At 44.5% G+C, this 117,537-nt stretch overlaps 6 protein-coding genes and 2 non-coding genes across 12 annotated transcripts; 4 read left to right on the top strand and 4 right to left on the bottom strand.

The window, feature by feature from the left end:
• Window positions 1-9,601: 9,601 nt before the first annotated feature.
• LOC149339410 (kinesin-like protein KIF23) lies at window positions 9,602-58,336 on the bottom strand. The gene is made up of 24 exons (XM_089548191.1): window positions 58,155-58,336; window positions 57,540-57,735; window positions 52,960-53,065; window positions 49,843-49,979; window positions 47,032-47,144; window positions 46,074-46,238; window positions 43,647-43,881; window positions 42,671-42,773; window positions 42,319-42,398; window positions 41,698-41,817; window positions 40,158-40,290; window positions 38,910-38,992; window positions 36,804-36,906; window positions 36,637-36,695; window positions 34,888-35,037; window positions 33,154-33,264; window positions 30,567-30,759; window positions 24,514-24,575; window positions 22,670-22,763; window positions 19,106-19,248; window positions 17,902-17,996; window positions 16,532-16,589; window positions 16,383-16,426; window positions 9,602-9,840 (listed from the first exon to the last, which is right to left on the bottom strand). Exons 1-24 carry the CDS (start codon window positions 58,163-58,165, stop codon window positions 9,825-9,827), a joined length of 2,610 nt encoding a protein of 869 aa, XP_089404317.1. The 5' UTR covers window positions 58,166-58,336; the 3' UTR covers window positions 9,602-9,824.
• Window positions 58,337-58,572: 236 nt separating this feature from the next.
• LOC149339407 (serine/threonine-protein kinase 11-interacting protein-like) lies at window positions 58,573-89,859 on the top strand. 3 transcript variants are annotated; one of them, XM_089548189.1, is made up of 24 exons: window positions 58,573-58,989; window positions 59,071-59,270; window positions 59,953-60,120; window positions 61,326-61,424; window positions 61,554-61,622; window positions 61,717-61,846; window positions 62,997-63,100; window positions 63,654-63,785; window positions 65,944-66,226; window positions 68,825-69,319; window positions 71,188-71,345; window positions 72,298-72,390; window positions 72,508-72,579; window positions 73,685-73,769; window positions 74,175-74,292; window positions 75,288-75,346; window positions 79,146-79,344; window positions 79,492-79,556; window positions 81,389-81,672; window positions 84,215-84,315; window positions 84,384-84,571; window positions 85,245-85,415; window positions 87,072-87,238; window positions 89,218-89,859. In XM_089548189.1, exons 1-24 carry the CDS (start codon window positions 58,926-58,928, stop codon window positions 89,398-89,400), a joined length of 3,687 nt encoding a protein of 1,228 aa, XP_089404315.1. In that variant the 5' UTR covers window positions 58,573-58,925; the 3' UTR covers window positions 89,401-89,859. The 3 variants fall into 3 exon arrangements, with proteins under 3 accessions (XP_089404315.1, XP_089404316.1, XP_089404314.1); XM_089548188.1 differs by having other exon boundaries at window positions 58,574-58,989; window positions 65,863-66,226; XM_089548190.1 differs by lacking the exon at window positions 59,953-60,120 and having other exon boundaries at window positions 65,863-66,226.
• TRNAA-UGC (transfer RNA alanine (anticodon UGC)) lies at window positions 78,480-78,551 on the bottom strand. Its single transcript has one exon. It is a non-coding gene; the product is annotated as a tRNA-Ala (tRNA).
• Window positions 78,713-78,784, top strand: TRNAA-CGC (transfer RNA alanine (anticodon CGC)). Its single transcript has one exon. It is a non-coding gene; the product is annotated as a tRNA-Ala (tRNA).
• LOC149339406 (uncharacterized) lies at window positions 89,797-93,586 on the bottom strand. 3 transcript variants are annotated; one of them, XR_016283516.1, is made up of 2 exons: window positions 92,688-93,237; window positions 89,797-90,309 (listed from the first exon to the last, which is right to left on the bottom strand). XR_016283516.1 is itself a non-coding variant. In XM_089548197.1 (2 exons), the coding sequence occupies exons 1-2, from the start codon at window positions 93,346-93,348 to the stop codon at window positions 90,215-90,217; spliced, it is 195 nt and encodes a 64-aa protein (XP_089404323.1). In that variant the 5' UTR covers window positions 93,349-93,586; the 3' UTR covers window positions 89,797-90,214. The 3 variants fall into 3 exon arrangements, 2 of the variants coding, with proteins under 2 accessions (XP_089404323.1, XP_089404322.1); XM_089548197.1 differs by lacking the exon at window positions 92,688-93,237 and adding an exon at window positions 93,249-93,586; XM_089548196.1 differs by lacking the exon at window positions 92,688-93,237 and adding an exon at window positions 92,530-92,638.
• A 219-nt stretch (window positions 93,587-93,805) lies between these two features.
• On the top strand, window positions 93,806-106,249 carry LOC149339405 (FAST kinase domain-containing protein 3, mitochondrial-like). Its single transcript, XM_089548194.1, has 6 exons — window positions 93,806-95,196; window positions 97,869-98,103; window positions 100,061-100,195; window positions 100,650-100,775; window positions 101,003-101,072; window positions 105,980-106,249. The coding sequence occupies exons 1-6, from the start codon at window positions 93,898-93,900 to the stop codon at window positions 106,176-106,178; spliced, it is 2,064 nt and encodes a 687-aa protein (XP_089404320.1). The 5' UTR covers window positions 93,806-93,897; the 3' UTR covers window positions 106,179-106,249.
• A 13-nt stretch (window positions 106,250-106,262) lies between these two features.
• On the bottom strand, window positions 106,263-107,662 carry LOC149339404 (fas apoptotic inhibitory molecule 1). Its single transcript, XM_089548195.1, has 4 exons — window positions 107,302-107,662; window positions 107,015-107,237; window positions 106,847-106,896; window positions 106,263-106,767 (listed from the first exon to the last, which is right to left on the bottom strand). Exons 1-4 carry the CDS (start codon window positions 107,410-107,412, stop codon window positions 106,618-106,620), a joined length of 534 nt encoding a protein of 177 aa, XP_089404321.1. The 5' UTR covers window positions 107,413-107,662; the 3' UTR covers window positions 106,263-106,617.
• Window positions 107,663-107,853: 191 nt separating this feature from the next.
• LOC149339403 (zinc finger protein 862-like) lies at window positions 107,854-110,694 on the top strand. Its single transcript, XM_089548193.1, has 2 exons — window positions 107,854-108,107; window positions 108,352-110,694. The coding sequence occupies exons 1-2, from the start codon at window positions 108,091-108,093 to the stop codon at window positions 110,522-110,524; spliced, it is 2,190 nt and encodes a 729-aa protein (XP_089404319.1). The 5' UTR covers window positions 107,854-108,090; the 3' UTR covers window positions 110,525-110,694.
• The last annotated feature ends 6,843 nt before the right edge of the window (window positions 110,695-117,537 follow it).

Genomic DNA, 117,537 nt, shown 5'->3' with positions numbered 1-117,537 from the left:
CTAGGCCAGCGGCCATTAAATAATCTCTTTTCCATAGTTCATCACGCATCATTCTTGGGCTGGCCGCCACGTTACATTTGGTGTGAGGTGCTGGGGTCCCTTCATCGCCATCCTGGTCCCGGAGCTTCGGTGTCCTGCGCCTGCCGTGGACGTCGGCCATGAGTACCTGGTCCGCGCCGCCCGGCCGTGCCCCAGCCCGCCCGACCTGAACCGACCTCGCCGCTCACCCCAGCCCCGTCCCCCGCCCGGACCACAGGACACGATGCACTGACTACAGCGACCTTAAAGACCCGACCGCCCCAAGACCGACCCAAGACCCACACGTGAAGACACCGCCCCCCTGCCCCTGCCGTCCGGTGCGTCCAAGGACCTCGGCCGTCAGCTCCTGGCACCCTCCGGCCCAATGCTTCGTAGACCGGGACTCATCCTTCGATCATCTCATCCACTGTGGCGGCCAGCACTTCACCACATTGCCACTTTTCTCTAACCTGGACCTGGAAGCCCATCACCGTTTCGCCCATCTCTTCATCGACGTCTTTTATTTACGATCGGGACGATCGCTCGGTGGCCCCGGGTAAATGTTACGAAGACGATGAAGCTGGTAGTGGCGCGGAACGGAGCGCTCGCGCTAGGCCAGCGGCCATAAAATCATCTCTTTTTCATGGTTCATCACGCATCATTCTTCGGCTGGCCGCCACGTTACATCATATCTCAAAGCATATTCACCTTCCACTGCTCAGAATGCATGGAAGAACATGCACTCGCATCATGCTTTACACTTTGACGAAGTGCGTGCACACGTCTGCATGAGCGCGTACTAAAAAAAAAACGAAACAGACAATTTCAAAATGTCCGCAGCCTGCGCAGAGTAGGTGATTCCACGGCTGAAGTGAAATCGAAACAGCTTCACAGGCCTCCTAGCAAGCACGGCAGGGCGTGAATGCCGTTGAGTGTTTGCGGTTCTCAACTCGCCGCGTAGAACGGCCACATGCATCCTGAGTGTACAAGGTGCACCAAAAGTAGAGTTGGCAGTGGCTTAGCTCAGCTATGCCAGGTTATACGTAGCGAGAGGTACGGTATTGCTGGTTACGTCTAGTTGTTTTGCTTATTGTCATGGCTAGTCGGCTCTCCTCGGTCGGAGGCGAGCGACGTAGATCTGCTCCGCGGTCGGCGCGCGGCGTAGCAGCTGCGCGGCTCTGACGTCACTCGGCTACTAGCGCATGCGCAGAACTGACGACCGACAACCACAGCGAAACGGCGAGACTGCCAGTAACGTAGCTCTCGCTACAAAACGGAGCACGCGAACGGTGGCCAAACTTGCCAAAACTGCATGCCAGCGCGCTCTATCAGCAGATGCCCACCAAAGAGGGAGGTTGCGTGTGCGTGAGATATCCGGCTCCCCCATCTCGATGATCTGATGCTCGCCTTGTCGTCGGGTCGAGGGAAGCCGCGCCGCTACCATCACTACTCGCCACGGGCGCTTTCAGTGCTTCGTCAGGAATGGCACCATTTTCAATCAGCGTGACCACCGTGGTTCGCGCTTCACTTAGCGGCGTGTTAGTTGCGCTATGGAGTATAAACGCTTCTGTATCGGTTTCACGAGTGCGGTCAAAACTTTGCTCGCCTAAAGGGAACGCATGAAAAAAAGAATTGCATGCATATATTGGCTCCATTGTCTTTATGATACAAATAGATGATCAAGGGCATAGAAAACGAGGTCACTGAAGATCACTTGCTTCCACACAAATTAGCTTTCTTACAGTGGAGAAAACAAAGTTAAACAAATTTTCATAGAAAATGATGTTGTCCCTGCTTGGATGATCCTCGATCGGTTATATTTTGAGCATCTATTTATTTCATAAAGACAATACAGCAAATGCACGTATATACTATTCTTTTTTTCATTTGTTCCCTTGTGCCGAGCAAATTTTTGGCCGCACTTGCAAAAACCGATGCACTAGCTTTTACACTCCATAGCTCAACAAACTCGCCACAAGTGAGGTGAAAACCACGGCGGTCAAGGCTGAAAATGGTGTCATTACTGAAGAAGAAGAAACCGCACGCAGCAGAAGGCCAGCTTTCCTGCACGATGCTGCACGATGCGCTGGCCAATCCCCCGCCGTGGGTATGTGCCATTCATCCTGAGGACATCATCATCCTCATCATTTGCACGATGCGAGCAAACAGTAAACCCTTGCTTGCTTGAAGCTCTGCAAGCGCTTCTGGCGAGCAGTGATGGTAGTAGAGTGGCTTCGATGGTGCCGGCGGTAAGACGAGCAGCAGATATCGAGATGGGTCAGCCGGATGTGCCGACGACCTTTCGCTCTGTGCTGCACATCTGCTAACAGAGCGCGCTGGCATACAGTTTTTCACTGTCTGGCCACCGCTCGCGTGCTCCGTTTTACTCTTGGTGCAACTGCACATAATCTAACGCGAAAGGTTAAGTGCTCTTTTTGCGTCTAGCCTTTTTCTACTTTGTCTGTTTAGCGCTGTTTAAAGTATAAGACTCTTCTTGGCTACGCTCGCCGCGCTGCATTCCTCGTATTTTGACAGTAATTGCTCATTGACGGTGAAATAGCGTTTGCCGAAAGAGCGCGTAAACACGTCACCAGCCACAGTTGCACAAAACCACACTGGGTAGTGCCACGTGTTCTTCGCTTTGCGCAGTTTTCTGGCTTATAAAAGCTTTGTTTACGGTAAAAACGACATATTTGCTATCTTTGTTTACGGTAAAAACGACGTAATTGCTATCAGGTGACGCTAAGCTTTCAGTCTAGCCTGACTTAGTATTCCCCTTTAGCGCCCATCTAAAGAGAGCTTCATCTGCCAATGGCATGCCGGGAAGATGAGATTTCTTCTTTGGCTTGGCTAGTGCTTGACCAAAAGCTTGAATTTTGCCTCTGAATCATGGCTGCGCCGCGATGAAGCCACCACATCAGTGATGCTTTCCAGCCTGTGTAAAATAAATTACGGTAATTTGTAATAGGGGGTTCTTTTGTGAGAGGTGGCTTCGGCTGAGTTGGCTTTGCAGGATTCGCGACGTCCAACAACGGTCCAAGCCAAGAGTTCGGTCTGCTAGCGAGCCTCGCGCTTCGGTGGCGTTGTCTTTCACAACATTGTCCGAACGTGGCAGTCACGCTTGAGCAGACCCAACTAGGCCAAAACCCCTTCTTACATTTGATGGAGGCTACTGCACCTTCGTACCTCTTACCCTGGAGCTCCGTAACCGCACCTTAGCTCTGACGTCCGCTATGCCCGAGGCCACCACCCAGACTGCCCCCCTCCCTCCCTCTCTTCGCCTACGATCCTCTTTTCCGGCGGGCCCCGGCATCGCGCGTCAGCGCCCAAAAATGGGACGATGCCATCAAGCTTGGTAACGTACTATTCTAGCTCACCGAGCGCGGCTCCTACGCTACAATTTTAAAAATTTAGTGTGAATATTCAGTACCAAGGTATTGTGGGAATTATCAAAGCATTCCTGTGAGGTTTCCCTGGGTAAAAGTTGCACTGTTGCGAGTGAATCCACGCTTCAGGCCCAACACTATAGCCAAGCCAAATACGAAAGCTTATCCTCCCGTCATATGCCCTTCGTATATGAAGTATAGAGCATTCAATTTTTCCTATAGTTTATTGGTTCATTTGGATTTAATGTTCCAAAGCAACTCAGACTATGAGGGACGCCGTAGTGAAGGGCTCCGGAAATTTCGACCACCTGGAGTTCTGACAGGCACGTATGAGAAACTCTATGAGCAGTAATGGTAGTCATTTCGCTTTTACATTAGTCGCTCTCCCACTGCGTCTTTAAATTTTATTTCGCCGTCGCTTTTTCGCTCCGCTGATGCTTTGGCTTGTGGTGGGTGGACACCTTCTAGAGGGTAGACGTGGCCGGATGGTGGCGCTTCTGGAGAATAGGCGGGCAGTTTCCTAGCTAGAGGGTTGTGGTGGGCGCGTCTTGAGGATGGAGTCATCATTCGCCGAGGCTTCACACGCGGTGGTGGGGATGGAGGGGTTGGAGGCTTCACACGCGGACGTTTTGGGGGAACGTCGCTCATACTACTAACTCAGTAAAACATCCAATAAACTCAGATAGGCTTAGAAAGCGAAACTAAAATTATTCATGAGCAAAACACTGCAGAATGGCGGTGCGAGAGAGAGCGGCCATATCGCGCACAGAGGCCATACACCAGGAATTAAGCACGTCACCGGACTGTCGACCTATAAAAATTTTCAGGGCTCTATAAATAGAGCATAGATAGGCCTCTTTCTTCACCGAAAAGAGGTTGGCTATATGTATCGTGGCAGTGAGAGGAGTGGCGCTCTTTGTTTTCAATTTCCGTTGTCATTCTCGGAACTCATAGTTGTAATGTTAAGCAAAGGTGATCGCGACCGCCCAGTCTACGCGCTAAACTTCGTCGAATGTTCTTTGAACGTAGCTTGTGAGACCATCCCGTGTCTTCGCCGCATATAGTTTTACCGGTTGAAAGCGGGTTTCCGACCTCGGCTTCCGTTTAAGAAGCGAGGAGGCCAGGAAACGCAGTTTCCGCCGGTTAAGGCTTGGCGTTGAATATACGACGTGCTATACCTCTACAATATTTAGGAATAAAAACATCCATAACTGTTCCCTGCCCTATAAGGTCAGATGCCAGCTTCCACGTGTTTAGCGTGTTCTTCAGTACAAGGATGAGAGAAGAGCGCTTCACCCCTCTAGGAAAGGGTTCAGACTCCGTGTTGTTAAATTGTTCATGGTCGACGCATATGTAGGAAAAGCGGTTCTCCAATTTTTACGGAACATAGCACTAGAATAGGATGCCCATCTTAAAATAATATATGAAGGCATTCAAGATGCATAAAAGCGTGTGTGAAGGGTGCTTGAATTTGTACGTTCGGCCTTGAATATCACATGTTCAGCCCGTTGTATTACACCCCCACCGCCTCTCATATTAACTTCCTCCTTATTTCGAGCAGTTCCTTTATTCGAACCTACTAGCACGTAATATCAGTACATATAAATAATGGCTCCGCGAACATCTTCACCCTTACTGCGCTCTCTAGAAGCTTGCAGGCAAAGCAACCTTACCAGTGCGCCTATCTCGTCGAAATAGACAGTGTTGGACTACAGCGCCGAGGGTAACCGCGTTTTTGAAATTCTAAAAACTGATATGGATATTACTTACGGTGGGCTACACGCCTCTCAATAATTAAGAAGCCTAAAAGTAATAGTTAAAAAGTCAACTATTCAATATTAGTTAAAAAGCTTGTTAGTACGTCTTAGCTGTGTTCTGCCGGAGTACACCACTAACAAATCTATGCCGAAAGAAGCACTCTTCGAACTCAAAAGCCTATTTTAAAAATTTGTGTAATAGGTGAGGCACCCTGTATGTTAAGAACGTGCAACACGTCATCGCGTCCTGTCATCACCAACTTCCCCTCGACACTTTCCAGAACTGAACTGAAGTTGTGGTTACTTTTTTTTTTCTAGCATTCCAGGTCTGGCGCTTTACCGTCGCGAATTTGTTGGAAAAAATCGTGCTTCTTCGGTGCACGCAGAATAACGCTTTGCCAAAATAAATCTGGCAGAACGTCGTCATCGTTGCATATCTAAAGGTGATTCCTTTAGTTAATAAATAATCACATATGAGTCTAAGGAGCTAGTAAACATATTTTCAAATCTTTAAAGCAGCGCAAGAGGTCAGGAAAATAATGGCATTTTAAAAATTCCTGAAGGAGCAACAATTTGATGGTGCTAGAATGAATATTAAACAGAGACAAAAAAAGAGAAAAAATCACTCCGCGTCTTATTGCCCATTATATCCGAGCTTGTGTACGTACAGAGGAAAAAAAAATCCAACCGAAATGGTACACCGAAAGTGTTTCTAACGCAGCAACGTTAGGCTCCCGTTCTACAGAAAATCTGGCTTCGTCTTCGGCGGCGTTGTGAAGGAAATATTCCGAAGAAGCAATCTAAGTGGGCCACCTATAGGTCACGCGACGTTGTGGCGTATTCGCAACCTACCCACCATGGTAGGTTGTCCCCTCCAAATTTTCCAGACTTCCCAATGTCTTGCTTAGTGCCCATGCAGCTGCAAAGGTTTAAAAAAGATAAAAACACTCTAGCGACCAAACAAAAAAATGTTTTTCCTGAAATTGTTCGGTAAAGTATGTTTCCCCTGAGACAGAAGAGACTGAAATTTTTCAGACAAATGCGAAATGTTCGAGCGCAACATATGAAACGTTTTATGTGGAACGATTCGGCGGTACGTCATTTCTCCTCCTTGCATGATGGCGGCTGACGACTACACTTTTCAGGCGCTGCTTCCACTCTAGAAGTACTTTACATTCTTCTGCCATTGACCCAGCGGGTGCCTTTGACTCATGGAGGAAGGAAAATCGAGCCTTCAGCGTGGCACCCCTTGAGCTCCATGGCGGCGCATCGACGAAACCGAGCTGCAACAGCTGTGCGCATGCGCCGTGTCGAGTGGTGGGGGGGGGGGGGGGGAGTGGAGAGGTGTCGCAGCTGTATAAGTAGGCGACTCGGCGGAACTCTCGCGTCACTCCAGGTTTAACCAGAGCTAAACCGCAGCCAATTTTTTTCCTTCCTACATGCTTTGACTTATCGCCCAGGTTAGTTCTTCAGGGCGGGAAATATGGGAGAGGGTGCGAGTTAAATTAAATTAAATTGGTTTTTCGAGGAAAGGAAATGGCGCAGTATCTGTCTCACACGGACACCTGAACCGCGCCGTAAGGGAAGGTAGGAGTGAAAGAAGAGAGGTGCCGTATATAGTGGAGGTCTCCGGAATAATTTAGACCACCTGGGGATCTTTAACGTGCACTGACATCGCACAGCACACGGGCGCCTCTTTCGTTTCGCCGCCGCGGTCGGGAATTCGAACCCGGGTACTCCGCCGGCTCGGTAGACGGGAGCCTTACCACTGAGCCACCGCGGCGGGTAGGGTGCGAGTCCCATCCAATAATTTCGGTTACTTTCAAATATATCTAAACACAGCTGAAACCAAAAAAAAAGCTTTTCAGAAAACATAGCCGCGGAAAGAAACAGATGCACTGCATACATTTTTATCTTACTGATCGACGTTACAATTTGTGCCCGTAAAGCCGAATGCACTGAACAAAGCAAGCAGGCAGGGAAATTACAGAGCAGTCCCAAAGACAACTTTATTTTCAGAAACAGGAAAAGAAATTTTTCTTCCCGTATGTAGAGCATACACTATTTATACACTATTACCACATACATAAGGTAGGCATTTCTGCATGCAAAACTAAAACATTCTCGGATTCTTTTATTCCTCACAAGTCATATGACTGGAACCACCTTCCTTCTTCAGTCGCCACAATTCCCGACCCTGTATTGTTTCGGACTGCTGTTACCGCTTCTGTTGAATGATATATTGTGTTTATCACTTATTCTAACTTCTCTGTTTTGACAATTTATTGTTCTCTGCTGTTGTTTGTATTTTTTGCAGTGTTATGTATTACCCACTCCCCTCTGTAATGCTTTGCCCTGAGGGTAAAATAAATAAATAAATAAATAAATGCTGCATGCTCTGCTCTCACAAAATTCGGCGCATATCTAAAAACCGGCGTCGCGCGGAAGCAATCTCGCCAGTGCGGGCCGTTAAAACGGGAGAAAGAACCCCTGGAGAGCGCCTAACCTTGTGTGTGTTGCTGCCCTCTCCACATCGTTCGCCGGCACGGCGCCAAGAGAATTACGTCAGTGCGCGTCGTCGACTGTTCCAGAATGTTTGAATGGGTTCTGCTCATTGCTGATGTTGAAAGCGTAGCCTTGAGCATGCTAAGAAATGCCCTCTCTCCTTCACTCGTGGTGGTGAAAATGTTTATTGCCAATGATGTAAATAGTGGGGTCGAAGCCCCCCACATGACACTTGGATGCCCCCTCATTGTGAGGAGGCACCCTTACAATGTGAAGGATAGCCGCTGGAGTGCAATCCTTCTCCGAGCACTGGCGATGATCTGGCACTGGTCTTGAGAGGACGAAGTGGTCAGAAGACTCCCAGTAAGACTCCACCGCGGGTGATGATGGGGTATGAGGGAAGGTGGGGCATGTGAGGAGGGTGTGTAAGAAGTTTCCTGGTTTGCCGCAAAGTTTGCATGATGACGGGAATTGGGCATGCAGCAGTATTGGGTATGGAGCAGTCCGGGCTTGCAGTTGTCGCCAATGAGCAGCCTGTGCTATGGTGAGGGATGGGGCTGGGGGTGAGTATTCCCTTTGTTTGTCTCGCTCGGTAGTATGAGAGAATATCACGGAAGATGAGCAGGCGCACCGAGGCCTGTAGAAGGGGCCCGACTCCTCCTGCACGGAATGCGAGACCTTGGGCTAGGGAATGAGCCTTCTCATTGTAAGGGAGCCCAGCATGTGCTGGCATCCAGATGAGTTATGGGGCGCCAGGGTTGCTAGAAGCATAGTAAACGCACAGCGGTGCTGGATATGTAGCCCTTGGTATAATTTAAAATGGCAGATTTGGAATCGGAGATAATTTTTGTGGCAGATGTAGGAATGAGTGCACCGGCAGTGGTGCAACGCAAGAAGGATCTGGAAGCTTCTCGAAGCCAGTCTCCGAGCCTGACCAATGGAGACGCGCACGTGGCAAGGAGGAGGAGGAAATTGCACAGCTGATACTGCTTGTATGTACACGCCTGCCTTGGGACGAAGAACACACCTATAAATGAAAGGCATTGACCGCTGCCTGTCAGCTCGAGCCGCCGTTTAAGCTACAGAGAAGCGTGCCTGCTCGAATCCCGGGACAGCACCCCTCACCCAGCCATGCACCAGCAAGGCAGCGTGCTTCAACCTGCAGGACGGCTCCATCATGAACCTCTGGTTGTCGGACTGTTGCAGCAATGCCCAGTGAACAAAATGTGTTTTGTTTGTTCGCCTCTCTCTTGTGTTTTAGTGAACTTTAGTGTGCAATGATTCTTTTGTATTGTAATCTCTCTCAAGTGTTACTTTGCACGAATTGCATTGTATTGTAAATCACTTTGTATGCGCTCATACGAGTGATAGTGAAATCCTCTATTTGCTGTATAAACCTTGTTTTTGAACCTTTGGCTCCGACCCATTCTTTGGCTTGCGACCGTTGAAAGCTTGGCACCAAACGACCACCCGCCTCGTCACTTGGTAGCTGGTTTCTGGCCGAGCTTGCCACGCTGAGTCGACGACATCTCCTTTGAGACCAAGATAGCTACCGCCACACGCTCTAAGGGTGTCTAGGAACGCACGCTACTAGTGCGTGAAGTAGTGACATCTGCGTACTTGGTTCTAATGAAAATACAGGTGTGAGCAAATTTATCTAGAGTGCCCAAGGAGTGCTCTGTGAAGCAAACGAAGTGAAAATTTAGTACAGGTACTGGGTTTCACTGACAATGCTTGTAGACGAACACGGCCATGTAAACAACAAGCGGCACTAGTGCAAGTACCACGACCCTAAAAAGCACTTGCATTAAAATTTTGCTTTTTTTGTCATTATTGCTAGCCCCATACTGCCCAGCACTCTTCGTAAGCTATATCATGACAGTACAAAGTGGCACTGTTACAACCTGTCTATTGCTCTCATGAATCAACACAGAGTAAGGCTGCACAGGCATTTTTTAATCTTGATAGTAAACACTCATAGGCTCTATACAGCAATCTGATAACAGAAACATAATTTTTCTAAAAGCAGATTTATTACATCACATTCTGCAAAGCAGATTCTAGTCCATTGTCAAGTAAGCATCGCACTTATATACAGCAGTGTGGTTGGCACAAATACACACAGAATAGCAGTTTCTTTGTTGCAGGTTCAACAAGATCACACCCTTGAACGTCTGTAAAAGAAGAATAAATAAGTATAAATGCAAAGTAATGGAAGTCGTAGCAGAACATGAGATCACTGAGCTGTGTGGATACTGCAACACCAGGAGATAACAACGTCCATTTTTTGATTCATTGCTTCAGATGCTTCAGACTGATTCAAATGTTTTTCATTACCAAAACCCTTTGTTGTAATGTCACTGATAAAAAGACCATAACAGTATTTGTTTGGAAAATGCCCATGCAGTAAATATGAAGGTTTTGTTAAAGAAGAGTTGAAGCATGTTAATTTACATGGTTGTCTGTGCAAGTTATCCTTTGTTCTACTTTTCAGAGATAAGTTGAGGATACCGTTCTACAAGTGAAAACATGTTAACTGTTATGCTTCAGGAAATATATTGATGTGCTTGAAGTGGAAATCGAACAGTAGCAAATTTTAGATCTAAGGTTCTTACATATCCCTGAAATAATACAAAATAATAACAAAAACAAGAAAAATACACACAGCAAAGTGCAGTGAACACAACTGACAGCTGAGGTAGATGAGTCATTTAACACAAGGAAACTGGGCCTAACCAGTTATATGGGTATTAGATTTCCTTTGGAGCTGTATGGCTGCGCTTAGGTTGTTAGTGGTAATTATTCCGTTAATTGGAGGAAACAGATGCACCAAGGGACATCACTTTTGTGAAGCACGAACCATGTCAGCAGTCCAAGCTTTTTGCTTTTCAGCTGTTGTGATAGCACATTACTGCAGGAACAGGCCTCCAAAAAATATAGAATTTGAGCAGCTTTCAAATTTATTTGCTGCTGCCTGTCAGTAGTACCTTAATCATTTGACAAGGGAACAAATTTCTGTGCAACTGATAAACCAGATGTTGAAAAACCTTCAATAAGAGTGATGTAGGTACTATCGCGCTCAATATGAGTTGCAACGCGTGGTCATCGACCGGGGCTCGTTCCGTGGTGTGCCTCCTCCAAACAGTCGCTCGGAATTCTGGGAGAAACTGCTGTTCCAGGAAACAACAGCACCCCCGCTCAGGAAAAAGTTTCTCCCAGAATTCCGAGCGACTGTTTGAAAGAGGCACACCACGGAACGAACCCCGGTCGATGACCGCGTGTTGCAACTTATATTGACTCAAAAGAAAACATTCGACAGAAGTCTGTCTGGTTGGGAAATTTAATGTTAGGAGAAGGTAAGTGACGCCAACCAAGTAAAATACAGGAAAAACACGACGTTTCGGGACCGGCTCGGCCCCTTCTTCACGGTGTGACTACGGGCGAGCGCAGCTTGGCTTTTTAAGCCCCTGTGTGGAGGACCTGCGGGTCAATGGCCGCAGCCCATGGACGTAGGATGAGGGGAGAGTCCCCAGGGAACGATTAACATTCTCTCGTGTTTGCTGTATGTGCCACGACTCGAGTAGAAGCCTCCTGCGTGGGTTAGCTTCCGTTTCCAATACAATGGTGCTGTCGAAGTCAATTGGGTGGTCACACCCTTCACAGTGTTCGGCCACGGCGCTGCGTTGACGATTCATGTGACGGACGTCCGCTTTGTGTTGGTTCATCCTTTCCGCGAAGTTCTTCGTTTCCCCTATGTACGACGCCGGGCAGACGGAACACGGAATTTTGTACACGACGCCCTGGGCCTTTTCTCTGGGCTGCCGGTTTTTTGGGCGGGGGAGAAGGCGACCGATAGTGCTGGTCGGTTTGTGCGTTGTCAGCACCCCTTCTTTTCCGAGAATGCGACCGAGCGTCTCGCTCACGCCTCTCACGTAGGGGATGCAAACACGTTTCCGCTTCTGGCATGCGTCTGAGGAAATAATAGACCGGATTTTGTTTTGCCTTTCTTGCTTCCTGATAATGCGCCGGATGAATGAGCTTGGGTAGCCGTTCTTTTGGAGGTCAGAAATGACTCGGTTCTTCTCCTTCCTTTTATCTTCACTTGAGGAACATATGGAGTCGGCTCTCTTCAGTAATGACGTCACGACAGATGCTTTGTGCGGGATGGGATGGTTCGAATCGAAATGTAGGTACCGTCCTGTGTGGGTTGGCTTCCTGTGCACCGAGGACTGCAGGCCTTTGTCGTGCCTTGTAAGTAGGACATCCAGAAAAGGCAGGCTGCCCTGCTGTTCATGTTCAACAGTAAATTGTATGGCCGGTTCAACTGAATTTAGATGACTCTGGAGGTTTTCTATCTCTGAGGTTTTCACCACACAAAAGCAGTCGTCTACATAACGGAGGAATAACTTTGGCTTGGGATTAAAGGAGGAGAGGGCCCGGCTTTCGACGTCTTCCATGGTTAGGTTAGCCACTGTGACTGAAATTGATGCCCCCATAGCAGTTCCGGTTGTTTGCTTGAAAAATTCTCCGTTGTAGGTGAAAAAGGTACTGCGCAGACAGAGGTCGAGAAGGCGACATACCTCATCGACGTTGAGTGGAGTTCTCTCGTGCAGCGTTTGGTCGTTTTCGAGTGCGCGGCGAGCAACGGACACAGCAAGGGGAACCGGTACGCAGGTAAATAGCGACACCACGTCAAACGAGACTAGGCTTTCGTCTTCCTCCACGGTAAGGTTCGAGACAAGTTGGACGAAATGCCGCGAATTCTGTACATGCGTGGGTGTTCTGCCGGCGAGCGGCGCCAGTACCTTGTGCAGGTAGTCAGAGAGACGTCGCAGAGGAGACAGGGTGAAGTCTACAATTGGCCGAAGGGGGACGCCAGGTTTGTGAATTTTAGGTAGCCCGTAAAAACCTGGAGCTGAGCCGTTTCTGGAGATGAGGCGGAGGTAAAGCCATTTGAAATCAGGATGCCGCTTGAACATCTCTGCCAGGGTTTTGTTGAGTGTTGCCTGAGTGTTTGAAGTCGGATCCTTGCGAACCTTCTCATACGCCCCACTGCTCAAAAGGGCTGACGCCTTCTCCTCGTAGTCGCGTCGGTCCATCACCACTGTAGAGTTGCCCTTGTCTGCCGAGAGTATGACGATGTCGGTGTCGTCCCTGAGACCGCGTAGGGCTTTTCGTTCCAGTTGAGACAGATTGCTCGGAAATTTGGGGGGTACCTTGGCGATGACACCAATCGCTTTCAGGCGGACCTCTTCCCTGACGTGCGGCTCCAGGTGCTGGATCGCATCTTCAACAGCCGCGACTAGTTTTGGGAGGGCGGGACCAGATGATATGTTGAATCCATGTCCTTTTGCGAGAACAGAGGATTCGGGCGGTGTTAAGCGACGGGAGGAGAGGTTCTTTACAAAGCCAGAGTTATGGGGGTCAGGCTGTTTCTTCTGCCGCTGCTGTAGGGCAAACAACTTCTTGTTTTGACACTCACGATGTTTGTTGGCTGCAGTGGAGGCCGCTTCCGTGGCAAAGGCGTCCACCCGCGGGAAGAGCTCAGGCATCCTGTGTTCTAGTTGGCGGCGCGCGAAGAACCGGTCCAGCTCCTTTTTGCGGAGAACGGAATGGCACTCGTGTATCCGCGCACTTAATAACTGTTGCTCCGTTTTGGACACCAGCCGTAGGCCTTCTGCGGTGGTTACAGGGCGCTTTAGGCGAAGGCTCACGGGTATCACATCCTTTTCCTTGCAGGTCTTGTTGAAGTTTAGATGTGTCCGGAAGACAGCAATACTCTTGGTGATGTTGACGTATCGCTTCACTAGCTGCATGGTCTCGATGCCGAAGTCTTGGCGTATAGACTCAAAAGAAAAGAAAACATTCGACAGAAGTCTGTCTGGTTGGGAAATTTAATGTTAGGAGAAGGTAAGTGACGCCAACCAAGTAAAATACAGGAAAAACACGACGTTTCGGGACCGGCTCGGCCCCTTCTTCACGGTGTGACTACGGGCGAGCGCAGCTTGGCTTTTTAAGCCCCTGTGTGGAGGACCTGCGGGTCAATGGCCGCAGCCCATGGACGTAGGATGAGGGGAGAGTCCCCAGGGAACGATTAACATTCTCTCGTGTTTGCTGTATGTGCCACGACTCGAGTAGAAGCCTCCTGCGTGGGTTAGCTTCCGTTTCCAATACAATGGTGCTGTCGAAGTCAATTGGGTGGTCACACCCTTCACAGTGTTCGGCCACGGCGCTGCGTTGACGATTCATGTGACGGACGTCCGCTTTGTGTTGGTTCATCCTTTCCGCGAAGTTCTTCGTTTCCCCTATGTACGACGCCGGGCAGACGGAACACGGAATTTTGTACACGACGCCCTGGGCCTTTTCTCTGGGCTGCCGGTTTTTTGGGCGGGGGAGAAGGCGACCGATAGTGCTGGTCGGTTTGTGCGTTGTCAGCACCCCTTCTTTTCCGAGAATGCGACCGAGCGTCTCGCTCACGCCTCTCACGTAGGGGATGCAAACACGTTTCCGCTTCTGGCATGCGTCTGAGGAAATAATAGACCGGATTTTGTTTTGCCTTTCTTGCTTCCTGATAATGCGCCGGATGAATGAGCTTGGGTAGCCGTTCTTTTGGAGGTCAGAAATGACTCGGTTCTTCTCCTTCCTTTTATCTTCACTTGAGGAACATATGGAGTCGGCTCTCTTCAGTAATGACGTCACGACAGATGCTTTGTGCGGGATGGGATGGTTCGAATCGAAATGTAGGTACCGTCCTGTGTGGGTTGGCTTCCTGTGCACCGAGGACTGCAGGCCTTTGTCGTGCCTTGTAAGTAGGACATCCAGAAAAGGCAGGCTGCCCTGCTGTTCATGTTCAACAGTAAATTGTATGGCCGGTTCAACTGAATTTAGATGACTCTGGAGGTTTTCTATCTCTGAGGTTTTCACCACACAAAAGCAGTCGTCTACATAACGGAGGAATAACTTTGGCTTGGGATTAAAGGAGGAGAGGGCCCGGCTTTCGACGTCTTCCACGGTTAGGTTAGCCACTGTGACTGAAATTGATGCCCCCATAGCAGTTCCGGTTGTTTGCTTGAAAAATTCTCCGTTGTAGGTGAAAAAGGTACTGCGCAGACAGAGGTCGAGAAGGCGACATACCTCATCGACGTTGAGTGGAGTTCTCTCGTGCAGCGTTTGGTCGTTTTCGAGTGCGCGGCGAGCAACGGACACAGCAAGGGGAACCGGTACGCAGGTAAATAGCGACACCACGTCAAACGAGACTAGGCTTTCGTCTTCCTCCACGGTAAGGTTCGAGACAAGTTGGACGAAATGCCGCGAATTCTGTACATGCGTGGGTGTTCTGCCGGCGAGCGGCGCCAGTACCTTGTGCAGGTAGTCAGAGAGACGTCGCAGAGGAGACAGGGTGAAGTCTACAATTGGCCGAAGGGGGACGCCAGGTTTGTGAATTTTAGGTAGCCCGTAAAAACCTGGAGCTGAGCCGTTTCTGGAGATGAGGCGGAGGTAAAGCCATTTGAAATCAGGATGCCGCTTGAACATCTCTGCCAGGGTTTTGTTGAGTGTTGCCTGAGTGTTTGAAGTCGGATCCTTGCGAACCTTCTCATACGCCCCACTGCTCAAAAGGGCTGACGCCTTCTCCTCGTAGTCGCGTCGGTCCATCACCACTGTAGAGTTGCCCTTGTCTGCCGGGAGTATGACGATGTCGGTGTCGTCCCTGAGACCGCGTAGGGCTTTTCGTTCCAGTTGAGACAGATTGCTCGGAAATTTGGGGGGTACCTTGGCGATGACACCAATCGCTTTCAGGCGGACCTCTTCCCTGACGTGCGGCTCCAGGTGCTGGATCGCATCTTCAACAGCCGCGACTAGTTTTGGGAGGGCGGGACCAGATGATATGTTGAATCCATGTCCTTTTGCGAGAACAGAGGATTCGGGCGGTGTTAAGCGACGGGAGGAGAGGTTCTTTACAAAGCCAGAGTTATGGGGGTCAGGCTGTTTCTTCTGCCGCTGCTGTAGGGCAAACAACTTCTTGTTTTGACACTCACGATGTTTGTTGGCTGCAGTGGAGGCCGCTTCCGTGGCAAAGGCGTCCACCCGCGGGAAGAGCTCAGGCATCCTGTGTTCTAGTTGGCGGCGCGCGAAGAACCGGTCCAGCTCCTTTTTGCGGAGAACGGAATGGCACTCGTGTATCCGCGCACTTAATAACTGTTGCTCCGTTTTGGACACCAGCCGTAGGCCTTCTGCGGTGGTTACAGGGCGCTTTAGGCGAAGGCTCACGGGTATCACATCCTTTTCCTTGCAGGTCTTGTTGAAGTTTAGACGTGTCCGGAAGACAGCAATACTCTTGGTGATGTTGACGTATCGCTTCACTAGCTGCATGGTCTCGATGCCGAAGTCTTGGCGTATAGACTCAAAAGAAAACATTCGACAGAAGTCTGTCTGGTTGGGAAATTTAATGTTAGGACTTACCTTCTCCTAACAACTTATATTGAGCGCGATAGTACATAGCCACACCTGGAAGCCTGAATTCAACTGACAGAATGGTCAACAACGCTAAGTACATTCCTTTACATAATTAGGTACTATAAGCGACTAATACACATCTGCAGCAGAAGAAATGCAGTCCCATTGGTTTCTGACTACGGCAGTCATTTTCCAGCTTATGTGAACTCCCATTCAATATTCTTCACATAGCACGGAAATAGCATCTGCAAATGATACCTACTTTATCACAGGAGGCTGGTAGTGACCTTCAACTGAGACAGAGCACTGAAATGAAAATAGAGGAACACAAAAGCAAAGGCTTAATTAGACAACTGAAAGAACGAAATAAAACACTAACCTCAATGATCAAGAACGGCAAGTACTACTTACTCGAGCAGAGACATAGTCATCTCCGTCATCAGGCATTGCACGTCCACTGCTCCGCTTCCTAGAATACGAGGAAAAGATACAGTAAAACCCCATTTTTACGAACCTGCTTACCAATAAAACGTATTTGTGATAATTCCCTGACTTAGCCACCATTAAAAACCCATGTATTGGCTGACCACTTAAGTAGTGGTTCATGCAATGCCTACCGGTTAAAACGTAGTTTCCGTCACAGGTTGGCTGATGCCGTGCTGTGACAAAACATTTTCCACCTTTCTAAAGACCATTATCAACGTGCGGACCGCCGGCAATAAAGCATTATAGCCATTCCAGCCATGTTCCAATGAGTATGGAGATGTCCACATCAACAGGGAGCCCTGGAAGCGTCGCCCACTTCTGTTTTTGGCGCAAACGCACTGCTGAGTAATATTGTTGCCAGCACTGTCACAGCAACCATCACCAGCTGCCATGCTTGGTGCGTTACGAGCAGATAGGGGAGCAAGCTTGGAAAGGCATCAGTGGAACTTGGTTTGTTACCAGATTCTAGCTTCAGAAAATTCGGCCAGTTCAATTAATCAAATTCCCATAGTTCTATCATTCCTACTGACACCCACAACAACATAAAGATAAGGGAGAAGGTGGCTGTTAAAACATAGTTCCCTGAAGAGAGCTAATATCTGCAATTTTCGCAGCATCACGGAAAACTAGGACTCTCAGTTATGTACAACAAGGGAATGTTCAAGAATACTGAACGTCTCATTCCCAAATTGAATAACAGGTAATACAGAATAGAAGTTTGAAATCTTGATTTTCCAATGCCCAGTTTAGAGAAAAATGACAAATTTGTTTGCCATGTTAATGGCACAGTCAGCAGCAAAGTAACACTACACCTGAATGCGAAGGAAAGAGGTAAACAGGGACTGCAAACATACTGCCACACCTCGCCATTACCAAGGGCAAGCACCTTTTCAAAGGAAAGCAGAAAGAAAGTGCCAACCACACTGCACCCGAAGAAAAAATTGTACTAGTGACTAAAATACTTATCAAGCTTACAGGATACTGCAGGCGTCATCAGCTTCAAAACGTATCAATTGGTAGCGAGCTGCCCCAGAGTCATCACTTTTCTCTGGAACCATGAGGCTGCTTTCTCCGCATGTACACCCAGGGGTTTCATTCTGGGTCAGGCTGTGCGGCTTGTTATGCCCCTTCACCATTACGAAGTCTCTTGAAGGTGAGAGGAGCTCTCTACCTCACCCCTCAGAAGCTGAAGAGCCCCACTACATGGCTTGGAGGTAAAGCCCCTTGGGCTCCAATCTTTTGACAAAGGCTGTACATCCATAGATGCATGCAGATGTACAGGCTATTTAACAAACCTCAGGCGACTTGAAGTTGGGGATAAATGCTTCACTGCTTCCACATCGTTGAAGACCACGTGAGCCCCACCAGTCGCAGATGGAATCACGTCTCCCTAACAGATTAAAAAAAAAAAAAAAGACGGCATAAATGCTCTTCATTCTAGCGACTTGACAAGTGGCACACATGCTAGTTTAATGCTCATAACAGCCAGTTACACTGTAGCTGGCTTAGAATAATTAATGAATGAGCATTTTACCTTACCACTACACTTGTGACTTGTACAGAATAGCAGGCAAGCAGCCAAACACCAACACTGCTGCCACACGGGTACTTTCATTCTGACCAACATGGTCATGATCGACCTTAATGCAGGTCCAGTTTTACTACACGATCTATTTAACTGTGATTGAGTCCAATCCTGATCAATCCCCGGCCAATTCCTAAAGCACAATCTAGATTTACAATCCCAGTGGAAGGCTGCTGCCCTCACGCTCAGGAAACATTCAAATGCCAACTAAAAAACAAAGCATACAGACAGATGTTCCATAAAAGTAATAAATTTTGAAATAAATCTTATCAAAGTAGTTCAATTAAAGCTTGTGTTCACACTCCCAACACCACGCACCTGCCCTGACAGTAGTGAACATGTGTACAAGTGCAAAACAGAGACTGATGGTATGATTTTTTTATACGTGTTTGAGACACAACATGCTGTAGCTGTTCCATAGCCAGAATTTATTATCAGGAGTGTTTTCGTCCACTTTTACTTCATTCCAAACTCATTTGTTTGCAACCACTTGTGCGCATGCAGCGCGACTTGGAACATACGAGGCTAATTCATTTAGCATAAGGATCGAGTGGAGACGTATAGCAGCATTTTACGTCGAGCACACCTCAATATTCAGTTGTTATTGGAAAAGCCTGTATATATAACACAGTGATACTATAAAAGCGGAGACAGTCACCAGAAACACAGCAACAGCTTTGAACTATAATACAGCTTTAAAATTGTTTCAAAAAAGAGGATTTAGTTTCCGCCCCTGAATTTTTTTCATGCAGACATCACTTTACTAATAAGTGAACTAGTCAACAAACTTCTTAACCGTTGCAATCAAACTGTTCAATTGTGTTGGAAGCTCTTTTTGTGGGTTTGACAGTGAAACACATTTTCAGAGCGCATGCAACGTAGTGTGATGCTTGCACTGCACCATTTCGACTCACCTTGAAGAGTTGCTCCTCCACATCGCCCTCAGCGTCCAGCTCCTGGTGCAACAGAGCATACTTGGAGGCTCCCTTGGTGACATCCTTCACATCCAGCTTGCCCACTGACCTCCTCTTCTTCATCACTGGCTGCATCACAGCACCTGCAGCACATCACTCACTGAACTCACCATAGTGCATCACTCCGAGAAAGACGAGAGGAAGCACAGTCGCTGAGCTTCAAAAGCAGTTCTTTTCCAAGGCAGCTTTCAATGTTTTCTTTTCTTAAAAAAAAAACTTGAGGGGACACTTAAGCTCTGCCTTAAAGGGGCACCGCGATGATTTCCTCGGTACCAGTTAATATCATTAAATAGATTCGCCATGCTTTCCAGAGACCAGAGCAAAAAGAATTATTGAAATCGGAGCACGCAAGCGAAAGTTATTCCACTCTGAAAATTCAAAATGAAAAGCTCAGGCGAAAACGCATTTCACTCGCCCATTTCACTCACCCAGTACTGAGATTGGGCGCTACCAATCAGAACCCCGCCTAGCGCACACACAGCGGAAGCGTGCATGCAGTTGTTGCTTTGTCGGGGCTGTAGACAGCCGCGCATTTTGGCGGCGTCTTCCCCGTGTACGCGGCGCAGTAGTCAGGGCAGGGGTGACTAATAACAAAGGAAGCTCCCCGAAGTTTCTTTTTTAGTCGGACTGGAAGGCTGTCGGCAGTAGCCCCCCTCCTCCCCAAACTCGACTCCCTCCTGTCCGGCCTTTCTCTTCACAATTTTGGGCAAGGTGTGTCGAGTGGCTTTTTTTTCGCTGCCGTCCTGGTATGGTCACGGCCGGTCTCGACGCGCGCGCTTTCTGGTTTGAGCCAACGTTTTTTGAACAGCGCTGGCCGCCACGAAGGTTTGAAGCGGAATGGAAAGTGTCGCCCCTAGCTGTATTCTTGTTAGTTTTCGTTCGCTTTTCCTGCTTTTTTTTCAGTTTTTGTGGTATTCGAAAAGCTTTCAGTACTCAGAGACATAATATTTTGGATCCATTTCGCAAGTATAATGGAACAATATGCAAACTGGACGCCCAACCAATGAGAAAGGCAGCGCCCTATCTAGATGCCACCTGATTTCCGCTGCCGCAAATGGCCGCCGCGTTGCGACACCATCGGCTCGAAACAAGCATTTCTAGCGAAGATTAAAATATCAAATATTATGATTTCGGTGATCTCATTGCGCGTTGAAGACTGACAATGTCCCCTACTCTGCATACAAAGAGTAAATACCCCATGCTTTATCTACGTCGCAGGGCACCTTTAAGTGTATACTAACACGACAGCATTAATGGGTTAACTTCCAAATATGCGGAATTGGTCATTCTCGACATTAAATTCAAAGATCCTCGGAAGTCTTCATACAACTCCTGGTGCAGTGGTGCAACAGTTAAGCAATGCACCACTGCCCTGCGATGGCAGGTGTTGCCACCCATGGGTGTTATTCTTTCCGAGCAACATCTCATGACTAACCGTTAATTTAACTGCCACGTGCCACGGTGGTCAGTTTACTCATAATCCGGTGGGCAGGCTGTGATGACGGCATGAGGTGACATGACCTAGGTTGCCGGAGCGGTAATTTGCTTTGGCCGAGAGGCTTCTAACTGCTGCCGCCGCTAAACAGGTTTTCCTGCATCGGGCTACTAACATCAGCCTTACACAATTGCTTAATGTCTAGTGTGGATGCAGCAATTAAAACTAATTTCATTATTTATATACGACATGTAACCAAACTTTGCACAGATGTGCAAACTTGTTATCCTGATTTTAGAATTGCATTTAGTTTTAAGTCAGCTGTTATAGTTGCCGAGTAGTTAGAATTAACACTCTCGTAAAGCCATCCTCAGGGCACTGAATAATTAAGAGAAAGTACACACTTTTTTTTTATGTCAGCATGTTCACAAAGCCCCGTTCTATGCAATAAAGCTACTAGTTCATTTTTCAAGTGCCCACATTTCATGGAAATAAAGGTTAGTCTCCAGTATGCATACAACATTTCTTACAACAATACAGTTAAAAAACTATTTCATGTGTGCATCGAAATACCGAGACCTTTATTACACTCCTAAATCTCTCGGAATCCACGAGCAACAACCAAAACAGTTGTACTGTGATTCGTTACAAAGTGTCGAAGAGATGAGTGATAGCAGTCGCACAAAAAGTAAAAGCTGAGAGAATCAACCCTAAAGTTTATTCCTGGGTTTGCCGCATTTATTGCTTCCTACACTCCTGCTTTTGATTAGAAAATTTCAGTGTTGTAACCAGCTGAAGCTCTGACTTCTCCTCTTCATAATGATACTAAGATGGTGGTGCTCAGTCGTGGGAAACCTGCAGAATCTACGAGCTTGCATATGCTCCCCACAATCCGAAAAGCAGGTATATTTTGACTAGTATCGTGAAAAACTCAACACAAAGAGCCCAAAAACCAGCATTTTGAGTCTGCTTTCAGTGAGATGGAGCATATGCAGACAGACAAATTTGGTACGAAGTTCATGCCGTCTTATAGCACCTGCATTGTACAAGCCTTAATGAGCCGTGCGTCAAATGCTACACAGCAGCGATTTGCAAGACATTAAAGGCTGAGTTGCATGTACGCGAAAACTCACGCGAACGCGACGACGACATGCATTGCGCGAAGACTTCGCGCGAACAGAAATGTATGCGTCGCTTGGCTCGTCGCTCGGATCTGCTGAAATAGAAAATTTCGCTCGTTCGCCCGGAAGTGCATGCGCGATCAGCCAACAGCATGAACGCTCAGTGTACGTCACTGCCGGTCATTTCGCGTGCTTCTTTTTGTTTGTTTTGAAGCGTTGCATTGCGATTATAGTGAACTAGAATAATTGCAATCGCCGCGTATTCGTGCTTCCTACAAAACGATGGCCAACCAAAACTTCAATGAGCGCCTTATTGACGCCGTCGAATGCGAGCAGGTCCTTTGGGACCTGCAGCACAGGTACTATAAACATCGCGGCCATTCTAATGCGGCTTGGCGCCGAGTTGCAGAAGCCGTCGGTGCACATGAGTAGTTTTGTAAACAATTTCATTGAGTTGGTTTCATTGACTGCTAATTGTTTCCGTACGCAGACTGGATATTTACGGAGTGAAAGCGCTCATTTATGTTTCATGCATGTGGGCTTAGCTGTCGTCGAGCGATCGTTATTGTTCGCTAGAAAATGCGCGCTGCCGCGTAGCAGATTTGCCTGACAAGGAAAGCATGCATGCAGAACTAAAATTATACTATTTCACAGAAATACGGTACAGGCTTTTATCTTGTGGCGCGTTTAACGGCGGTCGGTTTAAATTCTTGCAATTTTTTTACTGCTGTTGCATTTGCTGCGAATGCCTATGTGGTGTGCTATGCCAGCAACACTGAGCGCTGTCGCCGTTTCGCGTTGCCGTCGGTTTCGCGCTGTCACGTGCATGCGTCTTCCCCAGTACGCGACAGAGCGAACCATGATCGCTTTCGTCGCACCGCCTCTTCGCGTCGCTCTCTTTTTCGCTTACATGCGACTCTCGCTTAAAGCACAGCACAAATGGCTCACCAGTGTCGACAGTGTCAGCTGGCTTGTGCTCCACCCACAGATCAGGACCAGATGACCTGGACCGTCGGTGACGCATCACAGGGAGTATATTGGCCTGGACACACACGTTAGTGCATAAGCATTCTGACAAAATCCCGGAAAAGACAAGTATGAAGCATACATGCATACTGCAGAGCTTGTTATGATGCAAACAGTCCACAGCAGATTGCATCATATGCGTGGCATCTCGGGTTTTATAGAATGAGCAACATGCTCCCCTGCGCATGTGCTTTTGAGCACATCATCACAAGCAGCTTTACAAATTGTTGCATTGATTGTGGCAGATGAATGAATTGTATAAAGTGGCCCTACAATTAAAGGCCCTTACCAATAGCAACCATCAAAGATCACGGCCAACTGTCCCCAAATGATTCCCGGCGCACAAAAAACAGACGTAGACTGACAGAAAACACACCACAAAGCGGCGTACATCCACTAGTTTATTTCCATGCAATACACCTACATTTATACAATAGAGTGCATAAGTACGCACATGAAAAATCCCACAAACGTACAGGCAATACATCGGGCTCCTCCTTGATAGTGGCGATGAACAACGTGTTAAACAAAGCAACTTCATAAATTAAAAACATTAATGAACACCGAACTAGTAAACATATGAATGGACAGTCATGGAACAACTGTTACTGCGTCACCATGCCCAAGAAATTGCGCTCCTTGTCACTTAACACTACTGAAGGCGTGCTGAGGCAATTTCCTTTAAGCTTTGCGCTTTCCCCAGCCTCAACAATTTCCCTCGCGGTCTTTCTGGCACATCTGCGCAGAACTGTGGCCTGCTAAAAGGAAGGCCCTTGTTCCTTGCACTGTTGGCAGTTACAACAACGTATGCCTAGGCGTCGAGAGGCAACCGTGACGTTGCAGTTGTGCTTTTTGAGCCTTTCACTGAAACAACTGCCAGTCTGACCACCATAGGCTCGTCCACAGGGCAATGGAATTGAGTACACTATGTTTTCTGTGCATGCAACAAACCATTGCTGACACGCTTGACGTGTTCGAGAGCAAACTCCCAGCAGTGCAGCTGTTAAGGTGCTTGCCCGTCGTGCTAAAAAGCAACGCTCGGCGGCAAAGACACAACTACGATTAACTAACACGTACCACAGATACCTGCACCTTGGCAGCCACAAAAAAAACTGGAGCTGGTGATCGATGCTCATGCCAATATGAATAGCGAAAGCTCGCGGCAGAGGAAAAAGATGATGATAATGATCTTGGCCTCGGGCGCCCTCCTTGGGCGGCACCTAGAAGCTCCTGTGCATGTGTGTGGCCTCCGCGATCAAGCGCCCGTTGCGCGCAGTCGGAGCCGATCGTGGAGGCCACGGCCCGTGCATTTCGAAGGCTATTCCCGCATGGGTCGTGGTAAGTTTCGGTGCGGCCCTTACACGGATCTTTTTTTTATATTTACTTCGAGAAAACAGGGTGCGGCCCGTACACGGGGCGTTTGTTCAATTTTGCCAATCGAAAAATTTCCGGAAATTTTACCCGGCATAATAGGAGCACCCCGAACTTTGAGCCGGATTTTCTGGAAAAAAAGTGCGTCTATTATGCGAGTAAATACAGTATAATGAATTTCACACTGCCAACACACTTTGCAAATTCTCCAGGCTTGGGATAAGAGACCTAAGTGCACCATTTTGATATACTCGTGTAGCCTGAGAACCACTCAAGAACTGTAGACTGAGAACCACTCAAGAACAAGGAAAGCCTTCCCCCTAAATGCATGTCTGTTGCATTTATGAGCGAAATTTTAAAAAACACAAACACTTTAAAAAGATGCTGTGCATTACCTTGGCTGTGCTGCATAATCTGGAGTCTGAGGATGGTGAAGACATGTGTGCCTTTGACGACCCTGCAAAAAGAAAGAAAACAAACACACGTTGCAGCTGAGGGGAACTGCCCTTAATCACATGATGCTTAAAGGGTTGTATTCGTGAACTATGTGGCCTTTTTGGAAAGCTGTATGCCAAGGTACAACATCTTGAAACTTGGGAAAAACCCACCTAGGCGCAAATAATTTCACAAGGACACAAAAAGAGACTAGGAGACAACGGACAGGCGCCTAGGTGAGTTTTTCCCAAGTTTCAAGATGCAAAACCAACTAGCCCGTCAACATGCCTTACCAAGGTACAACAGCACAGACGGTTTGAATGGTATACTGCAGGTACTTAAGCACGTCTTTAGTAAGTGTTATATTTGCACTTAACTTCTCGAGCATCCCATGTTTAAGTTTTGCGTGAGAAAAAAAGTAGCAGATTTCTTTGCGCTGCAGGGCTTTCAGTATAGTTTTTTCTTCGTTCTAAAAACTGATAGATGACATCATCTCCACACCTATGAGGTTGCCATTGGCCCCAGCAATCAGACTGTGCTAATTCAAATTTAATTAGAAAATTTAGTTAATTCATGAGCTGATTAGCAAAATTTTTGAAATTGCTGATGTGTGCCGCAGCTGAAAGTTTACCTCTGAAAAGATTTCCTTGCAGTCATGACCACCCTATTTTGAAGTATTTTCTAGTATACACTAAAACATCTTGTTAGCGAACCTCCCGATGCGCGGCGAACGCGGACAGCGGAAAAAACGCAGTTGTCCGACAACCCTGGTCGACGGAGCGACCAGCAACCCTGGGGAGGAAGATGAAGAAGGAGACGCAAGATGATGATTACATCATTGCAACTGGTCGCTTACCCTGTTAACTCCATATAAAATTCCACCGCATGTCCAAAAGCGTATTTTATTTTATTCCTGCTATGTCTAATTTGTTTATTTATTGAAAAATTTTAAAAATTCATATATATATTTTCTCATTTCAATCATTCTTCTATTCTACTTAGCTCCCCCCCCCCCCCCGCGCAATACCTCCTTGACGTTCGCCACCATACCTTGGCCAATCCCCCCGCGTGGGTATGTGCCAGTTTCATGTGGAGAAGAAGAAGAAGATGGACGCTGGACCGTACGCACGTAATCACTCTTAGCTCAGCCTTGTTACTAAATAGTTGTCCGTAAAGGTAAAAAGGCATCCTGCCATTAATTTGCGCCCCAACGCGAGAAAAAGCCTGTAATCCAGTACAAAAATTTATTTTGGATCATATATAAACTGCTGTGTGGTGAGAGATCAACCCAAGAAACTATAATTTCAAAATAAAGGAGCAGGAGTAAAAAGGGAATCAGTAGAAGTTTATTGGTTTCGGTTTTATCGAATTTAATATCCCAAAGCAACACGGACTATGAGGGATGCCTACTGGAGGGCTCCAGAAATTTCGACCACCTGGGGTACTTTAACGTGCACTGACATTGTACAGTACATGAGCCTCTAGCATTTCGTCTAGCATCGAAATGTGACCACCACGGCCAGGATCAAATCCGATGAGTGGAAAATGAGGTGGAAGAAGCAAAAGGAAGTGACTGCAGCGTGAAAGTGCCGAGTCTTCGCCCTGTGATGAAAAAAAGCTATCACAGTCACTTCTATGCTCACTGTGAGTAAAAAGGAATGGATTCTTCTCAACTGAGACATCTCACAAATCTTGAACTGAAATAAATTTCATTAAGAGGGGAAGCTGGTCTTAAAAAAATTTATTATTGAAGTCACATGTGTGAAAACAAAGAATATGTATGTTTGTATGCCAATTCCAGTTATGTAATTTATTTTTATCTAAAGTAAATCCTTGTGCACTTATATAATTTGTTATGAGACTTTTTGCTGACAGCTTTCAAGAAATTTGGCTGCAGGGAAACTTGACAGAATGCAAGCCAGTGGCTTCTCAACATCAATCTATGCAATAAGGGCAAAATTACTATCCTGCCCTGCCTACCGTAGAAGTTGTTCTAGGGTTTTGAAGTTGCCACTTTACGAATGGGTAGAAAAACTTGTATGCCTGTTTAAGTGACAACTTCAAATCCCATAATTCAACAGGTTCGATCCCGGCCGCGGCGGTTGAATTTCGATGGAGGAGAAATTCTAGAGGCCTGTGTACTGCGCGATGTCAGTGCACTTTGAAGAACCCCAGGTGGTCGAAATTTCCGGAGCCCTTCACTACGGCGTCCCTCATAGCCTGAGTGGCTTTGGGACGTTAAACCCCAGTAAACCAAACCAATCAACTTCTACGACAGGCAGAACGATAATTCCACCCTTATTGCATAGCTTGATTTCGAGAGAAACCAATGGCATGTAATCTAGCAAGTTCCCTAGCAAGTTTCTTTAAAGCTCTTGGCAAAAAGTTACAGAACATGCTGCATATGTGCACAGGCACCTGCACGTAAAATTAAATGACACATTTGGAATCGGCACACAAAACTACACGTGCCCTGAAGATTTCATAATTATGACTTCATTATTAAAAAATTCTTTAGAAGACCCTCTCCCCCCTTAAAAAGAATGATTTTGAAAAGACAAGGCCAACAACCTGCTGTTAGAATATCTTTTACGACCTAACTTCTTGAAAGTACTTCTGAATATTACTTTTAGCAAACTACTAAACAAAAACTTAGTATATAATTAATTTAAGTAATTTAAGTAAGTGCCTCTTAACAACTGTAGCTTGCTGAATAGTAATGTCAAGACACTAGTGTGACTGCTACGTCCTTCAGCACCTTTGTGCGAGCAAATGTCCTTTGCCTTTGTCTGCAAAGTGCCTTTCTGGTCAAGAATGAACATTCAGAGCAATGAAATTCAAAATGACTTCCAGCATATTTTTAACATTAACCAAAATCTACAGCTTAACAGTAGCAAATACCAAAGCTTTTCAAACACAACCACTGAAATATGAATGACTAACCGATGAAAGTGAAATAACTGAAATATTGACTAGAAATAAATTAACTGCATATCAACAAATGTCACAGGCTTTACAATTTCGTGCTTGTTGTGAACTCTTATCTTCCCCTCTCTGGGCATTACAGAAAAAAACTAAAATGTCAGTTACTTCGAGCAGGATGTCACCAGTCAGGGTCTCCTAATGGCATGATGTGGAGGTAACAAATACACTAGTTCCTGCACTGCCTCTGAAGGCAGCAGACATTGCCAGACAAGAAAGCACTCCTCATTTCTCATTAAAGGGGGGAAGCTAGTCCTAGAAAAAAATGTTTATGAATGAAGTCAGAATTCTGATATCTTCAGCAAACATGTACTTTTGTGTGCCGATCCCAAATAAATCACTTAAAGGTGCAGTGAAGAGGAATCTGAACTTGTCTTTTTGCCGTGGGAACTCAATCTACACGTTCCGAGCTTTCTTGAGAAACTGCGATTTACTGCCCTGTGTGGCCGATTTCCCCGATTAAATCGAATTAAGGTCTGGCTCCCGCCTTTTTTTTAAAATTCTGCCTCGTACGGTGGGCGGAGTCGATTAACGCGTGGAGCGCCTTTCACCCAGTCCCGTGGCGGCTTGCTGCTCTGCCATCGGCGGAGTAATACGTAGTAGTCCATAGTAGCAAATAGTCCGCGCGTATATTTATTTCTTCGGGCTTATTTTGCGGCTATATTATCTGTGAATGAAACTATTTATTCATGGAAACCTAAAAAACAAAATAAAGCGAAAGCAAAGCCTCCACGGGACTGCGTGAAAGGCGCTCCACGCGTTGGTCGACTCCGCCCACCGTACGAGGCAGAATTAAAAAAAAAAAAAGGCGGGAGCCGGACGTTAATTCGTTTTAATTGGGGAAATCGGCCACACAGGGCAATAAGTCACTGTTTCTAAGAATGCTATGAACGTGTGGATCGAGTTCCCGCGGCAAAAAGAAGAGTTCAGATTCCTCTTCACTGCACCTTTAATTTCATATAAAACAACTCCTTGTGTACTCATGTAATATGCAAGTTTTTGGCCAACAGCTTTCAAGAAATTTTGCCACAGGGAACTTACTGAAATGTATGCCATTCGTTTGTCTTGACACCAAGGGACGCAGTAAGGGTAAAATTATCATCCTGCCCATCAGAGAAGTAGAGTTAAGGGGTTCTGAATTTGCCAATTCAGAAATTGGAAGAAAACTGCATTCCTGTTCTTGGAGTGGCAACTTCAAAACCCTGGACCTCAAGTTCTATGATAGGCAGGATAACAATCTTACCCTTACTGCATTCCTTGATGTCAGGACAAACCAATGGCATGCATCTCAGCAAGTTCCCTGCAGCAAACTTTCTTACAATATTTCCGAAATCTTCCATAACATTACATAAGCGAACAAGCAATTAAATGGCATATTTGGAATTGCAGGCAAAAACATCTTCCCAAAATTCATAACTGTGACTGATATAAAATTTTTTTTAAGACCAGCTTCTCCCTTAAAGAACCACAAATCAAGCCCCTGTTTTGGATGCCGACTAAACCTGCTCAAGATTTTGACTGCATAATTAAAATTAAAATTAAAGGCAATTCACTTTTAGAAAATGAAAAGCAAGCTACACTGAAACTTCCCTTTATAATGATACCAATGCAGTTGCATATTTATGCCTAATTTCAGGGGGCTGCATTCAGGGGAATAACAGCTAACTGAAGTTTGTGGCCAGCTAATAAAGCTCGCTCAGTGAGCTGAAGATACACTAACACAGTAACTGTGTCAGGACAGGACAAAAGATGGATATGACAAGCACTTTTCTCGTCTTTTCATTATGCCATCACACCAGCCAGCCGGCACATTACTCACGCATACCACTTCCTTCGTCAGTTACCACTGAGCTTGACACACAAAAATAGGAGACCTGTCAGCTACTACTGCCCGCCTGATACACCAGGTACGGCAGTTTCAAAATGCTAATTACAGTAAGATTAGCAACCGCACAACATCACAAAGCATTTGGCCATATAGAATGGCATGTCACAAAAAGTTTATTTGCCACACGCATGTCCGTCCAAAAATAAAACAGAAGGTCAACCGCTTTAAAAGAAAAATCAAGGGCCAATGAAAATGCAGTCAAACATAATCAGGCCCTCACAAACGCTTCAATGTGTTAAGTTATCACATAACAATGACTAGATGTGGCAACCATCGCCCTTTAAAGCAAGTTGTCCAGCATAAAACTTGTCCAGCATTAAGACACTTGTGCTTGCACCGATGCATAAAACTCATCGCGCAGCCCGTACAAAAGGCACAAAACAATAGATTTAATGAACACTTTGCACATAATGACTTACACGAAATCATGAGAGGAAAAAAGCGTACAGCCATGCACCTCAGAAGCACTCTTTATAAGGCCAGAAAGCATTCTTTCAGAGCATGAACACAATTCCAAACTAAAACAGCTGCACCAGTATGTTATCACTGGCACACAAAACACTGCAAATTCACATGCAGAAATGAACGTTTCCAAGATGCAAATTGCATAAGCAAAGCATGCACGCCTTTTCTCAGGATAGAGCATAAAGATGCATTGTCCGAAGGTACAGAAGCAAATGCACAGCATGCCTGCAATCAGTAAAAGGAGCAGCCATCATGTGAATGCATGTCCATTCACAGAGCAAGTGCAGAACAAAGCAATAAAAGGAAAAAAAAATTCATGAAGAAAAGGTGTGCTTCAGTTCTAAATCGATGCATTTATTCAATGAGACATGCAAAATGATAAAGCCCAGTCACAAACACTGTTCACTGAACTGCAGTGTTATTGTAGCATCTGTCAAAAGGTTGACACTGCGAGCAAATTCTTTCACAGATGCACGTGCTTCAAAGGATGCAAAAGAAAATGTCTCACTTGTTCAGACTACATAAATATGAAAGAGCGTGCAAGAAGCAAGCATCAGCATGCTAAAAGCAGTTGTCCAACAAGCTGCAGGAAGTGAAGCTGAGCATGCCCGGGAAGCTTGAAAGGTGGTCCATCGACGACGGCAAAAGGTTAACGGCGCCCCGGGGCATCCCACTCACTGGCAGCAGAGCGAGTCGTCACACCACCATCACGCGGCGGCGGAGGCGCGGACGGCTCGGGGTGTCCCGCTGATGCCGCTGGCGGCATGTACCAGTCGGCGGAGTTGAGCACCTCTCGAAGAATGCGGAACTTCTCGTCGGTCACGCTCAGCTTGGCCTCCAGTTCGGCCTGCTTGTCAGCAAGCATCTGGTTCTGCAAAGGTGTCGGCCGGGATACAGCCTTCTCACAGAGCGCAACAACAAAGCCATCAAGTAAATGGGCCTCTAAACTCAACAGCGGAGACGTTGCATGTGAAATAACAAACTGGTCTGATCAGCGCCAAAACGATTGATGAACAGCAGCAGTTGCTTGCAGGAAACTACCATCCCACCAGAATAGAATCGCACTCGAAGACCTAAAATCGGTGGAAACTCCACCGCATCATAAGTACAGAACTGCCTGAGTGAGCATTTGTAATGAGCTTAGCTGTTCACCTGCAAGCTTGTTTGGCATCTCGGCTTTTTGAATCAAGGACAATGCACTGGAGTAGACCGTGTGCTTCAACAAGCTCAGTTGTAGGAATGCTCCTCTGTGCAGCAAAGCGAATTTTTTTTTTCTTTCTACCACTGAAAGAACTAACAACACCATCACCAAGGGCTCCAAGAGGCAATAAAATGCACCCTAGGATAGGTTTGGTTTATGGTTTATAAGGTTTAACGTCCCAAAGCGACTCAGGCTGTGAGAGACGGCGTAGTGAAGGGCTCCGGAAATTTCGACCACCTGGGGTTCTTTAACGTGCACTGACATCGCACAGTACACGGGCCTCTAGAATTTCTCCTCCAAAGAAATTCAACCACCGCGGCCGGGATCGAACCCGCGTCTTTTGGGTCAGCAGCCGAGCACCATAACCACTGAGCCACCGCGGCGGCCCACCCTATGATAGGTACTCAAAGAGAGTGCAGTCCCGTGTCCAAGTGCTCTTTCTGTGAGGAAATTTCAATAGAAGGAACAAATTTATATCATGCTCCTCAGCTGAACTCATGATGCCCAGTGGTATGTTCATGGCCTGTAGCTCAAGAAAAAGATTATAAAGGGGAACGCAGGACTTAAGATCGCAATTTTTACTGCTCTAAACAGCATAATGAAATTTGGTGAGTGTACGTATTTCTTCTGTTTCCAAAAATACAATTAGTTTCAGTGTAGCTTGACAAGTTTCCATGTAATAGAAAAATAGCTCAAACCTAATAGGGTAATTTCTTACCGGTTGCTAAGACACTTTCGGAGGCCATTGTAGAAACCCCAAAAAATGGCTAAATGCAGACGTCTGAAGAGAATTTCACAACAGCGAGTAACACCAAGATGTAGGGAAGAGCGCCAACTTTCGAACAAGACCAAGATGGTGATCATCGAGTACACAGTTGCTGGAAGAGGTGGGAGCTGAGTTCTCTCGCATTTAGCTCCGATCTCAACATTTTGGCACTACGGAGGAGTCAGATACGTCGATTTTATAATAATCGGAGGTTAAATGAGACCTTGAATCTTCATCGGTAGCTGCTGTAGAGTATATATGAGTCCAAATATGCAATTTCTGAAAATCGAAATTTTTGAATTTTTTTACCATTTCAAGACCTGAGTCTTCCCTTAAGCTAAGCATGGGCAATTTGGATTGACTTTCAGAAGTTACTGTAAGCAGTTCTCGCACTACGCATGAAATCTGGTTGAAAGTACCGTATTTTCCGGTGTACAAGATGCACCCTTGTATAAGACGCACCCGCCATATATGCAGGCTGTCATTGAAAAAAGTTGGTATATAAGACGCGCCCGTGTATAAGACGCACCCCAATTTAACCGGTTAGGCTAGTGAGAATTAAACACGCTTGCGCGACCATCGCGAAACTCACTGTACGTGTGACAAATTCTTAAGCAACGCTAAGTGATCGAAAATGGTTTAGAAAAAAGAAAAAACGAAAGTGCTCGGCATTGTGTCCATAACAACATTTTATTTCTACTTAAAACCGGCAACGCGGCTGAAACATTCTCTTCGTACTACGTACACGGAGCAAAGTTGCAAAGGGTGGCTAAAAAAGAACACCGGCTTGTCTTGACAATGGCGAGAAGCGCAATTGTCTTCATCTTTTGGCATTTCACATTACTTCTGCTTGGGGCCTCCGAAACGGTTGCGTGTTTGTGATCCCGGAAGTCGTCATCCCAGCTGTTTCATGATAAAGTTCACCTAAGAAAAGCTGCGCACGGTGGGCCCCGTATTGAAGTATTAACCGCGTTATAACCGAGTCATTGGTAGTGATATTTTTTTGATGAAAAAAGCTTGAACATGAACCTGAGTAACTTCTGAACTCGCAAAAAAACGCGAAAAATTAGCGTATAAGACGCACCCTTGTATAGGACGCACCAGCAAGATTTCTGAAAAAAAAGCCGCGTCTTATACACCGGAAAATACGGTAGTCCACATGCATGAAAGTAGTCTCATAAAAAATTCCCCAATTACAAGTGACTGATTAAGCACAACTGCAGTCACTACAAAACAGAAAGGTGAGCTGGTAGGACAAAAGCAACAAAAGAGGAGGGAACAAGAAAGCAAACACCCACCATGGCCCGCTTCATTCTCTCCCGCTCCAGCTGAATCTGCTCCTCCATCCTGTGCTGCATCTGCACCTTTTCCATGGCCTCCTTGTTCAGCAGCACCTGCTTCTCATCAAGCTGCACACAGGCACACATGAAATGTCTGACCTAACCTGTGGCCAAAAACATGTTTAAGCACCGAATACCTTGAAGCAGGTAAGTACTGTCTCCCAGAGAACAAAAACAATGTGAAGGGCCACAGCTAAATTGTTTCATAGGAGATTTTTTTTTGTTTTCAGGAATAAGTTTCTGATCTACAAGCTACTAATGACATTAGTTTGGCACAATATTTTTTAGCAAATTCTAGAAATTTTGAAACTTAAGAAATCCCATTTACTTGCACAGTTTGTTGGTTTGGTTCAGTTTATGGAAGTTTAATGTCCCAAAGCAGCTCAGGCTATGAGGGTCGCCGTAGTGAAGGGATGTGGAAATTTTGACCACCCAGGGTACTTTGACGTGCACTGACATCGCACAGTACACGGGCCTCTAGAATTTCGCCTCCATCGAAATTCGACCGCCGCGGCCGGGATCGAACCCGCGTCTTTCGGGCCAGCAGCCTAGCGCCGTAACCACTGAGCCACCTTGACAGCCCACTTGCACAGTTTGTATTTTGTTAAATTTGCGAGTCACTGTAACTAAATCTGACCCACAGTATACACAATATGCAGGCCACAGGCATTTTATAAATAAGCATGATGCTCAGACAGCCGATAAATATCAGCTCAGCTGAAATTCACACTTCAGCTCACATGCTTCATTGCACATGCTTAAGTTAAGACGCTACTATCAGCAAGATGCAGATGCTATTTGAAAGCAGCAACCCTTTTATACAGCTGAAAAGAAAAAAATTTAGGATGTTCACGTTCGCAACAATTGCTGCTTGATCTGTCTGGACACTCAAACACTCAGATGTAGTTGCAGAACCAATAACGCATGCCTTCTTGTCGAGGTGCAACTGTTCATGGGGTCCCTGCAGCTTGGTGTACCCAGCAGACATCACTTATCACCAGTATGAACAAAGTCATTGCTTCACAGAAGCAATATGAACCACACATTATTCAAAAGAAAGATGAGAGGTGGTACTACAACCTTGCATGTCCTGAGAGCAGCTGCATAGCCTCGAAGCAGCCGTATAGCAAGTCTCTGATACATACCTAAGTCATCCCACTCTTTTCAATTTTCATATATCCCTGCTCTTGCTTGGCCCATTTTAATTAAAGGACTATAGACACCTAATTTTATTACATGTTTTCTTTTGATTTAAAATGATGCGTTAGACATTAGAATACATGGATCACTGCGTGGTATTCACCTATGACTGCTAAATAATTTGTAATCAAATTTCTTCTATCGTGCTGTTTCCATTTCATCAACCGAACGATGGTTGTGACGTGCAGTTGAGCTTTAGGCTCCCTGAGGCACAGCTAAACTGCAATACAAAACGCTGATAAGTAGTTTTAACTCACTACAGCACTGAAACCAGCCAGCTTCAGGATCTAGGACTACAGCAAATGGCATATCAGCAGTTATATTGCCATTTTTTTGTCACTCCCCTGACCTGGATTTCAACTACATGTCACAGCCATAATTCAGATGATGAAACTGACAAAGCGTCAAACGTTAGACCCCATAAAAGCGAATCAAACCAAAGGTCAACTACAGGCGTAAGTACTAAAAAGGACACGACTGCAATGCACTGACCATGTTCTCTACAGTCCTCTTCTGGCGAACCATGCCCTCCAGCTCGAGGGTGAGGGCTTGCACAGACTGCTCGGCATTGGCCAGTTTTTTCTCGAGCAGGATGACTTGCTGCTCCCTGGCCTTCAGGTCCATCCGCATCACCTTGTGCTCCTACAGAAACAGCAAGATAGCCCCATGAGGCAGACCACCACATTAGAGATGCCCTCTGCTTGCTTCCAATTCTTGCTCTTTCACATCCACCTTGACAATGTCATTCTTACCACTGCACGCATGCCCTACCTTGGAATCCACTCTAGCACCCTAAGGGACCATCAGTTATATTCCTTTCACATCAAGACTTGCCCATGTCCATTTTTTCTTGACTTCCACTAAGGACAGGTCAAAGGATACCAGCTCTCATTTGTTCCCTAACATACTCTGCTCGCTTAGTCTTCTAACTTACCCTTTCATGTTCACTGACAGCTTGCTAGGAGCTAAAAGCACAAGTTTTGTGAAGTGCTATGTGCAACACCCGTAAAGAATTTCCAGCCATCACCCATCATGCTACCTCTCCTTGGGGAAAGGCTGGCTGAGGACTGCATTTTAAGTGCAGTAGTGAAAAAAACAATGGCACAAAGGTACGAAAGACAAAGAAAAAAAAGCATAAAGAACTGCAGTTAAACTACTCCCAATGTAGAAACCCAGGTTCAGAACGGAGAAAGTGGATACCCCCTTCTTTACGTGCAATTTTTGTCCATATGTTATATGCGATGCCAACTCTGAGTGCCCGTATCACATATGCAACGCTCAGCTTAAAGAAGCCTGCTTGAATTATCAATTCCTTCTAGTACTTCGAGTATGCCATACTGCGGACACTATTATCAAAGGTCTTAGTACTAGTTTGACAGTGTCACACAATACAAGACCTTAGAAGAAACCACAACGGCGGCCCATTTGCGGAATTTTTACATCAATCACTTCAAAGCATTTCATTTCCAATCAAGACAGTTTGAGTGGCACACAGCTTCCGGGGGAGGGGGGACCAGAATCCCATCATTGTATCAGTTATTTCGCCGATAATTTTATCATTACATAAGGTTTAGTTTTACACAGCAGCAATGGTGGAATTAATAAATCTAAAGAACTCGATCGTTATTAGCAATATACAGTTATATCTAGTATCGTTATAAGTGAATTACACTGTATAGCACAACAATCCCCTTCTAGGTACTCTGCGTTCATGACTGAAAGGGGCATCCAATTTTTTTTCTCTCATTACTTCTACTCTCCTCCCATCTGCAACACAGCAGTGAATGATCCAGTTGGTGCCGTTTGACACAGCTCCATCTTTCCTGCTGGCTGGTCCACAGCACACCTCTCATAAATGCTGCAGTTTGGAATGCCCAACAAAACTAAGAGTGCAGGCCATACAGCTGTGAATAGAAAAAATTAGTAAAACATTTGTGCGCATTCTACACAGCAAAAAAATCACTGCACTGAAGGCAGTCGTTCACAACACGAACTCCAAAACGTGGCAAGTGTCCTCGTGATGCCTGAAGCGAAAGCACAGGCCATGGAACTGCTTCAAATGCTACACAATCACGGCCATAAATTGCGCAGCTGGATAGTTGCAGCATGAAACTTAGCCCTTGTGCCTCAGCTTCACATGACTAAGCCCCAATGAGCCTATAAAAGCAATCATGGGTCCACAATAATCAGCCCAGCGGTTTCAACAGCAGTGCTCGTCACTTCTACGTTTGCTTGTCATACCTCTTTCAAAACGCCATGCTCTGCTTCCATCTGAATGAGCTGCCTCCTAAAGTCATCAACTGAAAAAAGAAAAAAAGCAGGCAAAAGCATGTTGAAAAAAATGGTCAATATAGTATCAGGAAATGAAGTGCCGAAATGAACACTTAAGAAATCAGATGGACAATTACTTAGAGCAGCATTGTTTGCCTTCATTTCTTTCTTGAGCATGATCCTATGGGTAAGCCACTCGTCCATTCGCTGCAGAACTTCACTGTCCGAGGAGTCAGTGAGCTTCAAGGAAACAAAGAAAAAGTAAAAATATTTAATCACTAAACAAACCAATGTTTAAGCAGTGCAATGGTACAGTTGCAAGAAGATTGCATCACAGAAAGCCACCTTCAAGCAAAGTCTGCATGTTGTACATCACATACGCTCGTGCTCAATGATAAGTATGCATGTTAGCTTTTAGCAGAACAGCTCAGCTGATGACGATGTTGAATTTTAATGGCGCAAGAGAATCTGTGGCCAGGTGCGCCATCATATAAGGCATTTTTCATTTATATGAGGTCCCATTTTCTAAGCACTTCACCCCAGATATGGCGAGCATCAGGCCAAGGGAAAGCTTGTACCCACTCCATCACCGGTGGATACTCAGCGGCACTGGGGATTGAATCCCACGCATTTCACATGAGAGGCGAGAACAGCAGAGTTTTAGCAGAACAGAAGGTCAGTTGAGCTACCATGCCATAATGCTATCGTGTATTAGTCTCTCTGGATATTTGTTGGCGTGAAGTTGCAGTGACTGTACTTCGTATCCTCCTTGCAAATATTCCTTCCCAAAATATTCCAAAAACACACGGGTTGCAAAACGTGCAAATATAAAGTTGGTTTGGTTTGGTTTGTGGGGTTTAACGTCCCAAAGCGACTAAGGCTATGAGAGACGCCGTAGTGGAGGGCTCCGGAAATTTCGACCACCTGGGGTTCTTTAACGTGCACTGACATCGCACAGTAGTACACGGGCCTCTAGAATTTCTCCTCCAAAGAAATTCAACCGCCGCGGCCGGGATCGCACCCGAGTCTGTTAAGCAAAGACCATTTCTGAAAGTGATGCATGTACTACAGATGAAGATTAAATTTGCTACAACATTCCTAATGACAATATTTATAGGAGAATTTTGATGCCTGATCACCTGCAGTGCTTTAATGAGCACCAGGATCTAAGTGTAGAGACATTTTTGCATTTTGCTTCCACTGAAATACAGCTGCTACAGATGAGAATCATGCCTATGACCTCGTGCCGAGTAGCAGAACACCAAGGCCACCAAACCACCACGATAGGTGTAGTCGTAGCCTTAATCCATTACAATGCTTGCACCGCAATCAATGGGCTGAAAACAGCAGCAAAAAGAATCTGAAAAAATCACAGGGGCACCTAAGCAATTATGATGCGCAAATGTCAAAGCACTGCTTGTCGCTGAGCGTGTCGCTTAGTTGTTGGGGGATAGGGGGTGGACATTGTTTCGCTGTAGCAGCTTGAAATTTATTGACAGTAAACTGCCACCTCCAGTCGCATTTTGCTGCCTCACCTGATGACGTAGATGCGAGCGATTCAACTATGAAGCTCTACAGCACAACAACCTCATTCTCCTAAAGAAGAAGGCCAATTGATGACTGCGGCAGGGACTTTCCCCTTTGCGCAGTCTCTAGCCGCAAAAGTGACGCATCATATTTCCTAGCGTATCTCGCGGAGGCGGTGTATACATGTAGCACATCACATCAGACAAGACAGTAGCATCTCGTCCAGTGCATTGGGCGGAGGGGGCCAGCTACTCCCATCTTGAGCCTGGTTTGGTTTACGGTTTGGTTTACGGGGTTTAACGTCCCAAAGCGACTAAGGCTATGAGAGACGCCGTAGTGGAGGGCTCCGGAAATTTCGACCACCTGGGGCTCTTTAACGTGCACTGACATCGCACAGTACACGGGCCTCTAGAATTTCTCCTCCAAAGAAATTCAGCCGCCGCGGCCGGGTTCGAACCCGCGTCTTTCGGGTCAGCAGCCGAGCACCATAACCACTGAGCCACCGCGACGGCTCTGAGCCTGGTTTGCCCTGTTATCCGAGTGAAAAGGTAATGTACAGTGATCCCAGCTTTCACAGCTGTCTGGCTATGGCAGAGTTTTCGCACAACGAGTCATGTAATGCTCTCGCATTAAAAGGCATGGGCAGCGGGCTACCGGGAAACGTTCGCACACATGGAGTAAAAAATGGAATAGAAACAGAAAGCAGACAGCCATACCAAATAGTTCTGCAGTACTGGCATGCAGATGGCTTCCCGTGGTGGCTCTGGTGGTGGCATTGTGGAAAGCTCTTTCAAGCTTCCTGCAGGCATGGTAAAACAGAACCTTTGAGTGAAAGAAACCAGCAGTCCAAAAACAAATTTTATGTAAATAAATTATCACAGTACCCCCAAGATTCATGCAAGGATGTCTTCAGAGGAGCAGTGCTTTCACCTCTTCTATTTCTCCAAGGTCAGATATTGCAATTTTGAACTTGTGTTCCGCTATTACAAGTGGAATGTGTGCCTGCTGTTGTGCAGCCTACTATGTTGGAGCCTTAGAGCACGAAGCATTAAAGGTGCACTGAAGAGGAATCTGAACTCGTCTTTTTGCCGCGGGAACTCGATCTACATGTTCCGAGCATATTTAGAAACGTTGACTTATTACCCTGTGTGGCCGATTTACCTAATTAAATTGATTTAATGTCCGGCTCTTGCCTTCATTTTTTGAATTCTCCCCGTACGGTGGGCGGAGTCGACCAACGCGTGGAGTGCCTTTCAGCTAGCTCCGTGGAGGCTTTGCTTCCGATTTATTTTGTTTAAGTTTCTGTGAATAAATAGTTTCATTCGCAGATAATATAGCCGCAAAATAAGCCCGCAGAAATAAAAATAAGCGCGGACTATTTGCTTCTACGGATTACTACGTATTACTCCGCCGATGGCAGAACGGCAAGCCACCTCGGGACTGGGTGAAAGGCACTCCACGCGTTGGTCGACTCCGCCCACCGTACGGGGAGAATTCAAAAAATAAAGGTGGGAGCCGGACATTAATTCAATTTAATTAGGGAAATCGGCCGCACAGGGCAATAAGTCGCGGTTTCCAAAAATGCTCGGAACGTGTAGATTGAGTTCCCGCGGCAAAAAGACGAGTTCAGATTCCTCTTCAGTGCACCTTTAACGCATTCCACCCATAGCTCATTCCATCTTCAACTCCTACCATGAAATTTTGTTGTCAAAAAGTAGGCACGTCAATCTTTTTCAACACAATCTTCTGAAATGCCGGTTGCCGCTTTGTGCCGTTATAGCAGCGTGCTCTGCCCTCAACCTCCGGATACAGGTTGTCACTCAATCCTGTGGTTGATGTTCTTTGGTGGTGCTGGAGTTATTCAATTACAGCCAGATGTAGGCACAAGGAAGAAATGCAACGAGTATTCAAAATAAGTGGAAAAGTGGAGGAACCACCAGTACAAACACAAAATCGACCCTCACCTCCAAACTTTGCCGTGCGCGGCAAAATGAGCCGCCGCCGGCCGGCACGCAGATTGAGGGCTGCAGACGGTGTTGTGGGAGTGGGGCAAGTGACGAGCACCTCCTGGGCCATCTCCGCAAATTTCATCACATGCTGAAAGCAAAGAGGACATCAAATGAGAGCACTGCCCAACTATTCTTTAAAACATATTGCCCCACTGCTGACCCCTGCTGAAGATTCGGCCACCATGTGACCAAACCTTATATAGGGTGTTCCGTATTTATCTGTCTGGGCTGTAAAAAATTTTCCTGGGCAAACTACTGGACTATTTGGGCTCAATCAGAGACCACAAGGTAGATTATAAAGTCTGTTTCTTTATAAGTAATTTAAGACTTGAACTTGCCCGGACTGTCCGCAATCAGCGAATAACTACAGTCTGTGCGCAGAATTTTCGTTGAGGCGAGCAGAGGAGCAAATTTGACTGGGGTATAGTGCTCTAGAAGATCTGAGGTACTGAGAGACCTGCCCCAGCTCCAAGCAGGCATACTGGTTGCCTCGCAGTTCGCCAGATTTGAGAGCACTATAGCCAGGTGGCGCAGCCTCTAAAATCAGCCATTTTGCTCGCCTCGACGAAAATTCTTTGCGTAGACTGCAGTTTTTCACTGATTCCAGTCAGTCCAGGTAAGTCCGAATGTTAAATTATTTATCGGAAAACGCAGACTATCATAAGCTACCCTGTGGTCTGTGCTTGAGACCAAATAAGCCACTAGTTTGTGGAGGATAAATTTTTACAACCCAGACAGATAAATACGGAACACCCTGTATTTTAGCGTGTTGCCGAGAGTATTCTTTGTCTCGAACGAGCACGGCTGTTCACCGATCCTCACCCCACTAAACGGCTGTGCTGTCCTGTTTCTTGCTAAGTTTGTCAGCGACAATATGATACATGCTATTTGAAATCTTTAACGGTTGAAAAGGAACTGCACACTTTCTCTGACACTCATTTGTTCTGGCTACACCTGTTCCTTAGATAGAAAGCTCTAGTCCAGCAGTGAAACAATTTCAGTTGAGCCAGTTTACTCAAGAGCAAGATCCAGCAGTGATGCGAAAGGCCTGTTCTCTAATCGAAAATAAATAGCGTTTAAGAAAGATTGGTATTGAGGAATGTGTCAAACACCAAATATTAGCAGCTGCTTAATGTTAAAGAATGATGACAAAAAAGCACAAGCTCATGAATGAACCCAGTTTGTACTTGCCAAATCATGGAATACCGCTTACAAGTGAGAACAAATGTAAGCACACTCATGAGGGCAGCGTTTATCTATGTAAAATTATATAGCACTATAAGTAAGTTACCCGAAGCTAGTAGCGCACACAGTAATATTCTGTCCTCATATAGTAGTCTACAGAGATATGAATGTAGCAAATATAAACATTTTGAATATTAAAATATGTGCTCAATGCAATACATATTTGACCTGAATTCAACCTAAATACTATTCATCCAATCTAAAATGCAAGCATACCACCAAAATACCGACTGCACTGCTATATACTTACGAATGTTTCATCATAGTCATCTGGCCGTGGGTTTAAACAAACAATCATGCGAACTTTGCCTTCGCCATCAAAAAAGTTCTTGAAAAGATGAGTGATCTTTGTATCTCTGTACGGCACCATCTGAAAAACAACAGGCAAGTTTTAGAGAGGAGGCCCCCCCCGAGACCGTTTGCAGAATGTGAAATGCAGGGCCGCAGTTTTGTTTTTGGGCAGGTAAAAACAAATCAAACAAACAAAAAAAGGCAAGCTTAAAGCTGCTATAAACAGGTTTTTCGCCCTGCTGAACGTACAGTCAGGGACAAAAGTCTCCGGACCACGTGTCCCTCTAACGAAGCCGATAGCTCTGCTATTAGTCGGCGGCTGGAGACCACAGTTGTGGAGGGAAAAGTTAAATTTTTGTTCTTTCATCTGCACAAGTATGGTCTCCAGCTGCTGTTTGATAGTAAAGCTATAAGCTTCGTTTGCGGAACACGTGGTCCGGAGACTTTTGTCCCTGACTGTACAAGAACAGTGAACTAAGTGAAGATCTCTGAGACAAACAGGCAAAGAGAAAAACCTTAATCCTTAAGACCTTCATAATTGCACCAATTTATTTACATAGCACAAAAACTAATACATCACCTTGTTAGACCCAGTTGTCTGGTTCTCTCTCAGTATTTCAATACATGTACGCAAAACCATCAAGGAATTGTTGATGTTCCCTGGGGGGGAAAGAAAAGAAAACAGATCATGCACAAAATCTCACACTGCATCATTTCTAAATGAAAAGATGAGCGTAGCAACATGCTGTAACACAGGCACAAGGAACAGGGTTTGTTGCATGCATGAAATGGTGATCTACCAAGAAATGGTGCTTTTGTGTACACACAGTATTCATGTACACCTCTACGAAACATCTGAGACATCTAGGAGACATCTATGAGACATCTATGAGACATCTATGAAACAAGCTTGCTGTCAAAACAAGTCTCACCAGCTTCCCTGAGCCTGTGGCCAGTGTTGCCAGTCCTGTCTGTGCGTTCACTGCCAGCAAGGTCTACAAGCGAAAGCTGACTAATGACAAGTGCATTCTTTTCCTGAAAATGAAGAGAAAAGCAGTGGTCAAGCACTAACACCCTGAACATAGTCTTGGATTGATTGAAAAGGAAATTAAACATCCCAGCTTATGCACAAAAATGAACGCAGCAGTCTTATCACCAACACTAGCATCTGGCAGCTTTCAACAGTCTGGATGACCTGTCAACAGGTTCATCGGCGATGGAATGAAATTTTAAACTTGCATTTCATCATTTTTCTTGTCCTTGTAGACAATCAAAAACCCTATTCAAAATGGCCTTTTTTCTGTGCAGAAGCCATCGAGTCAGACACACTCAGCTTGCACGGTTAAGAGCATGACTGCATGGGTTAGTGCAAGACCTTCCAGCATTATAAGAGCTACAGTGAGTACTGGGTGGCCTTGCAAACAAGTAACATTTAATTAGCCATATTCTGGTCGTTTGACACGATTTCAGGTTCTTTAGGAGCATGACGTTTGTGAGCAGTTTTCGCCAGGTAGGCAGATGACCCGTGTGAGAGAAATTTTGCGATAAAAGGCTAAAACCCGCAGTAACTGTTTGTCTGAGTGAAAATATTCCAAGTTGTATCTGAAAACAGTTCCTTCAGAATGATTATTAAACGCTTCCTGCTGAACTCATCACTTATGCCATCTCATTTACACTTAACAGGGTTGATGTCCTCTCACACGGTTTGACATGACATCTGTCGTGTTAAGCCCCTTACAAGCTGACGACTTCCAGCATTCAGCTGTGCTTGACTCAAAGAGAGTCTACCACAATTTGTAGGTTTGGAGATTGATTAGGAAAGATTTCAGCGAGTCAGATAGTCTGACCATCAGCAAACAGTGTACATACTCGGATTCAGCATCACAGAACAACAAAACAAAAACGTACCTGTACGACATCTAGTCCATGGGCATCAAGAGGAGCTTGAACCAGCTTAATGTTGAAGACACTGTGGCTCCTGCTTGATTCCGCGTTGAGGGCTGTGTGGGCAATGCGCTTGCGCTTCTGTCCTCGACACCAGGCTTCAAATGCCTCGTCGGCACTCTTCACTTCAATCTCGGTCACCCCAAAGGCATACACACAGCGCTTGGAATCCTCTCGCAGCATCTTAGACTGCAGCTGCCTGTATAGTGGGAGGAAAAGAAAAAGAACCATTGGATGGCTGTCCCATGGCTAGTGCCACATGCACTTACGATGATAGAGCAATGACGGACCAGTTGTGGATGGGTACACTACATAACCTGTTCAGGCCTGTGCGACCATCTGCTAGCATCAAAAAAAAGCACAGCATTTTTCTTTCAGTCCTGTAGCCAAGTTATTCGCTTCAAAGCTAAACATTCAACAGCTTCCTTTGTATAACCATGTAGAACTGTTCAGGTAAGTGAGAAACATTTGTGAACATTGAATGGAAGTCCAAAGTAAGTACATATAAATGCCTGGCAAGTGAACTAAAATGAGTCACCTAGCTGGAAATCTTTCATATGCTTCAATGCATTGGTGTTGAAGGCAAGGCGAACAAGCATCTAACATGGATTGTGCTGTGGTCCTGGTGTCTAAACAACAAAGCTTGCGAGTGGAGCCCTCAGCACTAACAGTGAAACTTCATAAGACAATAAGCATGTAAATTAATGCTTAGGTTGAAAACACTTCATACTGTATTAAACCCAATTAAGACAAAAATTTGTTCCAATTATTCGTGAGGCTGATGCAGCAAGGCCTTGCACTTAAGGCTGGGCCATGTGTTCAAAGCAATCATGTGACTGATTGGTTTGGTTTTTGGGGTTTAACGTCTCGAAGCAACTCAGGCTATGAGAGACACCGTAGTGAAGGGCTCCGGAAATTTCGACCACCTGGGGTTCTTTAACGTGCACTGACATCGCACAGCTCATGAGCCTCTACAATTTCGCCTTCATCGAAATTCGGCCACCGCGGCCGGGATCGGAATGGTTACTGGAGTGTGGCTTCTCAGTGTGCAGCCAGAAGCGAGCTTGTGCGCCTTTCCAGCCAGGATAAGTCTGTAGCATTGCTTGTTAGGATTAACCACTGCATGTGTTCATGCATTTGAACTGCTGAGCATTTGTCTTATTTTGAAATAGAAGAGATAAAACCAATCATCATCAGCCCGACTATGCCCACTGCAGAGCAAAGGCCTCTCCCATGTCTCCAATCAACCCTGTCCTTTGCCAGTTTTCAGTCACTGTATCCCTGCAAACTTCTTAATCTCATTCACCCACCTAACTTTCTGTCGACCCCTCCTACGCTTGCCTTCTCTTGGAATCCACTCCGTTAACCTTAAGGACCAGTAGTTATCTTGCCTTCGCATTACATGCCCTGCCCAAGCCTATTTCTTCCTCTTGATTTTGACTAGGATGTCATTAACCTGCGTTTGTTCCCTCACCCACTCTACATCCCTCAATCAATCAGTTCAAATTAAGATTATAATGTACGTCAATTCTTTAAATCTGGTTTTTGAACTTTTATGCATTTCCAAAAAGGATGACACTGATGCAATCTTTGATTGCAGACAGTAGGGGTATGGGTGACTCAATGTTACTGTAAATGCACACCTCTTGCAATTACAGACTTGTTGCTTACACCCTGAATGCAAGCAACAATTGTGGCACATCTAATATTTGGCTCCTGTCACCACATTTCAACATTATTTGGTTCAAGGTCAATTCAAGGAGACTTCGCAGTAATGTGTGCAGTTTTGGTTCTCAATGTATTGGGCTGAAAAAAGCAAAAGCTGTTGGGGAGCCAGAGTTCTAGCCTAGAATGCGTTGCATCGCGCATATAACAAGCTGGAGATGATTCAATGAAAAATAAGTGCGAAGGAATAAGGGATAGAGATCAAAACAAACATGACAAGCGCTTATGTGGTCAATTGTGACTTAGCACTCTTCCTGTCTACTGTTTCCACTGACTACAGCCACTATGTGCTCTACATGCCTCAACATTAATGACTGACAAAGGATGATCTAACAAAGCTCGATGCTACCATGCCAGGAACTTTTTGTCACTTTACATTGTCTCAGTTTCTGCTGGTACTGATTACATGAAATAGCTAGTAGCATAGATTTTAAATTATCAAGAAGAGGTGTATGCACCTTTAAAACAAAACACAATCAAACAGATTAGCAGTTGGTTTCGACAAATAGTAAGTGCAAAGCAAAATACGGATCAGGTTACACTGGTTGAATGTACTGAACGCGTGTTTGGTGCAATATGCTACAAAGAGATGCAAATAAAGATGCCCAAAGCAAAGGTAATTGAAATTTAAGACAATGACGAACATGGGTAAGGTAAAGCGCTCACTTTGTCTTAGTGTCAATTGGATTGTCATCCAGGAGATCATAGACGTAATTATTGTAGATCTCAATGTATGACACAAATACTGCGTATGCTGTATCAGGGTCGACGTCTTCCACTTTGCCCGTTTCATGAGCACGAGCAGCCCAGTCCACTCCATCGTCATCCCTCCTGAAATTAAAATAACGTCAACATCAGCAAGGTGTAGTTATATGGGGTTTTATGGCGCATAAGCAACTATGGCTATCATGTACCAAACACAAGGTTAGATGATGTTATGTCAAGTGTACAGAGGTTACATTATAATAGATTTAAAACATTGGCTTTCTTTAGAAACTTACAAACAAGTGAAAACTCGACAAGTGTTTGCTCGCCTAAAAGCAATGCGGGATGAAATGAAATGTGTTCATTGTAAAATACCGTAAAAATTATTTTTCTAAGTTCTTCGAGATGCGAACAAGAAATTAAAATGTGATTTACTGTGAGCTCCTCACCACATATTTCACACACAGGTTTGTCTTTTTGTGTTAATAAGAAGTTATGGGTGATGTGTGTGTGACCTATGCGTAAACGACATAAAATTACTTCCAAGGTGTACCATTAAGTGGCACAGTAGCAATCACAAATGTGAATAATGCACATTCCTGTACATTAACAGCTGTGCAGTTGCTTTGTGGACATGCATGCATCTTGAATTCACAACAACCATTTAGGGTCAGAAGAAGCCAGGCTGAAGAAGAGCCTGGAGAGCTTGGCAAGACTAAGGATGGCGGGAAAGAAGACTTCACAGAACAAAGCGTTACGTTAACTTCCCATCAAATGTGTCCTTTATGCATTAGGCCTGGATCACTCTAGCCGCAGCCACAAAGCTGCTTGTAAAAAGCAATTACACCACTTCTTTGCGATCATATGTGCGCCTGACAGCAGTGCGCCCAAAAAATAATGAAACATTTATTGCGCATACCTTCTTATTTTTGGTGCCTTGGGTGTCATAGGCATTATCTCCTGCTGGTATTCGGCCAATGCCTCGGCAACTGTTTGCGTGTCGTAACCATTCAGCTTGTCTGGTTTGAAGACCTGGAAGAGGTGAGCAAAACAAGCAAGGTTGACATATTTAACACAACCTTTTGCAGAAAGAAGCAATTTTAAAGGGACACTGAGGAGAACACTATTAATATTTTTTTTATAGTAAAATCCGATAGTTCGGCATGTCATGGCTTTGTTTCCACTTGGCCGGCAGCAAAAGATGCATTTATTTCTAAGAAATTTGGATTCGAAGTTGAAAAAGTTTTTCCCGCCGCTCTGATTCAAACTTGGGATTCTCCTATGACGACACAGGACTAAGTGACGTGAAACATGACGTGCACATGACGTAACGCAGACTCCGTGATATCTGGCGGCCAGCAGTGCGGCCTAGCAGCAGCCGAGAAGAAAGCTACCGCTGGCCGCACGTTGAAGGCATCTATCGGCTATTGCGGCCGTCGCTACAGTCGCTTCGATTACGTTTGCACTGGCGTTTTGCCAGCGTTACGATGGATCCCGTTCTCGAAGTCATCAACGAAGTTCTCGCAAATAGACGCCTTTAGCATACCGTGTACCTTGTTACCGCTAGCGGAATACCGGGAGCCCGCCTACCGCCGGAAAACAGGCGCTGAATGGTCCCGATGCTTCAGGAGCGCGCGTAGCTGCCGGGCACGTGGCGCCATCTGGCGACGTCAAGGAGATATGCGCATGCATTGGCTGCGCCTCAGGGATTTGTGGCTTCTCGGGTCCTAGAGTTGCTAGAACCATTGGTTCTAGCAACACTGCTTTGTCCTATGACGTCATCACGCTTGTACTTGCGAGTTTGGCCTGTGGCGGCGATACCTGTATTTTGGTTCTCGCTCTTTTCTACGTTGCAAGAGCTTTGTTGTCAGTATGAGTGGCGTTTTTGTAATCAGGAGCTGGTATTCTGTCGATGCAAGTCAACTTCGATTTCTCCTCAGTGTCCCTTTAACAACAGATGAAGCTGCCTGGGTGTCAGCAGAAGTGGCTGTTACAGATGGACGTATCACAATCCCCTATGTCTGTCAGTTAAATTTAATAACATTTAAGATGTATCTGACAAGCACATAGTAAGGCTATCACCCTGGCTCTGCTGCTGGTGTTTAAAAATGTCATTTTATCTTGCCTGCTAGTAGCTATACGACACACACTTGCTGCAGTGAGTAGCAGCTGTATCAACTCCCAGTCTGTACAAAGTGGATCATGAGAAGTTGAAATAAAAATTGTCTATTTTGGTAGGAAAAACAGCGCGGAAAAGGACGCAGGATGAAGAAAAGTACACAACACAGGTGGTTTTCTTTGTCCTGCGTCCTTATTCGCACTGTTTTTTCCCTATAAAATGAATGTCACCCTACTTTCCCAACTTATACTATAGCTAATAAAACTGCCCTAGAGTTCCCCAAATTTTCTAGATGCCCTCAAATATATTTAAAGATTTTTCCAGGCAGCATATTCACTGAACAACAGTGCTATTAAAATGTCACGCATAAAGGAGGCTGACATGATGCATACAAAGCAAGAGTTTTAAACTACTTTTTTCGAGACGAGCTTCTAGTAGAAACCTGTTTCTTACAGCTAGTATTTTGCATGCACAGATGCTAAATCAAGAGGTGTTACAATGCACCAAGGCACCTTTTAGGCATCACCACAAAATGCACCCAGCCGTACACGTTGTCAGTCTGAAAACCACACAAGCTTCATATCTCTTCTTTGCCAGTAACAATTCCTGAATGCATTCAAAAACACTTTCCTACTCTATAAACTTCACATGCACTGAAGGTTACCCAATGTGAAATTACAAGAGAGCTGCCACACCTATCCAATGTCAAATTTAGGCTGTTAAAAAGTCGATCTGCCAATGAACTATTGCCATTATTGGTTCTGCTTCTCCAGCTGCTTAATAGTTGCTATAGACGATAATCACAAACAAAAAAAAAGAAAAAAAGAGAAAAAGTTCTAGAGTACAGCTCATTACCTGGTCTCTGAAAGCCGCAGAATAATGCACTGACTATCAGAAATTGAGTAACCAACCCTCTCACTGTCTGGTTTTTCTGAGAGCGACGCACCCCCAGCGTAGGACCCGCGCACACAGAGGGAGCACTTTCCGTGTCCCGCACAAAGCGAAAGTAACAACTTGTAAAAGAAAGACGAAAGAGAGACAGATGGCAGTTACAGCAGATGGCAGAACCAGCCTCCACCACTTTTCAAAGTTGCACGTATGGAGATACATAGTGCCAAGCAACTAAGCCCCCTTGGAGAGACATGGCCATGGTCACTCCATGCACCTCAACTTAAGAAAACAAGCACGAGAAGAAAGTGCAAGCTTCTAGATGGATGAAATAGATGATGGGAATGCCCGAAGCAGGCCAGATGTACATTCCAGTGCACATTTTCGAAAGCACATAAAAGAGAGTAGAGCCAAAGTTCGAAACATACCGCTATGCAAAATGACACTCAAAGGGCTGACTGCCATGATGTGTCAGCAGTTATACCAACATACTACTGAAAATGAGGTTGCAGATACGATACGTAGCTGTAGTAGTGACGATTTCAAAGGAAGAAATGCAAAAAATTAATCTGCTAAAATTGAAGCAAATAATAAAAGAAAACAACATGGGTGGTAGGAATGAAGCCTGAAGCTTTCCACTATGCCATGATAGCCAACACTGCAGTACATGGTGCAAAAATACATCTTTAAGAACCAAGTAAGCGAACAGCAAAGGAAACTTACGTATTTCCTGGCTTGGTATTCTCCAATCGAGTTGAATACAACATCCAAGCAACGTGGCAGAATGCCTCCATCCTGAGGATTCCCAGTCATTGTATAGGTCTTGCCGGATGATGTGATTCCATAGGTAAATAAAAGCCCTGGAAGAACAAAAGTTCCCAATTAAGAATATAGGTACGCTATCCAATATGATATTCTAGCACAGGAGTACATTGGTACACATTAAACTGCACATTCATTCCTATGTAAATATGCGGCAGGTACATACTCGCACAGTGCATGCTACAGTGGCTTCAATGCTCAGCTGCTGATCCCAAGGTTGCAGGATCGAATCCCAGACACAATGGCCGCATTTCAATGGAGCCGAAATGTAAAAATGCACATACGCTATCATATGTGCATTTTTACATTTCGGCTCCATTGAAATGCGGCCATTGTGTCTAGGACTCGATCGTGCAACCTTGGGATCAGCAGCTGAGTATGCGTATGTGACAGCATTTTAAAGAACCCCAAGCGGTCTCAAATCCAGAGCCCTCCACTTTGGCATCGCTCAGAGCCCACGCGTCGCCTCATGGCCTTAAAGGAGGAGAGCTCTATTAATATTTTTTTTATAGCAAAATCTGATAGTTCGGCATTTCATGGCTTTGTTGCCACTTGGCTGGCAGCGAAAGATGCATTTATTTCCAAGAAATTTGGATTCGAAGTTGAAAAGTTTTTCCCGCCGCTCAGGTTCAAACTTGGGATTCTCTTATGACGACACAGGACTAAGTGACGTGAAACATGACGGGCACATGACGTAACGCAGACTCCGTGATTTCTGGCGGCCAGCAGAGCGGCCTAGCAGCAGCCGAAAAGAAAGCTACCGCCAGCCGCACGTTGAAGGCATCTATCGGCTATTGCGGCCGTCGCTACCGTTGCTTCGTTTACGTTTGCACCGGCGTTTTGCCAGTGTTACGATGGATCCCGTTCACGAAGTCGTCAACGAAGTTCTCGCAAATCGACACCTTTAGCATACCGTGTACCTTGTTACCGTTAGCGAATACAGTGAGCCCGCCTACCGCCGGTGAGCAGGCACTGATTGGTCCCGATGCTGCAGGCGCGCGCGTAGCTGCCGGGTACGTGGCGCCATCTGGCAACGTCAAGGAGATTTGCGCATGCATTGGCTGCACCTCAGTGATTTGTGGCTTCTCGTGTCCCAGTGTTACTAGAAGCATCGGTTCGAGCAACACTGTTTTGTCCTATGACGTCATCACGCTTGTACTTGCGAGTTTGGCCTGTGGCAGCGATACCTGTATTTTGGTTCTTGCTCTTTTCTATGTTACAAGAGCTTTGTTGTCAGTATGAGTGGCGCTTTTGTAATCAGGGGCTGGTATTCTGTCGATACAAGCCAACTTTAATTTCTCCTCAGTGTCCCTTTAACATGCGCTGCCATCGCACAGCACACAGGCATCTTTTGTATTTCATCTCAATTGAAATACGGCCATTGCGGAGCCGCGATCAAATCTGTGACCTCAGCTAAACATCATATATAGCCACTGAACCATCACGGTGGGTCCAAGTGACGCTGGTGCCGAGCCAAATTGTAAAGGCAGCGCACCCATTGCTATATTAACTAGTCAAGAATGTACGACAGGATGCTCTGCCGTTCTCTTTTCCTTGCATGCACATCGCGGACTGATGTGCAATGTGTGCGCGGGGGGTAGAGAACACATGCGCGATTGGTTCATCCCACAGTATGCATGCACTGCACTGTTTGGCAAAACTAGGAGAAACAGTTACTGCTGCACAAATTTCTCTCACAAAGCAGTGAATGATTACAGGTGTAATTTGGTCCTCTATAATTAAACATTCAGTTAATTCAAGCATTTTTCTCCGGTCCCATGAAATACGAATCAACAGGAGTTTTGCTGTATCATTTTCATTGATATTTTGTAATGTAATGTGTGAACACACAAAAGTCTGCAGGCAATTCACAGTCAAGGGGTGGTAAGCAAGTGATATGCTATAGACACCCAGCATGAAATAAAATGCCAAACGCAGTACAGCTTGAGTAGGAGCTAGTTGGTACAACACAGTATAAAATAGGAAGCACTAAAAAGCACTTAAGAGTTTTCCTCCGGTTCTGGTTCTCTGCCTGGTAAACAATGTAGTACTTTTTATTCTCTATACAACACAAATACAGTGGTAGCAGAGTACAGAATGGTGCACCACAGAAGTACTGCCCAAAGGCAGAGCAAACTAAAAAACTCAAGCTGTGAAAACCATTCACACCAAACTGCCAATATTTCCACACTCTTGATACAGAAAGACAAAACTAACAGCAGTTGCATGCTAATGGCGACTTCTACTTTCAGTGCGACAACATTATGGAGCCCTTTCGCCAAAGTCCCAATTATGTGCTGTCTATAGTCACCTCCCTAGCACCTCTAAGACACTCGTGCCACAATGGAAAAGCTCCAAATGACACATCGCGATTTGAACCAAACACTCACTGGTGCGAGGAGAGCACATGATGCTTGCATGCTGTGCCCGAGTTGCTTCTCATGCCATGATACCGTGCATCATAGCTCTCTCATTGCACCACCTGTTCTGTTCCTGCTTCCGAAGCGTTCAGATGTGCCTAATTCCTTCTACTTCATCTGGCAACAGCAATGGCTTGGGCACAAGCGCCAACATGAGATACAAGATCCCTCTACGCTACAACAAACGCTGAAAGGCTAAAACTCAATGCTGTCTCATATTTTGTATGTACGATTGCCTGTCAATATTTTTATGGTTACAATTTATGATTTTTATTAGGGGCAGTATTGAGTGCAAACAAGTCCATTGATGCACACAGAACAAAGGAAAAGCACGATATGCTTTAGACAGTTTAGTAGCTGTAGCAGAAACCCGTCTGTTTCCCTGACATGCAGTTAAGGCGAAACTGTTTTTGCGAAGTTAAACATTGCTAAATAAAGTTCAGGATGGCAGACCTTGATCAAAGATGGGGAGACAATCTCAGGAAATAGAGTAACAAAAGGAATGCTATGCAAGCTTCCCAAACACAACAATAATCAAAGAGAAAAAGAATAACGATTGAACTGCCTATGTGATATACTGAATGTTGAAAAAGCTTACCAGGCTTTCCGTGAACAAGATCACTGACCAGGGGCAGGCCAACATGGTCGAATACCTCCTTCTGAGAGGCATTTGCATCAAACACATACTTGAATGTGTACTGGTACTGAAATTTAAAAAAAAAAACACCATTAGTCACTTCGGTTATCTCAAACAACCAGCTTTACTTCAATCGTGCATCATAAAGAACAGCCCTGCTGTAAACAATCTAGGATCAAGCATACTCACTATGACAGGTTCATAACATGTTCGTTCATGCATCAACAAAGCGCAGCACAAAATGGCAGTCACTACACTGAAGATGCAAGTGCCGTGCCCTTTGGGAGATCCTCTAGGCATATAAATTGGGCACAAAGCTATTTACCACCATAAGCAGCACTCAGCACTTTTGCAATTGCGTATAGCCCAAGCACAACATCAGCCCTGGTACCAACTGGTTCAGGCATCATGCATTTTTCTTGGCTCCTAAAGGATGCGTGACCATTTTGCATGTTTCACAGATTTCAAAGTCAATGTCTTTGTACCACTCATTGAAACATGTCTCCGGCATTACCATATTCTGAGAATGGGCAAACCTTTGTCACGCCTTGTGTGTGTTGCCTTCATGTCCTTGTTTTCCACTGCGCCAGTTGTAACTGAAGCATGTCTAACCAACTCACCCAAACGTTTACGCTTCATTTCACTGAGCAAGAACTTTGGCAGGAGTGTGCCTAATACTCAGGTTCATGTCATATAGCCTCAAAAGCGTACAGCCCCGGGGGATTTGCTTCTAAGCCGTGTAGCAGGGCTCTTGTAGCACGCAAAGAAGTCCTCACCATTGGAGGGGGAGGATCACAGTTCATCAAGACTTTTGGAACTCTGAGGATGCATAACAAACAACACAGCATGGTTCAGAAGCAAACCCCTCTAGGTTCTAAACTTTTGACAAGTGTACATGGTTAGTCGAGGCAGCACAAGAAACAGGAGCAGCCTGTGGTACAGCAGAGCTCTGCTTTAATGTCTGCAGATGACGTTCCTCTTCATGCAAAGAGCCCAGCCCAACTGCAGAACCTGCTTAGCGCATGTGGTGAGACTATGAGTGATATTTGCCTCTGGTTTAAGATGAGGAGTTATGGTGTGGGAAGTGGCACAACCCTTTTCAGTTGAGTGGCTTCTCCAGGGCAGCTGTGTATGATTGACGAGCACAACAAAATGCTTCGGAGTTCATCTCAATGCAGACAGACTAATTTGTCAAGCACAAGAAAGTAGCATGCAACAAAGGAGAGCTTTGCAAACACTGTGGGCTTTCAACCGATAAGATTTATTGAACAGTCTGCGAAAGATTGTTTGCAGTACCAGGATTTGATATGAGAATGCCGTGTTATGCCCATCATCACGAACAGTGGAATTTCTGGAGAGATGCTAGCCGGATGGCACTGGCTGTGCGCATAGAACAAACACAAACTTGCGTAGGGTATCAAGAGGTACCTAGGTTGGTCTACATTCATGGATTGGCCCCGAATTTCACTTGGACTTCTAGCTGACCAATGCTCTGAACTTTACAGCCGTCCACATACAAATGCTGGTAATAATTTTATTTAGTATTCTTTGCAGGTGGCCCAAGCATGCATGGATAGCAAAAGGCAGTAAGTACTGCCCACGCCTCAAAGGCTTGCTGGCCCAGTCCTGGGGCCAAGGATGATGAAATGTGGGATATGATTTGATTTGATTTATTGGGGTTTAACGTCCCAAAGCGACTAAGGCTATGAGAGATGCCGTAGTGAAGGACTCCGGAAATTTCAACCACCTGGGGTTCTTAAACGTGCACTGACATCGCACAGTACATGGGCCTCTAGAATTTCTCCGTTGAAATTCAGCCGTCACGGCTGGGATCGAACCCGCATCTTTCGGGCCAGCAGAGTGCCGTAACCACTAAGCCACCGCGGCGGGGTAAATGTGGGATGTGAGGAGCGAAAGAGAGATGAAAGACTATGATAGCCATTGTGCACCCTTCACAATACCTGGGACATCAGAGGCATGAAAGGGAAAGGAGTGGGTGATGGTGGCAGAAAAATGTCACCACAGAGATGGCAAAGAAGAGCCAGGAAGATTCGTGACATGCAGTGTGTGCGAGAAGCGGCGGCACACAGCCAGTCTCGCGGTTGGGCTGTGGGCAGTCAATCAGAGTTTGCCGATCTGGTGCAGTCAGGCAGCACGAAAGACACTGTGGCCCCTAGTACACTAGAGGAGAGGGCCTCCTAGAAATGGTGGAGAAGGGTCACAGATGAGATCTGTACATAGGGTAGACATTGGTTATATCCTCCGGCAGTAGCGTGTATATGCAGCGTGATGCTGGACACTGGCGAGGCTGACACGATGAGAAGCAGAGTGGGGTAGCCCAACTGCACACCAGTACTCAAGGACGGGAAGCACAAAGGCAGTATAAAGGCCCACAATGCAATGGGAGGCATGGCTGCCATAAGCCGGGTGATGAATGATGTGTGCGGTGTGCTCGAGATGAAAAGGACAAGCGTGCATCCAGCTCAGTGGCAAGGAATGTCATGGTGGTGAAGCGACGAAGGGGCTGCCTTCCACGGGTCAACACTGGCAGCATGTGGTGAGGGCAGCGCAGTGTTGAGGAAGTCACTGTAGAGGACCTGCTAATGTTAATGGGCAACTGGTGTTGCCGTTGCCCAGGAATGACAGGTGTTGAGATCGATTTGAAGAGCCGAACAACCGAACAGTCTTAAGAAACTGGTTGCAGTAACAAAATCTCGTCAGCATGAAGAACGGGAAGACAGCTGAGGCATTCAGTGATACTGTCCATGAAAACTGAGAAAAGAGTAGGGCCAAGAACACTGCCTTGGAGTACATCGGACAAAACAGAACTAGATGTGGAAGTAGATCCTCTGAGCACGTCGTACTGCGTTCTACCACTGACAACGGAATCCAGCCAAGAAAGAACAGTTCCGGAGAGCCCCTTGGCTGCAGCGCTGGACAGGAGCACATGGTGAGGGCAATGATCAAAAGTGCACGAAAAATCCAGCTGAACAAGCTTGAAAGGTGTCTGCTTGTCAAGGTGAGCCTTAACTATGTGGACCAGCACACCAACAGCAGATTCGCAGCTGTACTGCTGGTGGAATCCATGTTGGGTGAGTGACAGAAGGCCAAGTGTTTACAAATCTTGTTCAGGATCCCCTCAAAATTGCAGCACACGATAGGTGCAGACGCAACTAGGCGGTAGGAGGACAAGAGCCCTATAAGCCCTATAAGCAGAAGGAACCGCTGCCGAGCCAACAACACTGTGAAACATGCGGCATAATATAGGTGTCATAAAAGAGGCACGTTGTGCGTTATAGGAGCAGGGGATGAATGCCACTGGGGTCAGGGCTCTGATACGGTCGGATGTGGGAGCAAGCTTCCATGACGTCAGTAGTCACGGTAAGAGGACAAAGTAGGCACTTGGCATGGGAAGGGCTTTTCAAGAAACAATGGCAGATCAGGCCCAGGCAAGGGATAGTCCATACAAATGGAAGAAAAATGGCTACTCAGTACTTCGAAGATGCCACCAGGAGAACACTGTCTCACCATCAATGTCAGGAAGGGCACCAAGATAGGTTCTGATGACAGTTGACATATGCCCTGAAAAGCTTAGGTTCCTTTACTGCTCGCGCAGCATTGTGCTCCAAAAACGCTCGATGAGCCACCCAAATTTGTTTCTTCAGAGCGCTCTGGTGCTCTTTAGCAGAAGAAAGCTGGCCGGCAATCAGGTTCTTCGGGCATGCCGGAACAGCTGTTCCTTCTGCTTGCATACGATTATGACGTCTCCCATAATAACAGGGGAATGGAGTTTACGTCGAGCTCTTCTAGATAATAAAATGTCAGAGGTAAGGGTGCGGTAGAAACGGGGTCAGCACTGGCACTGCGTGAGACACGAGTTGATGATTGCCAAGGAGGAAATTTTTTACAACTCATATGATCGCTGAGGCATGGAGTGGCACAATGCGCACAGGGCATTGAGTGTCCTGCTATACCGACCGATTATGCAGCATAGCACAGGAAACAGCGACAACGTCTGTCATTGGCTAGCATCTCTAGCCACCTGCCAAGATAGTCCAATTGCCAGTAACACTCAGATTGACGAATGAAGTGGGTAAAGTACCGTCTAGATGGGAAGCCACGCAGACAATAAAATGCCACCTTGAACACTGGTGGCATTGTGGGCGCTGAATCAGTTTTGAAAGTTCAAGAGGATGCAAGCTGATCACTGCACCTGTTTTCTAATTCTCAGAACTTTATTTGGCATTGGGTACCCAAAAAATTGATGGAGGTTCTGGGTAGCCCAAACCAAATTTTCAGGAACCAACTTTCAACTTCCCACATATTTACAGCCTGTCACTAATTTTAATCCATCTAAAAAGATTAATTATCGAGTATCTACATAGTACACAGAATGAATGAGTGGTTTACACTGGAGAATCAGTGAATTTTACAAGCAAATAGAAGACAGCAACGCTAGCTGTGAGGTCACATATGACTAGGATCGTTCAGTTTTTCTAGTGCTACAACAATACAACCAATTTTCCATTCGCTCCGCTTACCTGTTTTGGAGGATTTCTTCCTTGGCCATTCGTTTCTTGCGGTTCTAATTGAACAACCCTGTTATCGATGAGGCGCACAACAGGGACATCGTTTGGGTTGAGCAGGGGGCGTATGCGGCAATAAACCTCAACTGGGTCTTGCGCTTCTGTAGATGTCGGCCGGGATGGTACCTTCTTTTTCGGAGTCTTTCCTCTCCTACGTGCAAAATACACAGGAAACTGCTTGGTGACACACGCCATGAGGTGGGGGACAACGGGTTAAGCAATTCATGCCACCCTAATTCGTGCGTCGAGTTCGGTAACCAAGTTCAAAGTCATGCCACATGAACCTTAGCCGGCAAACAGCTCAAAGCAAGCGAACCAAGGTAAACACGAACTGACGTATGGCCGCGTTCCTGACGCGGCAACGATGCCGGTACCATGACAATGGCGAGGCCATTCGAAACAATAACCGTATAATGTTAGTATGCGACTGTTGCAATGAAGACGCACCATATCCTGACAGGGTTACTCCTTACTTAGAAATATGTCTCAGTTTAAAAATGTTATGGTTAACAGTCACACCGCATGAAACGTTCGCTCCGAACAGAAACGAAAAAACGGCGGGTAACTTACGCAGGCTTCATGTCCGCACGCCACGTTAAGCTGCCCCAAAAATGCACTTAATAGCGGTCGCCCGAAAGCTTTGACAGTTTTTAGCCTGCAGTCATAAAGGCAATAGAGACAGTCCAGATTTGAACGTTTGGAACTACGCGGGTATAAGAACGTTGCCTTCAACCGTTCATTGCTGACCGAATACTTCGAAGTGCAGTCAGCCAATCAGCATCCGCCTTGCAATCAGCGCCCCCAGCGCGAGCCTCGTGGTTCCCAGCAGTACAGAGGCTACCAGCAGTCCGAGGATTTGTTGTCATTCAGTTCTTAAGCAAAAGAAAAACCATTCTTTTATATTTTGCATTTTTTTACAAATGAATAAACTATATTTTATATAAATGAATCATACTTAAAATAACGAACTCAAGTCGACGCCTGTACGCCTCTGCGGCCAACGGCCAATTCAGCTTCGGTAGCTTCGGTTCCGCTCACCAGCTGATTGTTGTCACACTGCGATCATTTGTGCGATCGCTGAAAACAGTTCGATAACGCTGATTTTTTAAAGCTAGCTTGGCTCAAGGTATTTCTGAACTTGTTCGAATATGATGCGCTGGTCTAAAACGAGGTGTCACCGAAGCACACGCCGAGCATTGAAGGATTCTAATGCACACATACTATCAGACTGACGCGTATATGCGCCCTCCCACTCGCACGCTTCTTCGCACAAGCCCAAGAAAAACGTGAATTAAATTTCTTCTGCTCACTGATACGTAATATTGGCTCGGACGCTTGACAATGACTCCCGACACGAGCAGGAGTGAAAGGATACATCGCCTTGCAGCTTTCCTTAGGGAGCACGGTGAGTCACAAGCTTTCATGCCTTCGGCAAGTAAATCTCATTCGCATTCCGATCGACCCTCTATCATTTGATCCTCGATAGGAGACGTGGTGCTCAATGGAACGAGACGGCTCACTTTGACCACATCATGCCTGAACGAGCTGAACTACATATTTCGTCAGTTCTTGGGAGCACAGGAGAATGAGTCCTTCGATGTCCCCTTCGGATGCAGTGCAAACTCGGACTTCGTCCATGACGTCTTTTTTCTCCACGACTTCATGCAGAAGACTTGCTCTCTGAAGGTATTTGAAACAATCCGCGACTCTAGCATGATCGTTTTGCCTGCTTCTCTTCTTGTCCGCCAGCTTGCATGCCCTCTCGCAGGTTGATACCCCAGAGTACGTCGTTTATCTGCCCCACCTATCCATGATATCAAAAACAGAAGCCAAAAGTCTGATGTGTCAGGTTTTCTCTATCTCCAGCTGCCTTCGCCCGACCAATAGCAGTGGATATGAAAAGAAAGGGAGTGACAGCTATCAGTACCGAGTCTCTTGCAACCCACTTAACGCTGCCACAACTTTTGATTCAAGCCTGCTATTAAGACGGCCTGGGGCCAGCTGGAGGGATAAACTTTGCCATATATGCAAAAAAAGAAACAAAAAACTTTACAAGTGAAGTTGCGAAGGGGACTACGATGAAGTAACTGTGGCCAGAATGTAAGAGATGCTGTGTGTTGTGCTCGTGTCTATGACAGCATGTAACCTGCATGTCCATGCCATTTTTAAACTGAAGGTTATATAGAAGTGTGCCAGGGTGCCCTTGCCATCCTTGTTTTCCCCTTCAGAACTCTGAAAAAACAACTGAGCTTACTTCAGAAGCTGCTTGGTCTTGCTGCTGTAAAGTCATACTGTCACAGAAAAGGGGATACTGTGCTTAGTTTTTGTATGCTTGTGTCTGTCACATGATGTGCTCTTTGGACTCCAGATTGTTCAGAGTTCTCAGACCATTCAAGGCAGCCTCGACCTGTCCAAGTTCCACGGCCTGAAGATCCTTGAGTTGAAGAGAGTTCCACCACATCTTCTGGTTGGCTTTGATTCTTTGGTGTTCCAGCTGGAAACACTGATTTGCCAAAGAAATATCTCTTCACTGAAGGTGATTAACAGTCCCAACATATGTCATTCCTTGTCTGAATATTGGGCACAGCCCCCAGAGTGCTCCATTTTCAGTCAGCATATGAAACATAATATACTGAACAAGTACAACCTGTCTACTGTTTTGTTAATGTGACCATAGGCCTCGGCATTTTTGTTTTTAAAGTTAGTCAAGATGTGTGTGTGAAGGGCGAGGAGAGGAGAAAAGGGGGAGCTTGGCCCTGTCAGCCGTTCGTTGACCATTGCAGATATTCTTGGCTCATGCTCTGACAGTTTTGGTAGATTTGAGCGTGTTCTTTTTAGTGATTTTCTCATTTTACTCTGGTTGCCTTCACAATTTCTCACAAATCTAGGCAAGCCATCTGTTTATCAACATTTATCAGAGAGTTTCTGTGCACTAAACTAAATCTAACTGTTGGCTTTATGGCCGGCTAGCTTAGGTATGCTTGAGCAGAATTTCCCAGAACAGCATAGGACCAATGCAAAACTATTGTGCAAACACCATGCATATCATATTTGATAATGGCCGCCGCGGTGGCTCAGTGGCTATGGTGCTCGGCTGCTGACCCGAAAGACGCGGGTTCGATCCCGGCCGCGGCGGTTGAATTTCTTTGGAGGAGAAATTCTAGAGCCCCGTGTACTGTGCGATGTCAGTGCACGTTAAAGAACCCCAGGCGGTCTAAATTTCCGGAGCCCTCCACTACGGCGCCTCTCATAGCCTTAGTCGCTTTGGGACGTTAAACCCCATAAACCAAACCATTTTACTCTGGTTGCCTTCAAAATCTCTCACAAATCTAGGCAAGCGATCTGTTTACCAACATTTATCAGAGAGTTTCTGTGCACTAAACGAAATCTAACTGTTGGCTTTATGGCCGGCTAGCTTAGGTATGCTTGAGCAGAATTTCCCATGACAGCATAAGACCAATGCAAAACTATTGTGCAAACACCATGCATATCATATTTGATAATGATAGAGCAAACCTTACAGATGCCTTTAGTTTGCCGTGTTGTTCTAGCATAGCTAAACACATTGGTATAGATCGCTATGATGAAATAGACAGAACTTTTTGTCCCCATGTTAATGCTGAAAGCTGAGAGCGTGGCATAACTAATTAGCTTAAAATGCAGCTATCGTAAATGGCTCACAGTGAAGAGTCACATCAAAATTTTTGCTAATTCTTCTGGGGTGGGCATGGCTCTGTGCAGGAAGTTCTTCGAAGTCGCAGTAAGGTGCCACAGCCATGGGTGAAGATTACAGTGGCCAATTTCAGCTATAATGGCATCACTACTCTAGATGATAGCCTGGTAAATATTGTCACACCATATTAAATGTGCATGCCTGCATAATAAATGCATGTGTATGTTAAATTCATGTAGCATGTAACATAGCATTTTTCTTGTGCAAAAATCACTCTTTTTTTATTTGTTTTGCAGGCTTTACTTCCAAAGCTCCAGTATTTTGACTGCAGCAATAATTCTATATCTGATGCTTCAGGCGTGGAGGTTGGACATCACTTGCTTTTCATAGCATGAGCCAGTAAACGCTGCCAAATGGGTGACCTCTGAATGACACTTTTCCTTTTTCCGCCTTTTTCAGTACCTCCAGAACGTCAGAGTGCTCAACCTGTCATTCAATTTTCTTGAGAAGATAAACATACAAAGCAGAGGAGCCTGTGACTCGTTAACCGTGCTATACTTGAGGAACAACTTTATTGAAAGCACCTCAGGTATGAGCACCCAGTTGTTAGAAGTGTACTTCCTTTGTTTTACTGCCCTTATTCCCTGTAATAACAGCTGGCTTAGCGGTTCTAAAAATTTATGAATGCTACAGAAGTACAGTAATATGCAGTGGTTGTACTTACAGTTTTCGTTCGCATTTTATTATCTAGTTATTGTATCATTTTGTTATTCTTTTACAATACTAGCTGTTAAAGCAGAGCTTCGCAGTCAACACGTTTCATCGTCGTCAAAAAGCATCTGTGCACCCGAGAATGACCGGGGAGAGGGTGGTACTGTGCATGAGGTGCCACATCGTTCGTGTGCAATCACACGACCACCCCATGCACTTAGCTCGTGCCTTGCGCTTCATGCGAACTTTCCCAAAACAGGACAGAGGATCCCGGGGAAGACATGTTTGTGTTCACAGTCATTTTATTTTCATGCAGCCAAGCTTGACCAGTAAGAGGGGGGCAGGGTGAAACCCACACAGGCATCCCACATGGGCGTGATCATGATAGCCTTGCATTTTCATTTCAATGAAATGAAAATGTCATAACCTTAACAAAAGAGAAACGCAATCACCATGTGCTCATAAGTGCCAAATGCGACAGTTGCAATTCACATGGAGGAGCTGCTAGCATTGATCATCTACATTGCCATTAAATTTTTTTTTTAACTGCAAGCCTACTTGATACTGCATGCCTATTTTGAGTCTTTGGCTCCACCTCTTGCGGACAAAAAAAAAAAAAATTGATGTGGCAATCTTTGACATAGCTGCGTTCGTACCATTAAATCATATCGTAATCATCTGCATGCCCGCTAGTGGTGGCATTATTTTGATTGGTGTTAATGCAAAAACACTTATGTGCTGCGATTTCAGCATGCATCGAGAAACTTCACAGGCTGAAATTGATTGAGAGCTCTTGGCCGTGGCTACCTTCATAGGTCAGCTTAAACTTTGAGACTTGAAGATCTATCTGTTTGCCTCTCCTAATCGTGAGTTGTGCTAGAAGCGATACTAATTGTGAGCTAGAAGTAATAAGATTACGTGTCATGTGGGACTTGCTGTATACAAGGCAGAGAGAGGACAGCATGCATAGTTGGTGTACTTTACTGCTGTTGTCTAGGATTTAGCTGGTGCTTCAAAATCTGTTTCAGGTATTGAGCGGCTGAGGGAACTCAGGGAACTTGATCTCTCCTACAACTGCCTTGCGGAGAGCTCTTCCTTGACTGGCTTCAAGCAACTGTACTGCTTGTCTATTGTAAGGGGATAATTTTTATTGTAAAAATGACAACAACACTAATAGTCATTGCATGACCAGTAATGCTAATACAAATCCTGATTTTGACTTTGTACAGCTGGATGTTTGAAAGAGTAGTGTTGAACTTTGCCTGTGCATTATTAATCTTTTACTTATTCCGTGTACTGTAATGTTCATGAAATGATATCCTTTTTCCGATGTTTAAACTGCCTGCTTATATAGTTCTGGAGAGTGCCTTGTGAGAGATGCTACCACTGTGTTTTTTTTAAGCATTCTTTTGTTGTTGACTTGAGAGTATGGGCAGCCATGTATAGAGGCAGGTGCAGGAGTGTTTGAAAGATTTGTCTTGTGTTGGCATGCTCAAGTAAAGTGCAGTGGCATGGATATCCGTCTGTAATCTGTTTTAGCACCTAATTGTCTTTAAGTTGTCTACACCATAGTCGTTGACAGACAGTGAAACTAAACTTGCTTTATGTGTGCTTAAGCTTAGAGCCGTGCTGCTACTAGGTCTGGCTGTTCATAGCTATTTGTTTTTTTTTTTTTCTGTTCACAGTTGCGACTTGCAGGCAACCCTATCACCTTCCACAAGGAATATTTCTCCATAGTAGCTTGTCATCTACACCGTAGAGCTGTCACAGAAAAGTTCAGACTGGATGAGGGGCCGTTACCGAAAAAATTGATAAAGGTAAAATTGCATCCTTGTGCGTGGCCTCGGCAGTTCTTTTACTCTCTCTGCTTCGTAAAGAAATAATTTCTTTCTTTTCTTTTGTTCTCCTACCTTTTTGATTCAGTAACATAAAAGAGTTTCTTATAGATCTTAAGTTAATTATATCTTTCTCAGTGGAATTTAACCTGTTCAGAGAGTGAAAACATTTGACTTTACCCTGCAACATGCGCATCATTTATAATGATGGTTCAACAGTGCAAGCACACAGACCCAGAAGGAGACAAGACACACACACAGCGCTGAACTTACAACTGATTTTTTATTAGGAAGAAGCTCGTCATAATATACACACACGAAAAAACAGCTCACATGCGCAATGTCAACAATCTGCTAGTGCTGGAAAAGGTAAAACCGCTTTAAAAGCACGTGTGTATCCACAGAACCGCTATCCACTGTGTAGCATATTCATTTCTTGAACAGATAATGTTACAGATGGCGTACTCACTCACCCTTTATCTTTCCGGATAATATGAAAGGCTTCAGCAATTTCTCTAATGCGCTGGTCAGAATGACAAAACAACACATCAGTGTCACCAAAAAACGGCGTGCATTTGCATGTGAAACAATGCTTCGCTAGGTTAGTTTCTATCTTCTAATTCTTTAAAGAAGAAAGGAACTAACCTAGTGAAGCATTGTTTCAGATGCAAATGCACGCCGTTTTTTGGTGACACTGATGTGTTGTTTTGTCATTCTGACCAGCGCATTAGAGAAATTGCTGAAGCCTTTCATATTATCCGGAAAGATAAAGGGTGAGTGAGTACGCCATCTTTAACATTATCTGTTCGAGAAATGAATATGCTACATAGTGGATAGCGGTTCTGCGGATACACACGTGCTTTTAAAGCGGTTTTACGTTTTCCAGCACTAGCAGATTGTTGACATTGCGCATGTGAGCTTGTTTTTTCGTGTGTGAATATATGATGAGCTTCTTCCTAATAAAAAAAAATTCGCAGTGGCTTAGCTCTGGTTAAGCCTGGATATACAAGCGAAAAGTTGCATTTATGCTTTGTTTGACATCATGGCTGTCGCAGTTCGCGCCTAAGGCACTGGGAGCACCACGATAGCGGTGTAGATTTTGAGCCAACTTCCTCACTACCACTTCTGGGTCTTCTTTTCTTCCTTCCATGGCGAATGTCTGTGCCTCTTCTACGGCCGCCACCGCTGCCGCTCACGCGTTATCGCAGCGCCTTGCGAAAGAACCTTCTCTTGGGACTGCGGTGGAGGCCGCACGGCAGCGGCGAAGGGTAAACTCGTGGCGAGGAGGAGAAGGGAGGGGTGGCGAGGAGGGAAAGGGTGTGCCACGGCGGCGCCCAGGGGTGGCCCACGCGAAGCGCTGTGTTGACGAGCCTAGTGAAGCTTTTCGCTTCAAAATCAGTTGTAAGTTAAGTGCTGTGTGTGTGTCTTGTCTTCTTCTTGGTCTGTGTGTGTTTGCGCTGTTCAACCATCATTATGAATCTACACCAACTAGCCCAATCTGCAGTTCTTCTATGCATCATTTAGAATGTGCGAGGTGTGCTCATGCTTGTGTGTATTACAGTTTTGATTCTGCACCAGAGACATGTGCATGCGTGGACATGTGCATAATTTGGTAAACTTCAACTAACTCATTAAGTTGTTTCATTGTGAGGACATTGTGCTGCCTTCCAACTACCCTCTACCTCTTTCTTCCCTTCCCTGTAGTATGGAGTAGCAAGCAACAGTCATATTTTCTCTTGCCAACCCCTCTGGCTTTCCTCTCTTCAGTTTTTTTCCTCTCTCTCAGGCTGCCTGACAGGTGTCTTCATGTTTTGCATTGTTATCACCAGAAATTTTGTTGCTGTAGCTAGATGTTACTGCTATAGCAAGCCAAACTTTCTATCACCCGTTTTTAAGTGAGGCATGTGTTGCAAAAGTCCAAAATCCAGCTGCCACAAACCGAAAATGAGACAAATGCTTGAATAACCTATCTCACCCTAATCTCTGCTCTGTGTGTTCGCACGGTTCCCTCTGGATATCAGAGGCAAGGTGTTTACTATCTGTTTGTTGTCCTCCGCAGCCTGTGAATGCCAGGCAGCCCCAAGTGAGGCAGGCCGATATGCCATTACCAGATCCCGTAATCTCTGTGCCGTCGCTGCAGTATGAAGTGGAGGCGGACGGCAACGGAAGCCTAGAGGAAGAGATGGCAGGCCAGCATGGCAGATCGCCAGTGGCCTGCATGTCTACTCCGCATGGCTTTGAGGCCAGGCTCTCTGCACCGGTTGATCCGGAGTGCAGTTCACTGAGCAGTGTTGAAGTGATGGATGCTGCGCTCAGTGTGAAGCAGAAGGACGGCAAAAAACGCAAGAAGCGGCATTCTACCAGAGTGGCAGCCATTTTAGACCAAGAAGGATATGTGTCTTCTGCCAAGGAAAGCGGTGTCAGTAAGTTGTCTGTTCAGAGTTTCAGGTCTTGTAAGATATGCGGTTTCTACAGTAACCCAGTTTGGTTACATGCAACATTTGTTTTGATTTGGCAAGACACCCTGTACTGGGGGTCCTCAATTTTTTTTATCATTGCAGAACCCTGATGGCCTTCAAAAGGTGCTATGTAACCCTATGTGTCTTGGCTTCTGCCCTTTCCTGCCTAACATTCATGCAAAAAAGAGAATGCAGGTGCTTAGCTCCTCACAAAATGTCCGAATTCAATTAATAATGACTGGCAGTATAGTGGAACACTGTGCTTATGATTAGTTTCAAAATAAAGTGGGTAAAGGAAAAGTGCGATTTCAGTCATGCATGGATTTAGTGCTGCGGGAACCCTAAGAGTGCTACAAGGAACCCAATTTGAGAACTTGTGCCCTGCAGTGATTCTAGCGTGCAGTAGAGTTTTTTTAAATTTTTTTGTACACCTGCTTTGTAACTGAAATGTGAACCTTTTTTTTGAGCATTAGTAATGCATTTAACAATAAATCACACAAAATGGGTTATTTATTGTAACATTTCATAAACCAGATGTGCATGCCTCAGTGATGATTGCCACTTTGCCAGAGAATGTTAAGACTGCAGCGTTTCTTCAGCGCAGACTTTAGAGTCATGAGAAGTGCATATGTGCATGAGATACGTACTTGTGTGCATGATATGCGTGCTCACAGGCAGTATATAAAGCATATGGTGAACTCCAGCATCAAAAAGTTGCGGTATTTTTTGAACTTGCATGTGTTTGTGTCAAAAGGGGCACTACAGCATATGGCCACAGATCAGCTTTAACCACCTGGAGTTTGCAAACCTGTGCCAGAATCGCATTGCATGCAAATTTTCCATTTGTCCTGCATCAGGCTGCTGTGTTGATCCTGCCTTGAGCCCGTGACCACATGCTTAGCAGCTGGATATCATAGTTTAGGAGCCCTCACAGCAGCTTCAAATTTAGCCCTGCCTTTTGGTCACCAACAGAATAAAGTTTAGCATGCAGTTCTTAAAATTCTTTGAGCATTATTGTTAGACCACATTACAACTCGCACACGTAGATGTTACAGCCTCCCTGGACTTGACCTTTTTAAATTAGAAGATGAGGCTCTACCTGATCAAATAACTTATAAAGTTTAAAGTTGATCTTGTAGAAATGGACTGTGTTGTTGATAATTCCTGTTGGAGGAAGCAGCCCATGTGAAATGAGGAAGAATTGCATGTGAGCAATGGTTCTCATGCACATGTTCTTGTATTGGAATTTAGGCAAGAAATGAAAAATAGAAGTGCAGTAATACCTCATTAATACGGACTTCAGTGGACGAAAAAAAAAGTGCGAATTATCGGAATGTCGAATTATCGAATGCCCCCTCCACCTTTCCTCCAAACAGCCAAAAACCGTTAGCGTGAAAGTAAAATTTATTATGTGGAAACCTGGGCAATGGCCTTCTCCTTTTAAGAGGGAAACTGTGCGTCTGGGGTGATTTATTGGGGTTACATCAGATGCCTTAATTGGTGCATGCTATCGGGAGTGTCGGAACAAGAATGGTTGGGCTATTGGCGGCTTCTTTCAGTACACGCCGCGATAGCGCTGGAGCTGCGTCGCATATGGCGTGGCTTGTGAGGAGGCATTGAAGAAGGAAACGTTAGTGTTTTCCTTCCTCCATGTGAAGAGGCTTCACCGCACAAACAGCGAACAGCACGTGATAAGCGCGAAGTTTCGGTCTGCTGGAAGGGCGGAAACGCCACACGAACGGAAGCAGCGTAAGCGCGCATTGACACCAGAGTGGCAAGGCGCCTGTAAAAAACAAAAACAAAACAATAGCTGCACAGGCACGGCAGTCATTGTTCCAAACGGCGCGCTGGGCTGGTTGCTTGATACGCACGGCAGATAGCCGCCGTCGCCGCGGGCTGGCGGCAGAGCTCCGAAAACGAAACTATGGCAGCCGAACTCTCTCTCGGCTATCGATGGGGGCTGGGCAGTCGTCAGCATGCCTGCCGTTACGAGCACTTCAGAGGGACGCGGAAAACAAGGTAATATGCAGTTCAGGCTCGAGGACGAATACTTGGGCGATCACATAGCGCCGTTTCGGGAGCCCATTCGATTTAACCGATAATAGCCCGAACAAACTGCACAGCTTCTGACGCCATTGACTTGCATGGGCGTTTAGTGGGAATCCGGCGGCTGTCCAAAATTAACCGAATTTCAGAATTGACGAGGGTCGAATTAACGATGTTTTATTTGACCACTAGATTAATGCTTTAAACATCACAGTGCAGCGAATAAAACTCGGCGATTTTGTCCAGGGATTCAATTCAAAATTCAATTTAAAAAATTAAAAAAAGCAGAAATGTGACTTTAGGCATGTTATAATTTAACAGAAGATTTAAAATTGCAGTTGTTGCAAATTTTTATAATATGAACTATCTCTAACAATTATATAGTGAGAATAAAACGTCTCACTTTAAATAAAGGCAGCCAAGATGGCTGACTAGTTTTCACAGAAACATGATAAATATAATGTGTATGCTCACCTGACTGAGCAGTACGTACTTCTTTGTGTCTGCATTTCACAGCAGTAGCTGCCGTTCATGACGATTTTCTCAGCTACAAAAGTCAACTGGAAAGCCGGAAAGAGCAGCTTGGCGAGGAGTGGCTTGTCGGCGTGTCTGCTCTCAAGCTACCCGATGCCCAGAGTACGCCCTGCGGGACACCCAACACACGTGCATCACTTGAGCTGGACTTTCCGACTGAAAACCGGAGAGGATCATTTGATGCCAGTGAAGCTCACAGTGACAGTGATTCTGGGCGAGCGGAGTCAGTGAAGACAGTTTTGTCTAAGGAGCCAGTCGCCGTGGGAACAGTGGAGGTTGTTAAGGAGGCGAAGGAAAGTGCTGTTGAAGATGAAGGCCCTCAGCGACGAATCTCTGAGTTGAGCCAAGGTGTTGACGTGCTCGATGAGGCGCCTTCCGACCCACTTGACGAGTCCAGTGTCTTGTCGCCTTTGGAAGGGTTCAGCTGGACGACAGCCAAGGGTGAAGTTACGCTGGAGGGCACAGAAATTGCTGAGGGTGAGCCATACATTCTTTGCATTCACTTTTTTGTTTGTTTTTGCTGTGATGACTCAGGAAAGTTAGTTTATAATGATGCACCACAAGCATGGAGCTGAGGTATACAGGAAGGCAAGTATGCTTCTGTATTCACTTAGTATTGCCGGTGGACAGACTCTGCTACAATTAAAAAACCGATCGATAAATATGCACTGACATCACATTGTGGTGCGGAGTGCAATTTCCATGCTTTTCTTTGCTTAAGTGTGCGAGGGTGATCTCTGACACAAATTGCCACCAGCATCAAAGTGGCTTTCAGCTAAAAATTTATCCGACTCCACGGGTCTGCAATATGTTTTGTCTCACTCTCTTATATTCTCTATGGTGAGAGTGCTTTCACTTCACTTTGTGTTCTTTGTCTCCCAGTGCTTAGCTTCTGACTTCAGTTTCTCACACTTGATTGAGGCTTTACAGTTTTAAAAAACCCGGAAACACGGAGGGGCTTTGTCGTAAGTTGCACAGCTTCATAATCAGCTAAGGCTCAGTCGTGTACCGCTTGGTTGCAGTGGCATGAATTGTGAGGTTTTGCAACAGAAGCATCTTTTTGCCCCGAACAGATGTAAAGAGAGTTTGAAAAGCTGAGCTCTTCATTTGCAGTAAAGACAATGTGATCTGAGTTTTTGTAGAAATAGTGTACAGCCTTGATTTGTGCCATTGGCAGTGATTGCAGCATTAGTGAAAATTAGATCACTTGCCAGTCTTCCAGTTATAGCCATTTTGGTTATCCTTGCTTTTCATGTGGACAAACCTCATGTATCTTTTGTAAATGTACTGAAGTCTGTGCCTGTCTCATGAAACTGGTACCAACGCTTCATGCTTACCTTAGCCTGTGCTGGCAGATGCTTAGTGCATAAATTACCAGCAGTTTTTACATTTATGTCATGTGTGCGCAAGTAAGTTCTTTCTTTCTAAACTCAAGTGTCATCAAATATAAATTGGACACAGTGCTGTTTGCTTAGTAGAAAATGAGGGAGCTAAAACTTTCTTTACTGAAACTTTTCTTGAAACCAAAAGTAAAATTCTTCTATAAACATGTTTTAGTTATGTTTGCTCTGGTTGCTCGCTATGCAACAGTGACGTGGCATAAAGACAGCAATGGGGTGTAAGTGCTGCTAAGGCATGTCAGTACAGTTGACTCTTGATAATGCGAACTCAAAGGGGACAAAAAATTAGCTTGATTTGTGTGGAATTTGGCTTAAATGAAACCTTTTTAATACACGATATTGACATGGCCAAAACACCATCTTTAAGAAAAACGGGCTGTTCGAATTAAGTGAGTTCAGATTAGAGGAAGAGTTTACTGTATTGTGCATTTCAGCAGTATTATGCATTGCAGATTATATCTGCGGAAACTGATACTCTTGCTCTTAAACAGAGCATTCTGAAGACTCAAACAAAAACATTTGACAGAAGTCTTGTCTGGTTGGGAAAAATTAATTTAGGAGAAAGATTACTGACGCGAACCATTCTGAAGAGTATTTGTAACAATTCAGTGGAATTTTTAGATATCAACAAGATTGCTACCATTATTTCTTATGTATTGTGCATTTCTTATGGTACATAGATGTATGACAGGAGAGCATATCTGCACCCAATTTGAGACTGGAACTGTTGGCCAAGTCATGTAGCTGAGTCTAAAAGGGAAAAGCAGAAAAATCTGTTGACACTTGCTGGGACACCTAAGTAAAGTTCAGTACATTGCTTGAACCACCATTTAATACAGTTGCTGTGATGTTGTTCGGACGACATTGTGGAAATGCTCATCCTAAATGGAATATTTTGCAGGAATTGTTTTGGCCATTTAATCTTTCTTTGCTTTTTTTTTTCAGACATGGACAGCAAGTTGTTCCTTGTTCAGAAATGTAGTGACGGCAACGAAACGTCAATTTTTGTTGGTGTAAAAGATGATGTGATGAGAGAAAGTGACAGCCTCACTGGGAAGATTATCCAACGACTGGATCTTAACATGCTGTCTTCAGCCTCCGTGGTACGTATTCAGGCAGTCTTCTGGAATTTTGGTGTTGCATCTGCTCAAGCTCATTACTTGTCCTGAGGTCTGCATTGCTTCTTACATTACTTCTGCATTACTCCATTACATTCTTGTCACTATATCTGAAAGGATTTCTAAAGGTTTATGTTACAATATGCGTTCGAATTGTGGTGCTACTTCAAATCTTGGTATTTTGCATCTTTTTATTTTTGACTTCATTGCCCTTCTAGAGAGCCTTCAAAGATATTTAAGTAAATAAATAAATAAATTTTTGAAACTAACGGGAAAGAGAATATTTTGCGATTATTTCATTTAACTAGTTTATTAGAAATTACATGTGTGTGCTGTGCTGTGAAACAAGACTGGATGAAATTTAGTGGATTAGCACTGGGGGAGACTTGCGTGTATGAGAAGTGCAGACCATCAAATGTGTAATACAGGATAGAATAGAACAGGCGATTCAAAACTAGTTCTTGTAGTTTTTCTTTTTCACTGATTAAGACTAACTGCTTGAGAAGTGACCATTGATAAGCAACTGGAAAAATATCTTTTATTTGTTCTGTTCCTTTTTCTCTGAGGGCAGAAAGAGGCTTGCTGACGTGTGCACTATGAGTAATTCTGATGATATGTTGACGGCTTTGATCATTTTTCTGCCAATTTTTTGTTGGGCCAGTCAGGGATGGTAATCTCGTAAACTTTTGGCTGCAGTCTCACTGTTAAATGAAACGGAGATTTACAGTGCTGTCGCTGTAGATCTTAATTGGCCCCTCAATTGGCCTTGTGCAGTGCCATAGTGATTGATTTGAGTTCTTTGTTGTGATTCAGTGTGCTCACAGTCATCGATTTTTCTGGAGGAGCTTCGACATCAGCATGCTCTTGAGCCATCTGTTATTCCTTGAATATTAACCTATTGACCTTCTAATGTACTCTTTGCTTATCCCCTGAACAGCATGATGGCACAGCTGTGAAGCTGAAGTTTGACACGACTATTCGCAGCAAAAAGGAGAGATGCTACATTTTCGACAGCAGTGAAGATGCTGAGGTTCGAAGATTCCTTTTTTTTATTCCTTGTTGCTTTTCTTCTAGTTGTCCTTTTAACATCCTCTCTTGAAATGTTTCAGTGCAACATTTGTTTTTGTTTTTTTGTGCATGCTTTCAGGAAGTTGTGAAAATGCTGCAGCCTTTTGTAGAAGCAAAAGCAAGAAAAGACCTTTACTCTGAGATGTTGCAGGTAATGTACTGCGTGTTAACCTTCATACCATGTAATGCACTTTGAACCAAGAGCAATAGGCTTGTACCGAACCAAGTTGAATTGACCGGAATGGTTGGGTATGTTGCGGAGCGCAAGAACATTTTAGGGCTTCCTGTAGGTGCCGCAGAAAATGCACAAACCGTTCTTCTCGTGCTTACCAGATGACATGAACTCCGTGTGTTTACCAACCTGCGCAGATTTATAGAGAATTGACATAAAGGGATTGTAATACTAGTAAGAGTAGTCTATGCAGGCCACAGGTTTAAAGGAATAAATTGAATGCTGATTGAAGGAAATATCAAGTTCCTGAACATCTCCACCAGCTTCTGCTTGTTGTCTGAGTTCAAGGGGTTGAATTACTAATTACGTAAAGCCATTGAAGAGTAAACACATGTTCACAGGCAGACATCATCTTTTCTTTGGTGATATAATGATTTGCAGAGTACACACCATTGTAAATAACCACAGGAATCAAGCAGATCAAAATCAACAAAAATATACCTGTTGTTAACAAAATTTTCTTTTCATTGCAAATCCAACTTATAAGCTGTGTCTAGTTAGAAGCTTTTCACGTGCCTATGAAATGTGATGCCAGACGACTGTGATGCCCCTAGCATAGGGGATTTCTTCCTACCTTAGATTCATTCCATCAGCCTGTTGTTACACCTATCATCAATGTGCCACCATTAAAACCACCATGGTCAACTAATGATACAGCTGCTATCTGATTTGTCAGACTTGAAGAAATTGAATTTGAATGTTTGAATATTTAAGCAGGCCAAAAAGAAACAAACTCTGCCTTCAACTGTATAGTTCTTCAAAATAGCCTGAATAATTGAGATGTCTGCATTATCAGCGTCTGAAAAATACGCCATTGTAATACAAACAAGCTTTTGCATGCTTCAAATTTGTCTTGAGGCAAGCAATGTGCAAGTCTTATTATTCACCTCTGATAAAATGCAAGAATAATTCTGGGCTTGTTTCTTGAACTACACTTACTTATCATTTGTCTTGACTGATACAACGTACAAACCACTTTATGGACTGGCTTCCTTATCTGCTGTTCTGCCTTTCCGCTCTGCAGTGCGTAAAATGCAATGTACAGTTCCCAAAACATGCTGCCAAAAAAGTGGTGGTGGTCAGCACAACCAAAGACAAAGTGACAACAGGTAACTCTTGTCGCTTCATTGGCTTGTTTGAAACTTGTGGTATTATTTGTGATCACTGTCGGTATAAGTACTTGAACTAAGGGTCAAACTTTGCTTATATTAAACGTTACTCTTTGGTTTTTCACTGTTATAATGATATATGTGTGCATGCATGTTTCACGTGTGCAGAAAATTTCATCATCCTTACTATATCATTGCAGTCTAGTCGAGAATTAGCAATTTAGTTCGTAGGGTTCAGCTGCTATATATCGCATTTATCACATTGCCTTTATTTTGGTGCTCTATCCGGAATACAAAGTGCAGAGTGTCTTGTTGGCATTCAAAACATAGTGTGTAAATCTGATCTCTACAGCGATAATTTTTTTTTGTTCGTTTCTTCTTTTTTTTTTCCTGTAAAAATTTCAGATGTCCATGAATCAGAGAGGTGTCCCCAGTGTGACGGTGACATTCTCCTCACGCTGGACACCCCAGAAGCCGTGGATGCACTTTCATGTCTTGCATCAAGCGCGCCAGAAAAATTAAGGTATGTAGTCTGATGCACTGACCCAGAGCATTAAAATGTGTAGCACAAAACATGTAGCTGGCAGATAAATTGTGAATGTTATTCATCGGGCATTCTTTCTGTTTGCCTTCTGCATTTTATGCCTTGCATACAGATCATTTGAAAAAAAAAGGTGTCAAGTGATTTAATCAAGAAAAAAAAAAGGATTGTGAGATAAGGTTCCACGTTACGTGGAGTTTTATGTGCTTTATGCAAGTTATGTGCAAGATACTACTAGACTCAAAAGAAAACATTCGACAGAAGTCTGTCTGGTTGGGAAATTTAATGTTAGGAGAAGGTAAGTGACGCCAACCAAGTAAAATACAGGAAAAACACGACGTTTCGGGACCGGCTCGGCCCCTTCTTCACGGTGTGACTACGGGCGAGCGCAGCTTGGCTTTTTAAGCCCCTGTGTGGAGGACCTGCGGGTCAATGGCCGCAGCCCATGGACGTAGGATGAGGGGACTCTCCCCTCATCCTACGTCCATGGGCTGCGGCCATTGACCCGCAGGTCCTCCACACAGGGGCTTAAAAAGCCAAGCTGCGCTCGCCCGTAGTCACACCGTGAACAAGGGGCCGAGCCGGTCCCGAAACGTCGTGTTTTTCCTGTATTTTACTTGGTTGGCGTCACTTACCTTCTCCTAAGATACTACTAATATCATTCACATTTCTGAGATGGCATGATATGTCAATTTACTAACCCTGGTATTTTCTAAATACATATTTAAATCATGGGCACATTTTAAAGGTGAATGAGGGCCAGAGGGACCATTTCTATGAGCGAGGAATTTATTGCAGAATTGCACCGACTGTTCTTTTTTTCTGCAAATTAAGTTCAGAAAAACATATTGTCCATAAATAACTGCTTCCCCTGCCCAGTCCCTCTAAATCCACCTTTCATTCAAATATTGTATTGTTTTCTAGTTTCTTTGGCTTATTGCTGTTGGTTAACCATCTTTGCTGTCTATCTGCTTTAGCTCCAGCTTGACTACCATGAAGGCTTCAGATTCTTTATCTCTTGGCAAAGCAGTTCAAGGTAAGCTTCTGCAAGTATTATTCTAGATTTGTTTCTTCCTTATTTAACTTAATTTTAACTACACAGCAAGTGGCATGAGCGTTGGTAAAAATATGCCAGTTGCCTCCTTCACGCAGCCGAGGTTCATCTGATTGGCTCTAATTAAGGTTGTGACCTCACCTAATTAGGTGAATTTCGTAGTGAGTTTGGACAGGAGCAGTGTATTATTTTTTACAGAGCACTTCTTCTTTGGTAAAGACCTTTAGTGCAATGATGAACAACATTTAGTGGTCATTTACCATTGCAGTGAGAGAAAACCATGCAGTCTGCTGGTTCTTTTATTTTTATTTCAGGCATCTGTCTGATTTTGAACCTGAGCTGTACTGAACCGTGGTAAGGGATTGATAAAAATACTGCCAGAAAGACATGACGAGTGTTTTGGCAACTTATCTTTCATGACTGACTATTTCCACTAGCTTGTGGCTCATTGTTTGTTAATGCCTTTTAGTTGAGCATGGCTTACACAGCTGTTTGACTTGCACTCATTTGTAGTGTTTTTGAGAGGCGATTTTGTCTGGTCAGTTGGTTGTTTTAGGGTGTTGTGTGTGTATCTGTGTGCATGTGTAGGGTGGTTAAAATTTCAGGTGCGGTCAAATGCTCACAGAAAAGAAAAGCAAATTAAAAAATTAGATGCAAGAAATGTAATGTGGATTTCAGTTCTATCTACACAAAAAGAGCACTCTCCAAAATGTGCCTGCTCATTTCTTATGCAGAAAGCACTCACTAGTAATACCTTGTCTCAATTTTTTTAGATGCGCATCTTATTGCCTGTGTGAAACAAGTGAAAGTTAATAATGCCAGCAGTTGCTAATTGAGTAGTTCTATTAACCCTTGGGAAGCATTAACAAGCCTTGAAATGCAGTCTTCACATTTTTCATTGTGTTACCAATTATACCTGCTATTCCCATGTCTTTCATCTGCTTGAAAGTGAACTTAAGACCACCACAAAAGCACATTCAGTGCAAAGATGCACCGAAAACTGTTCAACACAGGGTAGATAGAAGGGGCTATTGTGAACGGTGAGCATATAAAGCAAGGCAGGGTGAGAGGGCATGCGGACAGTGCGGAAGATTTCATCAAAGGCACAAAGATGAGTGGTTTAGGCAGTGGCACAGCTGAAGCAGACTCAGAGAACGTGCTTCACTTCTAAGGTGTGCCAGGGTTGCTTCACCGCTGTGAGCTCTCACTTGTCGCTACAATGGAACAAGGAGCCGTAGACAATGCCAGCTCGCAAAGCATGTTCTTTTCTATTGTGTTGCAATGGTGTCGCTGAACAGAGAACGGGAACAGCTGCTGTGCAACTGGGTATGCACAGCTTCAGCAGCAAGTGAGGCTGATTCAAGGAGTATTCAGAGAAGTGATCTAAGCAGCAGCATAACGATCCTCTCTCAAACGGTGGTACCATGAACATTGTGGTGCTGAAGGCCATGCGTGGGGTGCCGCCAAGAGAAAGTGTTTTCAGAGTCGGGGGGCTTGAAAGGCCAAGTGGGATGCAGTCTTGGGCCGAAAACGTGTAGAATGTTGTGGGTTTCAAGCTGTGTTACAAAGAAACGGTCATGTTGGTAGAATAAGAACTATTCTTGTAGTTTCAATAATTCAAGCACGTTAGGTGATACTTGAGGTGGCAGCTGAGATGTTCCACCCAATATTTTCTGCGCAGTGTTGATCACAACCTGAAACTGGATGTAAAATTGAAGCTTAGGCACCAGTGTTTCTGTTAAGCTTGACAGCAAGTCCATTCCTTTCCTCAAGAACCAACTTTCGTATCAAAATTGCGGTGCAACCGTTTGTCACACAGCATTCCAGGTGGTGTCATACTTGCTTGTCGTTGATGTGTGTGTGGGTGGGTGTCAGTGCACCCAGGGACTGTAGTGCTTTGGCATTTTCACATGTAAGCAGTCTTAAGTGCCTCTGCTGTAATTTTTTTTATGCGAAGCCCCCCACGTGACACCGTGACGTCACACCACGTGACATCGGATGAGAGAGCCGGCCTCCACCTCGCGCCATCGCCGTGGGACCCCTAGCCGTCACACCCGCGCATTTCGAACGCGCGTTCACACTCGGTGTAGGTGAAACGCTCGCTCTACCGGGCAGGCAGACGCGGCTTCCGTGGCAATCCAGGCGCTCACCCAACGCGCGTCTCGGGGTTAGTCGGCGTTCCGCTGTAGCCATGCCGTTGTCTTCCCCCACGACGAAGGCTTCTAGTGGTTGTATTAAAATGACCAAGTATTCAACCAAGGAAAGCCATGTATTACCAAGCCTAGCCACTAATATGCTTCGCATTCCCCAGGCTTAGCCAAGCTGAGCCTCAGCAATTTTTTTGTTATTGTCATTGCTTTGCCTTCTGTGCTTAAGTTGTCATTTTTAACAAAGATTGCTGTGAAGCGTGTCATGGCAAGACTGCTGGCTAGTTTGCACTGAAATTTTATACAGAGATGACACGAAGTAGTCAGCTTCAACCCATTACTAAGTATCTGGTGACAATACTTGCCTGAGTCATCCAAAATTAAATGAACTACGCCAAAGCCTGCAGCTAATTTTCTTGTAGAAAAAAAACGACAGCACTAACACATGCAACCACAGAACGAGAGACGAAACACTAGACACAAGCGCTATGTCTAGTGTTTCGTATCTCGTTCTGTGGTTGCATGTGTTAGTGCTGTTATCTTTTCTGGAATCAAGATGTACCAACTCGCGCAGAAAGATAGAAACGAAATAATTTCTTTCTGCAATCTGCAGTTTCACATGAAAGAAACCGTGGTGCCATCCATTGCAAAGAGAATGAAGTACGAACAGTAATAAAATTCGAGGAGTACAGAGAAGATTATGCCTCAGCAGGAAGAGACTGAGTTTGTTCAGCAGTGTGGGGATTTCCCCACTTCTTCTCTTGGGTTGCTGTAGACTACAAATCATTTTATTCATCAAAATGAACTAACTGAACTTTTGAGAGAAGCCAACAGCCACGGAAACCAAGGGACACAGGGGATTTTCAGTTAAATTATTTATTTTGTGGTGTTGATCAATTTAGAATATTACTGAATATGTTATCGCTTAAAGCTAATTGATTAGAAAAGCAGAAGAAAAAACAACCACATGCCGCCGGTGGGATCCGAACCCACGACCTCCGAATTGCACGTCCGGTGCTCTACCTCTGAGCTACGGCGACGGCTGTCAATTCTTCTGCTTTCGGGGGTATTTATGTTTACAAGTAACCTAACCTTGAGAGTGTTCATCAGCGCCACCCCACGTGGGTGGCGCTGATGAACACTCTCAAGGTTAGGTTACTTGTAAACATAAATACCCCCGAAAGCAGAAGAATTGACAGCCGTCGCCGTAGCTCAGAGGTAGAGCACCGGACGCGCAATTCGGAGGTCGTGGGTTCGGATCCCACCAGCGGCATGTGGTTGTTTTTTCTTCTGCTTTTCTAATCAATTAGCTTTAAGCGATAACATATTCAGCAATATTCTAAATCGAACAACACCACAAAATAAATAATTTAATTGAAAATCCCCTGTGTCCCTCGGTTTCCGTGGCTGTTGGCTTCTCTCATATTTATAACGAGCCCCTCATTCTCCTTCCCTTGTTTGCTTAACTGAACTTTTGTTATGCAAACCCATACGAGCTAGCAGTTTACATAGAGATGTATTTGAAACTCTTTCCATTAGTTGCGCTGCAGTTGACACTCATTTGTGCTGAATTCCTGTTAGTCTTGCCTTTCTGAAATGGAATTCATTCATTCATGTTACCCCGGGATGTGCAGACAACGTTTCTGAGGAAAGCATCGAGACTGTGATGCCAGACCAGCACAGCAGCCTGTATCGGCCTGGCTTCCGAAAGAGTGCAAGTGACATCACTATCCTGAGCAACCCCAGCCAAAGCAGCATCATGGTCATTTCAACCACTTCCGCGAACGACGGGAATGCTGTGAACGCACGAGACAGTGAAAAGACGTTATCTCCGTAAGGCAATTTCAGCAGGCCATTTGTTTTCTCAGCCTTGACCTGCCGCAGACTATGGATTCATAATTTTTTCTTATGCATTTCTGTCAATTTTCTCTTAAAGTGCGGTACCAAGTCTCCTTCTAATTGTTTGCCCTTCTCTCGTAGGCCACCGACAGTTGTCCTTCCAACACTCAAAGAGATCGTTGAAGAGCGTGTGCTTAATATAAGCAGTAAGCTTTTCCTTTTATTTTTTCTTTTGGGGTTTCACAAATATGTGTTGTGTTGTGTTGGGTTTAATGGCACATAGGCAGCTAAGGCCATCATGCGCCAAACACAAGGTATAGGAACTATTTTCTGTGAGATTTAATAAAAATGTGGAAGCTGTCAGTTGTGTAAAGGGCCTAAAAGTTTAACTACCTAGTAATAATGAGGAAAACGAGATTTAGGAATGGCTAATGGTAAAAGCTTTAAAAAGGTCAGGTAGCCTCAGCGGACATCCTTGGCTGGGCAAGGATTCCGAGGATCCCGACCAATCACACACACACACACACAAATATATATTTTGTTGCGGGCTAGTTGTTCGATATAGCTTGTCTATAATATATTTTGTGTTGATAAAACTGAAAGGGTTTGCATGAGTACGGTTACTTTTTTTTTTTCTACCTTTTTTAGTAATTGCTTTTTAAAACGTACTCAGGTGTGTTAAGAAATGACAGCATGCAGACTCATAACCCTAAAATAATTGTGACAGCTGTGAGAATTTTCGCTCAGCTTCCAGCACCAAGCAAGATTGCGGAGAGAAAGAATTAAGCACCAAGATTGCGGGCAGAAAGAATTAAGAACTCTTCCAAAGGAAACTTTATTAGGAAAACCTGTGCACTGAAATAGACTAAACTCAGCCGTGGCAATAGTAACAAATATGCTGGACGGTCGTCAAAGATCAGGCTGGCCATCGCTCTCAGCTGCACCAAATTTAAAAGGTAGCAAGGAACCATCAAGATAAGGCATCTTCAACACCTACAATAATCTCAAACATCATAGACACAGTCACACACGGCTACAATCGTTGTAGAGGTTGCCTTTGGCATGACATACAAAATCATAAGGTGAATGCCAACTGCTTTTAATACAAGTAAAAAAGAAAGTTCACAGCAGTAAGTTCAAAAATTATTTACAGTTCCTTTTAACTGACCGGATCAAGCTTTAGTCTACTCAAGAGACTAATAGAACAATTCAGTGTGGAATCTAGAAGTTTTTCCTTTGCGGTGAATAAGATTGTTTTGAAAAACAATGTTGATTCAAAGCTCATTGTCAGCATTCAGACATTATGTGTCCACTGCACTCCTTGGCAATGCATTTTGGAGATAAAAAAAACAAAACTAAGCCCTTTATCACACAAGATTTGTACCTGATTTGACAGCCAGCCACAAAGCATTGATTCTTTTGTTGACATCACCTACGTATTTGAAGAGTTTTTTCTTTGTTTAGAAGATTCTTTAGAAAAACACTGTTACTTCAAAGCTCATTGTCAGCATTCGGACATTATGTGTCCACTGCCCTCCTTTGCACTGCATTTTGGTGATAAAAAAAATAAGCCCTTTATCACACGAGATTTGTACCTGATTTGACAGCCAGCCACAAAGCATTGAATCTTTTGGTGACATCACCTGTTTGAAGAGTTTGCTGCATAGCATGGCACTTGTACAGCGTCCGTGAGCAATAGCCCGGATGAAGACGAATGAATGCCGCGAATCCATTCATGACCTTTTATACAGCATCTCCCGGTGGCAACGCCCCTAGCGGAGCCAAAGATTGCACCTCCCTCGCCTGGCACGCATGGAGTGCCTGTCACTCTTCTCCTTCCAGCCGCTGTAGTATCGCTTTATTTCAAGACGTACAATGGTAACATTAATTTCGCTTGCTGAATCATTTACTTGCTAAAGTGGTGGTTTTTAGTAGCGTTTAGTGAGGCTCTTCACAATCTTTTCCTTTGTCTTTTTTTACATCTTTCATTTTTAAGTTGTTGGCAGTGATACAAGATGTTCCTCCTTCCTGCATCTAGGAACAGACACTTTGAGTATCGACCACAGAAGCAAAACAAGCACCTCAGATACAATGTTGTCGGATGCAAGCTTCAAGAGTGCCGACAGCCACCCCAACACCAGTCTGCAGCTGAAAGACACTTCAGACTCTTCTCGCCTGGAGCGCCCAGCCACTCTCTGGGAGTCGTTTGACAACAGGGAAGAAATGGGACCAAGCTCTTTTACCTGCCCAGACCACAGCGTCTTGCTACATCTAGATGTCAACATCTTTGGAAAAGAGGAGGCTTTCGTTTGCTGCGTGGAGGTTTGTAGACTCATGTAGTGCCTTCAAGCATGATGTGCCGATAAAGGGCTATGATGTGCCGATATTAGGCTTCAATTTAAGGAGTCTAGTCAAGTAAAAGAACTGTCTGCACATCCACAGGACTGTTAATGTAAAAAAAGTCTCCAGTTGGTGAAGCAGTATGAAGCAAAGACGTGGCGTGATAGATGAGTAAGCTACACAAGAGTGTGGGTGCAATAGCCAGTGGTGTCTGACATAGTGCAGATAGATTTTTTTTGTTTATCACTAAACGACGCTATGCTGCCAACTCTTAAGTTGTTTTCCGTGACACCATTAGATGACAGTAAGTTAGTGACAGCCACGTCTATGTGCGGCCATGCTGACGAGAATGACTGGAATTTATTTCGATAGCAAGAGGTGCACATGTTTATGACTTAACTAGACAGTATCAGTCTTGTAGCAGGACTCTTTTGCAGTATGCCTCTTGAAATTATCAAAATAATATCCTTACCTATTTTCTTGTTCTTAGCACGTGGAAAGATCAGAGAGTCATACCAACTGCTGCTGTGTATTTTTTTTATTTATTTTCATATTTTAATGCAAGTGCTCAGTAATTCTGTTAAATTTTGCCAAAGAGTTGACTAAAATGGTTACCTCCGGTGCAGAATGGTAGTGGTGTGAAGAGTGATATTTATGGGAAAATATTTAATTGTTCATGTGGTAAATGTTTAATGAACTTTCACATTGCAAAGCAACACTGTATGCTTTAAGGCACACTGTTGTGGGTGACTCTTGGTTAATTTCACTCCCCTTGGGGTTATTAAACATGCACTGAAATCTCGATAAAAGTCCACGAAAGTTTTTTGCATTTTGCCTCTATTGCAGTACATTAAAATATTGTCGCGTTGTAGTGACGGCAGTCCAGCGGTCAGGAAGACACCAGAAAGACTTGCACACGAAGCTCTTTATTTGGGCTGACTTGCGCCCGCAAAAGAACTGAATCACTCGGTGGCGGCGTAAGCAACAAGCGTGCTCGTCAATCGTCGAACTACGAATGCCTGCTGCTCGCGTCATCGTTCAATTTAAAGCCGGCTAGGAAACTTCGAGATAACAGGTCGAGATCATCTAGAGTAATCTAGAAACAAGTAGATGCAGCTGTTCATGGCTGTGAACAATCGAGATTAGACCGGTCGCTTCTTGCGTCACGAACAAAAATGATAACACTCCTTTTCTGCGGCCTTGCGCGAACGAACGGACGCTACAATGATACGTGGCAATATACAGGCCACAAATAGGCTACCTCAAAAACACTGTCACAAGAGGCTATGGTTCTGACTTTCAAACTCTCCCTCTTTGTCAGGGCACAAAACATATGAAGACCTTGTGTAATCTAGCAACTAATGCCACCAATGTGATTGGAGTTTTATGTGACAAGCAAGTACATATTTCAGTGCATGTTAAAGGTGGCTGAAATTAATTCAAAGCACTATTGTACAGTGACTCTTTTGCACTTCCCCCTCTGCTTCCATTCCTCAAATAATGCTTCAGGTGTCCACCTTAAATGAGACAGTTACTGTGCCTTCCCTTCCCCCATAACCTTTCACTCTAGTACTATATTATTATTAGGGGTGTGTGAATATCAAATTTTTCGAATACGAACCGAATACGAATACTTGGTTCCGAATATCGAATCGAATATCGAATAATCAAGGACAGACGCCTTTAACCACTACAAAACATTTATTTGAGCACCGAAGAACATCACAGTTCAACTATCAGTGATGAAATCAACACAAAAGGTGTGTGTGGCTGCACAAACAGTATCAAAGTCTCGAACATTATTCTTAGAAGAGTGGAAATATCAGAGAAGATGGCTAGTACACAGCATTGATTAAGACTAGCTTGCCATAAGCACGAAAGCATGTTGCTGGAATTGTCATGAAGGAAAACCGGCTGCTCCACATGGTCAGGCAGAAGTAGTTCCCTTCTAGCTGAAACGACTTCTCCAACCACAGAAAATGCCGTCTCGATTGGCACTGAACTGGCACGTATTTCGAGGTATTTCGTGCACAGCTCTGACTATACCAGCTTCGCAGGTAGAGCCACAAAGAAGCTCACCAGCGCAGTCAGCTACTGCATGGCCCAACGTTATGCATTACTCTGGGCTCTGCCATGTTGTTATGTCTCTGTCGACAGGACTTGCGGACCGAAATGAACGCCGGTGCTCGCAGTACAATATTCGGCTAGACATGAATATTCGTGTCGGGTCGAATATTCTAAACAACACGAATACTTGGATTTCGAATCGAATACGAATGCTAAAAATGTAATATTCGAATTATATTCGAAAGTTTCGAAAATTTGCACACCCCTAATTATTATGTATGGTGCATTATTTACACAGAACCTGAGAATGATTTGTCCTTGAGAAGAAGTGACAAAATTGAAGTATGCTTGATTGCAAACATGCGTGCAGTGTTTTCAGTGTTTTTACAGTGTTGTGCAGCTACTGAGAACTTAACTTGCAACTAAGTTTTTTCATGTGACTCTATTTACTCCAAAGCTTGACCTAGTGACGTGGTCATCATTGGAAGAAGTACCTGCACTTCTGGTAATATCAAGCAACAAGGCTTACTTTTTCAAGATCAAAGACAACAAGGAAAGGTACGATTTCCGTATCTGTGTCACTTCACTGTGCGGCAGCAAAAGCCCACTGTGTAAACGCATTACAGGGATGACCCAGAGTCCTGGCTCCTGCTGTGGGAGTCACGGTTGCTCGAGAACCTCAAGACCATTTCGCTTCTTCTCGGGAATCAGGGCTTCTGTCTCAGCTGGCAGCAGGAAAAGGGAACAGTACCATGGTACACGTGCTTGTTTCGGGACGCAGACACATGCAACTGTTTCCTCCAGTATTTGACAGGTATTTATGAAAACATTGAGCCTCCTTATGGTTGCAGAAACAACCATGCACTTGTCTTTTTTAGTGTTACTGTGTTCAGACTAGCTGAGTTTATCATTTGGAGCACCCAGAAATCAATTTTGGACCAGGGCAGAGCAGCTTTAATGCCAGTTTTCAGCGTTTTTTGCAGCAAAGTTAAGCATCTAAAAACCGGTGGTCATGACAGAAGTGGTTGACAGAACAGGCAGCCTGACGGATACCAGCAATTGTATACATGCCTGCTCAGAGGTCAGCTGTCTATGGGACAGTATACTCGTGGCTAGGAATAGGTGGTGGTAGATGCTGCTTTTTTTTTTTTTGAGAGGCTTGTTCTATAGAAATTTGGTGCATTGCTGCTCATTTTTATTAGGGTGGTAGAGGAAACCTTTTTGGCACAATTAGCACAAAGATAGAATCACTGATTTTCTTTTTGTGAACAAAGCAGTGCTCCTAGATTCTGCTAGGAAACTCCCAGACATTGAGCTGCAAGGCTTGTAGTGTCCTTATTTTATCAAGCATTGCTAGTGCTTCCTTTTGATGTAGTGATGTTCTCAGTGAATGCTTGAACTTTGGTTTTAATGACCTGGCTGTTTGGACGAAAGCAACATCCATGCTGTTTAGATTGACAGTGCTAAGACCTGTGCTTGCCTTACAGGAGTGCTGCAGGAAAAGATGGTTGAGCCACCCTCTGTAGTCACAGATGTCAGTGAAAGCTTGGCCCAGGTGGTCAACGAAGTCGTCAGACCTTGTTCAGAGGAGGATCCGGATGGCAGTGATGAGCAAGAGGTCGCACTTTTCATTCTGGGCTTCTGGAGCGAGCAGTCAGGTGAATAACAATTGCCGGGCTGAGATGAAGAATAATGGCTGGCACACAGCTATTGTGCTATGGACGTGGAAGCACAAAACTTATCTGGAAATGATTTATGATTTTTATACTTAAACTTTTAGTAGTATTACCACAGGTAATGTGCACCCTTCTTCTCTTCTTCTCACACATTCTGTGGGATTGCTGTGAACAAAAGAATTGGTGAAAACCAAGGGGAGAAATTTCTCCCTGCCTTCAAACCTGTGTAGCTGACTCTAATGACAACTCTGGCAGATAAGCTTGTTGAAGTCAAAACACATAAAGCAAGCATTACAGTCGAACCTCGTTGTAGAGAACAGGTAAAAAATTGTAAAAGAATTCGATGTAGCCGAAATTCGTAATACAAAATTTCGCCGAAAACATACACAAGAGCAGTGCAGTTTAGTGAAGGGACGGCAACGCGAGCTGTTCTTACCAGAGAAACAGGCGGACCTTCTCCGAAGTCTTAATGCCATTTCGAAGGCGCTCGCAACAATTCCAGAAACCAGAAAATTCAAGCACTTGTTAAGTTGGCTCCCTGCGCGGCAGCTCCAGCACGCAACGGCGCAGGCTAAGCGTAAGCTAGGGTGGCTTCCCACAGTACAGTTGTAGCACATGGAAAATGTACATCAGGGCTAAAGCTATTGCTGTTTTCACCACTTCCGCGACAGCCCACGTGAGCGCAGGATAGGAACCATTAGCCTGCAACTGTCCACACCGCTGCTGTGGGGGCGCTGACGACGGGTGCGAGAAGCGTGAACGCATGCTGACTGCCTGGCCAGCAACACTCTACACCGCTGTATCATGTATTTTCCGTGGCGCTGAACTGTGATATAAGAACGGTTCGATCCCGGCCGCGGCGGTTGAATTTCTTTGGTGGAGAAATTCTAGAGGTCCGTGTACTGTGCGATGTCAGTGCACATTAAAGAACCCCAGGTGGTCGAAATTTCCGGAGTCCTCCACTACGCCATCTCTCATAGCCTTAGTTGCTTTGGGACGTTAAACCCCATAAAACCAAAACCAAACCAACCACTAATGCAAGATAAAAGTGCGAACCTTGGCACGGACGCTTGCAGCTCCACCACTAGTCATTTGTGTAGTGAGGCGAAGCCTGCTGCCTGCCATCCGAGCAGGCACCATTTGGCGCAGGGAGCTCGTTGTGCCCGTTATATGGCCCACCGCATTTGGTACATGCAGTAAAAATTGCATGTATTTGTTAAGATATTTAGGGAGAGTTCGATATAGCCAATAATTCATAATATCTGTGTTCGTTATATCGAGTTTCCATAGCTACTGTTCCATAGCTGGAAACTACAGGACAAGGATCCTGTATGTAGGGTCTCTCGTAATGCTACCATTAAATAGACTTCATCTTTTTCAGCATTGGCACATATAATGTGGGCATGTAATGTCAGCAGAAGCTGCTTAAATGTTTGAGTTGCCACCTTGTAAAAAGTGAAGTGGGAGGCTTATCAGCATCTCTTTTTTTAATTTTTCAGAATTGTAAAAAATGAATGTTTTTGTGTCTTTAAATAAAGTGACAACTTTTTTTTTCAATTTAAAAGTGAAATATAATTGCTGCATGACTGAATGCGTGATTTCTGAACTTCATAAAATTTGTAATATTCTTCTCTTTAGATGGAGCCTCATCGCTGGAGCAGAAGCCGGTGTGCATCGTCATTACAAAAGACAGCACATTTATTGGCAAGGTCTCTTACTTGAAGACGCCCAAAGGTTCAACCAAAGCTGGCACTGTACGCTATGAACCATTAGTGTGCCAAAAGATCAGCAACATCACAGCTGTGGTAACTATCCTTCATGCATTCTGTCTTCTCCAAAGAGAGAAATTCTGCCATGCGGACGTTGTCCATTTAATGCAAAGTATGCAAAGGAAGGCTTACCTTGCAGCCATGTGGCTTAACTGAGGTGAATGTTTATTATGTCACCTGCCTTGTTTGAAATTTACCCCGCCTTAGGGAACTCCTCCAAGTACTGTGGACTGACACACTAGTTACTCTTCCAGTTTAATTGGCTCGGCCTCTACTCTGATATGTCAGCTTGCGATTATGACCAACTCTGGTGGAAGAGTAAGCAGTCTGGACAAGGGAGATATTCTTTCAACTGAAAGCTGTATAGCTTTCTTTTTTAGTGCTAAAAATGTGCTCAGGAGGCTGTTGAATGATTGTTCTCCTTGTTTTAAGCCTTACAGTTTGTCAGTGCTTTCCCAAACCTGGGTGCCATGATTACTAGGATTTGCAAACTTCCTCTCTTTGTGCCAAGGTTGTGAAAAGACAGAATTACCCAAAAGGGATTCTATGCCCCTCTATTTTTTTTACCTTATACATCCGCTTATCTTACCACAGCAGTGTAGCAAGATGGCTCTCAACAGTGTCGTGGACTTTTGCTGATGTGCATGATGCCCGTACTGCAGCCATCTAGCAGTGGTCTTGCTTTCGGGGAGTTTTTTCCTTTTGATGAAATTTGAGGTGTAAAATTTGGTGAAAAGGGAATTTTTATGGAGTTTCAGGAAATTTTAAGAACTGAAATTCCCACTTTCTCCAGACTCACCAAGTTTTCGAGCTGCTACAAAAAAAAAGGGGGGGGCCTGAAATATGGAAGTTCAGTTCTAACAAAGGGAATTTTCAGTTATGGCGTGGAACATCACCGCCACCTAGAGAAGCACTGCAGTTGTTAAGAACCAGCGGGCTATGGCTCACTTTGCTAATTGACTTATCTCATTACATCACCGCTGCTGAAAAACACGCCAATTGGTTATTTTAGCACACATTATTGGAATTGCAGGACTCAAAGGGATCATTAGCTTAAAGGTCAGGCATAACAACAGAAAGACAATTTTAACCACCAGCCTTTTAAAATGGTCAACAGTGCACGCTCCCAGAACAGTGCATAGAAACAAAATGCTCCTTATAGAAATGGGTGTCTAGACTTCAAATTTGCCACAAGCCCAAGAGGTGAAAGAGTGATAACTGCAAGCATAATGGCTTCTGCAGGAACTGGATGAGCATGGCAAGAACGACATTCAGAATAATCAACACAACTGTAAAAAAAAAGACGATTTGGCGCTGTAGATGGGTACTTTTTGCCACATGTGCATGCTTCATAGTCCAGTCAATTGCATTTTAGCAACCATGATGCCGGTCACCAGCAATGACAGTATGGCTGGTGCCTATGACAGTCCTCTCCCACCAGCAGAGTGGGACAGCTTGAGCACAGCACACTGATAGTTTAGTAAAGTGGTTCCCTGTATGTTGCAGTTCGTGTGCAGTATTGCAAACACTGATCACGAGTATGTTCGACTATTTAAAGGGATACGATGACAACTCCATCGAGCTATTTTCCGAGTAAAAATTGATTCTCAGACTCTCTCTGGCAATGTTGACGCTTGTTTAGCAGCAGAAGACTCTTTGATTGTTGAGAAAATTGAATTTGAAAATCTTCCAGCCAGTTGATTCAAACTCCTGATATCCTTACCGGAAAGGAGGTTGCCACTGTTTTGAAGTGAATTGCAGTGCAATGTAGCCTCAGAGATCCATGCAAAAATCTGCGTCACTTTACCAACGAAAATAATCCGGTGATGGCGACACCTGTGTATAGCTTTTTTGGTCTTTTGCAGCTTGCAAAAGCTATTTTTGATGCGGGTGATCTCTCTGTGATAAGAACATTGTAGCCTATTGATACAGGCCAATTTTGTTTTTGCTCAGTCCCTCTTTTAAGGAGTTTATTTCTCTGCAGTAATGCCACTTTTCATTGTTTCCAATTCCAGCACCTCTGCAAGAATAACAGAATCGCAAGACTTACATTTCTCGATGAGGACACAGGCACAGAGATGCAGTGGACTGTTGCAACAAAAACAGTGGCATCCATGCGGTCCTTTCTGAATACGCTGCGAACACCTTGGGAGGAACTGTTTGGTGTGGAAATGCCCTTAGACCTTGTTGCAGAGTGAATGCTCGATTTTTAGTTATTTAGACCAAGCATTACTAATGTATACATGCTTTTAGCATAACCCATCTCGGCAAGTTCTAAAGGGTGTAACATCTGACGGCTCTTGCTTTACTTGTAAAAATGATTTCATGTATTATAATCGTGCAAGTTGCATAGTTTAATTTTTACAGTTCTGTTGTAACAGCACATGTAAAATGGTTGTAATCTCAGTTTTAAGTGAGTCTGTGCTGTTGAGCAGTGAATACAGGAATCCTGAGAGCACTGTTGATGTGCAAATTCATGTTACCTATATAATGGTGGCCTGTGTGTATTTTAAATGTAGAAAGTGTGCAATGTTTTTATCTCAAACAAGAGTACAGCCAGCCTTTTTTAAAGTGTACATATATATGAACACTGGTTGTGACAAGCACTGTCGGTTTTTTATTTTTGTAAATACAATAAATACATCAGTTTTCTGTAACCCAGACTTGTCTACTCCTTGTAAATATACATGGTTTAAAAATGCCTAGAACATCTCCACCTTCCCCGAGCATGAGTCTTTTTCCCGATGTAAGAGAGCGGAAAGGCTTTATCCAATGGAATGTGCGTGGAAACGAAAGATGGCTTTGGTTGTGCCGGGGTTGTCATGAGCAGACTGCCGCCTCTGGAAACAGGCCAGTAGTACCTCACTGCCACAGAGCGTCAACATTGCAGCAACGGGGTGGTTCAGAACTTTGCAGCTGGTTCCCCAGTGATTGACTGATATGTAAGGCTCTTGTGTTGTTGCAAGGAAAGGTTCGGCAGTAGCTCGTCTCGACGCATGCTTGATTGCCCTTTCACTTTTTCTTCTTCTGCTGCTTCTGCTTCTTCTTGTCTTCTTTCCGCTTTTCCTTGTCTCGCAAGCTCTGAATGAGTTTGTAGGTGAAGAAGCCTGCAAAGAGGAAGTTTGTTACATGCATCTGGCAGCTGCTCCTTTCAACATGACTGTTCATCAGTGACAGTTTCTAACCATTAGAGAGTGGACATGATTTGCTTATCGGTGAAAGACAAGCTTACATTTACATTAAGAGTTCTTAGAATTGTGCGCTTAGATTTTTTGCCATTCAAAGTAACTGAATAGTTCTTTGCTAAGAGACCGGAAGCGGGCAGATTAGGTGAGGGAACAAACCGGTTAATTACATTCTAGTTGAAACCAAGAGGAAGAAATGGGCTTGGGCAGGGCATGTAATGCGAAGGCAAGACAACCGCTGGTTCTTAAAGGCAACAGACTGGACACCAAGGGAAGCGTAGCCTAGTAGAGGGCGGCAGAAAGTTAGGTGGGTGGATGAGATTAAGAAGTTTGCGGGGATACGGCCGCAACTGGCAAAGGACAGGGTTAATTGGAGAGACATGGGAGAGGCCTTAGCCCTGCAGTGGGCGTAGGCAGGCTGATGAGGATGGTGACTTTGCTCATTCACACAATTTTACAAACCGCATGATTCCAAATCAGAGACTGCAGTTTGCAATGTTAGAAAATGACAGTAGTATGCTCTTCTGACAACTGTCACAGGGCTACCTACAATCTTGAGGAACTACCGTAATTCTTAATATAAATTTTCTACGAAAGGCTCATTTTGTGATCTGTTAACATGAAATCATCCACAAAATATTTCCGCACTTCATGTCATCACATCTAGAAGTCTCTGAAGCTGCTGAAGCTAGCACCAGAACAGGGAAAACTGAAAAGCTGTTCAGTACAGTTCAACCACTAATGCATGCCTTCATGAGAAGTTGACTGAAGGAACAATACTGAAGTATGCTCTGCATAGACAACCACCAAGCACTGCATGTTATCCAAGTGCAAGAAATCTTGAGAATTTATATGTATATGTGAAACAAATCCTATTCTCAAGTTTTATTACGACAAATTCTTAACATTTTATGGCAGGCCTTAGAATGATTGGAATAAATATATTTGGTGAAACAGCTACCCTAGGCAACATGCGTGGGTCGTAACAGGAGCTTAACCACAGCCACATTGCAACTGCTGTTTTCATGCAGCTCAACGTAAAAATAAGTAAGCAGACCCCCAACAGAGCCCCCTTTTGGACACATGCAATTACCTTAGAACTGTTGCCACCTCAACCCTATAATGCCCATCATACCATATACGACACTATATAAATATGAGCAGTTTTATTTTTTACCTGCAAAAGTAGATAAATTCCTCATACATCAGAAACTGCATTTTCTGACACATTTATCACAGCAAAGTCTAAGTGTCAGCTTCCGAGGATACAGAGGGCCTGCTGGAAGATTACTTGCTGCAAAAGCTAACCCTGCCACACTGCTGCTCTGAAAGGCGCTGAAACGATTTTGGGTATTGTATGCGCTTAAGTAGGTGTGTACGGCCTCTATCAAAAATTCTAATACAAATACGCGCTGGTCAAATAAATTCCTGTATTTGCTGTACAGGTTCTCTGTTAGTCTGGTGTGTTTTTGTACGTCTAACGGAGAACAACAAGTACAATTTGAAGCAAGAACAACACTAACTTCTTTGATGTCGGAAGTTAAAAATGCAGTCTTCAATTAACAAAGTGTCACAGACAACCTGCTCAGTTCTACACGACACACAACAAATCAAGTTACGCTTATTTTGATAGCTTCGCTGATCAATTCAGCACCAGTAAGTACATATGGCTGCGCTCTTCACGGGGCTATAAAGTGCAGTGAAGGCTGCCCATTCGTATACGGTAAGGGTATAGGATGTATGCTCTCCAAGTTTGTTTGATTTTGCAGTGTTCCCAAGCATTAGAGCATGCATACTTCAAATGCAGACCTATATCATGATGATAGGCGAGCAAATGCTACCTCTCAGCACCGGGAAATTTTTGTTAGATGTTACAAAGTTACCATAATTTGCTCATTCATTAAAGCAGAATAAATCTTCAGGATTTTTCTATTTCTGCAATGCAGAGGCCAGTAACGATAAATTTCTTGAGGTTTACGGCGTTTATCACACATTTTCATAGCCTGACCATATTGCAGGGTTAAGCGTACAATATTGAATGAGGGCACCAGTCTGTACATGCAGACACAGGGAAACAAATTTTTAAGCAAGCACAGAGAGGCGTGATTATTCCTTGAACTAGTGAATAAACAGCCTGATCACCTGACAACGAAGCCTTCATCAGCTTCGTGATGGGCAATACCGTTGATTGGCTGTTCCCAATCCACCATGTACAGAAAAACCAAATTGCAATGGAATTAGGACAATCTAAAACGCGCCTTCATTACAGAAAGTATCCTTGCACACAGCGCAAAACTCACCGATTGCTGCGACAGGTACGAACACGACGATCGCGTACAGAACCATGCTGCACCTACAAGCTCCGCCGCCGCACCAGAAGGCAAGTGCCCGTCCGACTCTCGCGAAACACCTCTCGCAACTGCTGCGCCAACTGCGCCCTCAAAGACGACGCGGTTCCACGCGGAGCCAACGCGACAGGCCACGTGTACCGCTGGCGATCCTGTTTTGCTCCGCGATAAGCGATGGGCGACGAACTAGTCCACTCGTTGGGTCAGCGCCGAGCGTACCGTCGCTGCGGTTTCGCTTCGAACAACGCGCCTTTTTTTTTTTTTTTTCTCCCATTGCTGAGGTATAGTTTCGAGTTATCTACTACTCGGTGCGGTGGTACTAAACGGTCACGTACAGTGTAGTCTGCGAGGTCAGTGGCCTTAGGGCATTTAGATGCCAAGTCTTCTGTCAAACGCTCGTCGCGATGTTGTATGCGGAAGCGAACGATCTGGATACCAGCTGTTTCTCCCGTGGCGCTCATTCGGCCACAAGTTGAAATGACAGCGAACACGGGGTTCATTGGAAATACTTACTGATGAGTGAAACTATTATGATTCCGGGTAGAATGAACACCCAATTGCTGAAGCCGTGTTCAATGGGTCCGTCAGGTCCTCCTCCGGTCAGGTCGACCATAACTGCCCCTCGGCTTTAGGTGCGTTTAAGCTTGAGTGGGCAATGAAGGAAGCGATTTATCGCTGTTTCTGGTCACACCGAATGAGCCTAGCGCCAGAGCTTGCTAACAGCAAGAACTGCGGCTCCGGCGCTCCACGGCCGTGGATGGGCGTGCGCTGCGGGCCAGAGCGCTTGAACTTGAACTGCGCGAGCGCGGATCGCTCCACGTTGGCTCTACCTGAACCCGCGCATGCTTGCGTGAACGTAGACGATTATCCAGCCCATCGCATGACGTCACTGCTGCGATGGCCTCACACAAAATTTCAAAACACAAAATACATCGTTTTACTGGTCACAATACGTGATGTTTAAATATTGGTAGAGACAATTATAGACAACTGGATCAAGTACAGCGATAGGCATGCAACTTGGCATACAAACAATTAACGGTGGGCAACCCGCACACCGAGAAAGAAAATGGCAGCCTGCATTGCGAAGTTAGTTTGAGCGGTTTGAGCCATGGTTTGAGCAGAACACGCAATGTTGTGACCGCTATCAAAATTCTGCGCGATGATCAGTACGATGTCTTTGACTGCGACTACACGGAGCAGAGTTCGCTGCCTAAATCATGCTGTGTGGCGTCAGTTAGGGACACGTACTGTAACATCTCATAACGGTATCCGTACCTACGCAACCAACTTGTATTTGCAGTGCTCGGAACGAAACTGCGCACAGCTGCAGCGAACGCATTTTGGATCGCTGTTCTCTCTTCGGAATTACTCATCGAGGAATGACGCCGATCGTGTCACGAAGTCAACCATTATACTTCAGGACGGTGTGAGCATAGAGGAACTGCCTGTTCTCATCAAGAAGGCCACCGCAGAGTCGCTGCTTGACAGCGATCGACCTGTTCACAGAAGATTAAATGAACAGCCGGGAGCAACAAGGGCAGGCGCCTCACCTAAAGTGTCTGCTATTATCAAAAAGTGTGCTTCAATCAAAGATGTTTATGTCGCCTTGAGAAAGGTTGATCCTAAAGACCTGACGCCGGCTATTGGTGTTGAGGCCCTGGACAAGCTGTTACAAGTGAGAGATATCGGGCCTGATGCTCGACCGAAGCGATCAAAGTCTCAAGGCCCTGACGGAGTTTCTTTGGTGATCGGTGAACTGTGTAACCTTATTACGACAGCCGGCAGTTCCGAGGTGATACTAGACGGCCTCAGATGTGTTGTCAGGCATCGCTACAGCGAAGAAGACCGGAAACGCTACGTAGATACCTTTGTTAATGTTATACTCAGCCGTATATGCGACGGCACCATAAGGCTTCCCGATATTTTGGAAGCTACTTTACTATTAGTCAGCTGCGGTAGCCAGTACCTCAACACAGTGGATCACTTCTGGCAGAGTATCGTCACACAGGCGGTAGACATGGAGAAAGAGGATGTCCTGAAGCTCTACAGCCTCCTGCCTTACTTCAAGAGCTCGCAAAGTATCGTGCTACGGGCTGTAGCACGTAACACCACAAAAAACGTGCTATCTTTTGGCGCTGAAGATGTAGCTTACATCTTGAGCGTGCTCACGCGGCTGAAGTTGGTGCCGCAGACCCTGCTGCTGAGCCTGACAAAGTGGATGAACCTGAATTTGCACATCATTCCTGAAAAGGAATTCAGCAGCATGGTGCGCTGCCTGCAGGACTTGCGCTACCTGGATGCAAACTCTTCAAAGGCGGTCGAGCGCTACGTTCGCATCAAGGGCTCTGCTAGCACCGAAGAGACTATGGATGCATTGGCTCTCTACTGCCAGGCATTCCGCTGGAGGAGTGAGCCCGTGTTCAACTCGGTGTCGGACTATTTTGTGGCCAATCACAAGGTGCGCAGGAGCTGGAGAAGACATTCATGGGAGAAAGAAAATATCAGATAATGTGCATTAGCCGGCTAAGTGCTCATGCTGTCATTAGCCGTAAGGTACCGAGAGTTAGAAAGTGCTAGCAAGTACCGTAATTTCTGGTTTACAATCCATGGACTGTGCATGCTTAAAAGTTCATATTTTGAGGTTTGCGGACTATAAAGTATTTTCATTTTTAAAATTGCTCATCATACCATATCCTGTCCAACGTGATTCTCAGTATCATGATTTTTTCTTTCAATCCGATGAAATGGAGGATGGAATATATTGAGTATACGCATGTAGAAAAACAGACTCAATGCTTCTAACACGAAGGGCATTGACCACACTATACTTTTCTGCAGACTGATGCAATTATTAGATTCCTGCAGCTGGGCTCTGCAGACTACAGACCATGTGCAGGCAATCTTGTAAAAAAAAAAGTTTCTTCTAAGGCACAATTGAGGGCTGCAAATTATACCGCCCCGCCGCGGTGGCGAAGTGGTTACGGCGCTCGGCTGCTAGCCCGAAAGACGCGGGTTCGATCCCGGCCGCGGCGGCTGAATTTCGATGAAGGCGAAATTCTAGAGGCCCGTGTGCTGTGCGATGTCAGTGCACGTTAAAGAACCCCAGGTGGTCGAAATTTCCGGAGCCCTTCACTACGGCATCCCTCATAGCCTTAGTTGCTTTGGGACGTTAAACTCCAATAAATTAAACCAAGCAAATTATATGTTGGGTGTGGACTATAGTCTGGAAATTATGGCATTAGTTTCACAATAAGGGTGCTTCGGTATTGCTGGCAGCTATGCTTAGCACATAGGAGTACATATTACTTACTGAAGTCAACATTCAGTTTAAACTAACCAATATGCCTTTGAATCACTAGAGAGGCAAAAGGTTTCACCCAGAAAGTTGAAAAGCATCTAATCACAAATAGAGAAGTTCCTATGAAGATAGCGCTATTCTTAAAGCTTTGCTACGTTTAACATCTTTTTTTGGGCGAATAATTTTGTAGTATGAAAGTGTACAATATCCAATGCACTAGTAGCAAACTTTTTCTCTTCTGCAATTCATGTAAAATCAGTGGCTTGCTTTGAATGCAAGTTCTATTGGCTAGGTTACCGTGCAAAATTCATTATCAGGCACCAAATTTACTGTTCACTTGGTCAGTCATTTATAGGTATTGTGTTTCGTAAAGGGTGCAACACATTTAAATCCTTGTCGTGTTCCACTATTTGCATGTGGAGCAACACAAAAAATAACATCGGGCACAGGAGTCCTCGAAGCTTTTGTCGTGCATTACTTGTGATGCCCTTGTATGTGCTCTGTATGGGTTTCACTTTCTTCATGATATACATTTTCATTGGAGTGGCTTTAGAAAACAGGAAGACAGCAATGTTAGCTAGGAAGCAAGCTTGAGTTGATGATATCCTGCACAAATCAAGAAGAGAGGATGGGCATAGGCGAGACGTGTAATGTGGAAAACAGATTTTAACAAGTGGTTCATTGCGACCAGTGGAGTGGATTCCTAGAAAAGGAAAACAGCAGGGGACACTAGGGAGATGAGATGAAGAAATTAGAGAGGACACGACTAATTGGACATCAACTGGTAGAGGCCCGTGTCCAGTAGTGGTTGTAACCAGGGTGATGACAACAGTTACGTGTTTTCTCATTGCTGTACCTTTCAGCACAAGCGGTTTGAAAGTGTAACGAGTGAAATTCTGTAATTAACTTGCTGTTTCAATGTATCTGTTTTTGTAGAAGTGGGAGGACATTTCGAAAGTCACATTGTTCAGAGAGACAGGTGATAATGCTTTGCCCAGCTTGATATTTAGCCTGAGTCGCTTTGGGACGTTAAACCCCATAAACTATAAACCAACCATGATAGGTGGCTCTTTCATGCCTACATTTTGCACGTCATATTTCAATCAGTGGTTGGTTTTTTTAATTCTGCATTTGGACACAGCTTTTGCCTGTTCTTTGCAAAATAAATCCAAGAAAGATGTTGTCTGCGAAAATAATATTCTGCTTTTTTGGCTGAGTGTTGCTGCAGACAGTGGCCATAATTTTATTTATTTCTTGCAATAAACAGCAGCACTGCTTATATACATGGTGTTGAACAAAACCAACCAGAGATTTCCATTTGACGCAAAATTTGGTTGCCAATGAGCCTGTGATTTAGCTGGCAGAAGCATATATACGTGTCTTCCTGGGCAGAAAACATTCCATGCATTTGGTCTTTTGCAGTGATTGCAAAATAAAAAGAACGAATTTGCAGTATGCAGTGCTTATGAAGTTGTAGCACTATTCATTGCTGCAGCCTGCCAAGATTTAGTGGTATATTCTGTGCGTGGGAGGTGTGCAATCTGTGCTCTCTTTCTGGATGGAGGCACAATCATTTGTAATGTTGGCAAGTAGGGATGTGGCCACTGATATACTCAAATGTTACCTACAAAAGTAAAGTACACTGAAACTTTTAAAACCATATCTTTTTTTTCTAGTTAATTGTAGCATACCACTAAATGCAGCGCTGAGCTTGATTTTCTTAATTTCGCCCTGAGTTTGTAATGAACTGTTAAGAACAAACTTAATTTCTTAGTGAATGGTTGTAGTGACACAGGTTTGTTTTTTATTTCTTTTGTGTGCATGCACAAAAGGTGGTATCTCTTCCCGCTGCCGTGAACATGGTCCGGGCTCTTGGCTACCTCAACATTGTTCCAAGGAATGCAATGGAGTTCTTCGGCTCATTGGAATGGCTCCTCCGAGAAAAATTCAGCCACATCCCATCAAACCAGCTTGTCGACATGCTGGTCGCTTGCTTCTATCTACAGAGGTACCCGCTGAACTTCGTCAAGAAGGTGTTCAGCCCTCACTTTCTCGACAAGATGAACGGTCAGTAAATATTGTCATTCTGTCTTTGAAATTCCCGATTTTTTAATTGTAAATCACATGAGAAAGCGGAAAGGGATGTACCGCCATTCTGTCCTTGAAATTTTGAGAAAGCGGAAAGGAATGAGATATATATGCTGAGTTTTGGAGGCCTAGTATAAGGTTACCACGGTTATGTTTTTGCGGGGCATAAGGATAAAGAAAAAATAGCCTAGTAAAATTTGTCCTAAAGCTTCGAAAATTGACAGCTATCTGAATTACAGGAAAGCTGACTTACAGGAAGATATTTTCTAACAAAAAACCCTCATTCACAAACTACATTTTCAGTTCCTGCTTTGCCCACAAAAGGGGTTAGCTCGAGGGGAGATGGGTCAGTCATTCTTCATAGTATGCTTTCTTGAAAGGCAGAGCAAGAGGTGCCTCTTAATCTACATAAGCCTGAACCATGGCGATTGCCACAAACTTTTGCTATCGAGTGTAAAGGACAGTTATCGAAAGGGTACCTTGGTGCATTCCCTTCACAAGTACCTGTCGTAACTTGCTGCTGGTGTTCGCACCTTGCTCTGAACACAGAAGGGGAGGGTATGAGTATTTATTGTGGATAAGCTAGAGACCGGTGCTGGTGAGGGGATGGCATCATTGCACCCTAGAGTCAGCAGAAATTTTAGATTTACTGGAAAGCTTTTTTGGTGGCTCTATTGTGTCCTTCTGACAACTTTGTCTTAAGTTTAAGAGTCATCTCCCTTTTTTCCTTTTTAAAAAAGAATGTGAGTATGCCGTTTGTGAATGAGAGTTTTTGGTCCGACAATATCTTCTTGTAAGTCAGCTTTCCTGCAATTCTGCAAGTTGTCAATTGTATGTTCGCTTTCGCTTTATTTGCAGATGATAAGCACAAAGGGTGTTAATTCCCGTACATGTCAGGGTGTATCAAACGCCAAATGGTAAATCTAGCCTTCTCTTAAAAAAGGATAGCTTTGTCACATTTTCATTTTCAGATGCATCATCATCTAAATCAACTAGTTAGGCAGCTTTGATTTGAAGCATTTTCTGACATTTGCAAAGAGTTTTATTGCTAACTCTGTTGAACATATTGGGGGACAAGCAACTGAGACTAACATGTGCAAGTTTTATTAATTCATAGACCTGTTCTCCGTGATAAAAGTGGTAGGCATTCTAACATATCTTATTTCGGGTTGGATTTTGTTGAGCTACTCTTGATCTGCGAAAGATTGTTTTTTTTTTCGTGTTTTTCACCTTGCATAGCATTGCGTGACAGCTGAGAGACTATATGAAACCTGTATGCTGGTCTAGACGGGTTATGTCCTAAAGCTTCCCGCTCCATTATGTATAGTGGCCGCAATCACATTCTTATGATTTCTTGCATGATTTTAAGCACATAGACCTTTATTTTTTGGAAATGAGAGGTATAGATCATTTTGATTATTTTAGTGAACGCACAAAAAATCTCAGTTTTCTCGAGTCACTGACGTAACCTTAAAACTGAATCAAAAGTAGCCCTGGCAGTGGCAGTTTTCTTTTTGTGGGTGCCTGAATATTTGCGAGGCTACCTGAATGGCTGTGTTTGTTTTCACTGAAACTTACACATCTGAGTTGCATCAGAGAATTTATTTTTCATTCTGTTTTGCCATAAAGACATTGATTATTTGTGAAAGCCCTTTAGTAAGCAGTGCTAGGGCACGTGAATTTTGATCTTCTGCAGCTGCTCATGAGAGAGACCGTAGTGGAGAAATCCAGCATAATTTTGATTGTCTGGTGTTTTTTGCTGCGCTTGCATCACGCAGCACACAAGCGTTTTTGCTCCGTAGTAGAGGATGCCTGAGCTACTGTGCCGCCTTGACAAATTTTAGTCACTTGTGCCATGCACTTTTGACTTGGCAACTGCATTTGGTCCCTAGCCACGTGTTTTGTGCAATAAGAGTTTAACATTTGCATTCTGTAGGAAGCCTGGAACAAAACGAACTGCGAAGAACACACCAGAAATTGAAGTTTCTGGACTCTGCATTGACCTTGGAATGCAAGCAGTATCATGGCCCATATTTGCCAAGGGACTACTCCTCAAAAAGCATTAGGAGAGGTAAGTGCACTTTTGTGTATCTGTCCACCTGTACCCCTCTTTTCTCTCCTGTTAAGAAAGAATTCTTCACTGCTTTTTAGGTGATAATTCTGTAATAAACTTTTGATATGGCTGAAAAATGTGATGTCAAAGTCGGCATGCTCGAAAAGGTGTAAATGCTGTCATAATAGTACCTCATTATCATGCTCACTTGTGAAGAGAGAGTGCATTTTATCATTACCGGTGGGTTCACACTGAGTCCTTGTGGTTTACATGGGAGGACTTGTGTTCAAGGGTTCATGTTCACTTGGCATACTTGACTGCCATACCAAAATCAAGGCATGAAAACAGAAAAATCGGGTGGCTCAAAGCAACCACTGCTTCGGCATTTTATGCTGTGATGAAACCATATATATGAAGGGAATTTACAGCAGCATGAGTGAATGGAATTAATTCATATTTCAACCACTTCCAGATGGAAGGCTGCTTCGCCTCATGTGCTCGATGCAAGATGACATGGAATCAGTTGTGGGAGGTGAAGGGAATTTCAGCTTCTCTGTGGTGCAGCCAAGGCTGCCTCTCTCAGATATGTACATAATAGGTGAGTAGCTTCTGGCTTGTCGTGAACAGACTGTCGAGGAACTAAAATATTTTAGCGTACCATTGCTGCCATTGCAAAGAGCAAAATGCATGTATAATTAGTGCAGAAGGAGTTTGCACTGGGCAGATGCAGTAACAAGTCCAGTTTAGAAGTAACTGCTACTTTTGAATGAACAGCACGTCTGCAAAACAGTCACTCCTAAATGAGCACATTTCGCTTGTTTTCAGACTACGTTGTGAAGCTCAACAAGCAAGGAAAGCCAATGGCCGCGGACGCTGTGAGTGGTGTAGACAAGCGGTGAGTTGGAATGTTGACTGGTACAATTTCTCAGCATGAAATGTTTATGGGTGGTTTCATGGAAAGTTCAGGGTGAGTTTTTGTAGAATTTTGCCAAAATTTACTAATATTTCACTTGGGAAAATGATGTGTTGTTGGGTATAGACAGTTGAGCCGGAGAGATTTATTCCATTCAGTGCAAATTAGGCTTGAAATCTTGATTCACTGATTGGTAGGTAATCCGCTAATTTGTGAGGTCATTAAAGCATTCAAGTGCCTCGACGAAGTTGCCATGTACATTTCATGTAACATAATGAAGGAAGGAGATATCAGCACAGACTGAGTGACCAGCTATTTAGTTAACGGCGAATCTTGAACGCATGATAATTGTGTACTTTGCATCTACTATTGGGCCAAATTTAATGCGAACATTCATGTGCTGTATTTTTTTACTGTGCATCAAGACATTCCTTTGCAAATGATTTATGAACATACATTTTGCTGGGTCCATTGCACACGGACATGAATTACTTTAGTTGTGTATTACTGCAGAAAGTAGCAAGGCAAAATATTCTGTTCATAGGCTTTGTCCGCACTTAATTCCATACTGAAACCATTGCTTCCCAGGAATGAGAGGAGAACTAGACTGCTATAATGTTAAAGAAGCATTCAGAGAGTGAAAGAGCCAGTAGCAATGCCACCATTGTTTCAAAGACTAACACGCTCGCTTGATGAAAAACCATTACGAAGACTAAAACAGCATAGACAAAATGTAACGGTGTATTGAAATTGCCAGAGAGAGTTCAGTGGCAATGAGCATTTTTACGGTGATGACAGCACTGGCGGAAGTCACCAGTAAGTGTATGACACAAAAAAGTGGCCGACATATAATTTAAGAAACAGCTTCGTTGTGTGATATCTTATTTTGAGCCAGTAAACCTAAGCATTTCATGCTTAATTCCACCCTTCCTTTGCATCACAATCCTTCGCAGTGGTTGTGTTTCTAAAAATATGCAGTCCAATTTGCTTCTGCTACTCTCCCACTGAATTTTTCTGCTGCAGAATGCATTTTGTTAGGATGAAATCTCGGAACACTCACACATAACCTATCAACACATGGTGTGTTCCTGGAGCGCCCTTAGAGGGACACCGAGGATAACTCTATCCAACTTTCGCTGTCACTAAAAATCGATTTTGTGGCTCTTTCCGGCTACGTTCGTCTTTGTCCAGCAGCAAAAGAGGCATTTATTGGTGAAAAAATTGGATTTAAAAATATTTTTCCCACTTGATTCAAACTTGTGGCACCAAGCCCGAAAAGGGCTCCGTGACCAGCATCTGGAGGTGAATTGTGGCATAGCCTAGCATCATCGATCCATGCACAAAAACAGTCTTTTACTAACTGCATTTTGCTTGTGGAAATGACCGGCAGTGGTGACACCTGTACTGTCTTGCCCCGTTAATACAGACGGCTGGTTTTAAGGACAGTTTTTCTGGGGACCTAACTTTTTTAACGCATTTCCTCCTCTTTAATATGGAAACTCGCAGTCCGGACAATGGGCAGGGTGAAAATGAACAGAGCTATTGAGGCCCTTGTATTCTTGTTTTGTCAATATAGGCAGTGATCAGAACAAAAGCTCAGCTACCCCAAGCAAATGGTTCCTTTAAAGTGTTTTGAATGCAGAGCAGGAGCCAAAGCCAGTGCAAAAGTGCATATACCTTATTGACAGCCCTTTTTTGTAATGGGGTTCCATGCATTACAGTGTAAATGTGCACAGTCAGTGCGCCTTTTCATTCGCTGTATTTCGTGAATGGATATGAAAGAAGCTCTCTCAGGAGACTCAGCCTCTGAGACGTTGAAAGATGCTTTTACCTGCTATCAATCAATTGGTTACAGATTTGTACTACCGTTTCGCGTGATGTGAACAGTTATAGACTACTAGGAAGCTTCAAACTGCACCGCATTATATTTAAGGGTTTTTCTTTAGGATTGTGATTACGGACGACTCATTTTATGGGCAGTTTTGCTTGGGGACCAAACCAAAGTGTCCCTATTAAAAAGGCATAATGGTATTTAATTTCTTTTTTAGCTTTTCTAGGTTATAAAATCTGTTTTCAGTTAAAGAAGTGTTTTGGCATTAGAATGCTGTAATTTATCAACGGCGGACCTCACAGGTAGGCCTCACTTTATCCTTAACGTCCCTTTATAAAAAGTCGACTGGGCAGAGTAAGACAGGAGAGAATGAGGAAGAACCAAGCATGCATTACACGCTGCTAGGAACCTACAGTATACCGTATTTTCCAGTGTATAAGACGCGGCTTTTTTTCAAAAATCTTGCTGGTGCGTCCTATACAAGGGTGCATCTTATATGCAAATTTTTCGTTTTATTTGCGAGTTCAGAAATTACTCAGGTTCATTTTTAAGCTTTTTTTACCGAAAAAATATCACTACCAATGATGGGGTTGTAACACGGTTAATACTTCAGTACGGGGACCGCCGTGCGCAACTTTTGTTAGGTGAACTTTATCATGAAACGGCGGGGATGACGACTTCCGGGATCACAAACACACGACCGTTTTGGAAGCCCCCAAGCAAAAGTAATGTGAAATGCCAAAAGATGACGACAATCACGCTTCTCGCCATTGTCAAGACAAGCCAGGACAAGCTGGCGTTCTTTTTTTAACCACCCTTTGCAACTTTGTTTGCTCCATGTACGTAGTGCGAAGAGAATGTTTCAGTCGCGTTGCCTCCAGAAATGGGTGAACTTTTTGATAGCGCATCCGAAGGTGAAGACTTCCAAGGTTTTAAGTAGAAATACAATGTTCTTCTGGACATATGGGAGAGTTTTTTCGTTTTTTCTTTCTTTTTTCTTAAACGTGGGTGGGAATGGCGTGAGTGTTGCCTTTTTCGACCACTTTATAATTGCTTAAGAATTTCTCACAGGTACGGTGAATTTCGTGATGGTCGTGCAAGCGTGTTTAATTGATCCTCATTAGCCTAACTGGGTAAATTGGGGTGCCTCTTATATACCAACTTTTTCAATAACAGCCTGCATATATGGCGGGTGCGTCTTATACAAGCGTGCGTCTTATACACCGAAAAATACAGTACTTAGATAGGTATGGCACAAGCCCACAGCTGTGATGCAAGTGTCTGCAACAGCACAAAACCGCAGTTCCCCATAATGTGGTCACTCCTGTAACCACCGAGCAAGGAGATAAGAGAGAAAGGAGGACGGGAGAGGAGGAAGCAAGTGCAACTTATCATGTAACTTGTACTGCTATGTCTTAATTTGCCTGGCAAAGTAATCCGAGTGTAATTAGCGACTCACAAACTGCTTCATTAGATAGTGATAAGGCTGAACTTTATAGCCAAATCAGTTATATACTCATAGGTGCATTTGTCCATTCCTTGTAGGGCTTCAGAGTGGAAACATTTTTGAAAATTTTCGGTTCAAAACGTGTGAACAAAAAACCTCGGGGAGCAGCCTTTAACTTCCTAACACTCTTTTTTTTTTTCCTTCAAAATTCGTACCAAAGCAGTATTTCAAAAAATGGTAATAAGCTTTGTACAAAGCACGAAAAACAGCGTAAAGCTTTTTTTTTTTTTTGCGGATACAGCAGTCCTTATTTGGTACATTTCTGTTCTTTGAAAACATGTATTGCAAAATAACAATAAAATGAAAAGGAAGGGTTTCTTCAGAGAAGTGGCGAATAAATATCTGTGTGGGCTCGCCCACTCGCCTTAAACTGGACAAAGAACACCAGAAAACAGATGATGAGTTACTGTCTACTTGCGTCAAGCGTGGCTTGTCAAAGTCCGCTTGGGGTTAAATGCATTCTGCGTTTAAAAACGTTGGTTGCTTCATGTTAGTAGTGCCATGGTACTTTTGTGTGTAGTGGAATGTTCCATCTATCTGAGTTTTGTTTAAATATACATCACAGTGCATTTACCTGTAATCTGCATACTTGGCTATGCCTTATCTTTTGCTGATTTGGTGAGCTAAAGCAGCACGTTATCTTTACTCCTGTCAAATGTGTATGTAAATGATACATAATGATTGCTGTGCTACTTAAAGGTGCACTGAAGAGGAATCTGAACTTGTCTTTTTGCTGCGGGAACTCGATCTACACGTTCCGAGCTTTCTTAGAAACTTCGATTTATTGCCCTGTGTGGCCGATTTACCTAATTAAATCGAATTAACGTCCAGCTTCAGCCTTTTTTTTTTAATTCTCCCTCGTACGGTGGGCTGAGTCGACCAACACGTGGAGCGCCTTTCATCCTGTCCCGTGGCGGCTTGCCGCTCTGCCATCGGCGGAGTAATACGCAGTAGTCCGTAGTAGCAAATAGTCCGCGCGTATTTTTATTTCTTCAGGCTTATTTTGCGGCTATATTATCTGCAAATGAAACTATTTATTCATGGAAACCTAAAAAACAAAATAAAGCGAAAGCAAAGCCTCCACGGGACTGGGTGAAAGGCGCTCCACGCGTTGGTCGACTCCGCCCACCATACGAGGGAGAATTAAAAAAAAAAGGCGGGAGCCGGACGTTAATCCGATTTAATTGGGGAAATCGGCCACACAGGGCAATAAGTCACTGTTTCTAAGAATGCTAGGAACGTGTAGATCGAGTTCCCGTGGCAAAAAGACAAGTTCAGAATCTTCTTCAGTGCACCTTTAATCTTTTGCACCGAGTGACTTGAACAAAGAAAGGGTTGCTGTACTTGCTGTACACTTCACTGTAAAATTTTGTAGATGTCTATGCCGAAGGTGCCGGTAAATGTAATGGTAAATCTTGTATGTCATGTGCTCATATCATTCACAGTCACCCAGTTTGTGCTTGGTGAAAGACATTATTTGTTGAACTTTTCTTTGACAGACACTGAGAGATTGTGATGGTATATACTTCTTTTTTTTTCTCTCATGACCAGGTTGGCTGTGATCATCGCCCTTCCAGAGCACTACTGCATGGATAATTTGCACGCAACAGGAAATCATGCAACAAAAATGCGGCTGCTTAGAACACTAGGCTATACCGTCATAGAACTGAGCTATGACACACTGCAGAAGACAAGACCAGCCTCTAAAGAACGGCTAAATTACTTAAGTGCAAAAATTCTGTCTTCATGAGCACTGTCTCATAACAAAGTAAGGCAGTAAGTTGAGTCTTGTACAGATGGAATAAATTATTTTTAAGTTTATTTTTTTTTTATCCACTTCATAACACAAAAATGCGCATGCCACTGGTGTGAAATCTCGTTTCAGTGCAGTTTATTGCATACAAAGTTAACACTAGCAAGTTTTTCAGCATGCTTTGTACTTGCAACAGCTGAATGCTTTACTTTGATGCCATCTGTTATTTGAAGTACCTTAGAGATGTGGTCTGTTCCACTGGACATTAAGAAGCCAATGTAGTGGCAATGCTGTTGCTGGGGCATTCAACATTGTAGTTGACAACATCAACATATAACAAGTAGTTCAACAGTGTAAAGGACTCCTTATCATTCCAACCTGCTGGGCATACCAGTAGCCTTTTCGAGACTTCTGTTCCCACCTAAGTAAGCGCAATCTACTCAGAGCTGCTGGCAATCACATTCCCTTCAACGACTAGCGTGTGCCGGATTCCTTCTTTTTTGCTTCCACTGCTTGCTGCTGTGATGTACGCCTGATACGGCCCCACCTGGAAATGAGTCTCAGTTCCACCGTCTACAAATTCTGGCTGGAAGAAAAAAAGGTTCTTTGTTTAAGATGCAAAACTTCGTTTAAGGGTACAAAGAGATTATGAACATCAAGCTTACCGCAACGTCAACCTTTTCGCCATTGACATAAACGTCCAATGTGTCTTTCTCTGCATCGGAAGAAAAAATGCGAAGGTCAAGGATCAGGTAAGTTGCCATGTCTCTCTCGTCTTTGTCGCACTTATGCTTTTCGCGACAGCATACTAAGAGTGCAAAATAAGTGCTCACCAAGAACAACTCTTGTCGGCTGGTCCAGGAGGTTCACTACCCAAGTGTTCAGTATTTTAGACTGTCTTTCTCTAAATTTATCGATTTGCTTGCCGTCCACGATGAGCGAGTACTCGTACGTGAATCCACTCAACGCTCTGATTACCACCATGCACTTTGCGCGGCCTACTTCAAATGGTTCCGAACCCACAAGCTTGAACATCCAGTCGTGTCGCACGACCTCCTGCGTCCAGCGAACGAGAAGTTAGCACCCGAAGCTACCTGCCAATAAGCAGTATGCGACTCACCTTCCCGTCCACTTTAATTACTCTTTTACCTGTCGTCGTTCCATGTTCGAATTCTATCTTGTATATTTTGTCACTGAGAGGAACTTCCCACACAGCCACGGTGTCGGCCATTTCGACTGTTTTGAAACTTGGCGAACTTTTCAGTTTCGATGGCAGTGAGCCACGCTCTGTTCTGTAAGCCGGAGAGATTATTTACGTCATTAGGTGCAAGTAGGAAAATGCTTGACTTCAATACTTGAGGTTTTTTTGAAGTATAACTGTAGTTAGAGGAATAAAACACAACTATTTACGCGTTCGCGGGCGCACAGGCACAAACAAATTTGTTGCTATGACAACGCAAGAGCATCGTGATGTCGGTGCGGCTGTTTTGCCAAATCGGAGCCCTACTAAAATTTGCGCAAGGTTTCAGTATTAATTCTTGTTTTAATAATAAATATAACAATATTCAGCTGCATAAAATTTTTACTAAAACAGAACTTTTAATTTAGCGATATTCAAACGAAGACTAAAACATTCTTCTTTTTCTGTTTTGAGTAACGCCCTCTAGGCTGTCTACGCGTTGGCCGCCGAATACCCTGAAAGAAAACATCGCAAGGGCAAAGCGCTGGCGGCGAGCTTTGTGTGTTTGTGTGCGATTAGTTAAACGATTAACTAAACTATTTGGAAGATCTCAAGTTCTCATTGTTTACCGCATTGCGGTGGCTACAAACATTTGAACAGTTTCGAAATGCAATCACATGAGCATTGTTATCGCTCTGGAAATAATGGATAAGTGGTGACCCTTTCAGAATGAGCAGCATTTGTAGGCGAGTAGAAGTCTCTATTCTTCTGCACGTGTTGTTTGATGAGGCTGGGCGCGACGCGTGCATTTTGAAGCGTCGTAAACTTTCGGTTGCGCTCCCGCATGTTAGGTGCAACTGAGCGAGCGTTTTATATCGAAGCAAGAGCCTCGATATCGAAAATAAACGTCAAGCGCCTTTGTATGTGGTAAACACTCCTCTGAAGAAAGGGAAGCTTATCTCAACAGCGGCTTTTCTTTTTTATTTGCAGGGAGTGGAGGCAGGACAAGAAGGTTGCGAAAAGAGAAGCGCCGAAGGCAGCGGGCCGTTCGAAAAAGGATGGGAACTCTAAAGATTGTAAAAGAAAATTCCGAAACGTGTGGAAAGAAACTTATACGTGGTTGCAGTATGAGGAAATCAAGAACACTATGCACTGTGTGCTGTGCAGAGAAGCCTACTTCGGTCAAGAAAAATGCGTGCCGTTTGTGGAAGGCACGAACAACTTCAAAGTTTCAGTCATTCAAAAGCACGAGAGGACATCGGCTCATCGGAACCTTCTCAACAAAACCGAAGCGGAGAGGAAGAAATTGGCAAATTCGTTCAAGGCGAAAAAGAAGCCGCCGGAAGACTCGCGCTCCAGATTCGAACTCCTTTTCAAGACCGTGTACGAGATACAGAAAAGCAAGCTTTCGTTTTCTCAGTTCCCCGTTCTGGTTAATCAACAAATCCAGAACGGAGTGCCGCTCGAAGGTCGGTACACGAATCACCATCATGTTGTGCCAGACTTTTCGAAGTACATTGCCACATCGATGATCAACGACACCGTAGCCGATATTTATCAAGCGAAACATTTTGGAATCGTCTTGGACGATGTTTCTAATGTCGTGGGATCCCACAAGGACGCAGTGTATGTCACGTATCTCAAAGACTGCTCTAAACGCACAAGATTCTTGGGGCTCGTTGAAAACGAAGACGGAGTCGGGATCGCCCTTGCAATGGTCGAAATGCTTGCCAAATTCGGATTTCCGTCTCCGTTTGAGAAGCTATTATGCCTGACTACGGACGGGCAGCCTGTGCACCAAGTAGAGGGAGGCCTGCAGGTGGCCCTGGGAAGAGAGGCACCTGTCCTTTACACCATGAACTGTTTGGTACACAAGGTTGAGAGTTCTGTGAAACCAGTCCTTTATAGGCATCCGCAAGTCAAATGTTGTGCAGACAAGCTGTACAAGTTGTTCTGCTTTTTTAGAGACCTGCGGAAAAAGACTGGAAGTACAATGGACATATGGGCGCCTTCAAGCCCTATTGACCAATATGCGCGTTCTTCGGAGCCGCAGTTGCTAGTCCTCGACCTCAAGTTCCTAACTGCCATTCTTGAAAAATGGGGCAGTGTCGTAGCATTCCTCAAGGATAATTATCATAACCTGGACCGAAAACTTAGACCTGATGCTGCGGAAATGCTTACAAGCCTGAAAAGCTCAGTGTTCATTGCCTACGTTCACCTACTGCGGGAGATATTTGAAGAGTTGCATGTATTTCAGGAAAGAACCACAGGTTCACCTCCAGCCTGCTATGCTGTCCTCAACGAACTAAGGGCTACTGCTGCAGCCATCGCTGACCACATCGTGCTCGGCCCCCGGCTGATACCAGTGCTTCAGGAACTGCAGGAAAGGAATGGGTTTTTCCAAGGCATGGCGATCACACAGGATTTTGACATTGAGTCTTTCCACATCATTGCTGGTGAGGTGTGCCACTGTGTATCGCAGCAGGTGATCCAAATGGCAAACCAGTGTTCAGAGTCTCTCTGCAAGTTCTCGGTGCTGGACCCAAATAACTGGCCAGCTGATTCAGATCTGCACTTTGGTGCATATGGAATTGAAACCATCAGGGAACTAAGTGGCGAGATGCAGTCATTGCTGCCAGAGAAGCGCATTTCGGACATTATCCTTGAGTGGTGTTCCTACAAGTGGTTTGTTAGCAACAGTCTTGCAAAGTGCTTGAGGAGAGATTTCATTAGTCTCGCTGCCACGGTTGTTTCTCGGTTCAGTTCCGTCTATCCCACCATTTGCACGTTCCTCACTGCCGCTGCACTCCTCTCTCCATCGTGCAAGGTGACACGCAAGGGGTTTGAAGAACTCTGCATCATTAAGGAATCTCGGAAGAATGTTCTCACGGACGACACACTGTGGCAGACTATGGTCATCAATGTGAATGGCGCACCGCTTGAACTGTGGGACCCAGAACCTGTGGTTGACCTGTGGTTGAAAACAAGTCTTCGTAGGCCAAATAATAGAACTTCAAACAAGCATGCTTTAGACACATGTAATAAGCAGGAGACCCAGGTTGAAAACTCGTCTAGTTGCATGTTCACAGGTTGTCAGTTTCTTGTCATAACGGGAGACTTGTGTGAAGAGCCAGTAGTCTGCAGCAATGATGGGTCAGGTTAAAGGACCAGTCAGCGTGTAGTGAGCTGTACTTGACATTTTTTGCATGGCCTTAAAGGTGCACTGAAGAGGAATCTGAACTCGTCTTTTTGCCGCGGGAACTCGATCTACACGTTCGGAGCATTCTTAGAAACCTTGACTTATTGCCCTGTGTGGCCGATTTCCCTAATTAATCGAATTAGCGTCCGGCTCCCGCCTTTATTTTTTTAATTCTCCCCGTACGATGGGCGGAGTCGACCAATGCGTATAGTGCCTTTCAGCCAGCTCCATGGAGGCCTTGCTTTCAGTTTATGTAGTTTTTTAGGTTTCCGTGAATGAATAGTTTCATTCGCAGATAATATAGCTGCAAAATAAGCCCGCAGAAATAAAAATATGCGCGGACTATTTGCTTCCACAGATTACTGCGTATTACTCCTCCGATGGCAGAGCGGCAAGCTGCCACGGGACTGGGTGAAAGGCACTCCACGCGTTGGTCGACTCTGCCCACCGTACGGGGAGAATTTAAAAAAAAAATGCGGGAGCCGGACGTTAATTTGATTTAATTAGGGAAATCGGCCACACAGGGCAATAAATTGAAGTTTCTAAGAATGCTCAAACGTGTAGATTGAGTTCCCGCGGCAAAAAGAGGAGTTTAGATTCCTCTTCACTGCACTTTTAAGAACAGTACCCGGTAGACCAATAAATGCGCTTCATAGTAGATATGTGTACATATGAGCGTTTGCATGCAACTACGTGTTTTTACCTTATACTATACAATTGTGGTGATGCAATGAAATAAAAATATTGTAAGTGCGATGACCAAATGTCACTTTGGTTTAACTTAGTTTTTTGGGACATGATCTTCGTAAGTCCATGGCAGGACATCTCTCCCACTGACTTCCAATTCAACCCCTCCTTCCCCAACTCTGACCGCCTTAGCCCAGCAAAGTTCCTATCTCATCCACCTACCCGACTCTCCACCGTTCCCTGCTATGCTTGCCTTCTCTCGGAATCTGCTTCATTACATTAAGGAACCACCGGTTTCTCCCTTTCACATAACATGGCCTGTCTGTACCCTTTTCTTGATTTGAACTAGGGAAAACCAAACTCATGCTTGTTCCCTGACCCACTCTGCTCTCTGCCCGTCTCTTAAATTGCACCCATTATTTTCCTTTCCATACTTGTGATGTCCTCAATTTGATCAAGCCTTTTTGTTATAGCTTCCAAGTAACACTGATAAGCTGCCATTCATGACCTGAGAGCACCTGCCAAATGTACTCCACCCTATTCTAATTCTAGAGGCCCGTGTACTATGCGATGTCAGTGCACATTAAAGAATTCCAGGTGGTCGAAATTTCTGGAGCCCTTCACTATGGCCTATGGCCTCATAGCCTGAGTCGCTTTGGGACATTAAACCCTCGTAAACCAAAGCAAACCTGTTTTAATTCGTTATTTCACTCATGGTTCAGGTCTGCAGACACTGCCTGCCCTATACTGCATCTCTCAAGTCATTTGCAGTGAAGGCTGCGGCGATCTGAGCCAATCAGAACGGTGCGCACTGCAAAATGTGTTCCTCCGTGCCCCTCACCCAGCGACTGGTGGCTCCATCACTAGGAAGGAAAGAGCACCAGTGTTCAGCTGCTGCACACAGAATATTGTAGACTTGGCAGCAGGCCTCCATAGTGCTGTGTTCATGCAGTCTTTCTGTGCTAATTTAACCAGTGAAAGAAACTATCACTGTACTTGATAGGTGATAGGTGTAAAGAGATCAGAAGAGGGCAGAGTGGGTGAGGGAACATACGCGAGCTAGTGACATCCTAGTTGAGATCAAGAAGAAATGGGCTTCGGCAGGGTACCCAATGCGAAGACAAGATAACCGCCGGTCCTTAAGCGTAACGGAGTGGATTCCAAGAGAATGCAAGCATAGCAGGGGGTGGCAGAAAGTTAGGGGGCCGTATGAGCTTAAGTTTGCGGGAATAGGGTGGCCGCAACTGGCAAAGGCCAGGGTTAATTGGAGAGACACGGGAAAGGCCTTTGCCCTGCAGTGGACGTAGTCAGGCTGATGATGATGAATTGTTTAAAAAATAGTCGCAACACTGGAAAAACATTTGAGAGACTTTGTTAGTCTTCCTTGGCCCAGTTCTAAAGGTTTGCTGCCTATCGTAAACTGTCCCCTTCAGAGACTGCTCAATGTTACTTTAGGTTTACTAATTTTCAGACCCACTGTACTGCTTTGCCCATTTTGGTCCAATCATCCTCTGCAATTTGTGTCTCAAGTTGCACTGCAAGACAATGCCATCAGAGCATTACCGCAACTCTTCCTAATCCAGTTCTCCGAATATCTCCCGTAAACACACAGGAACAGTGGTGGAAAGATCGCATCTCCTTGCCCAATACTCTTCCAGAGATTTGAATTTCATCACTTTCCCTTTGGAGGACTACAGTCGCTGTGTAGTTAGGGGCAGATTTAAAGGGCTCTAATAAAGCTGCAGAATGCCTGTGATGTTAAAGGATGCCGCTTCACACAAATATCCTGCAGCAAGAATTTTTTGATGCGCTTTGTAGAAGCCGAGTTACATGTAGTAAAATTTTAATTACAGTGTCTACGTGCCTTTCCCTCGTCTCGTCACTTTTTGCAGGCTGAAAGGTCGACACTCCTCCACTGACCCCACCATTAGGGGCGGAGAGTCCTGACCCGCCGGAGCTATGCCACTTATTGGCCGCGGCCATAGTAGCTGCCTGATGTCGAAGCCACTGTCGGCAACATTTACAGCCTACAAGTTCATTAGCATAAGACAAAAGTGTTTATAAGTGCACCCTCCATACCTGCACTCATGGGCTTCGGGATTCATTTATTCACTCATTCATCAGCATAAAGCAACATTACACAGTACCTGCCATGTGCTTCTAGTGTAGGCAACACAAAGGCAGCTCGACATTTTTTTTTTTTTTAAACTATGGGATGCAAGTCACCTTAAGAGTAATGCTCATCATCATCATCAGCCTGACTACACCCACTGCAGGGCAAAGGCCTCTCCCATGTCTCTCCAATTAACCCTGTCCTTCACCAGTTGCGGCCACTGTGTTCCCGCAAACTTCTTAATCTCATCCGCCCACCTAACTTTCTGCCGTCCCCTGCTACGTTTGCTTTCTCTTGGAATCCACTCCGTTACCCTTGAGGACCAGCGGTTATCTTGCCTTCGCATTACATGCCCTGCCCAAGCCCATTTCTTCCTCCTGATTTCAATTAGGATGTCATTAACCCGCGTTTGTTCCCTCACCCACTCCGCCCTCTTCCGATCTCCTAACGTTACACTTATCATTTTCCTTTCCATAGCTCACTGCGTTGTTCTTAACTTAAGCTGAACCCTCTTTGTTAGCTTCCACGTTTCTGCCCCACAGGTGAGTACCGGTAGGATACAGCTGTTGTATACTTTTCTCTTCAGGGATATTGGTAAGCTACCATTCATGATCTGAGAGAACCTGCCATATGTGCATCACCCCATTCTTATTCTAGTTATTTCCCTCTCATGATCCGGATCTGCGGTCACTACCTGCCCTAAGTAGACATATTCTCTTACTACTTAATGCTATAGCATGACAAACCTCAGTGGTGTTGCCACTATCTATGTGTCTGTCAGGTATTTTGGGAATTGTGTAGCTACTACTCCATAGTCGTCTCAACTAATCCTCTTCGATCACAACTGCAACAGCAGATGAGAGTGGACCAGCCAAGTTCGCAACCACTGTACATACATCCATTGATCATTGTTATTGCATCTTTATTTGCATTTAAAGCACAGCACGAGACCGGCTGTTTCACACGTGGGATGTCAGATTGCATCAGAAGTGCGGGGGTATGGCGAGCTCATATTATGCAACCCAGTGATTAGAGGCATCTGTTATGTTCAGATTTTTCCTTATTTGGCAGTTTTCCCACGCAATAATAATAATAATAATTTTAAAAAAAGCTGCTGCGATGATGTAGTGGTCTAATGCAGTGGTCAGCAAAACTGATTTGTTTGCTCCGCCGTGGGTTTGAATACCACTTGCGGCCATAAAGTGAGGTATATTTAGTCCTTTAGTGTGTGTTGCATGGTCACGTCATGTGACCAACGCGCCCACCAACTGCCACCTGAAAACTTGGCCATCTCACATCGTCTCGTGACCACTCGGTGACCAATCAGCACCCGGACATGCCATGTGACCCTGTGATGTCATCAGTATTGACCTATCAGTGAATTTTGTCTAACCACCCATGTTTTTCCAGTGCACCTGCAGACTTGGCCATGCTACGTGGCCTCACGTTGTTGCATACGCCGTCGACCAATCAGCACTCGGCTACGTCATGTGATGCTGTGATGTCATCACCCCCTCAATCAGGGAATTCGTGATAGACACTAATGCTACAGCATTAAAGTCTGTGCAACCAAGTTTTGCACTACAGTGTAGCTGCACAGGTGAACGGCATTCACAGAATTCAGGGTGCTTGGACTAACTTTCTGTGCATTCGACATGATTAAATCACAACAAAAGACCCGATTCACTTGTTATCTCATATTGCCTTACTGCAAATTGCCATCTCTTGCCACTGATTTCTCATCCTTGTTGTCATGTGCCATTCTCACTAGTGTGTGCAAGACTGCAACATGTTAAGCTGCCTAGAATATCTAACCTGCAAATGATGCCATGCTACATAGTTTGCAAGCATTTCAAGTATGGCACCCTATAAGCCTACATTCACATAAACATACCAAGCATGCTGGTTTGATCATAGCCTAGTGTGCAAGCTACGATAGCAATGAGCAGACTTGCGTAGGTACACAACACGAGTCATCGTAGGAACCACATAAAGGCTAAAAAATAAAGCCGCATATCTCATAGCCTTTAAATAAAAGGTAAGTTTTCCAGCTACAGTGTCATACCTGAATTATCAAGGCCTGCATTGTTCTTACGAAAATTTTCTTTTGCAATGCTCATCACCTGCCTGTAAAAATAAAGCTTCACCCTTACCTTTTGTTTTTATCTGTTTTTGGTAATAGTAAACATTGCTAAGTCACACTATTAGCTCAGCAGATAGAATGTTTTGTTACTAAAACTGCCTTGTACGATGCTCCAGATTTGTAAAATTTAAACTGACTGCCTGGGCATTCGACATGATTAAAAAGGTACGACAAGATCACAAATGAATCGGGTCTTTTGTTGTGGCTTAATCATAGCAAATGCACAGGCAGTCAGTTTAAATTTTACCCAAGTTGGAGCATCATATGAGCCAGTATATGTAGTATAAAAATAGACCAATTGAACTGTTTAACAGGGATGCGGCTCTTTGGTATGATTCTTATTAAAATAACTCTAAGTGTGCTTTATGTAGAGTCCAAGTATGCAGTTGAGTGAACAGCACAATTAAAATTTCAGTTCTAAGGAGTATTGCAATTTTAAATTAGTTGATTACAGAGAGTAGCCAAAAATGCTTCTAACTTATTTGAAATATTTACCGAACTGCATCACCCAAGGTGCACTTTGTGCAAAGATGCTGTTTTAATACTTACCTCAGTGAAAATACATTCGAAAAAAAAAAAAAACCCCGAATTGAATACACTAACTGGGTTGGCTGGTAATTAAGGAAACCGACTAATTATATTTATTGCATAATGTAAAAGCCAGTAAAAACACCACCACTGCACAGCTCTACCCCTCGAGAATAAATTGATACCAAGCTCATTTAAGTTGCCCCCAGAAAACCAGAGAAAAAGCCTGTAAGGCAGCAATGCTACAGGAAAACTCCTGTAACATTCCCTGTGCTGCTCTGATGACATCTTGGAAGGTGTCAAGAAAAGGGCGCAAAACGAGCTTTCAAGCGGAAGCAATATGGCAGTGGTCGAACGGTTTCGGGACTGCGATTGTATACACTGGGACGTCATTTCAAAGCTTGCACTTAGTTTTTTGGCCGCACGAATATTAAAATATTTTTTTTTGCACTCTGGGATAGTTTTGAGCACATACTTTGCGAATACATACATGAAGTACACGTAGTATAGACTTTTTAGAGCTTGCAATCTTAAGACCTGCATTCCTCCTTAAGTACAGGTCTAAGTTTCTGAAAAAAAAAAAACGAAAAGCATGAAATGACCCATTTGCATTCTACAGGTTGCACGATTCAGAACGTCAATTTGGGCTAGATGGTGCATTATTTCAGACAGAAATGGTAATAGCGCTGCAGCAAGATGTACACAAGAAAGACTGACACAGGACATGCGCTAACTTCATCTGATTTTATTTGGTTTGGTTTATTGGGGTTTAACGTCCCAAAGCTACTGAGGCTATGAGAGACGCCGTACTGGAGGGCTCCGGAAATTTCGACCACCTGGGGTCCTTTAACGTGCACTGACATCGCACAGTACACGGGCCTCTAGAATTTCGCCTTCAAGAAATTCAGCCGCCGCAGCCGGGATCGAACCCGCGTCTTTCAGGTCAGCAGCCGAGCGCCGTAGCCACTGAGCCACTGCGGCGGGGCGATTTTATTTACTGTTAAGCCAGCAAATATATATAAAATTCAAGGCATGCGCAAAAAACACAGGTGTTTTTTGTGCATGCCTTGAATTTTATATATATTTGCTGGCTTAACAGTAAATAAAATCGGATGAAGTCAGCGCATCTCCTGTGTCAGTCTTTCTTGTGTATGTCTTATTGCAGCGCTATTACCATTTCTGTCTCAAAGGTTGCATGACACACACCGTTACCTCTAGACCACAAAATTTATAACCTGATGCAGCACTATGGCTAGAGTACATGAAAAGGGCTCTGAAAGGGGTTCTAATAAAGTTGCGGCAGGCCTGGGACATTAAAGCTCAGGTGTTCATGACAACACAATGCAGTGATTGGGAGAGTTCATGTCTTCTCGTCGGAAGGTGTTTCAGAGCCCCTTTAAAATATACCCTGGTGTAACATATAAAGAATTTACAACAGCTCCTCCACAGGCTGTGCAGAAATGCATTAACGTAATACTTACCAAAGTATTTTTTGTTCCATAACTT

The sequence above is a fragment of the Amblyomma mixtum genome, chromosome 6 (genome assembly GCF_055824585.1).
Source record: "Amblyomma mixtum isolate Tamu chromosome 6, ASM5582458v1, whole genome shotgun sequence".
Taxonomy (NCBI): domain Eukaryota; kingdom Metazoa; phylum Arthropoda; class Arachnida; order Ixodida; family Ixodidae; genus Amblyomma; species Amblyomma mixtum.
This window is presented reverse-complemented; position numbering and strand designations above follow the sequence as displayed.

Coding starts and splice junctions, on each gene's coding strand:
- LOC149339410 (XM_089548191.1), bottom strand. Junction 43,882..46,073: donor CCAATTGACACTAAGACAAA/GTGAGCGCTTTA, acceptor CCCACTATACAG/GCAGCTGCAGTCTAAGATGC. Junction 42,774..43,646: donor ATGGACTAGATGTCGTACAG/GTACGTTTTTGT, acceptor CTTCATTTTCAG/GAAAAGAATGCACTTGTCAT.
- LOC149339407 (XM_089548188.1), top strand. CDS start 58,926: ATGACTCCCGACACGAGCAGGAGTGAAAGGATACATCGCCTTGCAGCT. Junction 74,293..75,287: donor AGCGCGCCAGAAAAATTAAG/GTATGTAGTCTG, acceptor TATCTGCTTTAG/CTCCAGCTTGACTACCATGA. Junction 79,345..79,491: donor AGTGAAAAGACGTTATCTCC/GTAAGGCAATTT, acceptor CTTCTCTCGTAG/GCCACCGACAGTTGTCCTTC.
- LOC149339406 (XM_089548196.1), bottom strand. CDS start 92,597: ATGGTGGATTGGGAACAGCCAATCAACGGTATTGCCCATCACGAAGCT. Junction 90,310..92,529: donor GATGAAGGCTTCGTTGTCAG/GTGATCAGGCTG, acceptor TCCTCTTTGCAG/GCTTCTTCACCTACAAACTC.
- LOC149339405 (XM_089548194.1), top strand. CDS start 93,898: ATGATCAGTACGATGTCTTTGACTGCGACTACACGGAGCAGAGTTCGC. Junction 95,197..97,868: donor ATTTTGTGGCCAATCACAAG/GTGCGCAGGAGC, acceptor CATGCACAAAAG/GTGGTATCTCTTCCCGCTGC. Junction 98,104..100,060: donor CTTTCTCGACAAGATGAACG/GTCAGTAAATAT, acceptor TGCATTCTGTAG/GAAGCCTGGAACAAAACGAA.
- LOC149339404 (XM_089548195.1), bottom strand. CDS start 107,412: ATGGCCGACACCGTGGCTGTGTGGGAAGTTCCTCTCAGTGACAAAATA. Junction 106,897..107,014: donor GCCGACAAGAGTTGTTCTTG/GTGAGCACTTAT, acceptor CTTCCGATGCAG/AGAAAGACACATTGGACGTT. Junction 106,768..106,846: donor GCGAAAAGGTTGACGTTGCG/GTAAGCTTGATG, acceptor TTTTTCTTCCAG/CCAGAATTTGTAGACGGTGG.